Source organism: Geotrypetes seraphini, chromosome 5, assembly GCF_902459505.1.
Source record: "Geotrypetes seraphini chromosome 5, aGeoSer1.1, whole genome shotgun sequence".
NCBI lineage: Eukaryota > Metazoa > Chordata > Amphibia > Gymnophiona > Dermophiidae > Geotrypetes > Geotrypetes seraphini.
The window spans coordinates 43,244,987-43,368,218 of record NC_047088.1 but is presented as its reverse complement, the minus strand read 5'-3'; the positions used below and the strand labels follow the sequence as shown (position 1 = coordinate 43,368,218).

Below are 123,232 nucleotides of genomic sequence, written 5' to 3'. Positions count from 1 at the left end.
GGGGTGGGAAGTAATTTAGGGAGGTGGAACAGTTGTGGAGGGTAGTTTTAGGGGGTGGAGCAATTTGAGCAGGAAGTATTTTCTGGTGGTGCAGCAGTTTGGGAGGGAGAGGGTTAGGGTTACCATATGGCCAGGTGTCTGGATGTGGTGGGGGTTTTTTTTTGTGGGGGAGTCTGTCCAGGTTTAGATGGCTCTCCCGACTTCCCCCATCTACCTCCTCCCTGGCTGCTGTAATTCCATCTTTGGGTAGCCGGTAGCAGTGAGGCGAGCCTGCTGCCTCTGCAATTCCCACCTAAGTGGGAGCAGGAAGTCGCTACAGAGAGGCAGGCCAGCGTTAACAGGCTCACCTCATTGCTGCTACCAGTTGCCTGAAGATTGAATTATAGAGATAGGTGGCAGAGTTGAGAACTACAGAGGTAAGAGGAGGGAGGGCTAGAGAAAAGAGCATGGAGTAGGGATAGAAACAAAAGAAGAAGAGAAGGAAAGAGAGAAGGCACCCATGGGGGGGGGGGGGGAGTTGAAAGGAGAGAGAGAAAAAGAAAGAAACACCCACAGGAAAGGGAGGTTGGAAGGAGAAAGAAGCTTCCATAAGGAGGGAGGGAGAGAGAGACAGAAAGAAGCACTAAAATGGTACAGAGGATGAGAAAGGGACGCAAGGCAATGGGTGAAAGATGGGTGGGTGGGAGGAGTTATGTCCCTTTTTTGTTTTCACAAATATAGTAACCCTAAGAAGGGGGTGAGGAGATAGATAGATAGATATACTGTTTTCAGTGTGTCGGTTTCTGTGCCACCCAACCTGGAGCTAGGGCCAGCTCAACCCTCTGCAGCAGGTGAGGCACCAAAATCCCAGTTTAGTCTGCTTTCAACTTTCTGGAGGGCCAGAGAGGCCTTATTGGGATTTTGACACCCTTTATCACCAGTGTCTTTATCTGATCCAGCAGAAGGAGGGGACTTGAGAGAAAGGGTATTGCAAAGATACTAGATTTGCTGGTGAGAGGGACACCAACGAAAAGCTTGTCTCAGGATGATGGACCAGTTCCTTAAGCTGGCCCTGCCTAGAATTCCTCTCACCGAACTATATTGGGCCTTTTTTTTGGGTGGGAGGGGTGCTTACCTTAGGCTGATTTGGTTCCTCTTCGAATGTCTTTTACCAGTTTCCATAAACCATCTCCACAACTGCTCAGCCTTCCTGCAAACTTCCCGGACCCTGGGTGGGGGGGGGAGGGCTTCTTTAGAACCTCTGGTCTATTTTGCCCATGTTTGAACCTTATGTATCTTTTTTACAGATACAGTACCACATTTAATCCCCTTCTGTAAAATTTATGGAATTATTTTGTCCCTAGCTCTTTCCAATTTCCGTTGGAATGGAAAGAATAATAAAAGATGTCACTTGGTTGTTTACTCTCTTTTTCCGCCATGCATCTTCACCCACGGCGACAATGAGGCAATCTTTTGGTCATTTTTTCCTGTTGTTTTTGGAGACGTCCAGAAGAAAACGTTTATTCTTTCAGCAAGGAAAACTTGCTTTAAATATTATGTTTCACTACTGGACCGTCCTCAAGCTGCAGGTTAATTACCGTCTCTGGGGCCTGTAAAAGGTTCTTCCACTCTTCGCACCAAGTCTCACCTACAGCTCGGGCTTCAGAAATACCGTTGGAGAGCACGCAGGAAATACAGAAGCCGCCGAGCATTGCAGTTTTACTGAGAGCTCCGCTAGCCTATGGGAACGAAGACGAGAGAAGGCACGAGAACAGGCGGAGAATTCGCCCTAATCGTAAACGCCGCGAGCTCCTCCTCCCACTCGGCGCGAGCGGGGAGGAAGGGGGAGGGCCTCGCGCCGGTTCGCGGGCTCAGGAGTCGCAGCCTCCTCTCGTTGCTTCTGCAGGAGCGGCGGGAGACGGAGTCATGGCGAGCTCGTGCGTTGTGGTAAGACCCGTCGCGATCACGCTTTCTCCCAGGCTCGGTGTTCTGCTACGCTGTGGCTTCCTCCCTGCGCCGGCGACTGGGGAGGACTGTCGGAGAGCCGCCCCCAAGCTGCCTATGTGCCAGGTGCACATGGCTGGCCTGTGGCGCCAGCCCGTTTCTGTTTCACGGTCCCGGCTGCGGGGAGCTTGTTGTCTTCCAGCTTAAGGCTGAGTTTAGGCAGGGGTAGTGATAGAGAAAGTCGCGCATCTGATCCTACTGTTGTGCGTTAGAGAAGTGCAATTTGTTGGCACCTAGTGCAGAATGTACTTAATGCTAATCCGCTCCATCCCCTCCTTCCAACACAGAAGAGTAGAATCACGTTGCATTTCTGTCGCACGTTTTAGTTGCCTGGAAGAGTGATTGTACTAGTTAAACATGCTCGCTTGTCTACTAGCGGACTTATGGGGGCTGAAATTTGAGGGAGACGAGGGACGTCGGCCCTGGGCCTGCTATCTGACCTATTGAAAATGACCTCTGTTAAAGATTAGGTCGTTTTCATCTGTTTGTTTAGTACTCTTCAAAATGGGAGGGTAATGATAGCTAGCAATCATACTCTTGTACTTTGTCTAAAAGGATTACATCGTTGTAGCAAGATGCTATTTAGAAAGTAATTTTGGATTTAGACGTCTATCTGGAAATGTCAACTTCTTGTTCAGAGAACAGTGAATATTTTAACATTACCTTCTGCTGTAAGAGGAGAAAGCATGATTTGGCCCTTGGTCTGACTCAGCAGGATTTATTATGTGAACAAATTACCATAAAGGTGCTCATGTATGTTCAGAAGATCTTTCTAGTGTGGCTTTTCATGGACCCCCTTTCTGTTTCCCACCCTCCATCCTATAGGATCATCATTCATTTTTAAACAGATTTGTGTGGGGAGAGTGTGGTGCAGTGGTTAAAGCTACAGCCTCAGCACCCTGAGGAGGTGGGTTCAAATCCATGTTGCTCCTTGTGACCCCTGGGCAAGTCACTTACTTAATCTTCCCACTGCCCTAGGTACATTAGATAGATTGTGAGCCTGCCAGGACAGACAAGGAAACATGCTCCTCCAGTACCTGGATAAATTCATGTAAACCATTCTGAGCTCCACTGGGAGAATGGTATAGAAAACTGAATAAATAAATGGCAATTTGTATAATTTAAGTAGCATCATGTATGTCATTTGTTGGCCTCTTAGTGAAGTGTAAGGATAACTGATAAAGTTGCTGAAGTCATCTCAAATTGAAAAGCAGATGTAGGTAACAATGGCAATCCAAAGAAATAGTGTTCCATCTTGGTGTTTTCTAAAAGGTTACTAGGGCTTTAGAGACTATAGGCTACATGAACAGAACTCCAGCAACGTGGTAGAAATTTTATTGCATGGCTTTTCATTGAATATGCATATTGTTTGTGCTGAGTACTGTGGTGAAAGGAAGAGGAACTAAATGTGCCTTGTGCCTGCACACAAGGGCTGATTTGTAGGCACAGCTTTTGTGCGCAGGCCTAGTAGACTGAGAGATGAAGCTCCTAGCTGAAGCAAGCAGTAGCCAGAGGGAAAAAAACAACTTTTCATTTACTTCTATAACAAAGAGGTTTACCTGTAGTTTTATGTGTATTTGTGACCATGCCTATGGCCAGGACGTAGCTGTTAGGCATGGGACACACATACACATAAAACAAGCAGAAACGGCTCCTAAATCTATGCAAAATGCTCCTGCCAAAGCTACCAATAGTTCCAGACCTGCTGCAAAAGTTTGCACAGTAAAAGGTGGGTGTTCTTTCTGTGCATTACACAGAGTGCTCATTTTAATACTAATGAGCAAACTATAATGTATTTGCATCGGATTCTCTGTGTCTGCTACTGCAATCTGTAAAAGCCCATGAGAACCCTTTTGTGCATCAGAGGCTGAGCTAACTTGCAAGTAAGACTGGCTACAACGGTAAGCTTTTGAGCTTTGGGGCCTATATGAGCTGCAATCTGGATTTTATAAAGAAAAAAGATCAGGGTGCATAAATAAACACTTGATCTCTGATTTTTTGTTGTTGTTATTGTTGAAGCTCAATGCCCATTATCGGTATTTGGCCAAATAATTTTCATCATTCATATTTGGCCGAGTAGTAAAATATGCTATTCAGTACATCTATAGTTGTATACCAATGCTTATGGTATGGGGAATAAGTTATGGACCTAGAAGCTGTGATGGAAGAGGCCGACTTGAATTTGGTGGTGGTTTTGAACAAGTGGTTCACTGAGAATTGTAGTTAGGATATAGTTATAGTGGACTAAAATCTATTCAGGAAGGACATGGTACAAAGAAAGGGAGGAAGAATAGCATTACAAATATTTTTTTAAAACACATTGCAGGATTTACAAGGTAAGGAAGAATCGCTATGGGTTAGTTTGAAAAAAGGGAATGAAGTGGAGAGAGATTTAATTGAAAACATTGAAAATACAGCTATGAAGAGGAAGTACTGTACCAGGAGGTGATTTTAATATGTTGTTTGTTGATTGGAGTGCATATAGAAGTAGAGAGAACTGTTCCAGCAATTGGTAATGGAGTCTATGAAGGATGGGACCATTCTGGACTTGGTGCTTACAAATGGGGAGAGTGTTTCTAATGGGTGATCATCTGGCATGTAGTGATCATCGGATGGTGTGGTTCAATATTGAAAAGGCCAAGAAACTGTGCAACGCAATGTTCTTGATGCATTGTTTATTACAAAATCATAAAAGGCAAGTTCATCCACAGTAGATAGCAGTGGACCCAACACGGTCCGTGTTTCGGCGTCACAGGCCTTCTGTGTTGGGTCTTCTTCTATCTGGGTCTCCTGCTATCTATTGTGGATGAACTTGCTTTTTATGATTTTGTAATAAACATTGCATCAAGAACATTGCGTTACACAGATTCTTGTCCTTTTGGAAGACTTGGGGCTTTTGTTGTGTGCCATGATTCAGTATTGAGACAGGGTGTGGAAAGTGTTAATTCAAAAGTGAAGGTTCCAGACTTAGTAAAGTATTTTTGAGGTAGGAAATACTTCAAGAAACTGTTAGCTAGAAGGAAACTTCTGTAGGGTAGATAAATCCAGAGACTTGTGGGTTGTGACCAGACCATCTACCAACAGTTAGAGGTAGAGAATACTAACTAGAAAATGGCAAAGTTTGGCTTACTCCCCATGAACTCTGATCCCATCCGCACAAGCCCTAAACAGTTATGATTTTATATTTAAATAATTTTATTAAACTGTAAAAAGAAACAATATTCTGTATAACTCAAACCCAAATGGATTTTATAAATCCATTTCTAACCTTTGCAGATGGTCTACTGCAGTGTATCACAATCTGTGTGCTGCAGTGAGATTCAGGGTATGCCACGAGACTCCAGCAAGGAGGATAGGCACCGACGCTGGCTGACTGCCTACAGGATGTGCTTCTCATAGCAAGAGGCATATCTGTAGGCAGTCAGCCGGCACCTCTCCTCCCAGGGATAGCAAGCTCAGGGCCCCATCGGGAGGGCCTCCACGCATGTGCAGATGTCAACGTGATAACATTATGCATGTGCATGATGTCATCACATCAGTATCCTCACGTGTCTGGAGTCGCTGCAGCCGTGGCTTCAAAAGGTTTGCGACTCACTGGTCTAATGTTTGGCAAGAGTGCCGCACCTAGGGAGTAGAAATCTGAGGGAGCCATATGTGCTAGGTAAGAGGCTGATGTGCATGGAGAGGAAGATGGACCTAGGGTTGATAGTGTCTAAGGATCTGAAGGTGACGAAACAGAATGACAAGGTGCTGGCTGTAGCCAGAAGGACGCTAGGCTGTATAGAGAGGTGTTGATGCCCCTATATAAGTCATTGGTGAGGCCCCAGAGTATTGTGTTTAGTTTTGGAGGCTGTATCTGGCTAAGGAAGGGAAAAGCGACAAAAATAGTATGAGGCTTACACCAAAAGATGTTCGAGAAGAGACTGGAAGACCTGAAAATGTAGACTCTAGAGGAGAGGAAGGACAGGGGAGATAAGATACAAACATTTTAAATACTTGAAAGGTATTACTATAGAAACAAATATTTTCCAGAGAAGAGAAAATGGTATAACTAGAAGGCATGAATTGAGGTTGTGGGGTGGTGGACTTAGAAGTAAATGTTAGTAGATTCCTTATTACCAGCAGCAGATGAATCCAGAGACTAGTGGGTTTTGCCCATTTACCAGCAGGTGGCAATAGCGATAGAACATACTGAATGACCAGGAGGCTTTCTATCCTATAGTATAAGAGAGTCAAATTCAATACTCTATCTCCAGCTGGTGGATTGATGGGTTCTTCCCAGCTCCTGGTCCCTGGGTGTCAGCTCTTGTTCTGAACTAGTTCAGTTGAGCTGTGGGGTGTTCCGGCAGTGCCAGCTTTAGAGGATACACCTGGTCTCCCCAGGTCCCTCACACCGTCCCAGTTAGGCTATGTTTTTTTTTCCTTGCAGATTCTGCACAATCTCCTGTGAGCCCTCCTGGTTCTCAATGTACTGACAGGGAGAGAGTCTAAACCTCAGCTAGGTTTCTTTCCTGCTAGTCTATTGAAATTAGTGAGTATTACTTTAAAAGTTTAATTTCAATTGGGTGCTTCGTGGCTTAGTGGCACTTTGCAGGGATGGCAGCTGAGGTTGTAAAACTCTGCTCAAGCTGTGGGAGCAGCGTCGGAGGTGTGTTCGACAGTCTGCGGTAGCGGTTTCTGCCAGTGGACTGGGACTTTTCCTGCGTAGGGGAGGGGCAGCCACATACTCTTGAGGTCCACTGTGGCCATTTTGTCTGGGCTAGTGTCTGCTTCCATAGTGTCAGGGTCTATCATTTTGAGTACCTCTCCCTCCCTGCCTTCAACTTCGGGGGTCTGGTGAGGTGATAAATGGAAGAGTCAGTTGGGACAGACGCTTCCTCCTCCACTAAGCATTTTTCCTTGCTGTTTATTTTGTTGTTGCACAGGGCTTATTTGCTCCAAGGAGCTCGGGGTCTGATATGGTAGGCTCCTGTTTAGTACCTGGGCAACAGTCAGTATTGAATCCTCCCTCTTCTCATCCTTGACTGGGGGAAGCAGGGGCTAAGCTCAGGTCGGGAGCAGGCTGTTTCATTTGAGGAAGGGTTTTAGGAGGATTTGGAAGAAGGTTAGTAAGGCTGATGATCCCTTGATGGTCCCAGCGTTTCACATGGAGGAGTTGCCCTTATCACCAAAGCACTGCACATTTCTGCCCCAGATGCTTCTTCCCCGGCCTCAGCTAATCCTAAGATAGGCAACACTTGGAAACCCCCTAAGGCCTTCCTTGTGCATGAAGCCATGCTAGAGTTGATCTCAGCGCAGTGGTTTACGCATAATGGGCCTGCGAGTGTTAAAGGTCATTGCACATCTTTATCCCATCTCACAGGAGGAAATGGATAACTTGAGGCTTCCAAAGGTGGATTCTTTGGTGGTGGCGGTGACTAAAAAGACCATGCTTCTGATGTAAGGGGGCATTGTCCTTTAGAAAACTAGAATCATCCTTAAAGATGTCCTTTGAGGTTTCTACTCTCACTTTGCAAGTGGCCATCTGTAGTTTGTATGCAGCCAGAACTTGTCTTTGCTGGGTGCAGCAGATGACAGACTCATTGGTGGAGTCAGCTTCTGACCAAGTTTTCTGAGGTTGAAACAGGGCTAACATATTTTGCAGATTCTCTATATCAGTGGTCTGAAACTTGCAACCCAGGGGCCACATGCAGAAGCCAGGTACTGTTTTGAAACCCTAGGTATATTTATCATAATCGCAAAAGTAAAATAAAACAGTTTCTTGATCATATGTCTCTTATTACAATATTATTATTAAGACTTAGCCAAAAGGAAAGATTTATAAACTATAAAGAGTTTTACCTCATGCAAAATTGTAATTTCTTTAATAAGATATTAACTATTTTTTTCTGAGGCCCTCCAATTACCTACAAATCCAAAATGTGGCCCTGCAAAGGGTTTGAGTTTGAGACCATTGCTCTATATCATCAGCGAAGCAAATGTCCTTGGTGGTGACTGCAAAATGTTTCCTTTGGCTATGACATTGGTCGGCAGACGTTGCTTCTAAACGTTGTTTAGTAAAGCTTCCTTTTAAAGGTAAGTTTTTCTTTGACTTGGAAAAGCTGGTCAAGGATTTTGGGGATGCAAAGTCCCAGCATTTGCCTGAGGATAGAGCTAAGCTTTCCCTAAAGTCCTCACAAGCATGCCTACGTTTCTGAGATATGAAGTGCTATAGACCGGGCAAGGTTGCCTTTATTATCCCAGGACAAGCAGGCAGCATATTCTTAACACATGGGTGACGTCACCGACGGAGCCCTCGGTACGGACCTTTTTAACTAGAAGTTTCTAGTTGGCCGCACCGCGCGTGCGCGAGTGCCTTCCCGCCCGACGGAGGAGTGCGTGGTCCCCAGTTTCTTCGTTTCCGCGGAGCGAAGAAGACGCGTGTGTTTTTTCAACGGCCGTTGAAACCACTTTTTGCCTTCCCGCTCGCGCTTTTTTCCATTTTTTTATCTTCCTTGCCTTCGGGTTTCTTTTTTCTTTGCTTTGTAAAAAAAAAAAAAACTTTGCTTTTTTTCCCCTTTTTTCGTTTTGCCCCGGCGGGGCCTGTTGCCATTATACAGGCCTCGGGGTTCGATTTTGCGGAGGCCGTTTTCCCCTTCATGCCCCCGCAGGTCGGTTTTAAAAAGTGCCAGCGGTGTGCACGCCCGATCTCCCTCACTGACCCACACAATTGGTGTTTGCAGTGTTTGGGTCCGGAGCATCGGGCGGACTCCTGCACCCGCTGTGCCACTCTCCAAAAGAGAACCCTTAAAAACCGAAGAATTCAACAAACTCTCCTCTTCGGCACCGGGTCGGCGATGGACTCCTCGACATCGACAACGGTACCTCAGAAATCGGCACCGTCTACCTCGACACCGCCCGACCCCACATCGGCGTCTCTGGCGCCAGGTAAGCCGGCTAAGAAGCCTTCCTCTTCCCTTGAGCGCCCTCCAACTACGGTGGCGACACCGACCTTGCCGGCATCGCACCGGTCCCGCAAGCGCTCCGCCCCGATCTCGGTGAGTGCCTCGTCATCGGCCTCCTCATCGCCGGGGCGTGGAGCGGCATCTAAGGAACCGAAGAAAAAGAAAGCGGTTCCGATGTCACCCCTAGATGACCGTATCTCGGCCATCTTAAAGGCTCAACTCCAGGAACAATTGCAGCAACAGCTCAAACACCTGTTGCCCACTATCCTGGCACCGCTCCTTCCGGTACCAGACCGGCCCGAGCCCCGTACCGAGCCCCCGGTATCCACCCCTGCGGTACCCATCAATACTTCCATGCCGATTCTTTCGGCTGAACAGCTTCATGCCCATCCAGTGGTGCACTCCCATACCACATCGGATCCTCCTCGGCACCAAGCAGTGCGTCATTCTTCCCGGGACCGGGATCGACGCCGGTCTTCCTCTCCGGGTACCGTTTCGGTGCGGTCTGGAAAATCTTTATCCAAAACCCGCCATACCTCACCTTCCACCCCGGTGTCTCGACATGCACCAGAGGTCCGGGACCCTGACTTATGGGAGGAAACCCCTCTCGGTACCGAGGAGGATCCCTCCTCATCTGAGGAGGACCCGTCGGCACCCGATGCCACCTCCAAACCGGAGCAGTCCTCCTTTTCTAAATTTCTGAGGGAAATGTCTGCAGCCCTGTCCCTTCCTTTAGAATCTGACTCAAAGAAGTCTCAAGCCTTCCTGGAGGCTTTAGATTTCGAACAGCCTCCTAAAGAGTTCCTCAAGCTCCCCGTGCATGACATCCTACGGGAGACCTTTTACAAAAACTTAGAGAATCCCCTTACGGTACCGGGGGCTCCACGTAAACTGGACAACCTCTATCGAGTCATCCCTATTCCAGGGTTCGACAAATCTCAATTGCCCCATGAGTCCCTTCTTGTTGAATCCACCTTGAAAAAGACTCAGGGCTCCAGTGTCTATGCCTCTACCCCTCCTGGCAGAGAGGGTAAGACCATGGACAAGTTTGGCAAGAGGCTCTACCAGAATGCCATGCTGGCCAACAGGGCAAATAATTATTCATTCCATTTTTCATTTTACATGAAACATTTGGTCCAGCAGCTGTCTGCCCTTCAGAAATACCTCCCGGAGCGCAAGGTCCCGCTGTTCCAACAGCACATCTCTGGCCTTCTTCAGCTGCGCAAGTTTATGGTCCGCTCGATATACGACTCGTTCGAGCTCACCTCCCGTGCCTCTGCCATGGCCGTTGCCATGCGCCGCTTGGCCTGGCTGAGAGTCTCCGACCTGGACATCAACCACCAGGACCGTCTAGCCAATGCCCCCTGTCTCGGGGATGAACTTTTTGGAGAGTCACTGGATTCCACCACCCAGAAACTCTCCGCCCATGAAACAAGGTGGGACACCCTGATCAAACCAAAAAAGAAGGCTCCGCCTGCCCGACCTTATCGACCTCAGTCATCTTATCAGCGCAGGTTCTCAGCCAGGCCACTCAATCCGCCTCCTCAACAACCGCGGCGGCCCCGTCAACAGCAACACCATGCACAGGCTCGTTCTCAGGCCACTCAACCCTCCAAGCCTCTTCAGCCTGCTAAGCAATCCCAGCCCTTTTGACTCTTCTCTCCAGGGCATAGCCAGTCATCCACCTTCGCTACCTCTTCCACAACCAATCGGAGGTCGTCTCACCATATTCTCCAGCCGTTGGGAGGTCATCACATCGGACCAGTGGGTCCTCAACATCATCCGCCACGGTTACTCTCTCAACTTCCAGACTCTTCCACCGGACAACCTTCCCGTAGAGTCTGCTTCACACTCATCTCAAACCCCCCTCCTCCTGAGGGAGGTTCAATCCCTCCTCCTTCTCAATGCCATCGAAGAAGTACCTCCAGATCAAAGGGGTCAGGGATTCTACTCCCGCTACTTCCTGGTTCCCAAAAAGACGGGAGACCTCCGTCCCATTCTCGATCTCAGGGACCTCAACAAGTGCCTGGTCAAGGAGAAGTTCAGAATGCTCTCCCTTGCCACGCTCTACCCTCTTCTTGCTCAACACGACTGGCTATGTTCCCTGGACCTCAAAGAGGCCTACACTCACATCTCCATCAATCAGAATTCTCGCCGCTACCTGCGGTTCCAGGTGCTGCACCACCACTATCAGTACAAGGTGCTACCATTCGGCCTCGCTTCCTCACCCAGGGTCTTCACCAAGTGCCTTATAGTAGTGGCGGCCTTTCTCAGGTCTCACAACCTCCAGGTATTCCCCTAACTGGACGATTGGTTGGTGAAAGCACCTACGTCTCAACTTGTGCTACAGGCTACTCATCACACCATCTCTCTCCTCCACCTCCTGGGGTTCGAGATCAATTACCCCAAGTCGCATCTGATTCCCACCCAGCGACTTCAGTTCATTGGAGCAGTTCTGGACACCACACTAATGAGGGCTTTTCTCCCCTCCGATCGTCAGCAAACTCTGCTCCACCTCTGTCGTCAGGTGCTCCTGCATCCCTCCATTCCTGCCCGTCAGATGATGGTCCTCCTGGGTCACATGGCCTCGACGGTGCATGTCCTTCCTCTGGCACGTCTCCACCTTCGCACACCTCAGTGGACCCTCGCCAACCAATGGTCACAGACTACGGATCTTCTTTCTCATCCCATATCTGTGACATCATCTCTTCAGCAATCTCTCCAATGGTGGTTGAACTCCTCAAATCTTTCCAGGGGTCTTCTTTTTCATCTACCCCCTCACTCTATGATCATCACCACGGATGCATCCCCCTATGCGTGGGGAGCTCATCTGGGAGATCTACGCACCCAGGGACTTTGGACCCCACAGGAGCGTCGTCATCACATAAATTTCCTGGAACTCAGAGCCATGTTCTACGCCCTCAAGGCTTTCCAACATCTTCTCTGCCCTCAGGTTCTCCTCCTGTGCACAGACAATCAGGTCGCCATGTACTACATCAACAAGCAAGGCGGCACCGGATCTCGCCCCCTTTGTTTGGAGGCTCTACGCATCTGGACCTGGGCCACGGACCGCAATCTCTTCCTCAAAGCGGTCTATATCCAGGGCGAACAGAACTCCCTGGCCGACAATCTCAGCCGCATCCTTCAACCTCACGAGTGGACGTTGGATCCTCCGACTCTGCTCTCCATCTTTGCTCGATGGGGCACTCCGCAGGTGGACCTCTTTGCAGCACCTCACAATCATCAGCTGCCCCTCTTCTGCTCCAGACTCTTCTCTCCTCACCGTCTGGCCCCGGATGCATTCCTACTCGATTGGAGGGATCGATTCCTGTATGCCTTCCCTCCACTTCCTCTGATGTTGCGGACCCTGTCCAAGCTCCGCAAGGACAACGCCACCATGATTCTCATCGCACCTCGGTGGCCTCGTCAACACTGGTTCTCCCTCCTGCTCCAACTCAGCTCCAGGGAGCCCATTCCTCTTCCTGTGTTTCCTACTCTACTTACACAGCAACATCAGTCTCTACTGCATCCCAATCTGTCTTCACTCCACCTGACAGCTTGGTTTCTCTCGGGCTGACCTCTCCGGAGAATCTATCTCAACCGGTCCGCCTCATTTTGGACACCTCCAGGAAACCGGCCACTCTCCAATGTTACCATCAGAAGTGGACCAGATTCTCCTCGTGGTGTCTCCGGCATCATCAGGAACCCACCTCCTTAGCGGTGGAAACTGTATTGGAATATTTGCTCTCACTGTCCAATGCTGGCCTCAAAACTACCTCCATCAGAGTCTACCTCAGTGCCATCACTGCGTTTCATGAGCCTATTCTCGGAAAACCCCTCACGGCTCATCCTCTGGTTTCCAGATTTATGAGAGGGCTCTTCAATATCAAACCGCCTCTCAAGCCTCCTCCTGTCGTCTGGGACCTGAATGTGGTTCTATCAGCTCTCATGAAACCTCCGTTTGAGCCTCTTGCCACAACTTCGCTCAGGCTTCTTACCTGGAAGGTGCTTTTCCTAATTGCCATCACCTCTGCCAGGAGGGTTAGCGAACTGCATGCACTGGTTGCCGACCCACCATTCACTGTTTTTCACCATGACAAGGTTGTTCTGCGTACCCACCTTAAATTCCTTCCCAAGGTGGTCTCGGCTTTTCACCTTAACCAGTCCATTGTGCTGCCCGTCTTCTTCCCTAAGCCTCACTCGCACCCTGGAGAACAGGCGTTGCACACGCTGGACTGTAAGCGTGCCCTTGCTTACTACCTTGATCGTACCAGAGCTCACCGTACATCCCCTCAGCTATTTTTGTCTTTCGATCCCAACCGTTTGGGTCGTCCTGTCTCCAAACGGACACTTTCAAATTGGCTTGCTGCCTGTATTGCTTTCTGCTATGCTCGGGCCGGTCTCTCACTGGAAGGTGCTGTCACGGCCCACAGAGTCCGAGCTATGGCTGCTTCTGTAGCTTTCCTCCGTTCCACGCCCATCGAGGAAATCTGCAAGGCTGCCACTTGGTCCTCAGTTCACACGTTCACTACTCACTACTGTCTGGATGCCTTTTCCAGACGGGATGGTCACTTCGGCCAATCGGTGTTACAGAATTTATTTTCATGATGGCCAACCATCCCCCCTCCCTCTTTGTTAGCTTGGAGGTCACCCATGTGTTAAGAATATGCTGCCTGCTTGTCCTGGGATAAAGCACAGTTACTTACCGTAACAGGTGTTATCCAGGGACAGCAGGCAGATATTCTTACATCCCACCCACCTCCCCGGGTTGGCTTCTTAGCTGGCTTATCCTAACTGGGGACCACGCACTCCTCCGTCGGGCGGGAAGGCACTCGCGCACGCGCGGTGCGGCCAACTAGAAACTTCTAGTTAAAAAGGTCCGTACCGAGGGCTCCGTCGGTGACGTCACCCATGTGTTAAGAATATCTGCCTGCTGTCCCTGGATAACACCTGTTACGGTAAGTAACTGTGCTATCTAGAAATCCAAGTTTTCTCAGAAGCAGTCCTTTCTTGCGGACAAGAGAGCGGCTTCTCAACCTGCCTGCTCAACAGCATCCCACCCATCTCAATGATGAAGTCCAGGCTCACTCTGCAGGGCAGATTGGGGGACAGGTATCCCACATTTTAGCAGAGTGGGCCAAGATTACTACGGATTAAAGGGGTGCTGGAAGTTATTTGAGAAGGTTACAAGTTAGTTTTCCTCTCCTGTTCATTTTTTTTACACCCTCCATAATCCCACAGCACTCCCCTCCTCTTATATATTAATTTACAAGCGTAAACCATTTAGATATACAATAAAACCTTGGTTTGTGAGTATAATTCATTCCAGAGGCATGCTTGTAATCCAAAGCACTCGTATATCAAAGCAAATTTCCCCATAGGAAATAATGGAAACTCAGACGATTCGTTCCACAACCCAAAAACTATAATACAAAATATTATACGTACTTGTATTGCAAGACCTCCCTCATTTAGCACAGTCACTACACTCCCGCAGCATCAGAGAGACTACGTCCGGATGGAAGAAATTCAACTTTATTAGAAAATTTGGAGCCTTGTCACTATGCGTACAACTTTTGGGTGAGGCGCAATATGCCTTTTCCATGAAATGGAACTTTCTGAGGATACCCCAGCATTTAAGAATTTTTCTATACCGTTTACAACTAAACGGTTAACAGAATATCCATACATAATCTTAAAACATAATAAAATGAACATACAAACAAGCCTTAATTCATAGCTAAAAAAATGCTTTAATGAGTTTGCATAGAAATAGAACTTAAGAATGACATAATTAATAGCATATCATAGACATGAATTAATAAAGTAACTGTAGATCATAAACAGTTCATCAGGTTTACAAAAAGAGAAAAAAGGTATGTCTAAAAGTAAACATCAACAAATAACTGTTTTAAGTAATTTTCTAAACATACCTCTCTGATCAAAATTTACAAGACTGACAGTGAACCAGTACCCCTGCCAAATAAATGGCTTAGAACGTATGAACTGTTGTCACTCCAGAGGATGATTGATTTCTACCTAAAGCGACAAACTCAAAATCTCTTCTGCAGCAGTATAGAGCAGATCTCCAAGCTGACATTGACAAATGCACTCTTGAGTGGTGGTGTGCACTCAAGAGCATAGGTGGTTTGGGCAGTTTGGCCAGAAGGTACTTGTCATCGCTTGCTCCAGCAGTTCCGTGCGAGAATTTTGTTTAGAGTTTTTAGGACGTCACGTTAACCAGAAACAAGTATCGCATGATCCAAGCAAAGGTGAACAAACTAGTTTGCCTAAGCAACTGGCTCAATTTAAAGGAGTGAACGACAAACCTAAGGAATTAACTGTATGTCGGATGGGGATATATTCAGTTTATTGTAATGTGACGTTAAAGCTGTATTTTTTTATATTGATTATATGGGATGGCAGTTTGATGCTTCTATATGTGAAAAATATATAAAACAACAAAAAAATTTACCAGTGTGGTGGTGGTCTGTCTAGTACAGTAACTTAAAGTGTGATTAACTGTGATTCAAATATTTTAATCAGGTGATTTAATTATGATTAAAGTTTTTGATCAGACAGCAGCTATACTAGTTTACTTCTACAGTCTAGCTAAGGCCATGCACTAGAGCAGTGTTCTTCAACCTTTTTACACCCGTGGACCAGCAGAAATAAAACAATTATTTTGTGGACCGGCAAACTAATAGGACTAAAATTTAAAAACCCCGTTTACGCTCCATCTCCGCAAGCTCGGTCCCCGCAAACCATCTGATCCCATCTGCACTAGCCGCAATTATGATTTTATATTGAATGTATTTTATTAAAGTATAAAAATTAACAATATTCTGAACAATTGTGATTTTATAAATACAAATATACAGAGCACGGACCAACAAAACCCCTGTCTCCCCTCCCCTTCACATATATCCCCTCTACTATCAAGAAAACTGAACAAGTTCATAGAAATATCTTGCTAACAGAATACTGCAGTCCCCAGTTATGTCTCTAGCAGGATATATATTTCAAATCTGATATATTCTAATCACAAAATAGAAATAAAATTATTTGTTTCTACCTTTTGTTGTCTCTGGTTTCTGCTTTCATCTTCTTTTCACTCTCTTCCTTCCAGCGTCTGCCCTCTCTGTCTCTTCAATCTAGCATCTGCCCCTTCCATCTATTGTCTGACCTCTCCCCCTTCCATATGGTATTTGTCTTCTTTCTATACCCCTCTCCCCTTTCGATCCAGCCTATGCCCCTCTCTCCTTTTTACACGATTCACTCCAGCTTCACTGCTCTCTTCATTTTTATCTCTCCTACACCAGATCTAGCATCTTTGCCCCTCTCAATTTCTCTGCTGACCCCCCTTCCCATCTCATTCCTATCTCTCCCCTTCCCCTCCTCTAATCTCCCTGCAAGCTGTTTCCTTCCTTTTTTCTTCTCCCTTCCCTGCTCCCCCTGTCCAGCAGTAACTCTCTTCCTTTTCCTTTCCCTCCTCCCCTCCCAGCAGCCTCTCTCCTTATCCCTCCCTCCAGGTCCAGTAGCAGCTGTCCCTTTCCCCCCTTGCCCAGGAGCTTCCCAGACTCCTTTCCCTCCTCCCCTCCCAGCAGCATCTCTCCTTCTCCCTCTCCAGTTCCAGTAGCAGCTGTCCCTTTTTTTTTTCACCATGCCAGCAGCTTTCTCCCCTCCCAGCAACTCTCCTTACTTGCCAGCGCTGCGATTCAGTAAAGCAGCCTCGGGTCCTTTGTTGGGTCGCACCGCCTCTGAGGAAAGCGGAAGTTGCATCATCAGAGACGGCCCGACTCAGCAAAAGCTCCAAGGCTTCCTTCCTGAATCGCTGCGCTTGTAAGGAGAGCCGCTGGGAGGGAAGAAAGCACAGTCTGAGGCTCCCCATTATCTCTGCGCTCCTCGATCTTGCCGGTCCTGCGCGGACCGGCAGGAAATTGAAGAAGTTGATCTCGCCGGTCCTGTGTGGACCGGCAGGAATTTTCTGCAGACCGGCGGTTGAAGAACTGTGCACTAGAGTTCTACAGTTATGTGTCCTAAAACTAAGCTATGCAAAGATTTGTGCAATTATTGACTTCTATATACTTCTATAGGGACTGTGCCTGGGTAGCCTATTTGGCTTTGACTTATCCAGGGACTGGAAAACCCAAATTGAAAATCAAATACCTTTAAGCTGCAGGGATGGCCCAAACTCAAAAATAAAGCTATGTAACTGCCATTAATGTTATTTCAAAATCTTTTCATATAATGATTCAAAATGTTGTGTGATCGTGGCACCAAGGTACCCCCCCTCTTCAAACCCAGCCTCAGACTAATGTAGCAGTATAGAACCAAAAGGTACAAATCAAAACTGCTTTTGATACTTTCACTGGCAAAAAAACTCCCTCACAGAACAGCTCGGGTTTAGAAAAGGGCAAAGTCACCCGGAGGCACGTTCAAGGACTTAGCCTACAAAAGATGACTTGAGCTCCAACGCTGTCATGTCTTCTCCAATCTTCCCCACAAACGACCTTGTTTCACCAATGTTTGGCTCATTAGGGGAACAAACAATACAACCTTGAAAAGTGCAGTCACGCTGAGACCAGCCCCGTGCTGAGTTTGAAAGGGGGGAGCGGGGGTACCTCGGTGCCACGATCACACAACATTTTGAATCATTATATGAACATATTATATGTTGTGTGTCCTCGTATAATTTGTTAACACATTAGTAATTTCAAAATCTTTGTAATCTTTCAGTACTATAAAGCATTTTGATACTTTTTGTAACTTCTACCTCTATATAATCACTGGTACCTTTTTAAATGTTGCTCAATTTGCGTTTGTGCCACAGTTGTATTTAAATACTCACCTGGTTTCAGAAACTTCTCAGCTCTATGCTGATTCTTTAAAAAACTTCTTCACATACTACTACTATTAATTATTTCTATAGCGCTACCAGACGTACGTAGCGCTGTACAGTCACAAAGAACAAGACAGTTCCTGCTTAAAAGAGCTTATAATCTAAACAGATAAGACAGACAGACAAACAGGATGTCATGGATACAGTTTAGGGGAACGGTTAATCAGCTGGCTGGGTTGGTGGGTAGTGGGGGTTGTGGATTGAAGGCTATATCAAAAAGGTGGATTTTCAGTCTGCTTTTAAACAAGGGAACGGGCTTGGCGGACAAACTCTGGTCATTTATTCCAGGCATAGGGGCAGCGAGATGAAAGGAACAAAGTCTGGAATTGGCAGTGGAGGAGAAAGATACAGTTAAGAGCAGCTTATCTGAGGAGTTCTCTGGGAGGTGTATAAGGAGAGGAGAAATATTGAGGGGCAGCAGAATGAACACACTTGTAGGTCAGCAATAGGAGCCTGAACTGTATGTGAAGGTGGATAGGGAGCCAGTGAAGTGATTTAAGGAGAGGGGTGACATGAGTGTAGCGAGGTTGGTAAAAGTAACATAGTAGGTGACGGCAGATAAAGACCCGAATGTTCCATTCAGCCTGCCCAACCTGATTCAGTCTGCTTATGTAGATAGATACTCAAGTATAAATTGCACCCTTTCTCCTCTGTCACACCCATCTGACTTTTATATGGTCAGCATTTCTCCTTTTCCCTAACCTTTCCACAATCCCACCTCCTGGGCTCTCCCCCAGTCCCGCAGGCAGCAGCTGCCTGCATGTTCTCCCATCTTTCTTCCCCACTTTCCTCTATACCTGTTCCCAGCTATCTTTTGCTATTTCTGGCACTGGTGCAGGGCCTTCCTCTATAGGCCCACCTTCCACCCAACAAGAAATGCATCACAGGAGCTCCAGTGATGCATTTCCTGCCAGGCAGAGGGTGCAACATAGCAGCTTGCCTGAGCAAGGAGCTTTACAGGAAGGTCCTGCACTAGTGCGGAATCAGAATTGGCGTGTCAGGAAAAGGGATGAAGGAAAGCAGTTGCATGGGGATGGGAGGGGGAGAACATAAGAACATAAGCAGTGCCTCCGCCGGGTCAGACCATAGGTCCATCCTGCCCAGCAGTCCGCTCCCGCGGCGGCCCAAACAGGTCACGACCTGTCTGAATCACTAGAAGGGGCCCCCTTGCCACCTTGGTTTCCCATTGAGTCCTATCTTCCCATCGAAGTCCTAACCCTTCGGTTTTGCACATGCACGAGCTGGTTGGGTTTCTATACTTATTACCTGATTAGCTTTCTATACCTATGTTACATCCCAGCACCTCTCTCAGTATCCCACGATCCCTTTATCCCTCAGGAATCCGTCCAATCCCTATTTGAATCCCTGTACCGTACTCTGCCTGATCACTTCCTCCGGTAGCGCATTCCAGGTGTCCACGACCCTTTGGGTGAAAAAAAAACTTCCTTGCATTTGTTTTGAACCTATCTCCCTTCAGTTTCTCCGAATGCCCCCTCGTACCTGTTGTCCCTTTCAGCCTGAAGAATCTGTCCCTATCCACCCTCTCTATGCCCCTCATGATCCTGAAGGTCTCTATCATGAGGGGCATAGAGAGAACATGCTGCTACTGCTGCCTGCAGAAGTAGGAGAAAACCTGGGAAAGGGGACACTGGACTTTGGTGGGGGGAGGGTAAGTTGCTGGAACCAACTTGGGATGGGTAGGGAAGGAAAATGCTGGTGGACTTGTGAATAGGTTGCCACTCCCTGACTTTTGACCTTAAATCGGTCATACATTTTACAACATATATGCAAATATTTATGGTAGTTAATGTCAAATCTTTCATTGAAAAATTTATTCGGCTAGAAATTATTTATTTATTTATTTTTTTTTTTGGGGGGGGGGGAGGTTCCAAGTGTTCTGTTTCCATATATGGGCTATTTGTTCACAATGTAGATAAGCTACAGACTTATACCTGTGTCTTACAGATTTTATTTCTTCACTGTTTTGTTTGTAAACGTTTCAGCTGGCTGATGATGAGCAAGGTTATGACCTAGACTTGTTTTGTATACCTAAGCATTATGCAAAAGATTTGGAGAGAGTCTACATTCCTCATGGACTTATCATGGACAGGTCAGTATGATATTAAAATGGATCTTTTATTAATATATCCATAGCATCTTTCTCCAGAACCATATTCTTTAAACCTACAAGTGCGAGTTTTTTTTTTACCAATATGCTGTTTAAAATAAAAAATGTTTTACAACCTTCCTGTCTTTGTGTTCCAAGTTTATCACTGAGCATTTATTTTAAGACATCTGGAATAGTTTCTTGATGGTCACAAATGATCTGACTTATTACTCATGGAGGAATTCTAAGTAAAGAAAAAAAAATTCTGTGCACAATATTTTCCTTATCAACGGCAGCAGATGAATCTAGAAACTAGTGGGATAGCACACATCGACCAGCAGGTGGAGATAGAGAACTGATTAACAGGTGGTCGTCTTGGATGGAACCTCTCTTCCAACTCCAGTATGCTCTATCTCCCAGCAGGTCATGGTTGCTATCCTAATAGCTCCTGAATTCTGGCTGTTGATGGTCGTCTGATCTCCTGTTGAGAATCCTCTTCAGTGAGAAAGGGGTGTTCGGCTGAACGGTGCTGTCTTTAGAGGTTACATTTGGCCCCCCCCAGTTCCCTGCCTCACCCTCCCCTCAGAGCCAGTGAGGGGGATTCATAGAAACAGACAGCAGATAAGGGCCACGGTCCATCTAGTCTGCCCACCCCAATAACCCTCCCCTACCTTTCTCTGTGACGATCCCATTTTGTCTTAAAATCAGGCACGCTGCTAGCCTCAATTACATGTAGTGGAAGACTATTCCAGCGATCAACCACCCTTTCGGTGAAGAAGTATTTCCTGGTGTCACCATGCAGTTTTCCGCCCCTGATTTTCCACGGATGCCCTCTTGTTGCCGTGGGACCTTTGAAAATGAAGATATCCTCTTCCACCTCGATACGGCCCGTGAGATATTTGAACGTCTCGATCATGTCTCCCCTCTCTCAGCGTTCCTCGAGTGAGTATAGCTGAAATTTACCAGCCGTTCCTCATACTGGAGATCCTTGGGTCCCGAAACCATCCAGGTGGCCATTCGCTGGACCAACTCATCTCAGCACATCTTTGCGGTAATGCGGCCTCCAGAATTGTACACAGTATTCCAGGGTTTGTGCTCTGTAGGGTGCGCGGACGCGGCGGGGGAGGAGATAAATATGGCACCGGTTCAGACGGCACTTTCCCACCCGAAAGACGCGAGTTTGTTTTCCCCGGCGCTGTCAGCAGATTCGGCCTCCTCGGCAGTTCTAAGGGGGCAGTTGCAGAAGGGGGAACTTTCTCTTCCGTTGGCGGTTTCGCGCATCAGCGGGGGGTCAGTTTTAGCGGCGGAGCAGGAATCTGCTGTGATGGATGGGCAGAGGTCAGACACTTCTGCAGGGTGGAATCAGGCTCTCGCAGCGGGGCTCCAGCTGGCTGACGCGGCAAGGGCTTTTTCTGCTGTGACTGCTCCAACTCAGCATTTGCCGTTTTCCCCCGAATTTGTGATGCTTTTGCATCAAGCCTTCCTGTTGTAGAGCGCCCAACCTGCACTTTCATTGGGCAGGTAATTTATCTGCTTTGCCTCAACTCCCTGTTGCTTCATCGCAGCAGGGTTTGCTAGCTGTGAAACATTGCAGAGTGGCCCCTATGAATGGAGGGGATGATTCTTTGGATTCCACTTTATCCCTGCCTCCTCCTGAATCTCTGGCTGATAGGGATACTGCAGATTTTGAGTTTGAGGAGGCACTAGGTAGGGAGATGGATGATCCCACAGTGCTCCGTCCTTTCCATAAGGAAGAATTGTCACACTTTATTGCAGGGTTTGAATATATCTCCAGCGGATCTGCAGGCCTCTGGATCGGCTAACCCTCTTATGGCGGACATGAAGAAACTGCCTAAGGCGTTTCCGGTCCATGAAGCTATGACGGAACTTATTTCCGCCCAATGGGATTTGCCTGAGACAGGTCTCCATGTGGCGAAGGCTATGTGCCAGTTATATCCGGTCGCACAGGAGGAGCTGGAGAAATTTAAGCTCCCAAAGGTAGACGCGTTGGTGGCCGCGGTTACCAAGAAGACTACTTTGCCGGTTGAGGGAGCTGTTGCGCTCAAGGACTCCCAGGATAGGAAACTGGAGTCTACACTGAAACTTTCCTTTGATGTAGTGGCACTTACCTTGCAGGCTGCTGTGTGTAGTTCCTATGCGGCAAGGGCTTGTTTGCAATGGGCGCAGTGAATGGCAGATGCCATGTTGGAGTCCGGGCTGCCTGTTCCCTCTGACTTTCCGGATATGGAATCCGGTTTAGCTTATTTAGCTGATGTGTTGTATGATATTATTCGTGCTTCTGCGAAACAAATGTCTCTTTCGGTTGTTTCTCGCAGATCCTTGTGGCTACGTCATTGGGCTGCGGATGCGGCCTCTAAACTTAGGCTTGTGAGGCTTCCTTTTAAGGGTCGCCTTTTGTTTGGTGAGGATTTAGACAAGTTGGTCAAAGATTTTGGTGATTCCAAGACGCAGAGATTGCCAGAAGATAGGCCTAAGGGGCCTTTGAAGCCTATGAATCCCAAGCCCCGCTTCAGGGATGTTAGAAGATACAGACCTGGGAAACCGTTCTTTCCAGCCCTCTTTTAATTTCAAGCCGAGGTTTCCACAAAAGAATTCCTTTCGTCCTGCGAAACCCCCAACCGGCCCGTACCCCAGCCTTGCGTAATGCTCAGTGACGGGGACTCGGCCCTCTCCGCTAATCCCATAGGGGGTCGGCTGTCCTTCTTTTTGGCGGAGTGGACGAGGGTCACGTCCGATCAATGGGTATTGGACATTATTTGAGACGGTTACAAATTAGAATTTTCTTCTCCCGTTGCAGATTCTTTCTTGGTATCCCCATGTTCGGGGATACCAAGAGAGACTCGATGCGAGTCACCCTTCAGGTTCTTCTGGACCTAAGGGCAGTAATTCCAGTCCCTCCGGAGCAAAGGGGCCAGGGCAGATATTCCATTTACTTTGTAGTGCCCAAAAAGGGAGGTTCGGTCAGACCGGTGCTCGATCTCAAGCGGGTCAATCGGTTTCTCAGCGTCGGACATTTCCGCATGGAAACCATAAGATCGGTTATTGCAGCAGTTCAGCCTGGAGAATTCCTTACAGCGCTAGATCTCAAAGAGGCTTACTTACACATTCCCATTTGGCCCCCGCATCAGCGGTTTCTTCGCTTTGCCATTCTCGGCCAGCATTTCCAGTTTCGGGCAATGCTTGCCACGGCACCCAGGACATTTTTGAAGGTGATGGTAGTGGTGGCGGCGTTTCTTCGCAAGGAGGGCATTCGTGTTCATCCTTACCTGGATGACTGGTTAATTCGGGCTTCTTCGCGGCAGGAGAGTCTGACAGTGACCCAAAGAGTGATTACTTCTTCAATCTTTAGGATGGGTAGTCAACTTTCCGAAGAGCTCACTTTTCCCCTCCCAGTCATTGGAACATCTGGGGGTCTTGTTCGATACGAAGGTGGGAAAAGTCTTTCTACCCAGAGCTCGGGGAGAGAAGTTGCGATCTCAGGTGCGTCTCCTTCTGCAGTCACCTGCTCCGAGAGTATGGGATTATGTACAAGTTCTTGGCTCGATGGTGGCAGCTCTAGAGGTAGTGCCTTGGGCTCGCTTTCACATGAGACCACTACAACAATCGCTTCTCTCCCAGTGGTCCCCTGTGTCTCAGGATTACAATCGTCGTCTTCGCTGGACTCAAGCGTCTCTCAGCATGCATTGGTGGATCTGCGGGGTGGTGACCAGGTTTACCAGGCTTCAGTAATAGAGTTATCAAGGCTGTATTGGCCCGTTCAGGGTCCTGACCCTGAAGTATACTAGTGTCATAATAACGGACCAAAGGGAACATACACTAAGTGAGAAAGCAACTTAAAGAATTCAGGAGTATACCCATCTAATCCGAGGGCTGTCCCTAATTTAAGACCCTTTGAGAGCCTTTTGAACTTAAAGACAAGTTAAAGGGGCATTCAACAAGTCAAGTTCAAGTTTATTTGATAAATCGCCTATATAAAATATTCTAAGCGATGTACAGTTTAAAACAACTTATGGGGGAACAAACAATCCTAAAACAAATTTTAACAAATTTTAAAAACATTAATTTAGAAAACAAACAGTATTAAAACATAAAAGGTTTCTTTATGTATATAGTTTAGTGACAAACTGGATACACAAGGAGGAAGGGAGAAAAGTTACAATTATCTCAGTCTAGGAAAAGTAGAGACAAAAAAGGGTAAAAACACAAGGGGGGGGGAAAGAATAGAATGGAAAAGGAAGAAGAAAAAATAATCATAAATTTAAATGATTAGTTAGTAAAAGCATCATTATATAAAAATGTTTTTAAAAGTTTTTTGAACGAGATGAGGTCTTTTTCTTTTCTAATAAAGAGTGGCAGAGCGTTCCAAGTTTGAGGAGCTAAAACAGAAAACATTTCATTTCTCCTTGTACCTACTATTTTTTTTTTTTGTAATTGTTTATTTATAACAAAGAAATGCACAACATCACAGCAGTACTGTGCCAAAACAGAACAATCAGTCAATCAACAGAGTAGCAAACCCCCCCCCCCCCCCCCCCGGAAACCACCCCCCCTACCCTCCCCCCCCCGTAACAGCATACAGCACCCCTCATCTCCTGTAAGCCAGAAATCCCCCCCCACGAGCATCTCAGCTCCCGAGTAAAGGAAGGAGAAAAAAAGAGAAAAAGAATACATAGGTGACATAGCAAAACACAAAACCAGATCAAAACAGACCCCCAAAACCCAAATCCATATGAGATCCAGCAGGTCAGCTGACAACAGAGGTCTCCAGATCCAATTCCTCCACAGCCATGTATCTTCCCCATAGATCATAATATTGCTGCCAACGTCTAGTCAGCAGAGCCGAAAGCCTATAGCGATCACAAACCCAGCCCAATTTAGCTCTCATAAGAGGTAACGTGGGTATGATCGTGCTTCGCCAATGGCGAGCCACAGTCAATCTAGCAGCCGTGAACGCCAGCTGTACCAGCCTATCCTGTGAAGCATCAACCCCCCCCACAGGAAACCCCAATAAGGCCACTTCCGCTCTTTCAGGCAGGGACACCTGGAGGAGAGCCCCCACATAGTGAAACACCTGTCTCCAGAATTCTTGAAGTGGCTGGCAGCTCCACCACATATGAAGAAAAGTTCCCCGCTGCCCACATCCCCTCCAGCACAAGTCTGATCCCTGGGCAGATATTTTGCTCATATGAACCGGGGTCATGTACCAGCGGACCAGCATCTTAAGAGCATTCTCCACTAGCACCGGAGCCACCGCTAAACGGTGTATCCGAAGCGATATAGTTTCCCACAAGGCCTCATCGAACTCCTGCTCTAAATCCCTTTCCCAAGCTTCAAGGTATTTAGGTTTGCGGGCCCCATCTTTATGCACCCATTTATACAATAGGGAAATGCAGCCTCTACTCACTGGGGAACCCAACATCCGCTCAAAGGCCGAACAGGTATACACTGCGGCATCAGCCCGCTTAGCCGTTTGCAAATAACTTTTCACCTGGAGATATGGGAAAAGGTCCCTAGATTCTAGCTGATAAAGGGCCTGAAGCACCGGAAAAGCCTGAAGATTCTCACCCTCCAAGAATTGGCCAAAGTACTGCAACCCATTCCTTGCCCACCTCACAAATATCCCCCCATCTCTCCCCGGTACAAAATCAGAGGCAAAGCGCAATGGAAGAAAGTGCACCCCCTTGCTCTTACCTAACAGTTTGCGCGCTACCGCTTTCCAAACCCGCAACGTCCAGGAAGTGAATGGATTAGAAACGGTCCCCAGCTCCCTGACCCCCAAATCCCCCCACAATAGCGACCCCAGGGTCCTAGTTCCCCCCGAATCATCCAGCAATCCCTGTTCCACCTGCACCCATAACTTCACTGAGGGCGCATGCCACTCCACACCCGCTCTTAACTGGGCCGCTTGATAATAATGCTCCAGATGAGGGATCCCCAGACCCCCCTCTGCCTTAAACTTAAACATGGCCCACTGTGCCACTCGGGGCGGTCTGCCTCCCCACACAAACCTTAAGAGGCTGCGCTGCCAACGAATAAAATACTTCCGAGGAATTTCAATAGGCAAAACTTGAAAAAAATACAAGAATCTAGGTAACATCAACATCCGAGATACCTCCATGCGGCCCATCCAAGACACATACAATTTATCCCACCGATCCATATCCCGGTTCAGAGACGCCACCAGGGGAATATAATTAAGTTGAAATAAGGACATCCAGTCCACCCCCAGCTGGATACCCAAATATTTAATAGGGCCCTTAACCCACCGAAAGGGCACCACCCGCTTTATACCAGGAATATCAGATTCCGGGACTGATAAATTAAGGATCTCCGTTTTATCCATGTTAGCCTTAAAACCGGATAAAGCCCCATAGGTTGCCATAAGTTCCTGAAGGGAACTAAGGGACTCCACAGACCCCTCTACAATTGCCAAGATATCGTCAGCGAATAAGGACAACTTGTGTTCCCTCCCCAGAACCGTCACACCCCGCACCCTAGCGGTCAGTCGAATCTTTTGTGCAAGAGGCTCAATCACCAAAGCAAATAGCAAGGGCGATAAGGGACAACCTTGCCTCGTCCCCCGCCGTAATTCAAAGGGAGAGGAGTAGACCCCATTAATTTTCACACACGCCATGGGTCCATTATACAAAGAGAGAATCCAGGACACATAACGAGGCCCCAGGCCAACATGGCGCAAGACCGCCTCCATAAACCGCCAATCCACCCGGTCAAACGCCTTTTCGGCATCCACTGCCACCGCCACCCAGGAACCGCCTGAACGGCGGGCCTGCCAAACCAAGTTCAAAACTTTACGGATCCCATCCGCCGCCTGCCGACCCCCTATGAACCCCACCTGGTCGGGGTGAATAAGTGTCGGTAGATGAGATGCCAATCTATCAGCAAGCACCCGAGCAAAAATTTTTGTGTCAATACCCAGCAGGGAAATCGGCCTATAACTCCCACACTGGGTAGCGTCCTTCCCCGGCTTCGGCAAAATTGTGATCCCTGCCAACCGCATGAAGAAAGGTAATTGAGCTCCATCTCTCAAGTCATTATATACGCGCGCCAACAACGGCACCACCAAGGAAGACAACTTCTTATAGAACAACCCCGTGAACCCATCTAAACCCGGAGATTTCCCCGGTTTCAGCTGGCTGATCACATTATGCACTTCCTCCAAAGAAATATCAGCATCCAGCCCTTGCATCACCGAAGCCGGAAGGGACTCCAAGCCCAAATCCTGTAGATAAGTCCGAATCTCCTCCTCTGATCCCTGACTCTCTGGTGTATAAAGCTGCTGATAGAATTCACAGAAGCGAGCATGGATAGCTCCTTCAGCTGTCAATGTCTGACCCGAACCATCCTTAATAGCCATAATATTAGATTGCGTCTGCCTAAGTCGTAGCCGATGAGCCAACAATTTCCCCGCTCTATTACCAGATTCAAAAAACCGTAGACGAAGGCGTTCAAGATTGAATTTGATCTCCTCATCCTCCAACTTCCCCAAGTCCGCCCGCACCTCACGAATCCGGAGCCCCAAGGCTGCCCCTCCCTGGCCCCGCTTATGTTGATCAACAAGGTGCCGTAGATTCTCTCTCAGGCTCCGTTCCCGCTGCAAATTAAGCCGCTTTTTATACGCAGCCATCGAGATAAGCTCCCCCCGTAGCACCGCTTTCAAACTTTCCCAGATTGTCATTGGAGAATATTGGTCAACATCATTATGCTCCAAAAAGTCCAAAATAACCTGCTCCACCCTACGGAGTAGCAACGGATCCTTCAATAAACTATCATTCAATTTCCAATATCGGTCCCCCACTCGTGAAGCCCCCCATCGGATATCCATCCAAATGGGAGCATGATCCGACCACCCAATGTCCTCGATGCGCGTGTCGAGCAATCTACCCCCCCACCCCTTATCCATATATAACATATCAATTCTAGTATACACCGCATGTACGGGGGAGTAATAAGAGTAATCCTTACCCATCCAGTGCTGAGAGCGCCAACCATCTACCACGTTGAGAACATCAACAAAATGCTTAAGACGCTGCCTATCAGCCTTATGCCTATCTCCCCCAGCCCCAGTTGAATCCCAACGGGGGTCAACCACCAGATTGAAGTCCCCGCCCACCAGCAACGATCCCTTTTTAACCAACAGTGCCTTGGCCAATACCTCATCAAAGAAGGAACCCTGTTGAGCATTCGGGGCATACAAATTCACTAACGTAACCACTTCCCCATTAATTTGGCCCACCCACATAACCCAACGCCCTCCCTCATCCCTCCATTCCTGTTCAGGGACCACTTTAAGATGTCTAGCAAACAAAATGCCCACCCCCGCCTTCTTCCTCTCCTTCCTATTAGAGGCCCAAACCCTATCCGGATATTCTTTATATTGTATCAGCTTTTCCCCAGTTTTCAAAAAATGGGTTTCTTGCACAAAACTAATATCAATCCGTAACCGCTTTAATTCTTTTAACAATAATTGGCGTTTACGGGGCATGTTGAGACCCTTGACATTAAAGCTGCCCACTCTCAATTTAGCTACCGCCATAACCCCGAATATCAAAACCCCACAAATCTCCTCCCGTTCTCCTCCCCCCACACCATCTCCCAACTCCCATGCTGTTACCCCCCATCCCCCCTCCACCCCACCCCCCACCCCACCCAACCCAATCCCGCCACCACCGTCTCCCTTCCATGACTTCGGGTGACCTCACCAAAGCCCAATTCCCCATCATGTACCCCCCTCCCAAAAGTACCTCCCAGCACACACACACTGCAACCACTCCCCCCTACATATGCCCCTCACTCTCACCCCCAAGCATACCGCCAAACACAGGAAACAGTCCATGTTTTCCAAAAGTCTCAAGTCTCCATGAGTTCTCCAAAGGATAAGACCGCCTCAGTCTCAGCTACACCTCAAGTCGCTGGTCCTGCTCCTCGTCCCGCCGAGGACCCTATGCCTTCTCCACCATCAGGTCGGCGTTTGCGGGACCGCTGTGATCGAGCTTGCCACTGAAATCGCTCCGCCGACTGGCCCAAAGGTTTCCCCAGAGGGGGATCCTCCGCACTCAGGAGACCTTCCCTCCGCAGCAGTGCCCCAGCTTCGGACAGGGTTGTAACTCTCTTGTGTGCCCCGTTGATGGTAATCAGGAGCCCAAATGGAAAGAGCCAGCGATATTTCAAATTTTGCTTTCTCAGAAGCTGCACCACAGGACGAAATTCCCTCCTCCTCTGCAGTGTAATGGCTGAAAGATCTTGAAAAACTTCCACGTTATGCCCCTGCCAAGCAAAAGTGCCCAACTCCCTGGCCTTTCGCACCATCCGATCCTTGTCCACAAAATCATGAAGGCAGGCAATGATATCTCGAGGATTATCATCCTTCTTGGGTCCCAGAGCCCGGTGGGCCCTGTCCACCTTCACCTTCCTGGCACCCACCTCTTCCCCTTCCTGTGGGCATAAGGTTCCAAAGATCCCCTGGACCACCTGTACAGCATCTTGAAACTCAGCCAGCTCAGGCACCCCTCTGATACGCACATTATTTCTTCGGGACCGGTTCTCCAGATCCTCAAGGCGGTTAAAACAGTCCTGCCAATCCTTCCGAGCTTCTGTAAAAGCCCCACTCAAATCTTGCACCACCACCTCTTGGTCCCCAATACGCCACTCGGTCTCCTCCACTCTCCCAAGGAGGTCAGCAAAGTCCTTCCGGATCTCTTTCACTGCATCTTTAATTTTACCCTTCACGGCTGCCACCTCTTGTTTGATATCCAGAGCCCACTGCTGAAGGTCCGCTTTAGTGACCGCCGCGGCACAGTCCTGTCTTCTCAATCTCGGAGAAGCACCCCTCTCCGACTCCTCCTCCGAAGCACTCTCTCCAGACTCGCGCTCGGGCGCTCTGGAGGTCCCGCGCACATGGCGCAGGCCGCACTGCTCACCGCCCGTATCGGGCCGACGCCCCTCCGCCGACTGCTTTTTTGACGGCATTGTACAGAAGCGCTCTGCTCCGGACTTATAATAACCCGGTTCCGGGCCAGTAGGGAGCACTTAAACACCTTCGGGAGGGAGGTAGAAACCCACGGAGGTCAGAGCTCTCACTCTAACCGACCACCATGCTTCGCGACGTCACCGGAAGTCCGTACCTACTATTTTTAAAGACGGGACTGATAATAGATCTTGAGATAACGATCGGAGAGATCGAGGAGAATGATGTGGAATAATCATTCTAGATATGAACTGAGGTTCGTTAAATAACAGTGCTTTAAAAACTAAAAATGCTATTTTAAAAGTAATTCGGTGATTAATAGGCAACCAGTGGGATTTGATCAGTAGTGGTGTTACATGGTCGTATTTTTTTGCTTTGTGAATGAGTTTTGTTGCAGTGTTTTGGATAATTTGAAGTCTCTTCTTTTCTTTTTGCGGTACGTTAAACAGCAGAGAGTTGCAGTAATCTAGTTTTGAAATGATCATAGAATGGATAAGTATGTTAATAGATTTTGGTTCTAGAAATGATGAAATGGATCGTATTAGACGGAGTTTATAGAAACAGGATTTAACGATTTGGCTAATGTGATTATGAAAATTTAGATTAGTGTCAATGATTACGCCTAGGATTTTTAAGGAAGATACTGATTCTATTGGAGAGTTCTCGAGTACAAATGAAGAAATTGGGGTAATGTCTTTTCTCCAAGTAAAAAACATTGTTTGAGTTTTCTGTATATTTAATGATAGTTTATTGAAGCTGAGCCAGTTTTTTACTGTGTCTAATTTGCTATTAATTGTTTTAATTTCTTCATCTTTTTCCACTTCTGCTCCGCTAAGACGAGGTAGTCCCGCATACTCCAAGTAGTCCGATAAAGAAGAACCAGAGTTTAAGGGCACCTCATCATAAAATTGACAAAAATAAGCCTGGAAAACCTCTGTGATATCCACTGTAGAGGTCACTCGACTACCATCCTGTTCTCCAAACATTAATAAATCTAGGGCCCTGTGTATCTCATAATATCCGAGCTAATAAGCGACCCAATTTGTTTCCATGCCTATGAAAGAAATGAGCACAGTGGTAATAAAACTATTTAGCGCGTTCATGCAGTAAGCATTAAGGGCAGCTTGGACAGACAAATAATTTTTTTTATTAACTCCTGTCGGAGAGGAAATGTAAGCTTTCTTATAAAGTCTACTTTATGTTCCAGGGCGACAATTCCATGAGAAATACGCTTTTTGCGAACAGACACATAGGAGATGATATCCTCCCTCTAAACTACTTTCAAAGCCTCCCAGTATAAAATAGGGTCAGTTTGATGGTGTGTATTAAATTTCTCATATTCCTCCCATTTTTGAATTAAATACTTACAGAAACGGTCATCATTTGTTAAAAAGTTAGGAAATTACCACGGCCTATGGGCCCCAGGATTCCCCGGAAATTTCAAATCCATCCAGATCATACAATGGTCTGAACAATTTCGAGGCATGCTTTCCCCAACACTCATGTCACCTGTCCCTGGAGCTGCCATACTCCATCCCTGATTATAGCATCGTAGTGATTCAAAATGTTCATTTTTTATTTTCTTTATTGTAAATTGTATATTTTTTTTTTATGGTTGCTGTGTGTTCTGTCAACTAAAACCTGTTGCTGTTGGCTCTGTACTGGCAGCAGTGTACATTTAGTTTAAACCTGTTATGCTTTTCCCCGCCTTGAGAAAGGCTTGCGAAATGCGTCGGCGATAAGGGATGAGCATTCTAAAAAGCTAAGTACCATTTGATAATGGAAGTTATAACAATGCAACCATGAAGAGATATGAACTTTTTTAAAATTAATTATAAGTTAAACTAAATTAAAAAGTAAAAATATATAAACAAAAAGAAGAAAAAGTGTGGCTTACTAACAACCTGTTGGGACTACATAAGAACATAAGAATTGCTACTGCTGGGTCAGACCAGTGGTCCATCGTGCCCAGCAGTCCGCTCCTGTGGTGGCCCGTAGGTCAAAGACCAGTGCCCTAACTGAGTCTAGCCTTACCTACGTACTTTGTGGTTCAGCAGGAACTTGTCTAATTTTGTCTTGAATCCCTGTAGGGTGTTTTCCCCTGGTCCCTACTCAAGGACACGGTGCAAAAAGCACAAAACCTGTACATCCCCAGGTTTAGGAAAGGGTGCAAACAGAATCGAACAAAAAACAAGGTGTGGATAACAAAGGAAGTGAAGAAGGCGATAAGCGACAAGAAATCATCATTCAGAAAATGGAAAAAGGACCAAACTGAGGAAAACCAGAAGGAACACAAAAAAACACCAGAAAGAGTGTCACCGAGTGGTTAGGGAAGCAAAAAGAGAATACGAAGAGAAACTGGCCGGGGAGGCGAGAAACTTCAAACCGTTCTTCAGGTACGTGAAGGGGAGGCAACCGGCGAGGGAGGAAGTGGGACCGTTGGATGATGGAAACAGAAAGGGAGTGGTAAAGGAGGAAAAAGAGGTAGCAGACAGATTAAACAAGTTCTTCTCGTCGGTCTTCATGAGCGAGGACACATCTAATGTACCAGAACCCGAGGAGATCATAAGTGGGGATCTAGATGAAAAGCTAGAGCAAATAGAGGTAAGCCATGAGGACGTCCTCCGACAGATAGATTGACAAGGCGACAAATCACCGGGCCCGGAGGGAATCAACCCAAGGGTACTAAAAGAACTGAGAAAGGAAAGAGCGGAAACACTCCGGCAAATATGTAACCTATCATTGAAAACTGGGGAGATCCCGGAGGACTGGAAAATAGCAAATGTCACGCCTATCTTTAAGAAGAGATCGAGAGGTGACCCGGGAAACTACAGGCCGATGAGCTTGACTTCGGTTCCGGGTAAGATGATGGAAGCACTGATTAAGGACAGCATCTGCGAGCACATAGAAAAAAATGGGCAGCTGAGGGTGAGCCAACATGGCTTCTGCAAAGGAAGGTCTTGCCTCACAAACTTACTACACTTCTTTGAGGGAATAAACAGCCAGATAGACAAAGGGGAACCCATAGACATCATTTACCTTGACTTCCAAAAAGCCTTTGACAAGGTACCCCACGAACGGCTGCTTAAGAAGCTGTGGAACCAAGGGGTGGAGGGGGATGTATACCGATGGATTAAACACTGATTGGCGGGCAGAAAACAGAGGGTTGGAGTGAAGGGCAAATACTCAGACTGGCAACGGGTCACGAGCGGAGTTCCGCAGGGGTCAGTGTTGGGACCGCTCCTGTTCAATATATTTATAAACGATCTGGAGACGGGGACGAAATGTGAGGTTATCAAATTTGCAGATGACACCAAACTTTGCAGCAGGGTTAGAACCACAGAAGATTGTGAAGACCTGCAAAGGGACCTAACGAAACTGGAAGAGTGGGCCAAAAAGTGGCAGATGCGTTTTAATATAGAGAAATGCAAGGTCATGCATGTTGGGAAAAAGAACCCGATGTTCAACCATACAATGGGGGGAACATTGCTAGGGGTAAGTACCCTTGAAACAGACCTGGGTGTGCTGGTGGATACAACAATGAAAGCATCGGCACAATGCGCGACAGCCTCAAAGAAAGCAAACAGAATGCTGGGTATCATCAAGAAGGGTATCACGACCAGGACAAAGGAAGTCATCATGCCACTGTATCGTGCAATGGTGCGCCCGCATCTGGAGTACTGTGTCCAGTATTTTGGTTGCCGTACCTCAAGAAGGACATGGCAATGCTTGAGGGGGTCCAGAGAAGAGCGACGAAAATGATGAGAGGTATGGAAAACCTTTCGTATGCCGACAGGCTAGAACAGGTGGGTCTGTTCTCCCTGGAAAAGAGGAGACTTAGAGGACACATGATACAAACTTTCAATATCCTGAAAGTCATAGATAAGGTAGACAGGGACAGATTCTTCAGACTGTGGGGAACAACAAGTACAAGGGGGCACTCAAAGAAACTGAAAGGGGACAGGTTTAGAACCAATGCCAGGAAGTTCTTCTTCACCCAGAGAGTGGTGGACACATGGAACGCACTACCGGAGGTTGTGATAGGGCAGAAGACACTACAGGGATTCAAAGAAGGTTTGGATAAATTCCTGAAGGATAAGGGATTGAGGGATACGGATAGAAGTAGTGATAGGTTTTTTAGGATGAGGCAGGAACCACTTGACAGGTCATGGACCTGATGGGCTGCCGTGGGTGCGGACCGCTGGGCGCGATGGACCTCTGGTCTGACCCGGTGGAGGCAACTTCTTATGTTCTTAACAGCCTCCGGAATAGCATTCCAGTTTTCCACCACTCTGGGTGAAGAAGAACTTCCTTACATTGGTTCTAAACCTTCCTTTCAACTTTAGAGAGTGCCCTCTCATTCTCCCTACCTTGGAGAGGGTGAACAACCAGTCTTTATCTACTAAGTGTATTCCCTTCATTATCTTGAATGTTTCAATCATGTCCCCTCTCGGTCTCCTCTTTTCAAGGGAGAAGAGGCCCAGTTTCTCTAATCTCTCAACTCCTCCAACCCCTTAACCATTTTAGTCACTGTTCTCTGGACCCTTTCGAGTAGTACCATGTCCTTCTTTAAGTACGGCAACTAGTGCTGGACGGAGTATTCCAGGTGGGAGGCGTACCATGGCCTGGTACAGTGGCATGATAACCTCCGATCTGTTCGTGATCCCCTTCTTAAGCATTCCTAGCATTCTATTCGCCCTTTTTGTCGCCACTTAAAGTTATATTACTCAGTGGTGGTCTGAGGATCCCATAGGTGTAAAAGCCATTTTTTGGCTTTGAATTATAGTGGGAAAATATGTGATATTATTGGCTGTAGGAGAGTGGCAGCCTGTATTTAAACTGTAAAATCCATACTTTGAAATTTTGTTTTCAATGACATCTGATATATTATCTCCTTTGTTTTTATTTATGACTTTTCAAAGACCAAGCATTCCATGATCCACGCTCTACACACTTTCCTTATTCATGGGTGGGTGGGTGTGTTTTTGTTTTTGCTTTGGCTTCATTGTATTTAATACGCAGTCATAAACGAACACCTTAACATGGATAGCATTTTTACTAACATTGTTCAGTTTAGTGTGTTCAAACTTGCACTAATCAGCCAGTGTTAAGAATTTTATTTTTATTTTTTTTTACTTAGATTAAATGTAGAGAAAAGATTAGTTCTTAGTTCGTAATTACAGTGTGAATATAAGCTGTGATTGAATCTATACCGCAGCACACGTCAATAAAATAATTTTGTGTGTTTCTTGATAAGGGAGATAACACTTTTTCTCTCTTTTTGCAGGACAGAGAGATTGGCTCGAGATATTATGAAGGACATGGGAGGTCACCACATTGTAGCTCTCTGTGTACTCAAGGGTGGTTATAAGTTCTTTGCTGACCTGCTAGACTATATCAAAGCATTGAACAGAAACAGTGACAAATCTATCCCAATGACTGTAGACTTTATTAGGCTGAAAAGTTATTGTGTAAGTACTGGATGTTTGCCACAGCTGCCTAACGATAAAGCAATTACTCCTGCAAATTTCAAAAGAAGACCTTTTAATGAAGCAATTTACTGAGAAGGTGATGCTGCTGTACATGCACACAAGGGAATATGCTATGCTCAGATCTTTCCCTTCCCAACAGAGAAACTTATTTCACAACGGAAACTATGAGCAGTCCAAGGTGCACATAAAAAAAGAAGTTAATGATGTAATTTCTTTCTCACAAGTAATCTGCAATTAATGGTACTTGCTTTCCTAGTTTTTGCTTTGTTAGAATAACTAATTTTTTTTACATACTTGGTCATCGGTGCACATCTGGATTCATGCTAGTACATTCCTATGTGAAATGTTCTTTTGTCTGGCAACTTTCATGCTGTACTGTGGTGTATACCTAGCCCAACAGTTCGCTTGGGTGCCAAGGATATTTGTTTGCAAGCCTAGAAAGGGTTTTCCCTTGTTACAACCCTTATTATACTATTATCCTCCCCTACCAGTTTGGCCATCATAGCAATTGTTTTCTGCAAAAAGGCATAGACCACAACTCCCTTCAGAGCTTGGCACAAAATGTGCTTTGTAATGGCCAGTAGGTGTGATTGTAGAGTGCCAGCTAGGTTTCCTCCCTTCTGCTATGGACATTTGCCTGTCTAGCATTCTCTGCACCAGCTGGCTTGACAACAGGAGGCAGGGGACACTCGATGAAGTTACAGGGAAATTTTTTTCACTCAAAGAATAGTTAAGCTCTGGAAGACATTGCCAGAGGTTGGGATAAGAGCGGATAGCGTAGCTGATTTTAAGAAAGATTTGGACAATTTCCTGGAGGAAAAGTCCATAGTCTGTTATTGAGAAAGACATGGGGGAAGCCACTGTTTGCCCTGAATTGGGAGCATGGAATGTTGCTACCTCTTGGGTTTTGACCAGGTACTAGGGACCTGGATTGGCCACCGTGAGAATGGGCTACTGGGCTTGATGGATCTTTGGTCTGACTCAGTAAGGCTATTCTTATGTTCTTATGAACCATCAAGCTCCATTTTTGCTCTTAGAAACCTTATGGCCAAAAACATTTCTTGGTGTTTTGTTGTTTTTTTTTTTTTTGCCAGGTGCTATAGCTGGATTGTGAGCCCTGTGGTACAGATAGGGAAAATATATAGAATACCTGATAGAGAAAAATTGTATACCACCCTGAACTTCTCCAAAATAAGCAGTATGGTATATCAAATGCAAACAAACATAACCTTGATGCAGTTACGTTCAATAACTGTAGTGCCTGTGCTTTAGTTTGTAAGTTTGACCCCAAGCACTTGATGATTTGATTTTCAGGTGCTTCAGCTTGGCAAAACATTTCTAGTGTTTTATTGGTTTCTGGTTGATAGTGTTTTCAAAACCAAATGCCAAAAACCCCCCAGCAAAGTGGAGTAGATGAGCTGGACACTAACAGGTTTATTAATAACAACAAAAGCATAAATATAAATTCATAAAAACAATAGTTGCTGGAAATTGAAACAACGTCCCAATTTAGTAACAGTCTGTATAAGAGTCTGTTACCTCACGATAGTGTTTTCATACATGGCTACTCGTGTACTGTAGTCCTGTAAGTTTGTATTAAGTTTACAAAAGAGCTTTTTACAATTTCAGAATGATCAATCAACAGGAGACATTAAAGTAATTGGCGGGGACGATCTGTCAACGTTAACGGGAAAGGTACGTATAAGCCTTTGTCCTAGGTCTGTCTTAATTAGATTGTAAGCTTTTTCGAGCAGGGACCATCTCTTGCATGTTTGTTGTACAGCACTGTGGTGCACCTGGTAGCACTTTATAAATAATTAGTAGTAATACTTAAACTTTGGGGAGGAGAGAGAGAGGGAGACAGACCCAAAAGTCCTGTTAACTTTCTGAGGAGAGCGGGTGTGGGGCTTGGAATGATGCAGCCAGACTACATCATCCTGACTAGTGGGATGTAGCCAAGCAGAGCTCACAGGGCAGAGGGAAGATGAGGCTCCCTGAATGATGGCTCTGCCAAAGTTCAAATAGGCTCTGGTTAGCACATCCAGTCTAATGCTACAAAAGAAATGACCAAGTTCCTTCTTGGCAGACAACCTCTGGGGAGACTGCTTGGGCCTGCTGTCAACCCAGGATGTACTTGATTCCTGCAGATGTAAGTGGCCTCAATGGGGCTTTGGATGCTACTTGTCCCTTTCGGGTTCCAAAAAGATGATTGGAGCTAGATAAAAGACATTTGTTTTCTTCCAAGTATCAGAGCAGGTCTCTGCTGATATCCAGTTTGTGGAGCCTCCTAGTTGTTGTATCTGAACTCTGATTCACAAAGGAGGGAAAGCAGACCACCTGGTTCATGTGGAAGAGGGAAAAGTGCAGATGGACACAGAATCCGAAGATGGAGAAATGCAAGTCCTGACAGGACAAGTCCTGAAGCTCTGACACTCTCATAGCTGACAAAATTGCCACCAGATAGACTGTCTGTAGAGTAAGATCTTTGAGCCTCTTGAGATCTGTTTCAAAGGGAGCTCCTGAGAAGACATTCAGCAGAGATTCGAATCCCAAGAGCAAAGGGATGGTAAAATAGGAGGTTGCAAGTGGATGACCCCCTTCAAAATTGAGCAATATGACCATAAACTGCTAAGGAATGTCCTAGAAGTTTGACCCAGAAATAGGAGAGGAGAACCAGCACCCTAAGAGTTCAGCAACAGCACCTTATCAAACTCTGCTGCAGAAATCTGAGCCTTCCAAGCAGAGAGGGAGCATTGTTGACACCATTTCTGAAAGATCTTCCAGACCGAGTTGTAAATGGAAATCACCACAGGAGAGCACACCTTCCTTGCTAAGTACTACCTGTTAAGGGTCAAACTGTAAGACAGAAGAAATCTGAATCTCATTTCTTCTGAACCCTACCTGAGCAGACTCTGACATCTGGCAAGGAGAGAAGCAGATAATCCACTAGCAGGTGAACCAAATCCATATATCACAGTCTTCAGAGTGAATCTGGAGCCACCAGAAGAACCATCGAGGGATGCTGTGCTGCTATGCGTAGCAGTAGTCCAATTGGAGGCGAAGGTGGAAAGACTTAAAAGGGGCATTCTTGCTCAAGGCCATGAAATTGAAGGCTTACTGTTCCCACTAGTCCAGGAGAAGCTAAAAGGCCACCTGCCTACTTCCACTCCCCAGGATCTAGCAGAGTGTGTATGAGAAAGTTCACTTGAATGTTGTTGTTGGGCTATTTGTATTACCAACAGTACCTAAGATTTGCTTCCTCTCAGCGACAGAGGACTGCTGCTTCCAGGGCTACTGCCTAACTCCTGATAACCTCCCTGCTTGTTGATATGTCTACTATTGTCACATTGTCTGCCCTCTTTGAACATTCTCTCCCATAGTAGTGGGACAAATTCTATCAGAGCCAATTGTACAGCCTGGATACTGACCACTCCACCACCTCACCCCATCAGACTCCGATGGGAGCTGAAGAAAATTCTGCTGCAGGGAAACTGGAGCAGGAGGCAAGATGGCTTTTGGCAGGAACACGAATCTCAATTCTGTGGCAGAGAGCTCATCCTCCTGAGCCATAGGAACTCAAACCTCTCAACTCCTCTGGGACTGTTTCTAAAGTCAGAAGTGATCTGTCACAGGTGGGCAGAGGGCTGGCAACTTTGCAACACTGGCATGCCCAGCTGGCACACAGAAACCTAATGAACTGCTTGAACAGACTATAGTTCATGAAGCTGGCAATCTCTCCCCTCACCCCACTCCCATCCCGTTCAGTTCTCTTTGAGTGTGAATGAAATGAGTTATATTTTTTTTTCCAATGTTACTTGAAGCAGCAGCTCCTTTTTAAGTGTCTGCCTGAAGCAGCAAGGAGCCAGAGGAGGGGACAACACAAAGGGGTGTAGGAAGGCAAGGGGGGGAAGTGGGGACACATCCCTTGAGGCAAAGGCCCTGCAGGGGCCAAGCTGTGAGCCTTGCCAGGTTATCATTCAGCAATAACTTGGGGGCTGCAGTCACACTACATGCTTAGACAGGTACCTGGTAGCCAGGAACTTGGGAGCAAGGATTTTCCTGGTAGACAGGAATCTGGGAGCAAGGCTTTTCCTGATAGCCAGGAACTTGGGAGCAAGCTATACAGCCTTAGCCAGGAACTTGGGAGCAAGCTATACAGCCTTAGCCTTCTCTGCTGGGAGCTAGTCCATGGACCAGAAGCAACAGCCTGTATGACCTACCGTCTGCTGAAGGTAAAGAAAATACTAGCATTTTTTACACTGTGCCAGCCACTTGTGGTTATTTTGGTAATAGTCAGTATCTCTACTTCTATCTGCTAGTAGGCAGGGATCACGACCCAGTAGTCAGAATGATGCAGCCTGGATATTAAGGAAACACATTTAAATCCCCTCCTCCGCTTTTTTGTGTTGGGGGGGGTCTTTTATTGTTTCTGTTAAAAACTAAAATCAGATGCCATCTTCATACAATCATTTGTGAGCTACGATAACCATGGGATCTCTTTCATAACCATCTAGGAATTTTTCTCGATTTTAGTATTATCCCAGGACAAGCAGGCAGCCTATACTCACATATGGGTGACATCATCTACATCACCCGTCACCGTCCACGTCACCCATATGTGAGAATAGCTGCCTGCTGTCCCTGGATAACAACTGTGCTTTCCCTGTAAGTAACTGTGCTTTCCTGCTCCCCCCCCTCCTCCCAAACTCTGCCCAATCTTCTTGACGAGTCCTCAGTTCCTGGATATGCAGCAGACGCCCCCCCCCACTCCCCCGGAACCCTGCAGTTGTGGAGGTGGAAGGCCAGTTACTAGTTGGTGGATTATGCACGGATTGGGCTCCCCTTATTTCGCCCAAATCTGACCAACCATTAATCTAGAAATCCTGCTCTGGTTCTCCACATAAGTGTGCAGCATTGCCACTAAGTCGAGAAGCCAGCTTGTAATAGAAAACACTTACTATACATAGTAAGTCATGGGCAGTGAAACATGTTTTTTTTCTTAGTAAAAGCTTGATCAAGATATGACATTAAATTTGCTACATTTGCTTTTAAGGACCTTTTCGAGTTGATGATGATTCTTGATTTTCGTTTTCTAAGGTTTTAAGAGTTGGATATGTAGCACTTTTTTTTTTCTTTTTTCTATTTCTGAGGATAGAATGAGCTAGAGCATATCATTATGTTTAAATATGTTTATTGAAGTTTATAATATAACAGAAAGAACAGTATACATCTTTTCAAACTCGAATCATCCCCCCTCCCCTTCCTCCCTATAAGAGCATATCATTAATGTAGCCAGTGAACTGTGAGCCTCAGTTATCTTATTTAAACACATTTTTCATTGATTGTGCCTGTCATCATTTTGTATTTGCTTTCACTCCTATTAGCATCTCTGGAAGAGCATTAAACACCAAAGCAGAAAGTATGAATGAGAAAACAGCTAGGCTAAATAATATCTTACAGTTGAAAACTCAACCTCATGTTTTCTATTGTGTTTAATTCGTCTTTTTTTTTTTTTTTTTTTTTTTTTTTTAGAACGTCTTGATTGTAGAAGTAAGTACCAGTTTTATCACTGTCCTGCATGATTAGTTTGTAGTGAGCCCTGTGAAATGCATGTTTTATTTGAGTCTAATTCCTATGTTTGATGACTTGAAGAAATGTAGTTCCCATATTAGGCTGCTAAAATGTGCTTTCCAATCTTTTTGTGGCTGTGACCTAATGATTGTGGAAAAACTAAATTGTGTGATCCCCTGGAGGTGCATAATAATGATGCACCTATGGACAACCTACCTAGGTTGGAACCCCAGAGGCAGGTTTTGTTGACCCCATTTGGGGTCCTAACCCACATTTTGGGAAGCTCTGATTTAGGCAACCTTAAGTACAGAATCCTGTGTGTGCACACAGATCCCAATACTCTGCATGGGTTTCCAGCCTAACGAGGGCAGAGCCTGCAAATCTTAAGGGAGAATTAATCAACATTATGGCCTTAGCACACGCTAAATAATTTTTGTGCAACAGGACTGGTAGTCTTGACCAGTGGGTTAAACCATCAGCTTCGAGGGTTGTAGAGAACCTGCTGTTTTGTTTTCATGCTCCACCTTACATCACTCTGAGATGAGCTCCTCCCCCTCAGTCTTAACTTTCTACAAGTTTTTATTATCCGGTTGGAGGCTTTCAGTGCTGCAGAGGATCCTGGTCACCCCGGGGCATCTCTGGCTATGAGAAGGTATGGACTCTTAGGGCTGAGTCTGTAGCCCACAAGCACATGCCTCACATGATTCCTGTGTGACCAGCTTGCATCAGTAATTCTCGGAGCTCGGGGTCCGTTCCCTTGGGAGAAGTGTCACTCCAGGTTTGACCACTGTGGGCTTGAATGGCTCACCCCAAGTTATGTTAGCAGTGAGCTTGAGTGCAGACTGAGCTGTTCCTGTGACATTTTTACCCAGGAGTGAGACTGACTGTGTCCCCCTCCCCCCTTCCACCAAAGCAGGCTCCAGCAGGGGTCTGAGGGTCCAGTTCTATGTCGGGAACTAGACGGTAGTCCAAAGAAACAAGCCATCTGTTGGACTTCAGGCTTGTCTGATACAGAAATCTTCTCTCCCCTCTGATCAGAGGTTCCCCATGCAGCTCCAGCACAGAATCATGGCATGGTGAGTAAGGCTATTGACGCCTATAAGGAAAATGGGGGGGGGGGGGGTAAGAGTTTCTGAGGTTAGATATCAGGTTTCCCACTTCCCAAAACCCCTTCCCTGCATTTTTTTGAGTTTGTATTTTTTTTTCTCCATGGGCCATTTTAGGTGCCAGAATTGCTATTGCGGCGGCCATCTTGGACTTCCCAATTTTATTTTAAAATCCTCCCTCTGCTTCAATACCCCTTATTTTTGACAGAAAACAGTACAGGAGGACTTCTCAGATAGAGATACTTCAAATTAATTTTAGATTTGTGGTGGATACCTATCTGAAGGGGATTATTGTTCCACATGCCACACAGCATGTGAAAGGGGGATGGGAACTTCGGGCTTCGCCTCTCCTTATGCTCCTGGTGGCTTAGCTGCTCTGCTGGAGTGTTTTCTTGACTAGAAATTCCAGCAGAAACCGGAGAATGTGGAGTTGGCGTCCCCAGTGAAGTGCAGCCGCGTGCCGTGGATAAACACTAGAAGCCAGTGCGGGAGACCCTGCCAGGACCCTCTGGGTAGTTCAATCCCAAATTCATACATCTGCACAAGATGTATGAAGCCTTTTTAGGTTTCAAAAGCCGACCTAACCCCGCAGGGGCCTAAGCGGAGGTAGCGCCAGGGTTTTCGGGGAGAGGTGCAGGGTCCACCCAAGGAGCCATGCAGATGTCAAGGGGACCCCATCTCTGGTGGACTTGGAGGACAGATATTTAGTCCATGCCTTTAATTCCTCATTCTGGGTCTTCAGCTCTTGGATATTCAGCATCCCGGCTGGTAAGGGCTAATCACGATTAGGTGGCAGCCCTGGATCTTTGAGATGATCCAAGGGTCTGAAGTTGTTCAAACCCTCTGGCCTATGATGTTTAATTGTGGCAGCGCACCAGGAATAAAAGTTGGAGGTGCCTTAGGCTCTCACTCGTAAGCACCACTAAGGAACAGAATACCTGTTTTCCTTCGCATTCACAGATCACTAAGATGTTAACAGATCACTGGGACGTTCCCAAATGGCCCTTAGGGGTAGCTGTCAATGGCTAAGCTCTACCCAATGGATGCTGAGTTCCAGCAGCAGTTTACTATGCCTCAAGTGGATTCACTGGTGGTGTAGGTTATAAAGCAAGCTTGGCAAGGCCTGGACGTTCTCATGGCTAGTGTGGTGGATCATAAGCTGAAATCCTTACCAGATAACAGGCCCCAAAATATGAGGGGGTCTAGTAGGAGAAAGTTTTGTGGCTCCCAGCATTTTCGCTGGTATTCAGGAGAGTCCTTCAGTCAGAGGACATTCCAGGGCCAGAGACAAAAAGTTTCAGGAGCACTAGGCATCTCCAAGCAACCAGATCCTGTTCCTTTGCAGCTTCCAAGAAGCAGCAATGATACCAGGACAGCAGCCATTCCTTCAAGGGTGGAGGCAGGCTGGCAGAGTACTGGCAAGCTTGGACATAGATCTCTTTGGATCGATGGGTGATTAGGTCATTCAGGAGGGGGTACAAGCTAGAATTCTACTGGACCCTCACGTCTCTAGCAGAGAAGCTGGAAAAGGTGACCAAGGTCACGGCCATGCTTCAAAGACTTCAAGTTTATTAAGTATTTGATTAATCGCTTACTCAAATATCTAAGCGAAGAACAAATTATTCAATTTACAGATAATACAGGGGTTATAAAAGACAGATGGACACTGAACAAAACATTAAATTAACGACTAACAGAAAAGGAAAACAAAGGGAAAGGCAGGGTAATGAAATACAATAATAATGATAGAAAGAAGGACGATTATGGTAAAAAAACAATAGGAGGGAAATAAAAGAAGTAGCCTTATGAAAATAAGCAAAAATAGGCTGGGACTCCTAAATATTATAAGCGTCTTTAAAAAGAAAGCTCTTAAGTTTTTACTTTTAAATTTATCTAAGTTCTTTTCTTCTCTGAGATAAATAGGGAGGGAGTTCCAAGTTTGAGGAGCTGTAACAGAGAAGATAAAGTGCCGTAGTGTATTCATAACTTTAAGTGAGGGCGTAACTAGATGTTGGTCAATAGATCTCAGTGATCTGATTGGGGTATAAGGGATCAATAACTTGTAGATGAAAGCTGGGGTTTTATATAACAGGGATTTAAAAGTAAGTAGATTTAGTTTATATTGAATTTGATGCGCTACTGGAAGCCAGTGTGCTTTCTTAAGAAAAGAGGAGTGACATGATCAAATTTCCTTGTTTTCATTATGAGTTTAATTGAGGTATTTTGAATGATCTGCAAACGTCTAATTTCTTTTTGAGCTATTCCCATAAGTAAAGCATTACAATAATCAATTTTCAGGATATTTGGGCCATAGAACTTGTCCCCAACCTCAGCTCGGGCTCAGGCAGATACTCTGAATACTTCATCATGCCCAAGAAAGGCACAGAGGACTGGAGGCTCATTTTGGATCTCAAAGCAGTAAATGCCTCTCTGAAAGTCCCCCATTTCCACATGGGAATGGCCCATGTGAATGGGGGCCAAAGGAATGGTCATCGAGGTGGTGTTTCTGGCCTTCCTGAAACTCATGGATGCATATCTGTATATTCCCATCCTTCTGGACCCCAGAAAATATGAGATTTCACGAACTTCAATAACATTTTCAGTTTTCAGCCCTTCCGTTCAGATTGGCGACAGCCCCCAGCACTTTCACCAAGGTTATGGTTGTGGTTGCAGCTCATTCGGAAGATGGGTATCCAAGTACATCACTACCCGGACGATTGGCTGATAGGGCCCCATCCAGGTAGGAGTGTGAGGTGGCAGTGGTTGTGCTGGATTGTCAACATCAAAGAAGAGCCATCTGGAACAAACCCAGACTCTGGAGTATCTGGGAGTTCTTTGCGACATGGCTCAGGACCACGTTTTTCTGCAAGAACCACGCAAAAAGTAGCTACAAATACAGATCCTGTCTCTCTTAGTGATGCAGATTCCTATGGTGTCTTTATAATGTCACTGGGGTACTAATAGTTAAATATTAGTGGAAGTCAGAAAAATATTAGAGTTCAAATAAAAGAACTGTCTTCTCATTCAAATTAGTAACCAAACTTCAGGATTGCAACCGTCACGTTTGAAAGTCACTCAGAGGTATAGAGTTCTTCAAGAAGAGAGTTGCGCCCTCTAGTGATGAACCAAAGTATATTTTTCAGTCGTTGCAACTTTATTAGTTCTGGTTACGCTCCAAGTTTGATTACAAAAGTAAATAAATAAATAAATAAATGTCTTTACAGTCTTTCAAACACTTGTATGAAAATACTTTGTTTTTTCTTATCTTTACAAATCTTTTCAAATGAACATCGCTCTGTGAGAAAATTGAGAGCAGTTTGATAATTCAGTTTATAACAGGTTCGGGGTCTCTACGTGGCCCCGTTTCGATTCCTTCTTCAGGAGACCCTATTGTATGTAAATTGAAAAACCTTTTCAATGCTGATAGAATGCTTCAAGTTTGCGATGTGGTAACATCTGAAATATAAAGTATATATAAACAGCCGGGTATGAGAGTAGAAATTTCACTATCCTCACTACGGCAAAAATTCTAAATAAATTATAAAGCTACTATAGGAAGCGAGGCACAACAATACATACCGTCAAAAGAATGCTGTCGGTGCTGTGAATTTAAACTGTCAGAGAAAACATAGCATCAGCTGTCTGGTTTAAAAGAGTACAGGGGGGAGGAGTTTATTACACGTCAGAATTAGAATTAGAACTGACGTGATTCCTAGAATGTTGGTGAATAAGTACATAGAGTGATGAGTTACTGTTTAGCATTAAAAAATACTATTTAGCATTAAAAAATACAGGGAAGATTTTAAATGTTATTGTAAAGACAGTGAAATATGACTGTGTGTAGTCTAAAAGCCTTGTTCATAGGAAAGCGATCCATTCCATATCACTATTTAGGCCATGAGGCTGCAATGTATTTAAAGTGAAAATCCACTTTTGTTCTTGTCTCCAAAGTATATGGGCCACATCTCCTCCTCTGGTTAAATTAATGACATTGAGCACTGAAAATTTGAGATCTGTGATCGCATGTTGGTGTAGTAACCAGTGCTGGACTAGGGGAGCCTCTTTTACTTCAGAGCGAATTCTACTAATATGTTCTCCAATCCTGATTTTGATGCAACGAGTGGTACAACCTACATATAAAAGATGGCACGGGCATTGAATCACATACACTACTTGTCTGGACTCACAATTTGTGGCAGAGGTTTTAATTTTGCTAAGACAGCTATTGTGTATGGACATGTGTTTTAAGGTGACACTGTATTGGCACATTTTACAGTGTCCACATGGAACATGTTGCCCTGCCATTTGTTCTACTGGATGTTTTAGAAAATGGGATTGTACCAGCTGTTGTTTGAGATTACGTTGTTTGGAGAATGCAAAGCGGGGTATTTGATGGAATGTCTTGTGGTATTGCATAATACCCCAGTGTTTCTTAATGATCCTTTTAATGTCAAATGCTCTGACTGAGTAGGGGAGGACACATACTAAAGTGTCCTCATCTTCTTTAGAGGTGGGATTTAACAATAAAGATCTATTCGCATACAGTCCTCTTTTATATGCTTTTTTGATAACTGATGTTGGATACCCTCTTTTTACTGTCTTTACAATAACATTTAAAATCTTCCCTGTATTTTTTAATGCTAAATAGTATTTTTTAATGCTAAACAGTAACTCATCACTCTATGTACTTATTCACCAACATTCTAGGAATCACGTCAGTTCTAATTCTAATTCTGACGTGTAATAAACTCCTCCCCCCTGTACTCTTTTAAACCAGACAGCTGATGCTATGTTTTCTCTGACAGTTTAAATTCACAGCACCGACAGCGTTCTTTTGACGGTATGTATTGTTGTGCCTCGCTTCCTATAGTAGCTTTATAATTTATTTAGAATTTTTGCCGTAGTGAGGATAGTGAAATTTCTACTCTCATACCCGGCTGTTTATATATACTTTATATTTCAGATGTTACCACATCGCAAACTTGAAGCATTCTATCAGCATTGAAAAGGTTTTTCAATTTACATACAATAGGGTCTCCTGAAGAAGGAATCGAAACGGGGCCACGTAGAGACCCCGAACCTGTTATAAACTGAATTATCAAACTGCTCTCAATTTTCTCACAGAGCGATGTTCATTTGAAAAGATTTGTAAAGATAAGAAAAAACAAAGTATTTTCATACAAGTGTTTGAAAGACTGTAAAGACATTTATTTATTTATTTACTTTTGTAATCAAACTTGGAGCGTAACCAGAACTAATAAAGTTGCAACGACTGAAAAATATACTTTGGTTCATCACTAGAGGGCGCAACTCTCTTCTTGAAGAACTCTATACCTCTGAGTGACTTTCAAACGTGACGGTTGCAATCCTGAAGTTTGGTTACTAATTTGAATGAGAAGACAGTTCTTTTATTTGATTCCTATGGTGTGGCATTATGTCCAGGTGCTGGATTCCATGCTACCATCCATGGAAGTGGTCCCTTGGGCCAGGGTACACATGTGACCAGGACTCACTTCTGTCTTTGTGGTTTCTGCAGAGGCATTCACTTCAGATGCATCTCCCATGGACAGGGACAGCGGGGAACAGCTTACACTGGTGACTTCAGGACAGCTCCTTGTTGACAGGCAGGCCTCTCTGAATTTTGAGTGGGTGACTATCACGACTGATGCCAGTCTTTTCAGCTGGGGAGTTCATTGCGGGAATGCTCGATTCAGGACCAGTGGACTCGCCATCAGCAGGGGTAGCCCTTAAATTGTCTCCCGCAGAGATATGTAGAGTAGCTATTTGGTCTACTCTGCATATTTTTTCCAGATTTTCCAGAGTGGATGTGGCGGCTCAAGAGAACGCCACTTTTGGGTCCTTTGTTTTGCAGGCAGGCTCTTCTGTCTCTCCCTAGACGCTGACCATTGCTTTGGTACATCACCATATTTATGGACTCCTGAGTGGATGTAACAAAATGAAAGATTAGGTTCTTACCTGGATAATCTTTTTTCTGTTAATCCGCCCTCAGTATTTACTGTTTTGCCTGCTTCAGATGTTTTCTAGATTCCAAGCATGGAATTCTTCTCCTGTCAGTCAAATAGCTGAATGTGAAGAAATCTGGTATATGTAAGTGTATTCTTCGACCTCTGGCTATTAGTGCTAGTTGCACTCAGTACGTTTGTTCTCTAAGGTTGTTTTATACAAATTCCTATTTGTTGTTGTTCTAATTCTTTGTTTATAAGTTACAGAGCAGAACAGACTTGTGTAATGTATGCAGGGTCATTCCTCTTTGTATTCTGTAGAGCTTGATTGCTTTGGGACATAACTGAAAAGAGACACTGGGCTCCGCCTCCATGTGGGAGGTGATCAAAATTGTACGTATTCACACTTCTGCAAGTCCAGTTTGCAGGAACAGATTGATCACCATATGTACAGATTCCTGAGAGGATTAACAGAAAGATTATTATCCAAGTAAGAACCTAATCTTTCATAATATCAGCCATAGCAACATCGGTAGCCCACTTAGGATCATCCTTGAACAGAATTCCTGACATGATAGCTAGTTCGGTCTGACAATCCTGCAAAATTTGTTTGTTGTCTAGAATCCAACTTCACTCCTAGGCCCATTTTTATTCTATTCCAGATTGCACTTTCAAATTAGCATGTTTTCTTTCCCAGGTTAATTGCTGTACAAGCCTCAGTGTTTTGAGTCCCTATTGTCTTAACCTTGCTGTTTTTTGGTGAGCCTGGTAGCTAGGGATTCCCAGCTGTGGGAATATGAGGCCTGCTTGTCCTTGGAGAAAGCGAAGTTACTTCTAGCAGATATTCTTTTAGGACAAAAGCCAACATATTATCACATACCCTCCCACTTCCCCTTGAAGTTCTGTAAGCTATATTATAAGATTGAAAGAATTGTACTCGGTATGGCTTGATAGAAGCTTTAAGATAAGAAAAAGAAATTCCTAAAGAGTATATACCACAGAAAAATACTATAATATCAGAGCAATGTACTCAAATTGCAAAATTAGAAATATTGTACATATTTATTAATTTAAAATTTGCAAAAATATCACAAAATTTTCATTTTATTGGTTGTAGCTCTCTGTTTTATTTTTTGTTTGATAGAAGCTTGTACATATAGTTGGGATCATAAGTTTACATACCCCTGGCATAATTTGCCTAAGATGTACACTGTTTGTTGAAAATGAGTGATCAGACAAAACACATTTCTTTTATTTTTTAATGTTTCAAATTAAACCATTATGTATTACAGAATAGCATAATCATTAAACCATAGCATTTAATGAAATAACGATTCTTTTCAAAAGTTTGCATACCCTTAATTCTTAATAAGGTGGATTTCCTCCTTTTGCATCATTGACTGCTTGCAGTCTTTTCTGATGGCTGTAAATGAGGTTCTTTATTTTCTCATGTTGTAAAGCTGCCTATTCTTGGCAAAAAACCCTCCAGATCCTGCAGATTCTTTGGTTGTCTAGCATAAACTACATGTTTGAGTTCTCCCCAAAATGGCTAAATGATGTTGAGGTCAGGAGACTGTGATGGCCACTCCAGAATGTTCCCTTTTTTCTACTGCAGCCACTTGAAGGGTCAATTCGGCCTTATGTTTCAGATCATTATCATGTTGGAAAGTCCAAGTGCGCCCCATGTGCAGCTTTCTGGCTGACAAATGCAAATTCTCTTCCAATATTTTCTGATAAAATGCTGCATTCATCCTGCCGTCTATTTTGACAAAATTCCCTGTGCTGTTCCCCCCCCCAAAAAAAAAACAAAAAACCAACAACAACAAAAAAAAACCCCAAACCCAGCAGAGCTCCACCTCTTATTAGTCATGATAGGGATGGTATGCTTCTCTTCTTAGGCTTTGTTGCCTCCTGTTCAAACAGCATTTATGGTTGTGACCATAAAGTTCAATTTTTGTTTCATCATTCCAAATTATTTTGTTCGAGAACAGACATGGGCAACTCCGGTTCTCGAGGGCTGGAATCCAATCAATTTCTCCAATGAATATGCATGAGATCTATTTGCATGCACTGCTTTCAATGCATATTCATTGGGAAAATCCTGAAAACCCGAATGGATTCCGGCCCTCGAGTTGCCCATGTCTGTTCTAGAAGCTTTGAAGCTTCTCTGTGCTGTTTTGTGGCATTAGTGTAGCAGTGGCTTTTTCTGGCAACTCTTATCATGCAGCCCATTTTTGTTCAAGTATCTCCTTATTGTGCATGCTGAAACAACCACACCATTTTATTTCAGAGAAGCCTGTATTTCAGTACAAGTTGCTTGGGGGTGTTTCTTTGCATCCCTGGCAGTTGTCTGAAATTTTTCTTGGTCTACCTGACCATGGCTTGGTATTAACAACCCATTTTTTTACTTCTTGATCAGAGTTTGAAAAATACCAATTGGCATTTTCAAATATTTGGATATATTTTTATATCCTTCTCCTGATTTTGTAAATTACTCACAGATCCTTTGACAGTTGTTTTGCTTTCCTTATGCTTCAGTAATCAGCAAAGTCAGTGCAGCCCTGTGTGAAAGGCACAAGGGTTTCTCGGGAGCTAAGAAACTCATTGACTGTATCTACACAGGCACTAATTATATTCAAACATGGCACATGGTTGTGGATAGGTATCCTTCATTACCATCTCAACCTGTTGTGTCAACTTGTATATATTATCAGTCCAAACATTCCAGGGTATGTAAACTAGATCAGGGCAATCTGTGAGTTCATTTATGATTACTAAAGGACACAAACAATTATGTGATAGCTTTACCTGACCAATATTCCTAAATTAAAGAATGGTGTTTTGCAGTATCGCTCATATTTTCCACAAACAGTACACATCTTACAAATTCTGTCAGGAATGTGTAAACTTATAAGCACAACTGTAATTATTGCTAGCTAACTCCGTGCTAGTTTGTGTCAGATGATGTCACCCAGCGGTGAGAGTATTTGGCCTTCTGTCCTTGGATAACACCTGCTACAGGTAAGTAACTTCACTTTTTGTACTGTGGGGTTCAGCTCTAATTTACAGAGACTTACTCGGATATTAGATGGATATATTTAATTTGTGCTCCAGCTGTATGCATTTTTTTGCTATCTTGGTTTTGAACAAAAACTGCACTATATCTGCAAAACTATTAGTTGAAGAAAATTCAGCAGTTTTACAAAAGGCATCTGCGAATTCTGTTAAATATCGCCGTTTAATCTTTATTTTGCATTGCTCTCCTCACTGCCCTGAGCAAGCTTGGCTAACACAGCTACCTGACAAGCTGCAGGAAACAGAATATTTCTGTACAAGCCACACCCTTGCTGTTTACCTTGATTAAATTAACAGTGTACTGTAACATGACAGTTTTGTGAAACGTGTAGTCATCCTAGCTTAGTAAACCCTGAGGAAGCCGCTTGACAGTGGCAAAACGGGTTCCCGTTGGACACACTATACGGGGCTTGAGCAGGAGTAATTCCTTGCCGCTCTACTATACTATCTCATGTTAAAAGATAAGTGCTCATTTAAAGCTTTAACACTGCCATACTCTAAGTTATTTTGCCTTTTTTGCACAGCTTTTTTGCACACTTTCATTGCAATTTGCACAAGGATAATGCTATTTGCACTGTTTTGATAATTTTAGAAATATAAAAGATAAAAAAGAAAAAAATAGTTTTAGGAATTAAAATTATTGAGTAGTTGAATTTTGACGAATCAAGTCAGTATAAGAAATTTTATATTTTGAAAGAATGACGAATTAAGTCATTTGAATAATAATATGAAGGTTTTTTGATCAATGAAAGATACCCACGCCACAATTCCTTATAGGATAGCATTATGATCCTTGGAGTGGCAATTCTGAAATCTTTTCCTTCATTTGATAATATTCAATAAGGAGTTTTCTCTCAAATTAAATTAACCTTTCTGTGGATCTATATATTTTGCGTTTAATTTTTTTCATTTGTTATAATTTTTGATTAAGCATAATTGGACACATTTTCTCAGAAACGGCCACATAAGTCTTGGCTCCAAAATTTTGAGACTGGTAGAATTTGCCTGTCTTGGGTCCATAAGCAATCTGTAAAAGTTACATGTTTAACTTCTGTAACTCCTCCCCCCCACCACCACATAAAAAGATGGGATTTGGACAGTTACTACAAATTGATTGCTCTAACAGAATTCATCAAAACCTAATTTTTTTTCTGATGACTTTGGTCGACTTTTCCCACATCTTTCTGCAGTTTTAATTGCATAATTCAAAATAAGAGAATAGTGCTGGACAGGTTTACAAGGAATTTTTTTTAGTCCATGATTAAAAGATATTGTGTATTGTTCTATCATGGGCTAAAAAACTTCCTTTTAACTCTGTTGAGCATTGTTATTCAGGTGCCTGGAATATTTTTCTGAGGTTTGTCCCTTCCTTTTTATTCACAATTCCACAAGTTTTATATATGGTATAAAATTGTTTGCCGATTCTTGTTAATGTGGTTTTGAGTAGAGTAATTTTGGTTTATTTTTCTGTTTAAATTTGTATATTATAGAGGTTGTGTCAGCATCCGTTTACCTAGGGATTTAAAAGTATATAGTTTGATCAGGGCTACCTCAAAAATTTGCATACAGCTATAAGATTTTAATTTCTGAGACCAAACAATTGCTTGTTTGTCTTCACAAAATATGTTTTTTTCAGGATATCATTGATACTGGGAAGACTATGAAAACATTGCTTTCTATGCTTAAGCAATATAATCCAAAAATGGTTAAAGTGGCCAGGTAAGTTGTCTTCTATCGCATCTTACAGAAATACATATTTTTAAAAATTTTTATTTTTAAGTAATTGTTTTTCTTCAACAATGGGCTCCTTTTACAAAGGTGCGTTAGGGCCTTAACACGCGGAATAGCGCGTGCTAAATTGCCGTGCGCTAGACCTTAACGCCAGCATTGAGCTGGTGTTATTCTAGAAGCGTACTGCACGGTTTAGCGCACGGTAATTTTGTGCATGCGCTAAAAAACGCTAGCGCACCTTAGTAAAAGGAGCCCAGTAAGTGTTCTAATTTTCTAGGGGACTTTTATGTTCTCAAGAGCTCATATACTACATCAGCAGCCACAGTTATTCCAATTAAGGAATCGCATAGTCTTAAGATTTGTGTTAATTAGAGCATCATACAACGATTCTGTACTCAGGTTACTCAGGTTTTTGGAAAGTATTTTAAATTGTGATATTGCTTGTATTTAAAACAAGGGATTTCACCCCTTCTGGAGAATCTTTATTATGTAGCTTCCAATTAACTAGGATTTTTAAAAAAATCTCTTTGTGGTTTAAATTTAGAGGCATTAGTATGAACCTTCAGTTTACCTGATAACTGGTCATTATCTCTGGTTTTGCAGAAACTGAAATTGACTTTTCCTACTTTTAAAATGTTCATTATAAAACACATATTGAGCATGCCTTCCCTTATCAAGGGGCAAAGATCTGGAATAATCTTCTGATTCAGATCACACAACTTTCTTATTTTTACAAAGCTTTAAAGAAGTATCTTTATTTGATTTAGTTATATATGCTACCCAGTAATTTCAGTATACAAACAATATTTGGCAATCCCTCCTCCCTCATAGACACATCTAGAATCTACATATCACTCAGTATTTTTTTATATTTTCCCCATTATTTTGGAATGATTTACCAGTATATCTCCATAAGGAAGTGTCCTTAAAGAAGTTTAAAGCCCAATCAAAGATGCATTTTTCTCTCCTTGTCATGACCTCTCTGGGGCTATGAAGTCTGTTTGTAAATTTTAGTTTAGGTTTTAAAACTCTCTTTGTATGTGATTCTGTTGATTGACACGTTTCCTATTTTAAATGGAGTTTACTTTCTTCACTTTTATTTTAGTTAATATGTACACCACTCTGACCTGTCTTTTTCAGAAAGGGCGACAAAGCAAGTGCAAAATAAACATATGGAATTTTGTTAATGGAATTTTAAAGTTGTACTTTCCCTCTGTTATCTGAAGACGTTCTTGTGATCCACTTTGATTTTTAGTGATAGTGGATTACTGTATATGACTCTATAGTATAGTAACCCATAAAATGTAGACAGTGTTATGTTCTATGAAGGTGTATTTTGGCTAGATATTTTTCCTTTAGAGCAATCTTCCTACGCTCCTGCCCCTTGCAGAGCCATGAACAAAAATGGGTGCCATGATGTCCCACTGTAGTCTCGTGAGACCATGGGAACACGCTAGAGCAATTTTTGTTCATAGCTCTGCACGGGGCAGGAGTGTAGGAAGATTGCTTCTGCCCCACTTCACCACTAGATTACTAGGTAAGGTATGGAGAGGTCTGGGAGACGGGGGTGGGTCAGGGTTTAGAAACTCACGAATAACCAAAGTTGTGAGTCCTAAACCTGCAAATTTGGAAAGAGAAGTGTATACAGTTGCTGCTAGTTTTTCATTTATGTAAGAGCCAGATTAAAATCCTATACAGTGCTGTTCATTTTTAATTGTCTTCAGTAATAGATTTCCTAACTTCTGTTGAAAAATTTCCAGGGTTGCAGTAGAGTGCAGATCTATTTTTGGTGATTTTTTTCGTATTGATGCTTTTGAAATTTCCCATGACGGGGTGGTATGCTGCTGGAAACCTCCTGTCCACATATATTGAAATGAACAGAATTTTGTACTTTCGATTATATTGAAAAAGTTATTTTAAAGCCAAGAGTTTTATTTAGAACTACTATTTCAGGAGTGTAGTTTGCTGTGGATCTTTGGAATACAGCCTTCGTTCTAATTGTCATACTGTATCTAGTTTTGACCCTTGCAAAGGCATTCTTGTTTGTAGCATGGATCTTTTTAGTGAGCTGGGCAGCCTCATTCTTCCATATCTCTTTAAGAAAAGGCTGCATATAAAGTTTGAACCCATGTAGAAAATGATATTGATATCTCAAGATGGAAGTAAAGTATCAGGGCCATGGGGTGGGATAAAAAGAACCAAGGAAGAGGAGGAAGTGAAATCTACAGGATACAGGAAAAGATGGAGGCACAGACTTGGATAATAGCTAAAGCAAGGGGGGATGGGGACAGGTGTGACACCTGGAGAGGTAGGGGATTAGACATGTTTATTAAAGTAGATTAGTCATGAGTTATTGAACATAGTGCTAAACAATGACTGCTTGAAACAGGATGAGAATGATACAGCTGCTTATATTTTCTCTGAGTGCCCTTTGTGCTTATCTATTTGGCAATTCTTAAGTGCCATCTACTTTCTGATTAGTATTTTTAGAGGTCCTTCTGCGTTAAGCTGCCAACATGGCAATAGCAGCATGGTAGGACAGGCCTGCACTACTGTCTGCCACATTCAAACAGGGTTCTTTGCATTAAAAATGCTGTGTTAACCACCTAATGCTGGAGAGGGCTGGATCTGGCGGTGACAGGGATGGGAGGGTTGATGCTAGCTGTCCCAAATGCCGATAGTGCAGCCAAACTTATTGCCTCCTGGTAGCGGTAACTGCAGCTGTACTACCAGCAGTCCGGTAGTGCAGCCACGGTAAGAGGTATAGTGGTACTGATCTTCTCCCCCCTCCATGAAAAATCCCACCCCATGACAGCTTGCTCCCTACATTTACTGGAAAGCCTTTGCATTTAACGCACAGTAATTTTGGCATTAACAGTGTGGTAAGTGCAAAAATTACCACCCTTAGGCCTAGATTCACTAAACTTACTGATCTGGATCGTTTTTGGGCGATTCTTGCCGAGCAACCGATTCACTACAGATTCTACATGCAAATGATCTGATTGGACGCACACCCTAAAGCGATCCCACTGATCGCTGTAAGAGCGATCGAAACACATGCGCAGAGTATCCTTGTTGTTTGTTGATGCAATTTACGCGTGTGTTAGCTCTTCGCCCTTACTACATAGTTAGTGGGCGGGGTTTATTCCCACACGTCATTGGCGGTAAAGCACAAGCGAGCTCAATAGAATGGGGGAGGGGTGGCTGGCCCTACGAGTTTGACATTTTTAAAAAGGAATGATTTGTGACCGACGCAGTGAATTATTTTGCGTAGCCGGATTATCGAATAGAACATGCTTTAAACCCGCAGGTTAAAACCATGGGCTCACAATGCGCTTTTTACAGAATATATTAAAAAAAAGGAATTCTTATGCATATGTAAAGATATTTTAAAGTTTTATTTTTAATTTTGATGGTTGTTTTATTTGGGGTTGTAACCTCGATACTGATATTTCAGGGCGGAAGAGGGCAGGAGAAGTTGGCAAGGATAGTAAGCACCTGGTCCTCAGCAGTCGCTTCTTTTCGGATCGACAAACCCAATGTGTGTTTCTTCTGCTTAGTGAATCGATGGCTTCCTACTTTTGCATGCCATTTCCTCTCATTTGCATGGGTGGATCGGAGCTCGATCAGGAAGCTGTTTAGTGAATCGGGTCGGGGTACGATTGCAAAACCAGTAAAACTGGTTTTGCGATCATCGGGACACGATCGGAAGGTTTAGTGAATCTAGCCCTTAGTGAGGAAAGCTAGAATTTGCTTGTCATAATTTACACTTTCAGCACGTGTGCTTTAAAGGTTGATACTTGACTTTCATGTGGCATTTAGAGTATAGTTTTGTAACATAACAAAATTGCCATATTTTTAGATGACTAAAATATTACAGGAGCCATTTACTCCAAATAATTTGTAGCCCACTTCTGTTCCAGGCTATCCAAAATACATTATAATAAATGTTAAAAAAAACCCAACAAGAACAAAATAACATTTTTGTTTTCCCTTGTTATTGTTTCTCTCTTATTTTAGACAACCTGGTAGTTAGGGCTTCCTACATGTGCGAGATGTCCAGCTTATCCTCGGGGGGGGAGGGGGGAGGGAAAGCAAAGTTACCCAAAACAGGTTCTCCAAGGACAGCAGGATGTATATTCTCATATGCCTACCCATTTCCCCTAGGACAGGGGTAAGCAATTCCGGTCCTTGAGAGCCAGAGCCAGGTCAGGTTTTCAGGTTATCTACAATAAATATGTGTGAGATAATTTGAATGCACTGCCTCCTTGAGATGCAAATCTATCTCGTGCATATTTATTGTGGATAACCTGAAAACCTGACCTGGCTCCGGCTCTTGAGGACTGGAATTGCCTACCCCTGCCCTAGACCAGTTCTATCAGCTATTCTGCTAGACTGCCCTGGTCCTCATGGGGTCAATCCATGTGCAATAGATATTCTAAAGACTTTGAGAAGCGTCTCCATGCTGAGCTCCATTGGTGATATTGCCCATATGTGAGAATGTCCTGGTGTCCTCAGGGAACACCTTTCTTCAGGTGAACAACTTTGCTTTATCTGAGCCAAGCAGAAATGGATCAGTATTTGTTTAACTAACTTACTCCATTTCTCTCATGTAATTGTATTTTTCACTGGACAGCTTGTTGGTGAAAAGAACTCCTCGAAGTGTAGGATATCGGCCTGACTGTAAGTATATGTTTTCAGTGGTATACTTTTTTGCCGATGTTTTAATTAAAACTATTCAAAGTAGTGTGGCGGTCTGTGCATTTTGTTTTCTGTAGCTAATAAGAATTTGGAAGGAAGTCTATATTGTTGTTATCTTTACATCTGTAAATTAATAGAAGCTGAACTACATCCTAGGGCTCCTTTTACAAAGGTGCGTTAGGACCTTAACGCGCAGAATAGCGCGCGCTAGACCTTAACGCCAGCATTGAGCTGGCGTTAGTTCTAGAAGTGTTGCACAGGTTTAGCGCGCACTAAAATGCTGCGTGCGCTAAAATTGCTAGTGCACCTTAGTAAAAGGAGCCCCTAGTGTTGCATAAGAAATAAAACTGATATCAGTAGCCATACGGCAGTTCATTCCTTTATTCTGATATGAGAGTTCAGCATCGACTTTATGGGCACTGGTTATCTTATGCTTCTGGGTATTGTGGTCATTTTTCAATTGGAAATCTGTGTGAACTTGAAGCATGCACAAACCCAGTTTTCAGACACCTAAATCTTACTTTTGTGTCTATATGCACTTATAAGTATTATTTTAAAACAGTGTGTGAGCCAACTTTGTGGCTGTGCCATGCAGGATTAGTTTTGACTCCCAGGCTAGTAGACTTCTCCCTAGGTTGTTTCTGTGTGGGGGAGGGGAGGGGATTGTAGGGAGTCTTATGCCATTGCAAGCGTACAGAGGCAGGGTTCAAGTTTGCCGGGTTCTAAATTGTGCTGCAGCTTGTGGCCCTTGACTTAGGACTCTTACTGCAGTGGTCGGGTTAAGTTGGAAGGGGGTAAAATTCCCAAATAGTTGTGAACTAAGGCCTGTGGTGCTGTATCCCAGTAGAAACTGATCCAATGTGAACTGGAAGCCCAGAGGACCAGTAGGAAATTATTATTGTTTGTATTCATACTTCATTTAAAAAAAATTATTTTATGAATGCCAGTGATGCGGTTTGTTGTATTATTTACAGAGATGGAGAATAGGGGGAGAGAAGCAGAAGGTTTAGGAGAAAAGAGAAGCAGTTCAGTTTCAGGTGGTGGCAGGACATCCAGGCAGCAATATCAGCCAGACAGGCTGAGACTTTTCTTGGATTTTAGGTGAAATCTGTACAGAGGTAGATCTGGGAATCATTAGCATATGTATATAGGTGATACTGGAAACCATAGGAAGTTGGCCCTAATTCTCTTCCTTAGAATGTTTTGGATCCTCAGTTGATTTCTAAAGTTTCATATTCAAAAATGCCTTGGGCATTTTCCTTTCAAGGAAATGTGAGTTGAGGACCTGGGTTCGATGGAGGTTCCACAGGAGATTACTTTGAAAGATGTTTGGCAGGTTAATCTTAGGATGGAAGGGTTAATAAAATCATTCAAATCTCAAAATCAAATTTTTTTCACAGAAGGAGTTGAAAATTGGGTAATGAGGACTCAAATCTACAGATACTTGATAAACGATTGTCAACTGTTGAAACAGGTTTCTGCCTTGCAAGCTGTATCCATTTCTGCAGTTAAAGATTGAGGTGATAGAAAATGTTGTAAGACCTAGGAACCTATGTTTAGTTAATTTTCCCAACACTCAGTGATCACTCAGAGATCTAAGCATTAGAGAAAGCAGATATTACATATTTCTAATTGTTGATATGTTCCCACTAAAAGCTCCCAGTTGAACAAGGAGTGGATCAATTTGTTTCAACAATTTCACCTTACATGATTTCTTAAGACTCTTAGGATTTGATACAGACTCGGTCTACCCTTTTAGTAGTATGTATAAATGAGTGATAAAACACTAATCATGAGAACACTCTTAAGAATAAAGAAGCAGTTTTTTGTGGAGCTAAGGTGTTAATGTTTCCCGATGTGGCCAAGCCAACACAACTTAGACGTAAAGCCTTTATGGCATTCAAGTCTAGGGTTGTGGCTTTGGGTGCCACTTTTTTTTATTATTATTATTAATTTCCCTGTAAATGTTTGCTGAGTTTTCAAAATAAAGATTGTTTTTTTTTTTGGCATCCACTACAATTGAATCAATTTCTAAAACTTCATGAAAAATGACTGATTTGTTCTGAGGAGAATTTAAGAAATTAGCACTGTTTGATGTTGGATTTAATTTTTCATTTATTATTTCTTTAAATATTTTGAGTACCTTCCTCTCGTGATCTGGGCCAGATTGAATAACCTCTATGGTAGATTGCCATAGCCTCAGGTCATAAAATTTTTAAAAGAAAACTCTGTAGGAAGCTTCCACTTAAAAATTCACTTACAAGCCTGTGGGTGAAAAATTGACTGCTGAGGGAGACTGAAAGTAGACTGGGGGGAGAGGGCGGATTGGTGGGAGGAAGCTGGAAAGAGCCTAGTGAGGAGTGGCTGGAGGTAAGGGAAGAGACTGATGAGCTCGAGGGAGCAAGAGATTAGTGGTGTGAGAGCTCGAGGGAGAGAGAAGCTAATAAAAATATACTAGGAGGAGATAAGTGGGTAGGGATGAGGAGTAGGGAAAAAAAAGACATGAAGAGGGGCTGGAAAAGAGAGATTGGTGGAGTGATTTGACATGGGGGGATGTGATAGCTGTGAGGGAGGGTCTAAAGTGGGTAAGAAAATACAGATGAGAGGCTTGCAGGATAGAACTCTGCCACAGAGTTCACAGTGTATCACAGAACTTAGCCTGACTGAGCCTGAACTGAAGTCCTGTGCCATCAAAATGGATTTTTCTGTGTCAAAGGACTCTATTACACTCTGCATCAACCAAAAGACTGATCAGCCAGATCTAACCTGGAAGATTCATGAAATCTTTGAAGAAAGGACATTGTTTACATTATTCCAGCCACTTTGAAGCCCCTGTGCATGTTTTGTAGGTCACAAATGAAGTACCTGAATAGATGTGGAGAGTTTTGATATCCATAATCAGCCAATCACAGTCCCCTGTTCAGCCATGATTTGATAGATGTGACTTACTAGATTCCTTCAACACAGTCCCACTGGTATCTACACCTATGCTCTCTGTCTAATCCTTATCTGGAACCAAGAAGGGACAATATTCGAGCCACTGTCTGAGGATCAGAAAATTTTTCTGAAGTCAGTACTGCCATCTGCAGGTCATATGGTTTAGTTCTGTGATCATTCAGATATCGAGGGTAGATATTTGTGGTTATTTTCCAGTGCAGTGTGTGGATACATCAAGAATGGGAAAGGAAATGGAATGTGGTTTCTTGAGGCAATGGAGGGTTAAGTAACTTGCTCAGGGTCACAGGGAGCTGTGGTGGACTAACCATTAGACTACTCCTCTTCTCCAGCTAAGAGCGAATCTCAATGTTTCATCTGCAGAAATATCACTCGCAATATTAAACAGAATAAACTCTAATACCGATCTGTGGGGCACTCCACTACTTACCTTTCTTTCCTCAAGAAAATTTCATTTACCACCACTCTAACGCCTGTCAGTCAACCAATTTCTAATCCAGATCATCACTTTGGGCTCTAACTTCAGCCTGCTAAGTTTGATAAGCCTTCTGTGAGGGACCGAGTCGAAGGCTTTGCTGAAGTCCAGGTAGACCACATCTAGCGCATTTCTATCCAGTTCTCGGGTCACCCAGTCAAAGAAGTCAATCAGATTCATTTGGTGCGATTTCCCCTTGGTAAAGTCATGTTGTCTCATATCTTGAAGCCCATTCGATTCCAGGAAGTTCACAATTATTTCCTTCAGCAGATCTTCCATTATCTTTCCAGCCACTGAAGAAAGGCTCACTGGCCTGTAGTTCCTGACTTCTCTGTTCCCACTTTTGTGTAGAGGGACTAAATTTGCTCTTTTCCAATCCCAAGCAACCTCTACCGTTTCCAAGGATTTATTGAACAAATCCGTAAGAGGTCCCGCAAGAACATCTCCCAAGTTCCCACAATAGGGTGGATTTCATCCGGTCCCATGGCTTTGTCCACTTTTAGTTTTTCCATTTGTTCATAAATACACCCCTCTCTCAACAGTGTGATATCTGCTCCACTCCCACTCCCTTGTCAGCAACTCTGGTCCTTCTCCAGACTTTTCTTCCATGAACACAGAACAGAAGTAGTTGTTTAGCACGTCTGCCTTTTCCGCATCATGTGCCACATAGCAGTTCTCAGCATCTTTTAGTCTCAATTCCATTTCTAGTCTTCCTCTTTAATATACCTGGAAAAAATCTCCTCTTTTTACATCTCTAGCCATTTTTCCTCCGCCTGAGGTTTTTCTTGTCATATTTCACTACTTTTAGTTTTATCCAGTATTCTTTTCGATGTTTCTCTTGTGTTCTTTTGTGTTGCTTGATCAGTTGCCATTTGTGAAGTGATAGATTGTCCTAAGGCCAAAATAACCTTCCAAATCTCGATATCTTATTGGGGGAGGAATATGCAGACTGTGTTCTTGCTGCTCAGATTCCCCATAGCCAAGACAGGAGTCTCCATGGTGATCATATCTTGTGTAGAGATGTTACATATTACCACAACCACCACTATTATTTCCAACTGCTTGACCGGATGGCTTCTCCAACTGGGGTTAATACCACATATGACTCCATTGTGGCCTGCTGCAAAACAAGATTAGAAGAAACACTTTAGAAACAGGAGGAGCTCCAATCTTGGCTCAGTGCTTTTTTCAATATTGTGAAGAGGAACACTAAATAAGTTTTAACTCTGTGACGCAATTTTAACTCCTCAGTCCCCAAGAGACATTGCTTATCTTTATTGGACATACCATATATACTTTAATATAAACCGACCCGAATATAAACCGAGATAACCCTTGTTCTCCCAAAAAAGGAGGAAAAAAGGTTAAATGTAAACTGGGGGGGTTAATATTCAAGTGCCCTACCAGGCTCTGCACCCAGCCCTTTCCCTACCAGGCTCTACACCCTCTCCTCCCTCACTTTCTGTCCTGCCAGGCTCTGCACCCTGTTCCCCCTCCCTTCCTGCCCTGCCCTGTACTCTGTCCTCTCTCCCTCCCAATGCCTCCACCAGGCCTGCTGTAAGAAATGGCCGATTGTGACAACTCCCGCCTCCTGTCCTGGCTGACTGTGACACTTTTTCTTCCCTGCCCGCCTCCCCCGCGTACCTTTCAATTCCCTGGTAGTCCAGCAGTGGGCCAGGACAGGAGGGATCCCTCCCGCCTCCTGTCCTGGCTGATTGTGACAACTTTTACCTCCCTCCTGCCTTCCCCAGGTACCTTTCAATTTTCTGGTGGTCCAGCTGAGAACCAGGGCAGGAGCGATCTTTGTGTGCTCCTGCCCCGTGCAGAGCCACTAGCTGAATGGCTGCCATGAGTTCTCGTCCCACTAGAACTTGTGGCAGCCATTTACCTAGCGTCTCTGAATGGAGCAGCAGCACAAGAAGATCGCTCCTGCCCCAGTTTACTACTGGACCACCAGGGAATTGAAAGGTGCGGGCGGGAGGTAAAAGTTGTTACAGCTGGGACAGGATGTGGGAAGGATCCCTCCTGTCCCAGTCCACCGCTTGACCACCAAGTCTTAAGGCAGGCCCAGTGGAGGCCTGCACTAGGCCGGAAGGGGGCGGGGAGTGGGTGGGCACTGACCTGAATATAAGCCGAGACCCCCCAATTTGGGGCCACTTTCTGGCCCCAAAATCTCAGCTTATATTCAAGTATATATGGTAAGTATAAGTAATAGATGAAAACAACAAACATCAATAAAATTCCAAAACAGTTCTAAGTGGTTATGCTGAATAAACCATTATATTTGATAGAATTCTAACAGTCATCAGATATAGAGTTGTAGTGAACTTGTGCTAATCTTGTTACATTCATATCACCCCTCTCCTTAAATCACTTCACTTGCTCCTTATCTACCTTCGCATACAGTTCAAGCTCCTATTGCTGACCTACAAGTGTGTTCATTCTGCTGCCCCTCAATATCTCTCCTCTCTTCTCTCTCCTTACACCCCCCCCCCCAGAGAACTCTGTTCCTCAGATAAGCTGCTCTTAACTGTACCCTTCTCCTTTACTGCCAATTCCATACTTTGTTCCTTTTATCTAGCTGCCCCTGGAATAAATTACCTGAGTTTGTCCGCTAAACCCCTTCCCTTCCCTTGTTTAAAAGCAGACTGAAAACCCACCTTTTTGATTAAAGCCTTCAATCCATAACCCTACTCCCCACTGCTCACCAACCCAACCAGCATATTAACCATTCCCTTTAACTGTATCCATGACATCCTGTTTGTCTTGTCTGTTTAGATTATAAGCTGTTTCAAGCAGAGACTGTCTTCTTTGTGACTGTACAGCGCTCTATATATCTGGTAGTGCTATAGAAATAATTAATAGTAGCAGTTCCCTAGACAGAGAGGTACACTCCCTTTATTACCCCCAAAGAGGAGATAAGTGAGACTGATAGTTGTCTCTAAAATTTGGATGACTAGATTCCCCACATCCAAAAGTTGGGAATTCCTGCTGTAAAGGCTTTCAGAAATTGGTTGTCAAATAAAATTATTCTAGTCCAATCAATCAAGTAGCAATGTATCACATAAGCAGGGAGAAACAAGACCCTTGGAATGACCCTCAGAGCTACTTTCTTAGTAGGGAAAAACATCGCCCTTGAAGACCAGTTGAGCCATGTTCAGCTGGGTGGACCCTGGAAATTGGGTGCCAATATATTTCATCATATTCCAAAATAAATAAGTGGGAAACACCCACAGTAAAATCTGTTTTACATCTTCTCTGAACTGGAAGGTTCCTCAGTAGTGTTCAAAAATAGGAAGCACAGCAAAATAGTCTCTCATCTTCCTCCTAAATTGAGAAAACAGCTGCTGTACATATATCCTTTGATACCCCTTGTAACAAGACTCTCCTACAACTCCTGCTGAGGAATTATGGTACTTCTAGCTCTTTATTGAGCCAAGACAGATCTGGTTTCTACTTATCTGGGCGTTCTGTCAGGAACCTGATCAGATTAGGATATTCTCCAACCCTAATCATGTCCCAACATCAGGACTCTGGTCTTCACAGCCTGGATGTTGTGACAATGAGTTTACTGAATCTGCATGAGTCTGTTTGTTTTGGCCTCAAGTGAGGGTTGCCAATAAAAATACTTATGGTGTCAAGCAGAAGTACTGTCTGTTGTAATGAAAAGGCCCCCCTGTCCCTTTTCCTGTCTAACACACATGCTGCTTGAATACTTTCTACATCTATCAGATCTTGATAAACAAACAAACCTCAGTTAGCATTTACCTTATTGAAGTTGGTGATCACCACCATCATGTAGAAGGTAAACCCATTTCTCAAACGTTAATTGTTCCCATCGAGCATACCATTGTGTCCTGGGTATAGTGCTTTGCCCACTGATGAAAGATCTTTTGAGCCTAAGCATAGCACCTCGAGGCCGCAGGGTATTTATTTATTTAGATTTTTATCCCGTCCTCCCAGTAGCTCAGAACGGTCTACAAGTGAACATACACAATGGAGGGTAATTAGACATATAAGAAGTGCAACAGGTTTGAATGATTGGACTTACAAGACTGTGATGTGATTTAAATACAGGCAATACAGCAATTTAAGAGTAGAGTTCAAATATAAGTAGTTTAGTTTAAGTACAGTTATGTGAGATTAGGTACAGTTTGTCAGAGGATAGATTAAGAGACGACTGTACTGAAATTTAGGGAGAAGAGAGGAGAGAGGGGTGCTTAAGGGGGGGGAGAGAAAGAGGTGATCTTTATTTGAAGAGGAGGGTCTTTACCAATTTGCGGAATGTTAATAATGAGTTCTGTTGTCTGAGTTGGGGAGGGAGTTGGTTCCAGAGGTGTGGAATGAAGTGGCTGTAGGATCGTTTGCGGGCAGTTTCTGTGAGGAGGGACCTTCCGGGGTACTGACTCCAGATCCCCATCAAGGCATCATTCTCTATCACATTGATCTGCTAGTCTCTCACCGTCGTCCTTCATCGAGGTGGTTCTTTGAAGCATCGACGCTCATCTTCAGCCAGACGCTCTGCATTGAGATCTCATCGATCAACTTCACATCACTCTCATACTTCAAGGGATAAGAGGCCTTCTCATCGTTCTTCTTCTTCGGACTGGTTCCGAAGCCATCGAGGAGCATCATCTCGCCATTCTCCTCCATATGCCTTGTCCCATAAAGAATTTCCTGGGGTACTAACAGTTGATTCTGGCCTCTCCCCTCGCCATACTGTCTCTGAGTGTGAAGCCATCTCTGCTCCAGAATCGTATGGTATACCCTCGGATCTGTCTTCTCCTCCCCCAAGAAGTAGGTCTCCACCAAAAGGACTGTCATTAGACAGTTGGGGAAGGACCTCCTGGTCAAATTAGAAGCAGATACTGAGCCCAGAGCAGAGTTTCTAGACACCTTGAACTATGACGAGCTACCTAAGGAGCTTCTTAAACTGCCATTGTATAATCTGCTCAAAGAAGCCCTTTTTTGCAATTGGGAGAATCTACTCTTGGTCACTGCAGCTGCAAGGAAAATTGACTATATAGAATTATTTCCTGTCTGGGTTTTGACAAACCGCAGCTTCAACACCACTGCTCATCGAGTTGACCCTTAAGAAGTCTAATACCAGGGCCTCTGCACCACCAGGACGAGAGGACAAATTTGGAAATCAATTCTATCGGAATTCCATGTTTGCCAGTAGAATGTTGAATTACAACTTCTACATGTCCTTTTATTTTAAACATCTGGTAAACAAGTTGTCAGAGTTTGAACAATATATTCCCCCAGAACATCTCGAGGACTATCAGCAAACTACTCAGTCTGTCCGACAGCCAGTTTCTAACCCAGTTCACCACTTTGGGTCCTAACTTCAGCCCTTCAAGTTTGATCAACAGTCTCCTATGAGGAATTGTATCAAAGGCTTTGCTGAAATGTAAATTACATCTAGCATATGTCCTTGATCCAGCTCTCTGGTCACCCAATCAAAAAATTCAATCAGGTTCGTTTGGCACGATTTACCTTTTGTAAAGCCATGTTGCCTCAGATCCTGTAACCCATTAGATTCAAGGAAGTACACTATCCTTTCTTTCAGCAACACTTTCATTATTTTTCCAACAACTGAAGTGAGGCTCACCGGCCTGTAGTTTCCTGCTTCATTCCTGTGACCACTTTTGTGAATAGGGATCACATCCGCTCTCCTCCAATCCCCAGGAACCACTCCCGTCTCCAGAGATTTTTTGAACAAGTCTTTAATAGAACTCACCAGAACCTCTCTGAGCTCCCATAGTATCCTGGGATGGATCCCGTCTGGTCCAATTGCTTTGTCCACCTTCAGTTTTTCAAGTTGTTCATAAACACTCTCCTCCGTGAACGGTGCAGAATCCACTCCATTTTCTCGTGTAACTTTGCTAGACAATCTCGATCCTTCTCCAGGATTTTCTTCTGTGAACACAGAACAGAAGTATTTGTTTAGCACATTTGCTTTTTCCTCATCACTCTCCACATATCGGTACCCAGCATCTTTTAGTTTAGCAATTCCATTTTTCATCTTCCTCCTTTCACTAATATATCTGAAAAAATTTTTGTCTCCCTTTTTTACATTTTTAGCCATTTATTCTTCCGCCTGTGCTTTCACCAGACCTATCTCTCTCTTGGCTTCTTTCAGTTTCACCCTGTAGTCCTTTTTGCCCTCATCTTCTTGGGTTTTTTTATATTTCACGAACGCCAACTCTTTCGCCTTTATTTTCTCCGCCACTAGTTTGGAGAACCATATCGGCTTCCTTTTTCTCTTGTTTTTATTGATTTTCTTCACATAAAGGTCCATAGCCATTTTTATCGCTCCTTTCAGCTTAGACCACTGTCTTTCCACTTCTCTTATGTCCTCCCATCCTAACAGCTCTTTCTTCAGGTACTCTCCCATTGCATTAAAGTCTGTACATTTGAAATCTAGGACTTGATATCGTGCGGCCGCGCTCCACTTTAGCCGTTATATCAAACCAAACTGTTTGATGATCACTACTTCCCAGGTGAGCACCCACTCGAACATTAGAGATACTCTCTCCATTTGTGAGGACTGGATCCAATATCGCTTTTTCCCTCGTGGGTTCCGTCACCATTTGTCTGAACAGAGCCTCTTGAAAGGCATCCACAATCTCCCTACTTCTTTCCGATTCCGCAGACGGAACATTCCAGTCAGCATCCGGCAGGTTGAAATCTCCCAACAGCAGAACCTCCTCTTTTCTTCCAAACTTTTGGATATCCACAATCAGATCCTTATCAATTTGCTGTGGTTGATTCGGAGGTCTGTAGACTACACCCATGTAGATAGAAGTTCCATCTTCTCTTTTCAGAGCGATCCATATCGCTTCTTCCTCTCCCCAGGTCCCTTGCATTTCAGTCGATTGGATATTGATTTTTACATAGAGAGCTACTCCTCCACCTTTTTGACCATCTCTGTCCTTCCTAAAAAGATTATATCCCAATATGTTTGCATCCCATCCATGTGATTCACTGAACCATGTCTCTGTGATAGCGACAATATCTAGATCTACCTCTAACATCAGGACTTGCAGATCATGAACTTTGTTACTTAGACTGCGAGCATCTTCTCCAAGAATGTTTACCAAATGCCTGGTAGTGGTATCAGCAAATCTTCATATTCACGGATTGCAAGTATTCCCGTATCTGGACGATTGGCTAATAAAAGCTACCTCACCTTAGGAAGTACGTTATGCCACATCTGACAATAATGTTTCTTCACAAAAGGGAGAAAGAAAATCCAACGTAGTCTGCAGTAAACAACAGCAACCAGAAAACAACAAACAGACTGCAGACAATGTACAAGATGCAGGCGTTGTTTATTAGTAAATGCAGTAACATATACAACCTTATAGCCAACCAAGGGACCCGACACGGTCCATGTTTCGGATGACACGCCTTCCTCAGGGGTCCATGGTGGTTAAGGTATAAAGCAAACTGCGTAAAAGATAATAAACACACGCCAATCACGATCAAATGGGGGTCAAGCAAGTCTTACACAATGGTAAAAAGTGTGTGTAAAAAGTGTCTTACCATTGTGTAAGACTTGCTTGACCCCATTTGATCGTGATTGGCGTGTGTTTATTATCTTTTACGCAGTTTGCTTTATACCTTAACCACCATGGACCCCTGAGGAAGGCATGTCATCCGAAACACGGACCGTGTCGGGTCCCTTGGTTGGCTATAAGGTTGTATATGTTACTGCATTTACTAATAAACAACACCTGCATCTTGTACATTGTCTGCAGTCTGTTTGTTGTTTTCTGAATAATGTTTCTTCAGCAACTAGGATTCGATGTCAACTTTCGAAAGTCTCAACTTCAACTCTCAAAGACTGCAATTTATAAGAGCCGTTCTCAACACTGATCAACTACAGGCTTTCCTTTCTCAACCAGAGACAAGACGCTTTGATACAGCTTTGCAATCAAATTTCTCATCTAAAAAACATTTTAGTCAGGCAGATGATGTGGCTGTTGGGGACACATGGCATTGACATTCCATGTTACCCTCTGGCAAGACTTCACCGACCAATCTTTCCGGAGGTCTACTGTTTCACATTCCGCCACATCAGAAGGTGCTCACTAAAGAAACATCCATGTATGCTTTGGGGGCTCACCTGGATGGTCTTCGCACTCAAGTTCATTGGACTGTTGAAGAGAAAACTTTCCACATCAATCTATTGGAACTCGGAGCAATTCGATATGCTCTTCAAACCTTTCATAGCAGCCTCTCCAACCTAGTCCTCCTAGTTCGCACGGAAAATAAAGTAGCGATGTATTACATCAATAATCAAGGAGAGACCGGCTGTCTCCTTTTTTGTCAAGAAGCCGAATACACTTGGAACTGGGCGATTGCTCGCAACATATTTCTCAAAGCTGTCTATGTACAAGGGTCTCAGAACACTCTGGCCAACAAAAGTAGATTTCTTTGCCCACACAAGTGGACTCTCCAGAGTATTACGCCATATTTTCTCACTATGGGGAACTCCTCAGATAGATCTGTTTGCCTCTCCCCACAATCACAAATTGCATCAATACTGTTCCAGGCAGTGCTCAACGTCTGGAAGCAGATGCTTTTCTTCTGGATTGGACAGGCAAGTTCCTATATGCATTTCCTCCAATCTCTCTCAATCTTAAGATGTTAGTCAAACTCAAGGCAGAGTCAGCCACCATGATCCTGATAGTTCCTCGATGATCCATACAACTTTGGTACTCACTTCTACTTCAGCTGAGTGCCAATTCCCTTACAAATTTTTCCATCTCTGCTCACTCAGAGTCAAGGGTCTCTATTACATCTCAACCTGAAACCGTTGCATCTCACAGCTTGGTACCTCTCACCCTAACCAGCAGATATTAATCTCTTTGATGCTGTACAAGCCATTAATGCTGCTTCCAGAAAACCTTCTACTCAGCAATGCAATCAACAGAAGTAGACACGTTTCAATACATGGTGTACTTTCCAGCAACAAGATGCTACATCTTCCTCTCTATCGCCAGTATTGGATTATTTACTTCATCTTTCCAATTCTGGACTGAAAACTACTTTGGTCAGAGTTCACCTCAGTGCTATTAGTGCTTTTCATGTTCTTGTCAACAATAAATCTCTGGCCTCTCATCCTCTTGTTTCCAGGTTTATGAAAGGACTTTTCAATTCCAAACTTCTGCTTAAACCACCTCCAGTTGTCTGGAATCTTAATGTGCTCCTGGCCACTCTCATGAAGCTACCTTTTAAGCCAGTGGCTTCTACTCATCTCATGTATTTCACTTGGAAAGTGGTCTTAATTTCTCTCACTTCTGCTCGTCGAGTGAGTAAATTCAAAGCCTTAGTGGGAAACCCACCATTCACAGTATTTCATCATGCCAAGGTAGTTTTCTGCACCCATCCTAAATTCCTCCCAAAAGTGTCACGGAATTTCATCTTAAAGAATCCATTGTGCTACCAGTTTTCTTTCCAAAGCCTCATGCTCATGTGCCATGGCTTACTACATACACGAACTAAGCCACACAGGACATCATCTCAACTATTCATCTTCTTTGATCCTAACAGATTGGATAAGCCAGTTACAAAAATAAATATTTCCACATGGCTAGCAGCTTGTATTTCCTTCTACTATGCTCAGGTTGGGCTGCAGCTCGAGGGATGTGTTACAGAACACAAAGTCCAAACTATGACAGCTTCATTAGCTTTCTTACATTCTGCTCCTATTGATGAAATCTGCAAAGCAGCTACTTGGTCCTCAATTTACGCATTCACATCTCACTACTGTCTAGAATCCTATTCCAGATGAGATGGTCATTTCAGCCAAGCAGTATTACAGAATTTATTTTCTTAAAGGCCAACTCTCCCGCCATCCCTTTATATTCAGCTAGGGAATGTGAGAATATCCTACCTGCTTGTCCTAGGATAAAGCATAGTTACTTACCATTACAGGTGTTTCTTAAAACTTAGTGACAATTCACTTTTCATATTGTCCATACTGGGCTCCATGGATGACGTCACCACATGTGAGAATATCTGCCTGCTGTCCCTGGATAACACCTGTTACGGTAAGTAACTGTGCTTTATCAGCTATAACAGAGCTGATATAAATGTTAAACGAAATGGGCGAAAGGGATGAACCTTGAGGTCTAATCTTTGGAATATTTAGGTCTTGTTAATTTTGAAAAGTTTAGAAGAGATTGTACTGCTGTTTGCAGGCATTTGTACATATGTTAGCTGAACTGAGGCTATGACTGGTGTCTAACAGAGAATTAACATTTCTTTTCAGTTGTTGGATTTGAAGTGCCAGACAAATTTGTTGTGGGCTATGCACTAGATTATAATGAATACTTCAGAGATTTGAATGTAAGTACTTCTTATGGGGTGTTTATTTTTAATTTACTTTTAATATGACAAACTAATTTATTTCTCTGGGTTTCAAATCATACCATAAATTAAATACACTAATAGCTTGCAATGAGGTTTGTATTCAAGAATTTGACCATTCCATTTCAGTTCCAGGTTAGCACTCCCTCTGTCCAGGCTAGAGAATTGCGCAGGGACAGAAATCAAACCCATCCCTGCTGGAATCCAATCTGTCCCCACAAGTAATCTCTTCCATCCCCATATATTTCAGAAGTAGTTATTTCATAAGAACATAAGAATTGCCGCTGCTGGGTCAGACCAGTGATCCATCATGCCCAGCATTCTGCTTCCCCGGCGGCCCTTCATTTAATTATGCTACTGAATTAGAGGCTCTGGTAGAGGCCCATTTACAAATAATCAAATATACTCTATTAATATGGATATATGAATTGGGAAGAATACAGACTTTGTAAATGGGTCTCTGCCAGAACCTCTAATGTAAATATAAAATATAAATACACCAGCTGATGAGGATTCTCAAGCTATATCAGCTGAAGACTTCCTCTGAAGGAGGCCAAAAATCCTTTTTACCAAGCTTGGCAGGTAGCAATAGCATCTCTAAGCCACAGCTGCTGGCACCTTAGTGGATCAAGGATGCTGCCAGCGACTGCCACGCTTGATAGAAGGAAGTTTTGGCCAAATTGTGGAGGAGGTCCTCAGCTGGCAGTGCTTGGGGATCCCCACCAGCTATAGCAAGGGTCAGCAAGTACTTCAGCACTGGAGAAATAAAACCAGAAATGCATTTCCTTTTCTGTTGATCGCAAAAAAAGAGACATCTACTATATACATTTCCCAAAGCTAACGTATTTCAGTCAATAAATTCTTTTTTTTTTTTTTTTAATCTGGAAATTTATTTTTCTATCAAGTCTGTTCCAGTTTCTCTTTTTTTTCCTTTCCTGTCTTCTGTATTTCTTTCTCTTTCTCTCTCATTCCCTTCCTTGCTGCAAAGAGAGTGGGAAAGGGAAGAGGGGGAACAAGGGTGCATCTCTCCCAGCCCCTCTACTGCCAAATCAAACATTTCTCCCCCTCTCATTCCCTGGCTCCTTTATGCCCCTCCCCATGGCCAGTATTTCTCTTTCTATAAACCCCCCTCAAACACCATTCTGCATCTCTTCCTCCCCTCCACCATATTCAACACTCCTCCCTCTTGCATCCCTTTCCATCTGTCCCACCCTTCTGTCTCCACAACATCCAATATTTCTCCCTCCCTTTTCTCCACCACTATCATGTCCAACCATTCTCCCTTTTTCTTCCTTGCCCCATTTTCACCATCTCTTTCCCTCCCACTCCACATACCTATGTCCAACCATTCCCCCTTTTTTTCCTATATATATATATATATATACACACACAATTTAGTGAGGGGAACAAATTAGGGCCTAGTTCACTAAAGCTATTTTTCCAGTTTCTGTATATGGGGAAGAAAACTTATTAAATTAGGCCCTTAATGTACCATTGCTTCACTGGTTACCTAGTTCAACCTGCCCCTACTCTCTAGCCAGCTATCCTCCACTTTTGTCTGTCTCATTGTAGCCCATATAGGGTACCCACCTCAGGAGCTCCTGTGTGGGTTGCCTTTTGCATTACTGTTAAATGTATTCCATTTGTTCCAACACAGCATAGCTGTCGGAGTTTGAGGCATGTGGATACTTGAACTCTGTCTTACAAGATACTGAGACCGCTTTGGGAGTTCAGATATGCACGCTGTTCAAACACACTGAGAGGTGTTTAATCCCTGAATGAAGAGAGGCTATTCATTGACCTATGGTGGTAGCTACCAAAAGTAAGGACATTGGGGGCAGGAAAATCCCAGGTGCCATTGGATAATTTTTAGGTGTCATGGTGACCTGCTGTTTAGGATTTGTCAAGCCCCACAACATTGATTCGCATCATTTGTATTATAAGACAACTAGCCATCATATGTGACTTATGTTGCCCTCTCTAGTTGTGCTCCCTCCAGCATTTACAGTCCACTGACTGCTGCTTACAGCTTACCTTCTGAGGTTATATGACTTGCCTTCTCATCATGTGGTGCTGGCACTTGGCCTGCACAGTTGTCAGAGTTGTGTGGGGATGCATGTCAACATGCTTGCACACACTTCTAATTGTGAGAAACCTGCGCATTAGAAGTTACTCCTGCTGAAATTCTGTACTACTGTGCCCAACACAGCAGAGGAAAGGCTCTAGCAGGGCTGGCTGTAAGCATCCTGTTTAAAGGTTTCAGGTGTACATATTAAAAACAAAGTGCATATAAAAACAGTCATTATTTTATAGCTTAAAAATTAAACCAACTTAGACATAAAAACTAAAGCACTGCCTCTGCTGGCCAACCGCCGCTGCTGCTTTGGGAGGGCCTGCAGGTAAGAAGAGTGAGTGAAGGGGGCTAGATGCAGTGCCTGGCAGGGGAGAAAGAGGTTGCTGAGTGCAGATCTTGGCAGGGCACTTGAATATTAAGCCACCCGACTTATATTCGAGTAAACCATTTTTCCTCCTTTTGGGGGAAATGGGGTGTCTCGACTTATATTCAGATTGACTTATATTCGAGTATATGTTGTACTACTTCTTTTTCCTTGGGTACAAAAACAATTTAAAAAAAAAATAAAATTGGTAGATTGCCTTACTAGATCGCCAGTGGGAGGTGGCTGCCATGAGCTCCCGCCGTAGTCTCGAGAGACTACAGGAGCTCACGGCAGCCATTTCCTGTTGGCGATCTGCACGGGGAGGGAGGGAGCATGGGAGGATCGCTCCTGCTCCGGGGGCCCGCTGGACTGCCGGGTGGGACCGGGATGCCGGGGGAAGGCGGGAGGGAGGCGGGGGGTGGGTCAGAGCCGGATATTCGCGGTATTTCTCTATTTGCTTTCCCGCTCTGCCCCTATCCCCCCACGAATAACGAGGGAGATGTGTAGTTGTAAATGCTTGTCTGTGTGTTAAATAGTCTTTTACACGAGGGAGTGCTGAAAAGTTCTCAGCCCAGCCAAGAAGAAAATGACGTGGATATAGTTCAATCAAAGATCTAAGTCAAAAGTATCATCCACAGTGGTATACAAAGAAGAATATACAACTAATATATAAACAGAAGAAAAAACACATTTATATTTGGGGAAAATAATCTAATGATACAAGGCAGATTTCTTATCTGCATGATGTGTAAATCTGACCCGATACAAAACCTGTACATGTCTCCCATTCTTGGTCATACTATCAGTTAAACCGATGAGGCTGTTAAGTATCAAAATGCAGCTCCCTCTTTAGATTTATCTAATACAGGGGTGTCCAATGTTGGTCCTCGAGGGCCGCAATCCAGTCGGGTTTTCAGGATTTGCCCCAATGAATATGCATGAGATCTATGTGCATGCACTGCTTTCAATGCATATTCATTGGGGAAATCCTGAAAACCCGACTGGATTGCGGCCCTCGAGGACCGACATTGGACACCCCTGATCTAATAACTTAAGAGATTTAGTACTGAATTAATATTGGCATCAAGCTGGCTTTGATGCGAGTGTCTTTAATTTGAAACTGACTTCTTCTGGGGCAGGCTGGTGCTGGGAAGACTATGGAAGTTGCTCGTTGTATCCACAACTATAGGTTAATAGACTAAATAGTTAGAGCTCGGATAAACTGTTTACTCATGATGGCCATCTGAAGGCATTGCAAATGCATTCAGCCTTCAGGTAGGATGTGGTATTTGGTAAAAGGAGAAAACTGGAAGGTGCAGTTGATTAGCTTTGGTGTCCCCTGCTAGTTCAGAGCTGCATTAGTTGGTTTGTTGCCTGCCTGTCTGTCTGCAGCCTAGAAGTGTGCTTATGAGGAAGAGGATTTGGAAGCTGTAAGGAGTTGGGCTGACACTTGCAGAGTTAAATCGTAGTCCCTACAAGGAAAATAAACAGGACATAAAGGCCAGCAGTGAAACCAGATGACAGAAATGAACACTTCTTGTATTTTAATTGAAATTCTGCAATATCGGTGAATTTTGTTGTGTTGAAATGAATTTCTGTGCATATTTTTAGTCTACTAATGTGCTTTGTGTGTGTTCTGTTTTTCAGCATATTTGTGTGATTAGTGAGACTGGGAAGGAACGATACAAAAGCACCAATGAGTAGTTCAACTGCTAAGACAGCAAAGCTTTGACACATTTTTGTTTACTGAGTCCTACCTTTCACGGGCTGCAACTATGGTGCACCAACTCAGCTTTGCGAGATGCTCAAAGCTTCAACGCCATATGCCCACGCTAACGTCTGCATGAGTCTTATGTCCTTTTTGATTTGTTTTAGAGACATTGAATAATGTCAGAGTTCAAGTTTGATTTGCTTGATTGTTAAAAACATTGGCCTGCCCTGACGAGTGCACTAGTCAGGTAGGGCAGAGATTGAACTGTTGAGTTGGGTCTAAATAACAAATAAAAATGTATCTGAATATACTATAAATAGGATTCTGAAATGAGCTGTTCAGCAATGCTAGAAAGCCTATTTAAAGGGGGGGATACAAATTTAAAATTTGTTAGATTTTATTTGAATAATAGAGAATAGTACTGTGGTGGTTCACTAACCAGCCTTCCAAGGTAACTTTTAATATCTGGCAGGAAAGAGGGAAATAGTTGTGGAGCTCTTTTATTGCTGATTCAGCAAGTTAATTTGCTGCTTTTATGTGCTTGGAAAGAAAGTGAAATGACAAATATATGAGATAGACGTCTTACCTAAAATAATCACATTTTTGTGCATTATTTACATAGATTGTTGGAAGTGTGACACTGTGTCTTGAGAAAAAACATTCATCAGCATGGGGGGGGGAGACCATTTTTCCCAATTTCTTTTAAAGCAGTGAAAGTTATTTCTGTTGACCTTATGAATATTTCCAGATATCTTTTATCAAGTGTCATAAATAAATGTGGTAATATGACAAGTGTCAGATTCCAAACCATCATTAGTCAGAATCATTAATTAGTTGAGGACTGCTGTGGATTTTTAAGAAAATCTGTAAATGAATTGTAATCACTTCCCCACCAGAGACTACCATTTAGAAAAATGTATGAAACGAATGCTTTTATATATGAAGTATTGCACTTGTTAGTGTTCAATGTTGCCGTTGGCCTGCAATTCCATATATTTGGTGCATTCCTGCAGTGGTACAAGCCACCGTTTTTCTATTGTAGTGGTAAAAGTGGATTCGTGTATAAGCGCCATTAAAAATAAATGCTCAGTAAAAGCACTTAGAAAATTGTTGCTGTTTCAGAATCACAGCCTCCTATAATAACTGGTTATACAGTTCATTTACAGTAAGTCTTAGTGATCAGTGGTCACCCTTTAGTTTATATTTAATGTATAATTTACTAGATTTAATTTTGCATTTCTGAACAGTCCACCTGATACTAATTGTTTTTAAAGGACATGGGGCTGTTTTGACTTAGTTAAAAAAAAAAAAATTTAAAAAAAAAGGGCACCAGTTATCCGTAAAGATTCTAGTATCTTTTTGGAACCATAGTTCCACCTGGACTTGTTGGTATGTGATAAGTTTCTGCATTCTTCTTTCTCCTTGATGCCACCCACCTGCACCACTACCATCTACTCTAGAATTCTCAGACTATTTGAAGAGATGTTAAATCCATCTTTGTGGTGAAAAGTTTTCAGAGGTGCCTAAGCAGGTCAACAGCATAGCTATAGAGGGATTATTTGTGCTACCAATCATACGGTCATGTGAAAAAAATTAGGACATCCCATGAAATAGTTAGTTCTTTCTAAGATGTTCACATATCGATGTCAAATTGTTTTTTAAATATATTTTTTAATTTATCTCTGGAAAAGAAAGTAATGCAATTGCAGATAAACAACAAACATTTTCCTTGATAGAGAGCAAAGGTTTCCTTCTTGAACACCGCCCATGCAAGTTAAATTTGTGCAGTCTCTTTCTGATTGTAGAGGCATGCGCTGTCACATCAACAGTAGCAAGAGCCTGCTGTAGGTCCTGTGATGATATTTTAGGGGTTTTGGAGACTTCTTTTAGCATAATGTGATCTGCTCTGGGGGTCAACTTGCTTGGGTGGCCAGACCTGGGCATGTTGGCAATTCTTTGGAAAGTCCTCCACTTGTACACCATTTTCCGGACTGTGGAATGGATAATGTCAAATTATTTCAAGATCTTTTTAAATTTCTTACCAGACTTATAAGCTGCTACAGTCTTCTTTCTGAAGACTTCAGACAGCTCTTTTGATCTCACCATGGAGTTCATTCTCACCGCAGCAGTCATGAGCACACCAAACTAAATGTCTGAGATTTAAGTAGATAATTTCCAATCACAAAAACCCACTGAGAAGAATTGTAACAATATCGAAAAAGAAAATCCTTCCTAAGTATAGTGAGGATAAGCAGTTGGCCAAAGAGTATTATAACCAAATATTTTTCAAAAAGCATAAATAATTGTGTAGGGAGAGTCCTCAGTCTTCACAACTTACACCTGGTTACACCTTAAAGACACAGTTGTCACTTCAAATACCCAAAAGGGTTCACTTGTGAAACATCCCTGGACTTACTCCTGTAGTGCAAATTACAGTGAAAAAATATAATGTGCAATAGTGTCCCCAAAATAAGAATCTAAAAAAATATACTTTATATACATTTTGACTGCTGCTGTTCCTCACAGATAGCGTTCTTAAAAGGGAATATGACAAAACTTTGAATAAGGAAAGATCTTGTTCTGTGACTGATTATTTAGATAAATACGACACTGTTTATTCCACAATGGATCTACCACTATAAATTTTTTTTAGTATTACTACTCTTCCATTGAAACAATAATAGCATATTATCCCAGGACAAGCAGGCAGCATATTCTTAACGTATGGGTGACGTCACCGACGGAACCCCGGTACGGACACTTTTAACTAGAAAGTTCTAGTTGACCGCACCGCGCATGCGCGGGTGCCTTCCCGCTCGACGGAGGAGAGCGTGGTCCCCAGTTAAGATAAGCCAACCAGTTAAGATAAGCTAAGAAGCCAACCCGGGGAGGAGGGCGGGTCCTAAGAATATCTGCCTGCTGTCCCTGGATAACACCTGTTACGGTAAGTAACTGTGCTTTATCCCAGGACAAGCAGGCAGCATATTCTTAACGTATGGGTGACCTCCAAGCTAACAGAGAGGGAGGAGGGATGGTTGGCCTTTAGGAAAATAAATTTTGTAACACAGATTGGCCGAAGTGTCCATCCCGTCTGGAGAAGGCATCCAGACAGTAGTGAGTAGTGAACGTGTGAACTGAGGACCAAGTGGCAGCCTTGCAGATTTCCTCGATGGGCGTGGAGCGGAGGAAAGCTACAGAAGCAGCCATAGCTCTGACCCTGTGGGCCGTGACAGCACCTTCCAGTGAGAGACCGGCCCGAGCATAACAGAACGCAATGCAGGCAGCAAGCCAGTTGGACAGCGTCCGTTTAGAGACAGGGTGACCTAGACGGTTAGGGTCGAAGGACAGAAAGAGCTGAGGTGACGAGCGGTGAGCTCTGGTACGGTCAAGGTAGTATGCAAGGGCACGCTTACAGTCCAGCGTGTGCAACGCCTGTTCCCCAGGATGAGAATGGGGCTTAGGGAAAAAGACAGGCAACACAATGGACTGGTTGGGGTGGAAGTCCGAGACCACCTTGGGAAGGAATTTAGGATGGGTACGCAGAACCACCTTGTCATGGTGAAAAACTGTGAAAGGTGGGTTGGCAACCAGTGCATGCAGCTCACTAACCCTCCTGGCAGAGGTGATGTCAATGAGGAAAAGCACCTTCCATGTGAGAAATTTGAGTGAAGTTGTGGCAAGAGGCTCAAACGGAGGTTTCATGAGGGCTGATAAAACCACATTCAGGTCCCAGACGACTGGAGGAGGCTTCAGAGGTGGTTTGACATTGAAGAGGCCTCTCATGAACCGGGAAACCAGGGGATGAGCCGTAAGAGGTTTTCCGAGGATAGGCTCATGAAACGCAGTGATGGCACTGAGGTGGACTCTGATTGAGGTAGACTTGAGGCCAGCGTCGGAGAGAGCGAGCAAATAGTCCAGTACAGTTTCCACCGCCAATGAGGTGGGATCGTGATGATGTAGTAGACACCAAGAGGAGAACCGGGCCAACTTCTGATGGTAACATTGGAGGGTGGCCGGTTTCCTGGAGGCATCCAAAATACGGTGGACAGGCTGAGACAGATTCTCTGGAGAGGTTAGCCCGAGAGAAACCAAGCTGTCAGGTGGAGGGAGGACAGATTGGGATGAAGTAGAGACTGATGCTGCTGCGTAAGTAGAGTAGGAAACACAGGAAGAGGAATGGGCTCCCTGGAGCTGAGCTGGAGCAGGAGGGAGAACCAGTGTTGGCGAGGCCACCGAGGAGCGATGAGAATCATGGTGGCTCTGTCCCTGCGGAGTTTGGATAACATCCGCAACATCAGAGGCAGTGGAGGAAAGGCATAGAGGAACCAATCCGTCCAGTCGAGCAGGAAAGCATCCGGGGTCAGACGATGAGGGGAGAAGAGTCTGGAACAGAACTGTGGCAGCTGATGGTTGTGAGGAGCTGCAAAGAGGTCCACCTGTGGAGTGCCCCAGCGAGCAAAGATGAAGCGGAGCGTGGGAGGATCCAGGGTCCACTCGTGAGGTTGAAGAATGCGGCTGAGATTGTCGGCCAGGGAGTTCTGTTCGCCCTGGATATAGACAGCCTTGAGGAAGAGACTGTGTGCCGTGGCCCAGGTCCAGATGCGGATGGCCTCCTGACAGAGGAGGGGAGATCCGGTGCCGCCTTGCTTGTTTATGTAATACATGGCGACTTGGTTGTCTGTGCACAGGAGAAGGACCTGAGGGTAGAGAAGGTACTGGAAGGCTTTGAGAGCATAGAACATGGCTCTTAGTTCCAGGAAATTGATGTGATGTTGACGTTCCTGAAGGGTCCAGAGTCCCTGGGTGCGAAGATCTCCCATGTGAGCTCCCCACGCATAGGGGGAGGCATCCGTGGTGATGATCATGGAGTGAGGGGGCAGATGAAAGAGTAGACCCCTGGAAAGATTCGAGGAGTTCAACCACCATTGAAGAGATTGCTGAAGAGACGATGTCACAGAGATGGGATGAGAAAGAGGATCCGCGGTCTGTGACCATTGGGAGGCCAGAGTCCATTGAGGTGTTCTGAGATGGAGGCGTGCCAGAGGAAGCACATGGACTGTCGAGGCCATGTGGCCCAAGAGGACCATCATTTGCCGAGCAGGAATAGAGCGACAAAGGAGCACCTGATGGCAGAGGCGGAGCAGAGTCCGTTGGCGGTCTGAGGGGAGAAATGCTCTCATCAGAGTGGTGTCGAGGACGGCTCCAATGAACTGAAGTCGCTGTGTGGGAAGCAGATGCGACTTGGGGTAGTTGATCTCGAACCCCAGGAGATGGAGGAAAGAGATGGTGTGATGAGTGGCCTGTAGCACAAGTGGAGATGTAGGAGCTTTCACCAACCAATCGTCCAAGTAGGGGAACACCTGGAGGTTGTGAGACCTGAGGAAGGCCGCCACCACAATAAGGCACTTGGTGAACACCCTGGGCGATGATGCGAGGCCAAAGGGTAGCACTTTGTACTGGTAGTGATGGTGCTGTATCTGAAACCGGAGGTAGCGACGTGAAGTCTGATTGATTGGAATGTGAGTGTAGGCCTCCTTGAGGTCTAGGGAGCATAGCCAGTCGTGTTGAGAGAGAAGAGGGTAAAGCGTGGCAAGGGAGAGCATTCTGAACTTTTCCTTGACCAGACACTTGTTGAGGTCCCTGAGATCGAGGATGGGACGTAGGTCTCCTGTCTTCTTGGGTACCAGGAAGTAGCGGGAGTAGAATCCCTGACCCCTTTGGTCTTGGGGGACTTCTTCGATGGCATTGAGAAGAAGGAGGGATTGGACCTCCTGAAGGAGGAGGAGGGTTTGAGAAGAGTGAGAAGCAGACTCTACGGGAGGATTGTCTGGTGGAAGAGTCTGGAAGTTGAGAGAGTAGCCGTGGCGAATGATGTTGAGGACCCACTGGTCTGATGTGATGACCTCCCAACGGCTGAGAAAAAGTTGCAGGCGTCCTCCGATAGGTTGAGGAAGAGGTAACGCCGGTGAGAGACTGGCTATGCCCTGGAGAAAGGAGTCAAAAGGGCTGAGCAGGTTTTGACTGAGGGAGAGGCTTGGCAGGTTGATGAGATTGGGAGCGAGCTTGAGTTTGATGTTGCTGACGAGGTCGGCGAGGTTGTTGCGGAGCTGGCTGAAGAGGTCTGGCGGAGAACCTACGTTGGTAGGAAGACTGCTGTCTGTAAGGGCGACCAGGCGGAGTCTTTTTCTTCGGTTTGATGAGAGTATCCCACCTCGTCTCATGAGCTGAGAGTTTCTGGGTGGTGGAATCCAGGGACTCTCCAAAAAGTTCATCACCAAGACAAGGTGCGTTAGCCAGGCGGTCTTGGTGGTTAATATCGAGGTCGGAAACTCTCAGCCAGGCTAGACGTCTCATGGCAACAGCCATAGCAGATGCTCGAGAGATCAGTTCAAATGAATCATAGATGGAGCGCACCATGAATTTTCGGAGTTGGAGCAGGCCGGAAATTTGTTGTTGAAAGAGAGGGACCTTACGTTCAGGCAGATATTTCTGTAGAGAAGAAAGTTGATTCACTAGGTGCTTCATGTAGAAGGAGAAGTGAAAGGTGTAATTATTGGCTGTTTGCAAGCATGGCATTTTGATAAAGGCGCTTGCCAAATTTATCCATCGTTTTCCTCTCTCTGCCAGGAGGGGTGGAAGCATATACACTGGAGCCCTGGGTTTTCTTCAAAGTGGACTCCACCAGAAGGGATTCATGGGGTAGTTGGGGTTTGTCAAACCCTGGGATAGGAATGACCCTGTAGAGACTGTCCAGTTTTCTAGGGGTGCCTGGTACCGTGAGAGGGTTTTCCCAATTCTTATAGAAAGTTTCCCGTAAGATGTCGTGGACGGGTAACTTGAGAAATTCTTTGGGTGGTTGCTCGAAGTCTAGGGCATCTAGGAAAGCCTGTGACTTCTTAGAGTCAGATTCCAAAGGTATAGAGAGAGCCGCTGACATCTCTCGAAGAAATTTGGTGAACGAGGATTGTTCAGGCTTGGAACCGGTATCAAGTGTGGAAGGTTCCTCATCGGATGAGGAAGGCTCCTCATCGGTACCGGGTTGGGATTCCTCCCATAGGTCCGGGTCCCTGACGTCGGGGCGCGTGGGACGGGACGGCAGTGTGGATGGTTCTGCGTGGCGAGTCTTTGAGAGAGATTTGCCAGATCACATGGAGACGGTACCGGGGGAAGAAGAACGATGCCGGTCTTGGTCTTGGGGAGCCTGGTGCCGTTCCCGATGTCGGGGAGGATCGGCGTCAGATCGTAGTTGAATGAGAGGATTAATGGGTTCCGCCGAGTACCGGCATGGATGTGTTCAATGGCACCGATGGAGTGGACTCCGGTGGTATGGAGCGATGCTCGGGCCGGTCCGGTACCGGAAGTAACGGGGCCAACATTGCCGGCAACAGATGTTGAAGCTGTTGCTGTAATTGCTCCTGCAATTGGGTTTGGAGTATGGCCGCTATGCGGTCGTCCAGAGGAGGCACCGGTACCGCTTTTTTCTTTTTCGGTACCATAGGTGCCGCTTCACGCCCCGGCGATGAGGAGGCCGATGACGAGGCACTCACCGATATCGGGGCGGAGCGTTTGCGGGGTCGGCGCGATGCCGGGAGGACCGGCGTCGCCGTTGTGGCAGGAGGGCGCTCAAGGGAAGTGGAAGGCTTCTTAGCCGGCTTACCTGACGCTATCGACCCCGAGGAAGGATCAGGCGGTGTCGATGTAGTCGGTGCCGACTTCGGTGGCGCCGTCGATGGTGTGGCAGATTCCATGGCAGAACCGGTACCGAAAAGAATATTCTGCTGGATCTGCCGATTTTTTAACGTACGTTTTTTAAGAGTGGCACAGCGGGTGCAGGTGTCAGCCCGATGCTCTGGACCCAGGCACTGTAAACACCAATTGTGTGGGTCAGTGAGATAGATCGGGCGTGCACACCGCTGGCACTTCTTAAAGCCCGGCTGAGGGGGCATGAATGGAAATACGGCCTCCGCAAAATCAAACCCGGAGGCCTGTATGTTGGCAACAGGCCCCGCCGGGGCCGGCCAGAAAAATAAGGAAAAAAACTAATTAATAATTTTTTTTTTTTTTTTTGAACGAAACAAAAAAAAAGAACCCGAAGGGAAAAGTAAAAGAAAAGAAAATACGCGAGCGGGAAGGCAAGGAAGGAGATTTCAACAGCCGTTGAAAGCACATGCGTCTTCTTCGCTCCGCGGAAACGAAGAAACTGGGGACCACGCTCTCCTCCGTCGAGCGGGAAGGCACCCGCGCATGCGCGGTGCAGTCAACTAGAACTTTCTAGTTAATAGTGTCCGTACCGGGGTTCCGTCGGTGACGTCACCCATACGTTAAGAATATCTGCCTGCTGTCCCTGGATAACACCTGTTACGGTAAGTAACTGTGCTTTACCCACCCATGAGTTATCTAATTGCTTTCTTTTAGAAATTTATATTAGGTGGAGAAGTAGCCTCAGACTAAGAGCGTCTCCAACAATGGAAGTTAATTACCAACGTTCTACTCACTCTTAATATCAATCATAGGCTTTCAACCACCATCCACTCACATTAAATTATTTTTATATAAATCTTTTTCATATTTCTATTATAACTTCTTCTATAAAGTTTTTCATTTATTCCTTGCTTGTCCACTTTAAAACTTTTATTTGCAGACACCCAATTCTTCTGCTTCTTTCTTCGTCCTTACATAGGTTTCATAATACTATTCATCCCATGTTACTTTCTCACATTAGTAGGCTTTATAATATTATTATGTATGAGAAGCACTTACCAGATATTAAGTGCATTCTTATACTTCTATATTTTATGTTTTCAGTATTTATTTTCTGTACTTATCTGAAGTTTATAAAGGACCACCAAAAAGATATTCAAAAACAAAACAAACCAGAGATTAATTAGATAATTAGGAAGCTCCTAATATTTTTGGAGAAAAGACCTCAGTATTTTCCAGGGATTGGTATCACCTGGACAACTCTGACAACTATACAGCTGCCATAGGAAAATACATCCTTGGACCAGAAAAACTCAGTTTCTTATATCAATTTTCTCTATCAATCTCTCAAAAACTTATTTATGTAAATTTTCTTACAGAAATAGGAAACCAGCCCTTATCTTATTAGGAACATTCTTTCCTCTGGTGTTGGTAAAAATCTCAGCAGTATTTTGATAATGTCCTCCCAGTGCTGCTATTATAGTAACAGTAGCACTGGGAGAACATTATTTAAAAAACTGCTGAGAACATTCTGAGAACTGGGAGAACATTATTAGATAATAATAATACACTATTATTGTTTCAATGAATGATTATTTGGACTTAGATAGGCTAGGAAATCCCCATTTCTGTTGTCATCAGCTACATTACTATTTGCTGTATGTGAAATGAAAGTGGTCTAAATCCAGTCCTCTAGACCAGTGATTCCCAACCCTGTCCTGGAGGAACACCAGGCCAATCGGGTTTTCAGGCTAGCCCTATTGAATATGCATGAAGCAAATTTGCATGCCTATCACTTCCATCATATGCAAATCTCTCTCATGCATATTCATTAGGGCTAGCCTGAAAACCCGATTGGCCTGGTGTTCCTCCAGGACAGGGTTGGGAATCACTGCTCTAGACAAGTATTCACATCATCTCTTATGAAATTAAAACATTTGAGTGATATCTTACCAATAGTCTCGGAGACTCTCAGAGACTGAAATTGGCCTCTGACACTTGGCATTGTTCTTCCAGAGCAGGGTGGAAGAACCTCAGCAGTGTAGCTAGTGGCGGAAGCATGAACTTCAGTTATCTGTTTCACTAATGGAGGACTTCAGTTTCCATTTATGTCAACTTAGCACTTTCAGGAGCACTGACTTCATTAAAAAAAATTTTTTTAAATTATATCTGAGCAAAATGGCTAAGCTCTAGAGCCCTATATTTTTTTAATGAAATACATTTCAAAAATATTTTAAAATTGAATTTGATTGTGACTTTTCATCCAGAGATCTAGTTTCTGTAACTTTCTTTCCATTTCCAAAGTAGAAACTTTAGTTTTAAAGATTTCACACAGCAAAGCACTTAGAATAAATGAAAATGTATTTTGCACTTCTTGGCAGTGGTATTTTATCATGGTTTTTAGCGGATATGACTCTTGTGGTTTTCTATCACTATAGAGCAGTATAAAGTGCCATGGGGCAATTTATGTGTAAGAAAGTTTCTTGAGTTCCAGTTTTAATTTATAGGTGGCCATGCTCGGCATTCCAAGCCTTTTTTTTTTCCTGCCTGTGGGTGTTCTTTTACTAAGCTGCAGTAGGCGCTCAGGTGTTCTGTAGGCACAGTGGTTCCCAACCCTGTCCTGGAGGACCCCCAGGCCAATCAGGTTTTCAGGATAGCCCTAATTTGCATGAAGCAGATTTGCATGCCTGTCACTTCCATTATATGCGTATTCATGCGTATTCATTAGGGCTAGCTTAAAAACCTGATTGGCCTGGGGGTCCTCTGCTGTAGGGGTCTAGGACGATTCATCGCAGCTGTTTCATTGTGGACAGTTCTTTGCGGCTGTTTCAGCATTATGAACTGGAAATGATGAATCGAGTCAGGATCTGGTTCAGCGTTTAGGGGGCAAAGCCCCCATATGCTCTCCCCTCTTAAAATAATAAAAATGATACTCTCACTATCCGTGAGGTTGTGTGGAGGAGGTCTACTCCTCTGTGGCAAATTACAGGGCCACAGAGGAGTAGAGCAGTGAGAGTGAAAAGAGGAGCTACGGTGGTGCCCTGTATTGCCATACTGCATGCCATGCACTCTTCCTCGCTACTTGAGGCCTCCCCACCCACACATACCTCTTAAAAAATGTTCACCAGTGCAAGCAGCACCATCCACATGCTGCTCTCGCCAGCCTTAGTTCCCTTTTGACGGTCATGACCTGGTCCCACACCCAGGAAGTGATGAGCCCAAGTTCACAAGAGCAACAGGTGAAAGATGATGCTCATGCCAGTGAACATTTCAGGAGGTACATGAGGGGGAGGGGAGGAGAGGCACCGGCACCACTAAGATGGTGTCCATGGCGGTCTGCTCACCACTCCACTGGGGGAGGACATACATTTTTAAAGGTCTGGAAAGGGGCAAATGCTGGAAGAGTCTATGGCTGGAAGAGAGCTGGAGTTTGGGAGGAGGGGGCTAGAAGAGAGCTAAAGCAGGAAGGGGACTGATGCTGGTTGGGAAATCTGGGGCTTGAAGGATGACTCCAGCTAAGGGACTGAAGCTGAAAGAAAGCTAAAGTTAGCATTGAATGGGATGGTTCATCGCAATCAATCATCCTATCCTACAGTAAATTCCAAATCAGTTTGTGCCCAACCGCACACTAAGAAAAAGTTAAAATTTTTGTTGGAGAGGGATATGTTTAGGGACAGAGGGTAGGTATTCATGTGCTAGTCAGCGCAGCTATGTTGCCATACCGTAACTGGTTAGTGGAGGATTACCGTGTGAGCCTTTAGCGCCTACAAAATAAGTGTCAGTAAGTGCTCACATGGTAATTTGTTTTAATGGCCACAGCATAGTAAAGGGACCCCTATGATGCTCAAAAGATGGGGGGGAAATGGGGCTCTTCACAAAATCAGATCATTCCAGCTCAGTTTTTAACTTTCTTGCTATCGATGCTGCTATACAAAAGTTGTTCAGAATTTCATAGCCAAACACAACTGGCCAATGTAAGTTTAGGAAATCTTGGTGAAATGTAATGTGACTGACGTGATTTGTACTTGTTCTAACCTAATAAATCTTACTGTAACACAACTGTATAAAGTATTCCATGCAAATTTATTATTGTCACTTGTACTTGATGCACAGTTTTGTCCATCTTTTTTTTTTTTTACTGTCACAGAAACAGTATTTTTAGATTTCTTCCATAATTGGCTTCTCAGGATTTAGGGTGACTATTCCCAGTATATTAATCTGTCCTTTAGAACAAAGCAAGCTTTACTGTATGTTTTGTTGTTTGTTAAAAAAAATTTGTCTTTTGTGCACATTATCTCTTGAACCATTCAGATTGGATGCCAATTTTTTTCAGGATATGTAGGTTTATAGAAAACTTAGGCCTCCTCTACGAAACTGCAATAGCAGTTTCTAGCGTAGGGAGCCGCGCTGCTTCCAATGCTCATTGAGTTCCTATGAGTGGCAGGAGCAGCGCGGGCCATTCAGCGTGGCTCCCCGCGCTAGAAACTGCTATCAGTTTCGTAAAAGAGGGGGGTTAATGTTTTGCAGTCCCTGAAAAACAGTGATCTGATCAAAATATGAGGATAAAATTGCTTTCAGCTGCACTAATGTTGATCCAAGGGTGGCAATGTCCTATTGTTCAAAACTCAAAAATATCAGTTGTTCATTTGTGGTCACTGAAAGGCATATCATTTCGATCCCCGTATATAAATCGTGAGAGAGAAAAAAAAGCCTCAAACCTATGTAGGAGCATATAACAATACGTTCAATCAAACTGCTTTCAGTATTATCATAGGCATTTAAAAAAAAACTCCCCAAACGAGGTTTGAAATGAAAACTGCCAATCAAGTGCACACAGTGGGACTTAGCTCATAAATGGGATTTCTTCCACTCCAACGTCTTCATAGCTCAATCACCTGATTGGCAGTTTTAATTTTTAACCCTCATTTGCAATGTGAGAGAGTTTTTTTTATATTTTTTTAATGCCTATGATAATGCTGAAAGCAGTTTGATTGAATGTATTGTTATATGCTCCTACACTGAGGCTTTTTTTCTCCCTTTCACGATTTATTTACTGGGATTGAAATGATATGCCTTTCAGTGACCACAATTGAACAAACAATATTTATGAGTTTTGAACTTGCTAGTTGTCCCATTGTTACAAGAACTAAGACACTGCTTTGCAGCCTGTATAGGCAGATAAGTCCCCAAGAAACCCAATGCAACTAATATGGATTTATTGGGTTTTGGAAATAAACCCTTCAATTACTTTCCAGTTCCACTGTTTTAATTGTGAAGTTCTGACCAATAATATGAGTCAAGTGTGTTTTTTCCAGGTTTGAAGAGTTAACAGACAACCTGTGCATGATAGACTTCAATCTAGTCTTAGTCTGTTATGTTTTGAAGAATGTAGTTCAACTACAGATAACAAGAATAATTCCTTTCTAACAGACTCCCTTTGTATTTTTTTTAGACCTGTGATATTGCAAATTCTATGACACACTGATTTTGCAGTGATTTTACTAGCATATGGTCAATGTGGCATACAGTGAAGCAATTAGCACATAATTGCTAGCTGAAATTTCTGTAACTTAAAGGAATCTGGAATCTTCTACACCTTTGACCATCTTTAAGCAATCATTTGTCTTGTAAAATTCACTTTTACAGAAGTGGAAAACGCTGATGAAAAGTGGTGTGACTGCAGCTTTAAATGAAATCCTTATTTGTAAATTGAGGTTAACAATCATTATACTGTAGCAGGTTGCCTTACTGAAAATGTAATTTATTTAGGAAGGAAATAAAGGTTTACAAGTTAACTTTTGAACACCTCATGAGTAGTCTGAAATGCTGGTAAGTACTGCCGGACATATAAATGTTTGGCCAAACTAAAACCAGGTAAAGGTGACCTACAGGACTGTCCTACACTTCAGTTATTGATTTACCATTGCTGCTATTAGAAATATAAGTTTTGTTGCACATTTTAGGCTAAGATGAAATGTTTTTACTTTTGCAAGCATGAAAAGTTATTTTCCACTAATTAGACAGTTAATCTGTAAAATATACATATACTCTTTGTGCTGTCAGTAACAAAACGTTCATCACGAGCCTTTTTATTCTCTTATGCAAAGTTAAATATTAAGCCAGTTTATAATATTTTGCAGCAAAATATCCAGAACTGTGTAATGTGTGTTTATAAATGGCCTTAGGACATCTTTAAACTTTACAGCATATATTAAGGAAGATTGTACTTTGAATACTTGTATTCATGAATGAGTTATGATTGTAGATCATCATCACATTACTTTTGGTACTTTTTTTTTTTCATCCATTGTTTTCTTCCAGACTTAGATGTAAAAATGCTTGCCTTAGAATGCATTTGTGATAACCTAATAAATCTGAAAAGCTTAAACTATAAAGTACTGTAGTGTGTTTCTCTTTTAGTATTCATCACCCACCACTGTACCACTGAATTGTTTCACAGCATCCTATGAAATATAAAAACTGCCTGAGATTAGCTTAAAAACTAACAGGTGTATGCCTACTAATGTGCACTAGCACATAAGCTTAGTATGTTCTAATGTGTAACTCCCATGCGCTAACCACTTTTCTAGCATGCCTAGGAAATAGAGCAATTTATAGTATTTCAGGTTATGTTAAATGTTTGCATTCATGTGTGTAACCTGAGCATTGATGGGGGAGCATTTAGGAAATGTGAAGAGCTCCTGCATTGTGAGCATGCTAACCAGTTTTATGCTGTAATCAATGTACTCAAAAATATGTATACAGTATATGAAACTCCCCTAAATATTCTTCCTCACACTTGGCAGAAATTTACTGTTTCAAAAAGAAATTCAATGGGAAAATAATATGCTCAGAGACCTGGAGGACCAGGTAAATATCTGCCAAGTGTGAGGAAGAATATATAGGAGAGTTTCATATATACATATTTTACGTACATTTGCTTTTGTTCTCCCTTTTTTATTTGAGACAATTCTCCCCCCCCCCTTTAATTTTGTATTGACTGGGTAATCAATGTGCTAGCTGGATAGCAGGTCCATGCCCATTCTCTGCCAGTGATATGTCCCTCTAGGAAAAAAAAATACCACAAAACAAAGCTTTATGTAAGTTTTTCCAGGTACGCTAAGTGCATCTCAGGACTCTTCCTGTCTTTAATTTCTTCATCTTTAAGCACATTGAGATCCCCAAGCTCCGACAGGTCTGCAGCAGTTGGGATTGAAGATTTTACATGGGGTTTTACTAATGGGTTGGATTGGATCAGATCGGATAGGAGATTGATCGGGCAGCAGTTTAGTGAATTGGGTCAGGGTACGATCATCAATACAGGATCAGGTTTAGTGAATCTAGCAGCCCTTAGTGTCTGTATCAACATACGGGTTGATCTCCTGAGACATATAATAGTAACTGATCCTGTGATCTCTAGCTCTGGGGCATATAATCCTGAAAAAAAAATGCTAAGTATGCTAGCACCTAAATATAATCATCAAAACTTTAAAGTCAATCTTTTGTTTAATAGAGAGCCAATGAAAGGTCAGATAAGAGATGTATAACGCACATGCTTATGGGCACCTGCCAACTTCTGCCGGTCTGTTCCACAATAATTCAGGATCTCCCAAGCCCCAAGAAGGAAAACTGTGTTCAGGGAGAGAGACTGCCCACAAGAACAATTGGAGTAAAAAATTACTCGCTTAAAATAATCCTGAATAAATAAAGGATAATTTATAAAGAGAGCCCTCAGTCACACAACCGACCTCCGGAGGAAACGGCTGCCACTGATTTGCACCTAGAAGGTGTCAACTGTGAAACATCCTAGGGCTCTCTGTGAATTTAGTGCTAAATAACACAAAATATATATATATATTATATATATATATATATAATATATATATATATATATATATATATAATAACAGCCTATGTTAAACTGGGAGAACCTTCATGAAGCATCCTAAAGGCTAGTAAAACAATCTTAAACTGAATATGAAATGCAACAGAAGCCAATGGAGATGACACAAAGGGGTGACCTGGTCAAACCTGTGAGTATGGCATGAAAAACAGGCTGCTGTATTTGAAAGTGTCCAGACATTTTGAAATTCCAGCATAGACAATGGTACAAAAGTCTGATTTAGGAATGTATATAGCTATGTGAAAAGTACTCTCATGAAAATAGCTATGAAGCACAAGAAGTTGGTGAAGTACTTAAAAACCAAATTTTTATTGCTCAGGATTTCTAATATCATTAAAGATAATTCTGAATCAAGTACAGGTATTATTACCCTATGACACCAGCTGAATGAGTCAAAAATAGAACCACTGAGGGACCAGATCCTTGATGGGCTCAGTGATGGGCTGACAGTTTTGTAGAGGCAATAAATCTGGTGTCTGAAAATAACTATACAAGATTAAGATCTATGTAAAAATAAACATCATTTCCAAATCTCTGAATAGCAGCATTGAAAAGGCTAAGAAAAAATATATTTAAAAATCAGAAGTGAAAGAATTGAGCCTTACATGACCCTACTTTAACTAATCACAGCATTTGACTTAGTAGATTTGGAATTGATGTCCTTACTCTGTCAAGGCAGCTGGTTCAACTATATTCAAGAAAAATAAAATCTAAATTTGTTTTCTATAGTTTAGTGGTGGCAACTGGAAACCACTGTAACTATTTAATAATTTATAGACATACAAGAACCATTTTAATGAAAAAGTTTGATTTTTTTTTCTCTTGAATATGGTTACAATAATTGACAAATGCAGAGTTGTAGTGGATGCCTTTGGTCTGATAAGTCACTGGTGCTGTGATTGACTGACTGTAGGATTGTTCAACTATGTTTTTTTAAAAAACATTTTTATTAAAGTTTCATCATGCCTTGCAACAGCGATATTTATGGGCAAATATTACAAAAAAAAAAACCCAAAACAGGATGCTCATCTAGTGTAAAGATACAAAAATGTTCAAATTTGAGTTTGATCAAAACACGTTATACATGGCCCAGAGTATACTAAAATAGCATGATACAAACATTTTTGGTAACCCCTTTTTAAAGGAAAAGATGTTCAACCATGATTTTAAGACTCAAAGACCACATTTGCTTCATTATACAGTGGATGGATTAGATGGCTTTGCTCTCCCTAAAGCAAACCTCTTTGAAACACAGTATCATGTCAGATATATTACTGCTTCAAAAGAGATTATTAAAAGTAACTGAAATGAGTAGTTTTGAAACATGTTTGATGTACACCGAAGTTTTGAACTTAGAGAGACAGTCATCCTGCAATTAAAGAGACCCTGATTTAATGGATAAATTGCTGGTGGCTATTTATGTATAATGGCTAAGACTTCAGAATGCAGAACCAGCAAAATTCCATAACAAAACAATTAAAATGTATATGTAGAGTACAATTTCTTAATGCATGATATGTAATGTTCTCACATATAGCTACATTTTTAGTTCTTAATATGAAAACTGCCATTGGCTGCCGATTGACCTGTGGATTGAATTGAAAGTTTTGTGCCTAATGTTTAAGGTGTTGCAGTATAGTTGTCAACAGAGTGTGCGTTACTTGTTGCAGTGGCATTCCCCACTGCGCAAGTTACGCTCTTCGGATAGTTCTTGTTTGGACATTGCACGTTGTTAAGCTTTCTGGAGGTTATAAGTCTATGTTTTCTGTCCAGGGTCCGTTGGCCTGGAATGCATTACCGCTGACGCTACATCAATCCTCTACCTTTTGGCAATTCAAGAAAGAGTTGAAAACCATGCTGTTTGAGCGCTTTTTTGGTGTGAATTCAGCAAAAACTTGAATGCAGGAATGCTTTTTTCTCCCTTTTCTTTTTCCTTTCTGTTTGTAAGAAACGAGTAAGAAAAGGATAGGAAGGGGAAAGATTAAGAGAATAGGAAAAGAAGGGGAAAATCAGATAGGGAATGAAAAAAAAATGTGGTGGTTTATTTTTTTTGTTGATTTTTGCTCCAGGGCTTGGTTAGCGTTGTGGGCTTTTACTGTTTTACAATGCTTTTTAGTTTTACTGTATTTTTTTTAAATGTAGTATTTGTTGCTATTATGTATGTTGATATTATTCCTCGCCTAGATTTGTGGATATGTGGGTTATAAAAATGTTTAAATAAATAACATTTATTTTTGAGACATTTTGATTTAATGGACAATTCAACTTAACAGATGCTCCTCCCCCCCCCTCTTCAATTTGTCTGAGGGTTAACTGTAGTATATGCATGCTATGGACTGATACCATGAATTTCAATGCAGATATGAACATCCCATATTTGAAGGTCCATCTCATACATATATAGTTGCCTTTATAAAATAGCTATATATTGGGGGGGGGGGGGGGGGTTAACTACTTACATATGAACTTACCTGAAATTATGAGGTTGAAGGATAATGCCTTTTTTTTCTCACCTGATTCTTCCTGGGCTTCCAACTCAAATGGAAAGTCTCTGAAGCAAGGTACCATAAAATCTTTCTTCACCCCAGTTCCATAGTTCAAACCAGTCCTCAAGCAAAAGCAGAACCTTCCTCAAATAAATAGTGCTATACACACACACGTATTCTCACTGTTTTTTGTTGGGTTGCTTTTGTTTTTTTTAACTCTGAATGTTTGTTGAACTTCCCGGTTATGGTGTGTTGAGATTCATACCTCTGAATCCATACTAGAAAACAATTAACAATAGTTATGATTCATATGTGTAACTCTAAATAAATGTTATATGCATACTTCCCTCCCACCTCTTCCCCAAGTGATCAGACGGAACACACAGATATATAGGTTTCTATACAACTGAGCAGTAAAGCGGAAATAGCCTTTCAGTAATTACGTCCAAATACGCCTGGCAAAATGCTCTGGGTTTGGGGTGGGGTTTTTTTGTTTATCATACTTAGAAATATTGTTGGCACTGGTCACCATCAATTTTTCTATTAATAAAACATCTTAATTTTTTTTATGCCAAACTCCCACAGCCAGCAAGAAGGATAGTTTTCATTGGGATGCAATTAAATATTTCATTGCTAAAAATCAATTTGCTGTTAGCTTCTGTTTATTTGATGGTAAAGTTGTTAATCTCATAGATATCAAGCAAATACAAGCTAAGGGCAAAAAAGGTACTCCTATAATGGTCAGAGTGACCAGTGTAACTCATCCCAAGAAGTCTGATCTGTTGACATGACTAACACATGTACTAATAATTCCAAACATACTATAAGAAAACAAAGTAATGAACATAAGATTTGCCACTGCTGGGTCAGACCATTGGGGGATGATAATATTGCCCTGCCCTGTCAATACAAGTTTACTATAACTGGAAATTACCATCTTTATTTTTAAATGAATTATGGTTCTATAAGGCAGTTTGCCTAACTCTTATAGCAAGCATCTCACAAGGGGGCATGGCCAAGGGAGAAGCTTGGGCTTTCAGGGGCATTTCAAAAATTTGTGGGAAGTTATAGAATACTGAGTCAGCACACCTCCAGCACTTCTTGTTGTAAACCACCTCGAACTATTATGGCTTTGGTGGTATATAAAAATTAATTACTATTATTATTAACTTGGGCGCTAGAATATACACTAGGGCAGGGGTGCCCAATAGCTCGATTGCGATCGACCTGGTAGATCGCCAAGGCAAAGTGAGTCGATCGCTGAGCCCATCCCGGGCTAAGTGACAGACTCGCGTTGCCTTCAAAATCTACCGGCCAATCAGCCTTCCTCTCTCCGACTGCCTGGTGAAGACAGCTTCACTCCCTTCCACTCACTGCCCTCTTGCCCACAAGCGAACTGAACTCAGGCTGTGGGGCTTTAACACTGCGTGCGCTGGCTTCCCTTCTTCAAAACAGGAAGTTATGTCATTCCTGTTTCAGAAGGGAAGCTGGCGCGCGCAGTGTTAGAGGCCATCCCCTACCTGGGTTCAGTTCCTCTAACAACGTGTGCTCCGAAACAGGAATGACGCACCCTGCAAACTCCAGCCTCGGGGCGCGACACTCTTGGTAGCTAGTTGCAGCCGCAGACGCGTCCCGTGCAGCCACAGCGGCAAGTATTTGGACTGCCAAAGGAGCAGGGGCAGGATGTGGCAGCCTTCCCTCCCTGTGGAACATTTCCGCTTGTGTCCGCCCCCGAAGAGAGCACCGCCGAACATAAATGGGTGAGTGCCATTCTCCCTACATATTTTTCTGTCACCCTCTCCCACTCCAGCATCCCCAGAGCCAGAGCAGGCAAGTGGCTGCGTCCGTTCCTTCACTGGGGCTTCTCCAGAAGGCAGGGCAAGTAGGGATTAAAAATAAAACAAAAATATTATAATTCATCTATATTGCTTGGCCACTAGCCGGCAAGTCTGAGAGGTGCAAACCGGACATTGTAACGTGTGGGGTGATGCCCTCCTTTACCTCCAGCCTGTCTACCAAACACGGAGGCGGCAGCAGAAGCACAGTAAATGCCACAGGCTTCCAAGAGAAGGGAAGGAAAAGAGAAACCAGACCATGGAAGGAGAGAGAAGGGAAGGAGACAGATGCCAGACCAGGGGCAAGGAAGGAGAGAAAATGCCAGATAATGGAGGGGGGAAGGAGAGATAGAAGAGAAGGAGAGCAGAAAGATGGCAGGGCATGGGGAGAGGGAAGGGAAATTAAGGAGACAGATGCCAGACCAGAGAGAAAGGAAGGAGGCAGAGCATGGCAGGGGAGGAAGAGATAGAAGGAAAGGAGAGAGATGTCAGGCCATGGGGTTGAGTAGGAAGGAAAGAAGGCATGAAGAGAGAGAGAAAGAAAGGGCAGGGAGCGAGGAAGAAAAAGTTTAGGGAGGAAATGAGGTCTGGAGGAGAGGAAGCATACAGGCTGAAAGAAGGGAAGAAATATTGAATGCACAGTCAGAAGAAAGTGCAACCAAAGACTCATGAAATCACCAAAGGTAGAAAAAATGATTTTATTTTCAATTTAGTGATTAAAATGTGTCCGTTTTGAGAATTTATATCTGCTGTCTATATTTTGCACTTTTACTAAACTGCAATAGTGTTTTTTAGCACAGGGAGCCTATGAGCATTGGGAGCAGTGCAGGGCATTTAACGCAGCTCCCGGCGCTAAAAACTGCTATCCTGGTTGAGTAAAAAGGGAGGGAGGTATATTTGTCTATTTTTGTATGGTTGTAACTGAGGTGACAGTGCATAGAGTCATCTGCCTTGACCTCTTTGAAAAAAACCCCGAAATATAAATGATAATTAACATTTTCTCTGTGTACAGCGTGCTTTTTGTTTTAAAAATTTTTTTTATTGTTGGTAGATCATTTTGACTTGGTCATTTTAAAAGTAGCTCACAAGCTCAAAAAGTGTGGGCACCCCTGCACTAGGGGCTCCTTTTAAAAAGGCACACTAGCGGGGTTAATATGTGCGACTTTTCATCATACGCTAACCCCCATGCTGGCCTAAAAACTACTCTCTGCTCAAGAGGAGGCAGTAGCGGCTAGCGCGGCCGGTGGTTTGGCGCGCAGTATTACACGCATTAAACTGCTAGCGTGCCTTTGTAAAAGGAGCCCTAGGTTTCAATAAGAGTTAAGTCTGGCATCCAAAGTTAGTCATGAGATCCATGCTTAAGTGCTATTTTATAAAATACAGAATAGCCCTTGCCACCTGCTTAGCTACAACTGACATTTAGATAAATTGAAAAATTAAGATTCCTTAGTTTTCTGGATCTCTCATACTTAAATCAATTCTATAGACTCTGCTACCAAGCCTTGTATTCCAAAACTGATTTTGAACTTGTTTTGACAACGATTTTTGGAAATGTTAAGGATCCTTAAACAACAATGGAAACATTAGTCACAATTTGGGGTATGTTTTAAACTACTATGTCCATAATGATGCCATGTGCATAATAAGACTGCCTTTCTAAACACTGCTCTTAATTGTTCTACCCAACTAAATACTAAACCACAGTCACCTCATTTGGTATTAATTTTAGGGCTTATATTATTTGTAAGCATGCATTAAAAAAAATCTTTATTAATTATCCAAACTGAAGAAAAAGTGCATACAAATAAACATACAAATATAAACAATATTGTTTATATTTGAAAGCCTACATTTTTCACAATATGGGTTAAATTTGAGGAGACAATGCAAAAGTCACATGAAAAATGGATCGAGTTAAGACAAAGAATAAAAGCAAAAAAAAAAAAAAAAAAGTTTTGCGGATTGAATAGAAATACACGATGGAGTCTAAATCCATAACTGCATGGACAGATCTACTAGGTAGGAACCAATCGTTTGAAACTGATCTCATGGGCAAAACCAAAAGGAAGGGCGAAATTAATGATGATAGCAATGTGAACTTACACTATTTGAGGAGCAGAAAATCCCGCTGAAAAAATGACAAATGATACGTGACGTGCTTTCTTCCTCGAATCGTCAACATTTTCAATTGTTAGCCTTTCTAGTTTAACTTTTATGCATTTTCTAAGTCACTTTCCAATGGCCTCCAGCAAGCTGAAGAATTGCGAACCACAGGACAGTCCTCTTTAGGTTCTCTCTTCGGATATAGTGTTTCATCAAAAATATAAATCGGAATTGCACCATAGTGAGGTGTAATATGACCTCATTTAATTTATTGAAGTGGATGTCTGACTTTTGTTGAGCGTTTTTTAAAGACCGTTTTACTGTGGCTAGAGGGTAATAAGTTCATACATACATAATTTGCATATAAAGAACCCGGAATCTCCAGAATATTAATGTCAGCCCATGGTTTTATATTTCGTAGTAACGGATTCTAGAAATGTCTACAGCAGGTAGACACTAATCTTAACAACACACATACAGCAAACATTGAATTAGGCATTCACAACGTTTGCATGTATTTTGGGCATTAAGTTTTTTTGGTTTTTTTTTAAATGCAATCTTCTAGAAATGGCAGGAAAAAAATCCGGACCTGATATATTCTCCCTTCTTATAGGGGCCAAAACCTTCACATCTCTTCAACGTCTTTTAAATACTATATATACACAATTGACTTATTTACCGAATCTTTAACTATGACCAATCATCGTTGGTTTTCGAAAAATCTACCGTGACAATCGCCCCATGAAAAAGCAAGTGCTAAGTGCCTGGAAATGCAAGCCAGATGCAAAGCCTGAACGCGAGGGGAAAGGGGGAACCGAGGTGTCCAAAGACCGCGCTGTCCCCCCCCCCCAAAAAAAAAAACACACACACAAAAAAAACAACCCAAAACATTGATTGGAAAAGGGTAGAGCATTAAGAGGTGCATGAGCTTAGATATGCGAAACCCCCCCACTGGATAAATAAAAAGGACAGAAAGGTCGAAAAGTGCAAGTAGGAACCCCCCCCTCCGGGCACAAAGAAAGCATATTCCGAGAGCCGGTGCTCAGTGATCTTTGAAAAGTCGTTTCCGGTCCTCCAGCCGATAAAGCGCGTTTCTTTTCAGCTCGGTAATGCGCTTCTTGCTTGCTTTGCTCAATCTACACCAAGTTGTCCACTATTCCCAACCGCACCTGCTTTTTATTTCCGTTTTAAATCGGTGTAAGATGACGTTTTTCTGTCAACACCAGGACTTAACATGTATTTTTCGCCAGTTTGAAATGGTTTTACTTTTCTTAATGGCTGAACCCTACTGCAGGTGTAGCAAGTGTAGCTCGTATGAGAAATCCCACCGAACGTAGGAAAGAAAATCTTTCAATAGCAGAGGTTTACCGTAAGCATTACCGCAGCTCTTGGGTTATGGAAAGCCAGTTCTAGCACATGGATCAATAAAATACATTTCCGAGCCTGAATTCTAACGTAAAATTTATCACCATGTTTGCGCTTAATAACAAAAAGTTTTAGTAAGCAACACGCGTTTGAACGTTTTAATGGGGGGGGGGGTTAAAACCCATTAGTTTGCCATTTTATTAAACTATTATATTTAAAACCCCAACGCAAAATTCCATTTTTTTTACCACTAGTCCTAACTTCTATAAAAGCCGAATATTAACTTTAGAGAAAAGAGCGTTTAGGCTTTGTCCCAATGGATGTTTTCTATCACAACTTGGGAGTCTTCTGATCTATTCACAATCACACCTAGAGTTACCTTAATAACGAGACGAGCTTGGAAGTCAGTCAACATCTGAAGACTAAAACTCCAGATCTACTTCTTCAGCTTATCTAATGCAATACAAACATTACATGGTGCATAAAGATCGAGTGCATACTAGGGACGCCCTTGCTTTTCTATTTGATGTTTTACTTTGCAATATTGCTGACGTATTGTCCAATCCAATTACTGAACCCGCTAGCAAACAGCCGTGTCGCCTCCGAAGATTTATTACTTTTGTTCACGCTGCTAGTGAAGTCCTGATTATCACACGTAAAAAGCTAACTACTTTTTTTTTGCACTAAAACTAGGCTTATAAAGGTAAAACAAAAACCATGATGCTGTTTCATTTGGGGGGTTTAAAAGACTAGCTAAAAACCGAATTTGGCAACTTCAATCCCAAAACAGCATTCTCATCTTTGCAGATTCTGACTGATAAACTGCATCTAGCAAATTCTCTAGACAGGGAAATTATCTACAATAGGGAAAGTATTTTATTTTTTTAAAACTTTAAGGCAGGAAAGTAAAATATCAAATTTAAGAATTGCAATTCTTAAATAATACACTATACATATGTGTATTTCCCAAAACAGAAATCACAACTATTAACTCAGGCAGGTGCAAAGTATTAATACCTGAGAACTCCCAATCCTAAAGCCAAAGTTGAGCTAAAAATGGCACACAAACTGTTTAATACTGAAAAACTTTATTATTTTATTAGATAAGTTACAGTGTCACACGATTTTGCTCTCAGGAAGCACAAAATTAATACATATTTAACAGATGGTTCCAATATGCTCATTAATAAATCTTTTGACTAGACCAAACAGGGCTTTAGAACATACCAAACCACCCTATTTCTTGGTAGGCAAACTGCCCTAATGGCTGTACTTTAAGGCTGTGTGCTTAAGAACTAGAAGTTAGTGCAGGTCTTACTCCTTTTCTTCACCTCGTCATGTACTTTACAAAATATTCAGTTTGGTAGCCATGGAATGCAAGTGATGAAAATAGCAGCAGGAAATTAGGGAAGAAAGGTTGTTATTTACCCTCTGCTGATGGGAGACATTTATTTTGAAGATATGGAACTGAACTGGTAGTTCTGAAAGCACAGAATTCTACCCTCACACCTACACAGAACCATTATCATATGAAAGGAATCTTAGAGCAGACCTTTACTTGTACTTTCTCTTATGCTTAAAATCTTTAAACTGTGTTCAAACAAATCAATACATATTCCAAGTATAGAGAGCTCTGCCCTTACTCTTTAGGCAAAAGCAAATATGTCTTATGAAATGTGAGCTATATTTCTATTCAGGTTCCTCATTTTTAACATACAGGGACAGTTCTTAGGTTCTTCTGTCAGACTACTGAGCCACAGGTATTTGTCACTTAAAAACATGATGTCTTCAGCAATCTTCTTTCCATAAGGATGGTGTTTAGTGACCCTGCCTTTAGCACTAAGTTCCAGCTTCACTAGAGCAGCAATATAATACTGGAGAGCAGCTGTAGGCAATCCCAAACTCCAGTATTTATGTGCTGCTAGAGCAAACGCTGGTCAATTTTTTTTTACTCCTGATGTTCTGCAGTATTCCCTTTGGGCAGAACTGCAAGACAGTACCTGACCCTACAACATGCATTTCAGTAATTAACAATATATAAATTATAGAACCAATGTACAGATACAATCACATTCAAAAGAACCACACCAGCCCTTATTTAGAATAAAAATATCACAGAACTAAAGTTTTCACATTCATAAATTAAACATTTAGGAGTTTATAGCTTCAGTATGTATTAGACAAATCCACCAATATACCAGTAAAAACAATGTAAAGAAAAAAATACCAACACCCATTTCTCTAGTACCCCAATGATAGATTCCACATTCAGAATAGGTAGGTAGTGGAGCTTATTCTCTTGCCTTTTCCTTGAGGTAATGAGGCAGCTCAGAATGGTCTGTATCTCCTTGTCACAACAAACCATGATGTGCTGCTACATCTCCCCAAAGCTCATTGTCTGAAATCCCAAAACGTATTGAGGACTCTACACTGGAAAGAAAATAGACAGTTCACATTATTTACTTTAGCCACAGTGCCAACAGAAAGGCCCAGAGCTGAAAGACATTTATTTATTTAATAATTTATATTCCACATATCCAACAATTCTAAGCAATTATAAATTCAGGTACTGAAGCATTTTTCCCTATCTGTCCCGGGGGGCTCCCACTCTATCTAATATACCTGGGGCATTGGGGATGAACTTGCCCAGGATCACAAGGAGCAGTGCAGGATTTAAACCCACAACCTCAGGGTACCAAGGCTGTAGGTCTAACCACTGCACCACACACCAAAAGCTAAACTAAATTTAGATCCATTTATCAAAAGATTGAAAGTTATCCAAGGTCAGAGAAGACAATAAGGTATCCCACTGTGCCCCCTTCCCCCCACAATATATCCAATGCTAAACACATATAAAAAGAAATCGATTATAGAAAATTTACCCCCACCCCCCTCCTTTTACAAAACCGTGCAAGAGGTTTTTAGCACCAGCCAGTGTGCTGAATGCTCTGCGCTGCTGATGCTCATAGAAACTCTATGACTGTTGGAGCAGCGCAGAGCATTCAGTGTGCTGGCAAGTGCTAAAAACTCTTGCATGGTTTTGTAAAAAAAGGAGGGGGTGAGGGTGGGGGTTAAAGCTAAAAACAGGATGAATTTGGAGCTAAAATGGTAAATGATTTGGTTTGCTAATTTTAAACATGCATTATAATTCAGCCATGCATTATAATTTCAGAAACATGCTCCTAAGGCTGGGATAGCCTGCCTGCACTCTAATACCTGGGCTATTAAACAACAACAAAAAATCCCACCAGCTTTAAATATACAAGGGGAGGAGAATAATGGCACTACCTATTTACAGCTTGTTGAACCAATGCACACGAAGAGATTGACTCATGCAAGACCTTGGTACACATTCAAACTTATATTCCAGGATCTCTGACAACTTTCACATTGACCATTTGACCCAATGCCTCCCAATACATGGTACTAGAAGTCGATACATATACTTTATGGAGGAGTTTGATATTTTTATATGAAGTACAATTAGTCATAAAATTTATCTCAAATTTAAGCAACGCACCTCAGAATCACACCTTTTGACCAGGACAAGAGAAATCTAAGCTTTTGTGTCTTCCAATAGTTGTATTATATTCAAGGACTCTTTCAAAACTTTTTGGCTTTGTATGCATTATTCACAGGAGGTGGCTAAATTCACTAAGATTTAGTAGAGCCTCCGATTCACTAGTTTATTTGAAGAGCAAATCCTCAATGTAGTGGATAAGAACTAAGGGTTTCTTTTATAAAGCTGTGCTATTGATTAGCAGCACACTGAATATGAAGAAAAGGATAAAAATGATTCCTTTCTTCCCAATGATCATTCCTAAATTTTGGCTGGCACTTAAAATTTCTAAATATCTTTTCACTACTAAAATAGGGCCTGATGCACATATCAGTTCACCTAGCATATGAATTTTACTACAATTTCCTTAATAGAAAACCCACTATATAAATTTATTAAGTCTGCCAACATCTAGAAACATCATCAATCCACCATGACAGTTTTATAAAAATAATGTAACAAGCTTTTTGAACTAGTTGCAAATAGCTTAGGGACAACTAATTTAGAAAATGTGTGAAACCGTTGATAGTAACTCACTTGTTATCTTGTTCAGCACAGTTACTTACCGTAACAGGTGTTATCCAGGGACAGCAGGCAGATATTCTTAACACATGGGTGACGTCACCGACGGAGCCCTCGGTACGGACCTTTTAACTAGAAGTTTCTAGTTGGCCGCACCGCGCGTGCGCGAGTGCCTTCCCGCCCGACGGAGGAGTGCGTGGTCCCCAGTTAGGATAAGCCAGCTAAGAAGCCAACCCGGGGAGGTGGGTGGGACTTAAGAATATCTGCCTGCTGTCCCTGGATAACACCTGTTACGGTAAGTAACTGTGCTTAATCCCAGGACAAGCAGGCAGCATATTCTTAACACATGGGTGACCTCCAAGCTAACAAAGAGGGAGGAGGGATGGTTGGCCATTAGGAAAATAAATTTTGTAACACAGATTGGCCGAAGTGTCCATCCCGTCTGGAGAATGCATCCAGACAGTAGTGAGTAGTGAACGTGTGAACTGAGGACCAAGTGGCCGCCTTGCAGATTTCCTCGATGGGCGTGGAACGGAGGAAAGCCACAGAAGCAGCCATAGCTCGGACTCTGTGGGCCGTGACAGATCCTTCCAGTGAGAGACCGGCCCGAGCATAACAGAAGGCAATACAGGCAGCAAGCCAATTTGAAAGTGTCCGTTTGGAGACAGGACGGCCCAAACGGTTGGGATCGAAAGACAAAAAGAGCTGGGGGGATGTTCGGTGAGCTCTGGTACGATCAAGGTAGTAAGCAAGGGCACGCTTACAATCCAGCGTGTGCAACGCCTGTTCTCCAGGATGCGAGTGAGGCTTAGGAAAGAAGACGGGAAGCACAATGGACTGGTTGAGGTGAAAAGCTGAGACCACCTTGGGAAGGAATTTAGGGTGGGTACGCAGAACAACCTTGTCATGGTGAAAAACAGTGAACGGTGGGTCGGCAACCAGTGCATGCAGTTCGCTAACCCTCCTGGCAGAGGTGATGGCAATTAGGAAAAGCACCTTCCAGGTAAGAAGCCTGAATGAAGTTGTGGCAAGAGGCTCAAACGGAGGTTTCATAAGGGCAGAGAGAACCACATTCAGGTCCCAGACGACGGGAGGAGGCTTGAGAGGCGGTTTGATGTTGAAGAGCCCTCTCATAAATCTTGAAACCAGCGGATGAGCCGTGAGGGGTTTTCCGAGAATAGGCTCGTGAAACGCAGTGATGGCACTGAGGTGGACTCTGATGGAAGTGGTTTTGAGGCCAGCGTTGGACAGCGAGAGCAAATAGTCCAAGACAGTTTCCACCGCCAAAGAGGTGGGTTCTTGATGATGCCGGAGACACCACGAGGAGAATCTGGTCCACTTCTGATGGTAACATTGAAGAGTGGCCGGTTTCCTGGAGGCGTCCAAAATGAGGCGGACCGGTTGAGATAGATTCTCCGGAGAGGTCAGCCCGAGAGAAACCAAGCTGTCAGGTGGAGGGAAGACAGGTTGGGATGTAGTAGAGACTGATTCTGCTGTGTAAGTAGAGTAGGAAACACAGGAAGAGGAATGGGCTCCCTGGAGCTGAGTTGAAGCAGAAGGGAGAACCAGTGTTGACGAGGCCACCGAGGGGCGATGAGGATCATGGTGGCATTGTCCTTGCGGAGTTTGGACAAGGTCCGCAACATCAAAGGAAGTGGAGGGAAGGCATAGAGGAACCGATCCCTCCAGTCGAGTAGGAATGCATCCGGGGCCAGACGGTGAGGAGAGAAGAGTCTGGAACAGAATTGGGGCAGCTGATGGTTGTGAGGTGCTGCAAAGAGGTCCACCTGCGGAGTGCCCCATCGAGCAAAGATGGAGAGTAGAGTCGGAGGGTCCAACGTCCACTCGTGAGGTTGAAGGATGCGGCTGAGATTGTCGGCCAGAGAGTTCTGTTCGCCCTGGATGTAGACCGCTCTGAGAAAGAGATTGCGGTCCGTGGCCCAGGTCCAGATGCGCAGAGCCTCCAGACAAAGGGGGCGAGATCCGGTGCCGCCTTGCTTGTTTATGTAGTACATGGCGACTTGATTGTCTGTGCATAGGAGGAGGACTTGAGGACAGAGAAGATGCTGGAAAGCCTTGAGGGCGTAGAAAATGGCTCTGAGTTCCAGGAAATTGATGTGATGACGACGCTCCTGTGGGGTCCAAAGTCCCTGGGTGCGTAGATCTCCCAGGTGAGCTCCCCACGCGTAGGGGGACGCATCTGTGGTGATGATCATAGAGTGGGGGGGCAGATGGAAAAGTAGACCCCTGGAAAGATTGGAGGAGTTCAACCACCATTGGAGAGATTGCTGAAGAGATGATGTCACAGAGATGGGATGAGAAAGAAGATCCGTAGTCTGTGACCACTGGTTGGCGAGCGTCCACTGAGGTGTACGAAGGTGGAGACGAGCCAGAGGAAGGACATGCACTGTCGAGGCCATGTGACCCAGGAGGACCATCATCTGTCGAGCAGGAATGGAGGGATGCAAGAGTACCTGACGGCAGAGATGGAGCAGGGTCTGCTTGCGATCGGAGGGGAGAAAAGCCCTCATTAGCGTGGTGTCCAGAACTGCTCCAATGAATTGAAGTCGCTGGGTGGGAAGCAGATGCGACTTGGGGTAGTTGATCTCGAACCCCAGGAGGTGGAGGAGAGAGATGGTGTGATGAATAGCCTGTAGCACAAGTGGAGACGTGGGTGCTTTCACCAACCAATCGTCCAAATAGGGGAACACCTGGAGGTTGTGAGACCTGAGGAAGGCCGCTACCACTATGAGGCACTTGGTGAAGACCCTGGGTGAGGAGGCGAGGCCGAACGGTAGCACCTTGTACTGATAGTGGTGGTGCAGTACCTGGAATCGCAGGTAGCGGCGAGAATGTGGATTGATGGAGATGTGAGTGTAGGCCTCTTTGAGGTCCAGGGAACATAGCCAGTCGTGTTGAGAAAGAAGAGGATAGAGTGTGGCAAGGGAGAGCATTCTGAACTTCTCCTTGACCAGACACTTGTTGAGGTCCCTTAGATCGAGAATGGGACGGAGGTCTCCCGTCTTTTTGGGTACCAGGAAGTAGCGGGAGTAGAATCCCTGCCCCCTTTGATCTGGAGGTACTTCTTCGATGGCATTGAGAAGGAGGAGGGATTGAACCTCCCTCAGGAGGAGGGGGGTTTGAGATGAGTTTGAAGCAGACTCTACGGGAAGGTTGTCCGGAGGCAGAGTCTGGAAGTTGAGAGAGTAGCCGTGGCGGATGATGTTGAGGACCCACTGGTCCGACGTGATGACTTCCCAACGGCTTGAGAAAATGGTGAGACGACCCCCGATAGGCTGTGGAAGAGGTAGCGAGGGTGGATGACTGGCTATGCCCTGGAGAGAAGAGTCAAAAGGGCTGAGATTGTTTAGCAGGCTGAGGAGGCTTGGAGGGTTGGGTGGCCTGAGACCGAGCCTGGGCATGGTGCTGCTGTTGACGGGGTCGCCGAGATTGTTGGGGAGGCGGATTGAGTGGCCTGGCTGAGAACCTCCGCTGGTAGGATGATTGAGGCCGATAGGGTCGAGCAGGTGGAGCCTTCTTTTTCGGCTTGATTAGGGTGTCCCACCTAGTCTCATGGGCGGAGAGTTTCTGGGTGGTGGAATCCAGTGACTCTCCAAAAAGCTCATCCCCGAGACAGGGGGCGTTGGCCAGGCGGTCCTGGTGGTTGATGTCCAGGTCGGAGACTCTGAGCCAGGCCAAGCGACGCATGGCTACAGCCATGGCAGAGGCCCGAGAGGTGAGCTCGAAGGAGTCGTAGATCGAGCGGACCATATACTTGCGCATTTGGAGAAGGCCAGATATGTGCTGCTGGAATAGCGGGACCTTGCGCTCAGGAAGGTACTTCTGGAGGGCAGACAGCTGTTGGACCAAGTGTTTGAGATAAAAGGAAAAATGGAAGGAATAGTTGTTTGCCCTGTTGGCAAGCATGGCATTTTGGTAAAGTCTCTTGCCAAACTTGTCCATGGTCTTACCTTCTCTGCCAGGAGGGGTAGAGGCATAGACACTGGAGCCCTGAGTCTTTTTTAAGGTGGATTCCACCAGAAGGGACTCATGGGGCAATTGAGATTTGTCGAATCCTGGAATAGGGATGACACGGTAAAGGTTGTCCAGTTTACGGGGAGCTCCCGGTACCGTGAGGGGATTTTCCAAATTTTTGTAGAATGTCTCCCGTAAGATGTCATGTACGGGAAGTTTGAGGAACTCTTTAGGAGGTTGCTCAAAGTCTAAGGCTTCTAAAAAGGCTTGGGACTTTTTGGAGTCAGATTCAAGGGGAAGTGACAGAGCAGCAGACATTTCCCTCAGAAATTTAGAAAAAGAGGACTGCTCAGGTTTAGAGGAGGCATCAGGCGCCGATGGTTCCTCATCAGATGAGGAGGGATCCTCCTCGGTACCGAGAGGAGTCTCCTCCCATAAATCCGGATCCCTGACCTCTGGTGCGTGTCGGGACACCGGGGTGGAGGGTGCGGTGTGGTGAGTTTTGGACAAAGATTTACCAGAGCGCACCGAAACGGCACCAGGGGAGGACGATCGGCGTCGTTCTCGGTCCCGAGAAGAGTGCCGTACCGCCTGGTGCCGAGCAGGATCCACTGTGGTTCGAGAATGAACCACAGGATCATCAGGAAGTTGTTGTGCCGAAAGGATCGGCATCGAGGTGTTTACCGGTACCGAAGGAGTGGACACCGGGGGCTCGGTGCGGGGCTCGGGCCGGTCTGGTACCGGAAGGAGCGGTGCCAGGATAGAGGGTAGCAGTTGTTCAAGCTGTTTCTTCAACTGCTCCTGAAGCTGAGTTTGTAGGATGGCCGAGATACGGTCATCCAGGGGTGGCATCGGAACCGCTTTCTTTTTCTTCGGTTCCTTGGATGCCGCTCCACGCCCCGGCGATGAGGAGGCCGATGACGAGGCACTCACCGTTATCGGGGCGGAGCGTTTACGGGACCGGTGCGATGCCGGTATGGACGGTGTCGTCACCGTAGCTGGAGGGCGCTCGAGGGAAGAGGAAGGCTTCTTAGCCGGCTTACCTGGCGCCAGTGGCGCCGATGCGGGATCGGTCGGTGTCGAGCTGGACGGTGCCGATTTCTGCGGTACCGCCGCTGAGGGTGATGAATCCATCGCCGACTCGGAGCCGAAGAGCAGGGTTTGCTGGATTCTTCGGTTTTTAAGAGTACGTTTTTGTAAAGTGGCACAGCGGGTGCAGGAATCTGCCCGATGCTCCGGACCCAGGCACTGCAGACACCAATTGTGTGGGTCAGAAACGGAGATCGGGCGTGCACACCGCTGGCACTTCTTAAAACCGACCTGCGGGGGCATGAAGGGGAAGATAGCCTCCGCAAAATCGAAGTCCGAGGCCTGTATAATGGCAACAGGCCCCGCCGGGGCAAAAACGAAAGAAACAATAAAAATCAAAGTTTTTTTTTTTTTTTTTTTGCAATTGAAAGAAAAAGGAAACCCGAAGGTAGAGGAAGAAAAAAATATAACAAAAGCGCGAGCGGGAAGGCAAAAAGTGATTTCAACGGCCGTTGAAAAAATACACGCGTCTTCTTCGCTCCGCGGAAACGAAGAAACTGGGGACCACGCACTCCTCCGTCGGGCGGGAAGGCACTCGCGCACGCGCGGTGCGGCCAACTAGAAACTTCTAGTTAAAAGGTCCGTACCGAGGGCTCCGTCGGTGACGTCACCCATGTGTTAAGAATATGCTGCCTGCTTGTCCTGGGATAATACATGTAATTTCTTATCTTCTTTTGGCTACATTTTAACTTCTGCTGCAAAAGAAACTGGGCAAATTTTGAAATATAGTGGTACCTTGGATTACGAGCATAATCTGTTCCAGGAGCATGCTCGTAATCCAAAATGCTCGTTTATTAAAGCGAGTTTCCCCATAGGAAATAATGGAAACTCGCTTTGATACGTTCCCACACCCCGAAGCCAGTGGCGTTGCTCTATCTCCCCCCCCCCAAGAACTGGCATTGTTCCCCCCGAAGGCCCCCCTTGCGATCCAGCACCCTCCCCCCTCCCCCCGCCGCTTCTTACTGTCATCTGGGCACCAGCATGTCCTGTGCGTTGGTGCTGGTGCCCGAAGATCGGCCTCCTCTTCTTGCTGGGCCTGGAGCATCTGCGCATGCTCAAGGCCTGCGAGTTCACGCTCTCTCCGAGAGAGCGTGAACTCGCAGACCTTGAGCATGCGCAGATGCTCCAGGCCCAGCAAGAAGAGGAGGCCGATCTTCAGGCACCAGCACCAATGCACAGGAAATGCCGGTGCCCAGATGACAGTAAGAAACGGGGGGGGGGGGTTGCCGGATCGTGGGGGCGCCGCTCGCATCGAGGCACGCTCAGTTTCTGAGGCGTCAATTTTGCGAATGTTTTGCTCGTCTTGCAAAACACTCGCAAACCAGTGCGCTCATAAACCAAGGTACCACTTTATACTACTGTAATCATGGAATACACAAAGCTGTTACATATTACACAAAATATTTCCATTGAACCGAGATTTCTGAATTTCATGAGTGTATGTTTATATAGATACTGTATATGTAATTTTGAATACAATATATCAAATACTAATTTAAAGAAACTAGGTTTTAAGTGTGCCCATTTAACTGACATGTGCCAACCAAAGATTTCATTTACAGAACTGAAGAACAGGTGTGGTAGTCATATTGGTTCTGGGAATAACAATCTTGTTGGCTGCGATACCTTGCATTGGAGCAACATAAAAAAATGCTGTAACATATGTTGCCTTACTCATGTACTATATTTCAAGAAGGGAACTGATACTCGAATGCTCGTATATTGCATCTTGTTAGTCTAATAAAGTGGTACAACCTACTGTTCCATCTTCCAATATACTTACTATGATATGTATCATAAGAGAGTGTTGATAAATTAGGTACATCAAATCATGCTCTCAGTAATGAAGAAGTTGAAAAAAAACTTCACAATTCTGTTAGTAAAACTCAAAAACTGTAAATTAAATAAAAAGCCTTTAACACACGGTGTATGTATGCTAAACAGTTAAAACTGCTCTGAAAATAAAGTTGTACATGCATCTGCTTAGGGATAGTGTGAACTGGACAGTTTACTAGCAACATTCTGGAATCCCTTCCCCAGCCCTCAAGATGCAGGACAAGTAGAACTGAAGATTGCCTTCTCTGTACAAGGAATGAAAAAATTAGCTGAGAATTTCTCACAGCAGAAAAGGGTATGGAGACAAGTGAAAGGGGAAAAAGTAGGAAGAGTGGGAATGAAAAGAAATAGGTTAATATTTTGTCTTGCATATGCTTTTCTCATCAAGTACACTGTTCCTTCCAATTCAGTTTAACTTCTCTAGTGCAGATGTAACTAGTTCAGTTACCAGTTTAAGCAAAATAACACATACCTACAATTTTTGCACCTACCTTGATGAACAGAAAATTTGATAGTTATGAACTTTTCTTCACCGATGAGAAACTTATCTTTCAGAATGCACTAAAATAAAAGCAATATTAATTTAAGCAATACATCATAGCCATATGATACTTCATCAATATCTTACAACTCTACGGGATTAAAATTACTGAACAGATATGTTCAACTAAATGAATAGTTAATGGTGAAGAGACCTTCTCTATAAGACAATGTGAAATGCCCTTGACATTGAAGGATTCCAATGGGTTTTAGCCACAGAGAATCTACACATAATAAAAGAGGTTGGGTATGGGACTTGATATACCGCTTTTTCTGTGGGGCTTACATATTTTAGGCATGTACTTATTTTATACCTGGGTCAATAGTGTTAAGTCACTTGCCCAGAGTCACAAAGAGCTGCAGTGAGAATCAAACTCAGAACTTCAGGGTGCTGAAGTAGCTGTTCTAACCACTGGGCCACGCCTTCACTTATTCCAAAGACTTTTTTTTTTTTTTTCAAATATAGACTTGTTGTTCAGGACAGTGAAAAAAATATTAGCAGCCTTTGGATTTACATCAGATCCAGAAGATTTCTACAGCATGCTAATCTTTTCAGACACTGCTCAACTAAGTGTACAGGAGAACAAATCTCCCCTGGACCCCAAAATAGAAGAGTGAGGGGTTATAAAATTAATCAGGGATCACTGTTCAGGCACTAGGCCTGATGGGCCGCCGCGGGAGCGGACCGCTGAGCAAGATGGACCTCTGGTCTGACTCAGCGAGGGCAACTTCTTATGTTCTTAGTGACACCCGGGACAAAAATAAGTTACTTCTGCAAAAAGCATACACTAAACAGAAACCTTGCTTCCCAGGTTCCAATAGATACTTTATGACTCATAACCAACTGAAAATTACAACCACCCTCCATTGCCCCAGATATCATAGTTAAGTTTGTGAGCCCACGTGGACAGACAGTGAAAATACTTAAGAGTACCTGCTTAGACTGTGAACCATTCAGATGGCTGTGTCAATGGGTAATACATCAGATAAGAGACTCCAACTTGTTGGTTTGAACTTGCCTTTTAAAATACATTTTATAAAAATCTGCCTTTTAAAAAAACATACAAAAATATGATTTGCATTGCTTTACCTGGGCTTATGCAGTGATTTTCATTCCTGATATTTTTTCCATTGAAACCAGTTTCCTTTATTTACCCATTCAAAAGTAGTACAGCTTCATATGCTATCAAGTTAGTGTTATATTGCCTCATAAACGAAAGTGCTTAATTGACTCACCACTCATTTTAATTCAGAATCACCTTCCTCATATCAAAAGTTCTCATGGACTTCATTTTCTCCCATTTTCCTTACTAAGTGCACACAATCTCATTCAGATATTATTTAGTGCATAAATATAAACATCATGAATACATACAAAAAGTAGTGGCTTACTATTAAATAAGCTCTTTAGAGCAAGAGCCCTTTGGCTATCTTCTACTAAGTAGTTATAGCACACTTTATATTAGTAAGGTTTCTTACCTATTTATACCCATTGTACTTTCCCCTTTATGTAAATTTTAACAATTAATGCAACTGTAACTTTCCCCTTCCTTCCTTCTCAATCATGTTTGTCTAAATTCGTTATGTCAACTGTCCACAGTAGTAAAATTGTATGTATTACCACAATCTGCTGGTTTTTAAATTGTACATCGCTTAGAAATTTGTAATAAGCGATACATCAAATGTAAAATAAACTTGAAACTTGAAACTTGAAGTCACTTACTCTCCATTGCCTCAAGTACAATTTTGAGGTGAGGAGTGGCTTTGTGGTAAAGCCGATGCCTCAGCAACCCGAGGTTATGTGATCAAATCCAAGCACTGCTCCTTGTAACACTAGGCAAGTCACTTATCCTCCATCACCCCAGGTACAAAATAAGTACCTGCACATATGTAAACCATTTAGAACGTATAACCAGAAAAAAAGTGGTATACAAGTCCCGTTCCCTTTCCCCCTTTGTTCACAAGCTGGGTAAGAATGTGTGTAATAATGTTACTTGGGAGCCTAAATATCAAACTAAACCGTAAAGTCCCAATCCAACACCATCTAGAATATCATTGGTCTGGGATCTAAACTAGAGAATGACACGGGGAAAAAATTTGTCCCCGCGACCACCATCCCCGCCCCGTCCACGCGACCACTGTCCCCGCAGCATCCATACAAGCCTCAGTACTGCAATATTTAGCTTATTCCTTCCTTATAAATCAAAGTTCTGGCTGCTGAACTAGAGAAAGATGTTTGGCTGGCAGGGCTTTGTTTATAAATTTTAATAAACACAACTAATATACTACTTTAACCTAACGCAAAATAAATAAATAAAAATTTTTTTTCTACCTTTGTTGTCTGGTTTCTGCTTCCCTCATCTTCTCATTCAATTCCTTCCATCTACTGTCTGTCTTCTCTCTGCATCTTCCATTTGCTCTGTTACTGTGCCTCTCTCTTCACCCCCTCCCCAATTGGTCTGGCATCCATCTTCTTCCTTCTGCTCCCCCATAGTCTGGCATCTCTGTCTTCTCCCCACTTTCTCTTCCCCATTCCCTTCAGCGTCTGTCTTCCCCATGTCCTTTCAGCATCTTCTCCCCACTCCGTCTTCCCCATGTCCTTTCAGCGTCTTCTCCCCACTTCGTCTTTCCAATGTTCTTTCAGCATCTTCTTCCCACTCTGTCTTCCCCATGTCCTTCCAGCATCTGTTCCTCTCCATTCCCCTTCATTGTCTGTTCCTTTCCTCCACCACCCTTCCCTCTTGCCAGCTCACCACCCTTCGGCTCCCCTCGTGCAGCCCCCTCCCTCCATCCTACCTACCTGAATCTATCTCCCTCCCCCCTTTCCCTTTGTGGCGCGTTTTAAGTAACTTCTTCAAATCGTTGGAGCCTGCAAACTGTAGCGTGCGTGTGTGGGCAGAAGCTTCTCTTCTGATGCAACCGGAAGTTGCGTCATAGAAGCTTCCGCCCACACACGCACGCTACTGCTTGCAGGCTCCGACGGCTTTGTGAAGAAGTTACTCAAAACGCACCACAAAGGTAAGGGGGAGGGAGATAGATTCGGGTGGTTAGTTAGGAGGGAGGGGGCCACGCGCGTTCCTTCACTTAACTGCGTGGACAAGGCATTCACTGCTCCACGGGGCAGTGGATGGCCTTGTCCCCGTATCCACAGTGAGTACTTTTACCCCCTCACCATTTCAGTGGGTTACCTGCAGCTACCAGCTACTAGCCGTGGGTAACAGCCACCGTGTCATTTTCTAATCTAAACCAAAACATTTTATGTCAAAAAGTTTAAGTAACCCTTTTCTAAAAGTGATATTGTATGCTCAGAAAAGTAGTATTATAAAAGAAAATTGGATGCCTTTTGTCAATTGTTGCACAATGCTCTTTTGTATTTTCAATGAAACTTTCTAAATGCAAATTAATGATTCAAATTCAAAATCCTTGCATGTATCTTGATATGCATTATTGCCCAAACTGTCCAATCCAATGAGTCACAGAAACTGAAATTTAAGACTCATTGGAATGGACAATTTGGGGCAGTGAACACACATCAAGATATATGCAAGGATTTTGAACTTCAATCCTTGTTTTGCATTTTCAATGAAGCCCTCATTGTGCAATGATAGAAAATTGGATGCCTTTTGCCAATTATAACATTGAGCACTATGGGGGCCTTTTACTAAGGCACGCTAGCCATTTTAGCCACTTTTCTGAGTGCACAATATCACTTTTAGAAAAAAATTATTTAATAAGGTTAGATTTGATATATAAAAGTTTGACATAACATTTTTGTATAGTTCCCTAGACCAAGGGTATTGTTCTAGACAAGGCTCTGTGTACCCACTGTAATTCATCTTAAGTTGGATTTAGAATTAAAGCCCCAATTTAAAAATCAAAACCCAAATAGTTTTGTTTTACTCTTGGTAATAAGGTAAATCCATTTCACTAACCTGAATTGTATTAAAGAGAATGAAAAAAAAAAATCATCAGTGCCATACCTGGTTCCTAAAGAAATTACCAATGGAATGTTTTGAGAGAACAGTAAAATCATCTTCTAATGATCTCATCTGAAAATAACACAAAGATAGATAATTCAACCTGGAAATGAACAAGTGTTTTACATAGAAAAATCCCCATATAGATTTTAGTATGAAACAAATTCTAACAGTATTCCACATAAGTTCTTTTTTTGTTGTAAATTTCTGCTGTTGCATACTGAAAATGAAGGTGTTCAAAATGTAAAAATAAATTGCATAATTGGTTCAAATTACTGCAGTTATGCAAAGAATACAGGAATGGTTAGGCCTAACCATCAAAATTAAAAACCAGTCACCCTATTCTGTCATGATTACCACCTGTTCTACAGCTTCAATAAAAAATGCACATTCTTGGTAGTGCTAGAAATATTCATCAGAGTAACCATAAAAGCCTCTCTATTACATTACATTACATTACATTAGGGATTTCTATTCCGCCATTACCTTGCGGTTCAAGGCGGATTACAAAAGGTTAATTTAAAAAAGACAGAATTACAATGATTAGCTAGAGAGGTAAGTTGTAGATCTTAAGAGCATTTAGAGGTCGTGTTGTTATTGCTGTTTCAGGAATTTCTTGAAAAGTGTGGTTTTTATTTCTTTTCTGAACGTCCTATAGTCTGGGGTGGTCATCAGAAGGTTGGAGATCTGGTTGTCCAGTCTTGCGGCTTGAGTGGCTAGGAGGCCGTCGTGTAGTTTTGTTCTTTTTACTTCTTTGATTGGGGGGGGTATGAATGGGGAGTGCGTTTTTCTGTGTCTGGTACTGGGTGCTTGGATGAGGCGATTGTTCAGGTATGATGGGCTGTCTCCGTGTAGGGTTTTAAATAATATGCAGTAGAATTTGAATTGGATTCTTTCTTGGATTGGGAGCCAGTGTGAGTTGATGTAAGCTTCAGTGATGTGGTCATGTTTTTTCAATGAGTAGATGAGTCTCAAAGCTGTATTTTGGATTGTTTGGAGTTGTCTTATCGTGGTTGCAGGACATGGAAGGAAGAGTATGTTACAGTAGTCCAATATACCTAGTATTAGGGATTGTACTATAAGTTGGAATTGTGTTCTTTCAAAGAATTTTCGGACTTGTCTCAGGTTTCTCATGATTGCGAATGATTTTTGAATTGTTTTATTTATTTGCGGTTGCATTGTGCAGCATCTGTCTATGGTCATGCCTAGTAGTTTTATGGTGGTTTGGATGGGATATTTGGTTGCGTTTATGTCTAGGATGGTTGTGGTTTGGATCTTGTCATTTTCTAGGAGGATGAATTTGGTTTTGTCTTGGTTGAGTTTAAGTTTGTGATTTTCCATCCAGGTTGTGACTGCTTCAAGTGTTTGGTGAAGTTTGTCTGTCATGGTAGGTTTAGAATGATCGTATGGGACGAGGATGGTGATGTCATCCGCATAACTATTATACATAAGAAGCATTTATACAGCAAATACACAAACACAACAGTATATTTTCCTCTACCATCACACAAGTGCACAAAATAGCATTGACTGAAGAACTTCAGATTACATTGCGATTTTTTTCTGTGTGAACACAATCTATGTAAACCACTATCAACAATACAAGGCTCATTCATAGTCACACCAGCTTTTCAAAAATTCTCTTACCTAGAAAGAAGAAACATAATAAAATAATTCCAAAACAAATTCATAAGTTGTCTTAGGGCTCCTTTTATCAATGTGCGCTACGGGGGTTAGCGCATCGGACATTTCATCACGTGCTAACCCCCTCGGCAAGCCAAAAACCTAACGCCTCGTCAATGGAGGCGTTAATGACTAGCACAGCAGGCGGTTGAATGGGTGGTATTCCGCGCATTAACCATCTACAGCACCTTGATGAAAGGAGCCCTTAGTCATCAGTTTAAGGAATTACTAATGGAAATACCAATATTTCCTAAAGTCCATGTATCCAAACCATCTTTTCTATCAGCTGACACAAGTGTTCTAACAATTCTTTCCGTCATAACTGCTCAATATTCATGTCTGCTAGATTTAAAAACATTTTTGATGGTATGATTGTAACAGAACAGCACACATCAACAGGTTTTATGCAACTTTCCACAATTTTATTACAAGTTGTAAAAGAGCATTTTTCCAAAATTATTTTTCATGATTAACAACAGATGACAAGGTTAAAATTGGTTGTTCAGCAGTTGTGTGTGGTATATAATTTTTTAAATAAATAAATAAAAAGTAAAATGATTTAAGTAGTACCTTGGATACACTAGATATGAAATCAATGTGAGTTAGAACTTGACTAGAATGATCTTATAGTTTGTAGTACTGTTCCTGAAGTACAAATCTGAAGGAAGGATTATTGCTTCCCCTTCTCAGGTCTAATTGATAAAAGGCTTTCTCTTCAGATTACACAAAGATCAGTGATGATTACATTATATAATGTTGCTCTTTTTATTTCTTCAGTTAAAAGAAGGTTGCCAAATGTTTACATAAATTACACAATATAAATGAAGAATCTTAAAGTGCTTTTTGTTCAACTAAATCAAACCTTAACCTTGGAATTGTTTTTGCAAAGGCACTGTAAAAACAGCAGAAACACACCCTGTTCCTTTATTTGTAAACTTTATGTCTTACCACTCTCACCTATAACTATTCACTTGTTCCTGTATTTAAAACAGGATCAAAAGCTTGACTGCATTTAATTTATATCCTCTCCAGGTTGATTGACGATGCATTTAAAAATATGCATTGTATTGATTACCCAAAAGTGGATATTTATATCTAGGAATATTTGGAAAATACAAAATTTACACATGGAAATACAGTAAACCCCGGCTGCAGAATTTATTGAAGCCTTTAGTGTAATCCTAACAGCCAAAAGGCCTTCAACAATTAAGCCTTAAGTATGGCATTATCAAATATTGATCTTATTTTCTAAACAAACATTAACAAGTGAATATAAAAGCAAGCAGCTCTACAGAAATATTTTAAAGTCTATTTTATTCATATTTAAAAGTTGTGAAACAATCAGAAATTCTGGTGAAGGAACTATAGAGATTTTTCCTCAAACTAAAGTAGAAACTAACAACTTTTTTCAGTTATACTAAAGCTCATTTCTTCAGTTATTCTAAAGCTCATTGTTTTCGATTTTTTTTTTTCTATTACCGATATACACTGGAAATTTATTTTTTAAAGCCAGCTTTCTTTAATCCACTACTGTATTGTCTTTCTCCATAAAATCATTTATGCCACAGATCTGCGAGCGATCAAATTACGGAGCGACATATGGCCTACTTCACCAAGAAGAGATTAATTCCCATTTTTGTAGTCCATTTTCTTTTCTTTTTTTTTAAAGCGTCAAGAAAAAAAAAATAAAAAATTCCCCCTTCTTTTTGATCAAAACCCTGACGATGCCATTTGTGTCCGGGGATCTAGAAAGCAGCAAGCGCTTCACTTCTATAGCTCCCGAGGAGGCTGCACGTTTCGTTAAATTGCAACTTCTGTTAACCCTTTCGTGCCCTTCTTCTCGCTCCGAGAGCCAAGTAACGGTATGCAATTCCCCCAGCTAAAATAAGGCGTCACTTTTCCTGCTCTGGAGGCTGGGGAGGTGTTTGCTCTTTTGTTTGATTTCTTTTTTTTTTTCTCTCTCCCCCCCCTCCCCTTTCTCTCTGTTTCGGGAAAGGGGAGCGCTGCTTTCCAGACCGATGAAAGGAGAGACTTTTTGCGACTGCGTCACCCGCACCTCCAGCTGCCCGGGGTCGAGCACTTTGGAGAGAAAGTTGAGTCCTCGAGAAGCCCCCAAATCACCTTTCACGGTCCTCGAAGCCAAGCGCCGCCTCAGGAGCGGCCGACAAAACTTTACAGAGTTTGGCGTTTTAGGGGCACCTTGGCTTCCTTTTGTAGATATTTATTTATTCTTTCAGAGCGGGAGGCGCGAAAAGTTCTCAAGGACTGAGATTGAACCCTTTACTGTACTACTTTGAGCTCATTTTGAAAATGCATTATTAGAAAATGGTGGTGAAAGAACTTACAAATTTCTTGTTTACTTCCCCATCCCACTTGCTCGCTGAGTCTTAACAATTCGTCTTCTTCCTCCTACCCAGTTCAAGAAAACTAGTCCCCAAAAGTCATTTCCGGGTGACAAACCTACAAACTGAATTAACACAGGAAAAAAATTATATTAAAAAAATTACTTTTTTTAAAAAAATACTAACTTTATTTATATCATATATATATATATTGCCCACTAAAAATTGTTTGCTTTCTTATTAGACCCACTTCCTCTTTTTTTCGGCTTTTACAACTATTGCCCCAAAAGAGGAAAGATGATCATTGAGACGCCGCTCATTTTTGTTTTCTTTGCCGCACCTATTTTTCAGGAAGCCCCAGAGGCTACTCCGTACGCCTCAGACCGCGCTAGGCGAACCAGCAGGAGACGGGGATTTTTAAAATATTTTTTAAATATTTTTCAGGCGAGCGTAATCGAGGCAATCGGGGAAAATCCTTGCAATTAATTCCCTAAAAAAATCCCTCCTTACCTCAGTCCAATCGAAAATGGCGCCGAAACCTAAAAAACTTCTTAAATTTCATTGTAGGCTTTTGCAATGGCTTCTGGGACTGTTGGGGCTTTCGCTGGGTAGGGAAGGGAAGGGGGAGGGGGAGCGTGCGTATGCGCGAGGAGGGGGGGGGCGTCGGCGTGCACAAGCTGCGCGCAGAGAGACAAGAGGCGGAGCTTGGCGCTGGTTCGGCAGTTGGTCCTCGAACGAGTAAGGGCGAGAGCTCGGGGCGGGGCTTGATGGTAAGCGACTTGTGCACCGGCAAGTGACCCGCAAAGCGAATTGTTTACGTGTAGTAGAAGAAGCAAAAAAAAAAAAAAAAGAGGCTGCCGGAAAAATTCTGAGCTGTGATGAGACGGGACGAACTGTGTTCATCACTTGTATAAGGAGTGTTTTGTTTATGCTCTTGACATGCTGTTAGGGTCACTGGCAGATTTCTCTTTTTCTTTTTTTTTGCCCCCTTATTTCTTTTTGTTATAATGTTGTATGAAGCAAGCTGCTTTGCGGGACAGCTTCGGGTATTAACGGTAATACTGTATATAGAAATAAAACAAAAACATGAAGGTAAAATCTTTTTATTGGATTAGCAATGCATTTTATGATTAGCTTTCGAAGGCAACCCTCATTAACGGAAGAGACACGGTTTTATTGTTGTTTGCAATATTGCACAGAAGGATGTCGCATTCCGGTTGCTTTAATAAATGCAGTTTAAAAAGCAAGTCCTCCAAGCGCCATATTGTCACTGTTAATAGGGGTTTTATTTTTTGTTTTCTATAGGTTCCATACAACCGAATAGCTTAATTCTGTATCTTTTTGTCGTTTGTCTCGAAATTTGACATTTGCTGACAGACGTGGGGTTTAGGACGCTTAATGGCGCTTCTATCTAGGTGAGATACTGAGAGGTTTTTTTAAATGTTCGATGGAAAATTGCTACAAAACCCACCTTAAAACGTTTTCGGGCGCGCTGGTTTGCCTACAGTTCTATCCGATTACATAATGGTATATGACTTTCCTTGTATTGAGGGCCTAGGTAAAAGCAGGATCCAGCAAATCCGCGTTTTACCTTTTGCCCTTGTTATTGCATGATTTGTGACGGGTTAAAATGTTAAATGATCTCCTTTTTTTTCTGGCATTTTGCAACAAATGGAGGAAGAGCGACTTCACCCACCAGCAGACGCCGCTCTCCATGTTGTTGTTTTTCTCCACTGCGTTACCCCAGTATTTGGGCGGGAGGTTACTCACTCCACTGAGTAGAGAGGGAACCGCAGAAGTTCTGCTGGATGCAAATGTGCAAGCAGTGACTGCGGCCCATCTGAGAGCAGACCAGATATAACAGTTGGCGCCTTAACTGTGGCTGGTGTAGTAAATAAAGACGGACGCTTCCCTTCTCTTTCCCCCTCCCCCAGCTTTGCAGTAGTTTGCTTGTGCATATATTTCATCGTACTCTGGTTGTGGGGTTTTTTCCCCCCTTATGAAGCAGAGTGCCGACCCACGGCCGAACGCAGCAGTGCGCAGGACCGCAGCGAATGTGCTGGGAGCGTTCCAGCGGTTGTGGCTACAGGCTCTGTGCTGACTATGGGAGTTTCTTCGGATAAAGTAAACTTTTGCAGGAAAATTGGGCCCGTAAACTGCAAGGTTTTCGCCTATTTTTGGTTTCATATGCACTTTTTTTTTCTTTGCACGTGGCCTCTCGAGCTACATTGAAAGTGAGATATACACAGGTTAGCAACTTGAGATCATAATGAATATTATCCCAGGACCAGCAGGCAGCATATTCTTGACTGATGGGTGACGGCACCGACAATTTTAGAGTGATTGCACTCTAAGAACTTGGAAAGTTCTAGTAGGCCGCACCGCGCACGCGCGAGTGCCTTCCCACCCGACAGAGGCGCGCGGTCCCCAGTTTCTTAGTTTCCGCAGAGCTAAGAAGTCGCACTTTTCAACGGCTGTTGAAAAGATTTTTTTCTGTCGCCTTCCCGCTCGCGAAATCTTTTTGGAAATTATATTTCCTTTTTTTCTTTTATTATTTTCTTTCAAAAAAAACAAACAAACAGTTTTTTTCTTTTTTCTTCATTTTGTCGGTTTTGCCCCGGTGGGGCCTGCTGCCACCATCGAGGCCTCGGCCTTCGATTTGGCAGAAGCTGTTTTTCCTTTCATGCCCCCCCAGCCAGGTTTTAAAAAGTGCCAGCGGTGTGCATGGCCTATCTCTCTTACGGACCCGCACAATTGGTGCTTACAGTACCTGGGTCCAGAGCATCAGGCTTCTACCTGCACCCGCTGTGCCACTTTGAAAAAATGTACATTAAAAAACCGACAAATCCAACAACGTTTGCTTTTCGGTGCCGATATGTCTGACCCTGCGACATCGACACCGGCATCGGCACCACCTCAGTCGGCACCCACTTCGTCGACGCCGCACCGGCATCGCAACACTCAGGTAAGCCGGCTAAGAAGCCATCTCCGCTGGAGCGTCCTCCGGTCTCGATAGCAGCGAGCCCAGTCCTGCCGACCACGAGGCGCCCGCGGAAGCGCTCCGCCCCTATTGAGGTGAGTCCCTCGACCTTGGGCTCCTCATCCTCGGGGCGTCAAGCGGCACCGCAGGTACCGCAGAAGAAAAAGGCGGTACCGGTGCCCTCTCTGGACGAGCGCATTGCAGCCGTCCTGCAGGTGCAGCTCAAGGAGCAGTTGCAATAGCTCCTTCCTGCTCTCCTGGCACCGAGCCTTCCAGTCCCGGTCCGGTCTGAGCCACCGGTACCGACAGTGGAGCAGCCTCTTTTGTCTGCGTCCACTTTGTCGGTACCGGTCCACTCCGCTTCTTCGGCCTCGATGCCAATCCTTGCACCGGAACCGAGAGCTCATCACCAGGCTGTTCAGACTGCAGCACTGGTACAGCCTGTAACATCTCCCGGTACCGTGTCTATGAGGTCGGGTAAGTCGGCACGCAAATCCCGACACCTGGAACCCTCCACTCCGGAGTCTCGAGACCGTAGCTCCCATATTAGGGACCCTGATCTGTGGGGTGACTCCGAAGAGCCTTTTCTTTCTGAGGGTGAGTGTTCCTCGGATGAGGATGATCCTGCTGCTCCTGATCCATCCTCCAAACAGGATTCTACATCTTTCACTTCCTTCCTGAAAGATATGTGTGAATCTCTGTCTATTCCTTTGGAGGCTGAGTCTAAAAAATCCAAAGCCTTCCTTGATGCACTAGATTTTGACCAGCCTCCAAAGGAATTTCTCAAACTTCCCCTCCATGACATCTTGAGGGAAACCTTTTATAAGAATCTAGAGACTCCTTTGACCATTCCAGGAGCCCCTCGTAAATTAGATTCTTTATACAAAGTGATTCCTATCCCTGGATTTGATAAGCCGCAGCTTCCGCATGAATCTCTTCTTGTGGAATCTACGCTTAAAAAGTCCACAGGAGCTAGTGTATACGCTTCTGTCCCTCCTGGCAGGGAAGGTAAAGCCATGGACAAGTTTGGTAAAAGATTATACCAGAATGCCATGCTAGCTAACAGATCTGGTAATTATGCTTTCCATTTTTCTTTCTATCTCAAGCATCTTCTTACCACCATGGCTTCTTTTGAAAAGTACCTTCCTGAACGAAAACGACCAGCTTTTCACCACTGCTCGTCTTCTCTCTTCCAGCTCCGTAAGTTTATGGTTCGATCAATTTATGACACATTCGAACTTACCACCAGAGCGACGGCCATGTCTGTGGCTATGCGTCGCCTTGCTTGGCTCAGGGTGTCGGAGCTTGATATCAATCATCAAGATCGGTTGGCTAATGCTCCATGCCTGGGGGATGAACTTTTTGGGGAATCCATGGACTCTATCACCCAAAAGCTGTCTGCCCATGAAACGAGATGGGATACTCTGCTGAAAACCAAAAAGAAGGCTCCACCGGCGCGGCCTTTCAGACAACAGTCGGCCTATCAACCCCGTTATGTGGCTCGTCCTTTGCCATCAGCTACCCAACAACCTAGGCGTCAACGTCAGCAACAACGGCAGACTCCTAGGCCACCACAGCAGCAACTTGTGAAACCTCCTCCACAGCAAAAATCCACACAGCCCTTTTGACTTAGTTCTCCAGGGCATAGCCAGCTTCCTATCATCTGCCCACCTACCTCAACTTATAGGTGGCCGACTTTCTTTTTTCCTCAGCCATTGGGAAATCATCACCTCGGATCAATGGGTCCTCAACATCATCCGCCACGGCTACTCTCTCAATTTTCAGACACTTCC

General features: G+C 43.7%; 1 protein-coding gene and 1 long non-coding RNA gene across 4 annotated transcripts; one reads left to right on the top strand and one right to left on the bottom strand.

The window, feature by feature from the left end:
- Window positions 1-1,536: 1,536 nt before the first annotated feature.
- HPRT1 (hypoxanthine phosphoribosyltransferase 1) lies at window positions 1,537-77,294 on the top strand. 2 transcript variants are annotated; one of them, XM_033944260.1, is made up of 9 exons: window positions 1,537-1,926; window positions 19,833-19,939; window positions 35,230-35,413; window positions 37,064-37,129; window positions 40,967-40,984; window positions 52,786-52,868; window positions 57,517-57,563; window positions 71,297-71,373; window positions 75,480-77,294. In XM_033944260.1, the coding sequence occupies exons 1-9, from the start codon at window positions 1,906-1,908 to the stop codon at window positions 75,534-75,536; spliced, it is 660 nt and encodes a 219-aa protein (XP_033800151.1). In that variant the 5' UTR covers window positions 1,537-1,905; the 3' UTR covers window positions 75,537-77,294. The 2 variants fall into 2 exon arrangements, with proteins under 2 accessions (XP_033800151.1, XP_033800152.1); XM_033944261.1 differs by lacking the exon at window positions 1,537-1,926 and adding an exon at window positions 2,026-2,049.
- Window positions 77,295-91,234: 13,940 nt separating this feature from the next.
- On the bottom strand, window positions 91,235-119,062 carry LOC117360474. 2 transcript variants are annotated; one of them, XR_004539419.1, is made up of 6 exons: window positions 118,970-119,045; window positions 118,463-118,584; window positions 114,438-114,506; window positions 110,409-110,478; window positions 93,661-93,911; window positions 91,235-93,084 (listed from the first exon to the last, which is right to left on the bottom strand). It is a non-coding gene; the product is annotated as an uncharacterized LOC117360474 (long non-coding RNA). The 2 variants fall into 2 exon arrangements; XR_004539418.1 differs by lacking the exons at window positions 91,235-93,084; window positions 118,463-118,584 and having other exon boundaries at window positions 118,970-119,062.
- Window positions 119,063-123,232: the final 4,170 nt, after the last annotated feature.

Bases quoted from the DNA above. Each gene is read 5' to 3' on its own strand.
- HPRT1 (XM_033944260.1), top strand. From the start codon at position 1,906: ATGGCGAGCTCGTGCGTTGTG. The intron at 19,940-35,229 runs GTCAGTATGATA...CTCTTTTTGCAG, and splicing joins CATGGACTTATCATGGACAG to GACAGAGAGATTGGCTCGAG. The intron at 52,869-57,516 runs GTAAGTTGTCTT...TTCACTGGACAG, and splicing joins AAAATGGTTAAAGTGGCCAG to CTTGTTGGTGAAAAGAACTC.